The 144,179-nt window shown below is 45.9% G+C and overlaps 1 protein-coding gene across 1 annotated transcript; it reads left to right on the top strand.

The window, feature by feature from the left end:
- The first annotated feature begins 32,638 nt into the window (after nt 1-32,638).
- On the top strand, nt 32,639-121,702 carry LOC125947459 (juvenile hormone acid O-methyltransferase-like). The gene is made up of 3 exons (XM_049672221.1): nt 32,639-33,290; nt 102,164-102,329; nt 121,442-121,702. The coding sequence occupies exons 1-3, from the start codon at nt 33,003-33,005 to the stop codon at nt 121,612-121,614; spliced, it is 627 nt and encodes a 208-aa protein (XP_049528178.1). The 5' UTR covers nt 32,639-33,002; the 3' UTR covers nt 121,615-121,702.
- Nucleotides 121,703-144,179: the final 22,477 nt, after the last annotated feature.

The raw sequence follows: 144,179 nt of genomic DNA, 5'->3' as shown, positions 1-144,179 counted from the left end.
TTTTTTCACAAATACTCCAAACGTCTCTTGCTCATCTCGACTGCCCACCGGTTAATGCTTCCACCCACTTAAATACAGCGCTCCTAAAAGGTATACGTAACCTATACGTCTGACTGGCTGAATACCTTCGCATTACATTAGGATTTCAGAGTAGTCTCTCGATTTACGCTACAGCGTACACAGGCCTCATCTTGTTGCGAGTATTTTCTACGGTATGATTTTGTCCTTAGACAAGCAGCTCAAACCTCAAATAGAAAGGCACTGCCCTTTGTGTTATCGTACAGAATTTCCCTTCTCATTTCTAGTCTCCCATTTTGTAAATCCCCATGATCTTTTTGTTTCTCTTCCAGAGCCCTTGGATTAGAGCACTGCACGGGCTCGCGCTTACCCGAAAGCGCGAGCCCGGCCCGGCCCGTGGGCCGGGCCGGGCGGGGTAGAACAATTTTTTCACGGGCTCGGGCCGGGCTCGGGCACGGCGTGTGCTTTTTGACCCGGGCCCGGGCCGGGCTCGGGCTTTCTGGTGGTGTGCATGTAACGTGCAGCGAGTTATTCTCGGGCGTTTCAACTCTGAAAAACATTATTTTTCGGTCTCGGGCCGGGCTCGGGCCTAAGGTAATGGGGTGGCGGCCTGGGCCGGGCGGGTAACGTAGATTATTTCCGGGCCCGGCCCGGGCCCGGGTCTCGCCATAAAAGTTTTGATCGGGTTCGGGCGCGTCGCCCAACGTAAAAACGGGCCCGGGCTGGGCCCGGGCTGAAAAAATCGGCCCGTGCAGTGCTCTACCTTGGATACCAGCGCTTTTTAAGGACTGCAGGGCGCGCGCCGCTGCTCTAAATTTTTTACTGCAAAGCGCGCCGAATGGGACGGCCGGAGCGAAACTTGCCAGCGCGCGCAATTTCGGACGCCACGCAGGTTTTTGCTTACTTCAGCCTGCTTATTAAGATGCGTCAACTATTATACACAGTAATAGTAGGGAGAAGCTCGACGATCCAAACACCTTTCTTGATTGATGATGCATGAGACCATAGCAGCCGCGTATGGGGATCTGCTGTATGACGAAATATCATCATCATCAGCAGCAGCAGCAGCCTATATTTATGTCGACTGCAGGACGAAGGCCTCTCTCTGCGATCTCCCATTTCCCCTGTCTTGCGCTAGCGTATTCCAAATTGCGCCTGCGAATTTCCTAACTTCATCATCCCACCTGGTTTTCTGCCGTCCTCGACTGCGCTTCCCTTCTCTTGGTATCCATTCTGTAACCATAATGGTCCACCGGTTATCCATCCATCCATAAAATTGGGTTGGAGTGCATACGGCAGGCATTGGAAAATCCTGACTGGGAGCTTAGCACTGTCATTGAAAAGAAAAGTGTACAATCATTGCATTCTACCGGTGCTAACATATGGGGCAGAAACTTGGAGGTTAATAAAGAAGCTCGAGAACAAGTTAAGGACCGCACAAAGAGCGATGGAACGAAAAATCTTAGGAGTAACGTTAAGAGACAGGAAGAGAGCGGTGTGGATCAGAGAACAAACGGGGATAGACGATATTCTAGTTGACATTAAGCGGAAGAAATGGAGCTGGGCAGGCCACGTAATCCGTAGGATGACGAAATATTGCAGCCGGAAAAGAGATTTTGCGAGAAATGTGAGTTCAGGCTTTACTTGCAGGCTACACGCGGCGCACACATTGCCAAGCTTGGCTGAGGTGTTCACAGCCGCGTATGCTGTTCCCGGACTGTTTTTAAGCGATGCTCTATATGCTCACAAGTTTCGGCGGTGGTGGTGGTGTCACGCTGAAAAGTGGGCCGATCCTGGCGATAGTGCAAGGTCCAAGCTCAATGGTGCATACCAGGGACAAAAAAGAAAGACGGAGAGAAAGAAAGAGAGAGAGACAGAGAAATAAAGAAAGAGAGAAACAGAAAAAAAGAAAGTGAGATAGAGAAAAATAATATATATATATATATATATATATAGAGAGAGAGAGAGAGAGAGAGAATGGGGGTAAATGGGGGTAAGCAAAGGTTGTCGTGTGTGTACTTGACCGACTCCTTTCCCTTCCCTTTCCGACTACTTTTGTTTCCCTTTGCTGCAACTTTTCCTTCCGTTGCGCTGTACGTTTCCTTCCCTCAATGCATACATTTAATACACGTTTATGTTTTTTCATTACTCTCACATGTCGTGAACTTAACGTTACCCTGACGAAGGTCAGACACAAACACGACAAGCTTCGCTTACACCCATTTTCTCGGCAGGGGAATGGCTGGTGAAGTTTTTCACCAAGCTCGAAGTGTGGTTTAGGACCCATTTAAACCATGTAGTTGCAACCGGCACTACACCCGCCAATATGAAAAAGTCAATTGTAATTCCACTATATAATTGGGGGCGTTAAGAACAAGGTGGAAACTTACCGTCCCATCTCAATACTATCTTCTGTCTCTCGAATATTAGAAAAGCATATTGACACATGTACTTACTTGTTTATCTTTCACCGGTGACCGCTTTCCACTGGCTAACAAATGTTAAACGTATCGCATGTATTGGAAGCTTCTCAAACGTTAGCGACGCTTCTATCTGTCGTCTGTAGTCACCGACGCTTATGCAATCTGTATGAGCGACGTGAGTTGTCTAGTACTTTCTGGAAGACACGCAGGCACCAGGGATTATTCTGGAAGCTTCAATGACTCATGTATGAAAGCCAACGCGCTTCGCCGGTGATCAGATTTCGACGATCGCCGACTGTGTTCGTCGCTATCGTTGTGCTTCGAGTGTAGCTTGCTTTTGTGGGCACAGGTTAGCCCAATAAAGAATCAGTTTCGTCATACACAATTTTACGACTGTTTTATTCAGCGTGACATCTGCTGGAGGCGCTTCCGTGTTCATGCACCGGACGCCCCCGAAAAGCCGTGATTGAAGCCCGAACGCCGAAGACAGTACCAACGTTGTCCCGGACCATCGAGCAAGCCTCAGGCTACGAAACCAGCCCCCGGAGTATTTCTTCTTGAGAAGACAAGGAAGTGCAGGGCCAAGACCGCATCAACAATGACAGCACCAGTGCCGCCTACACCGATCGTGTTACAGCACCCCCGGGAGCCACCGACGTTCCGCGCATCAACCTTTGAGGATCCAGAAAGCTGGCTGGAGACGTATGAACGGGTGGCTGTATTTAATAACTGACACAGCGACGACAAGCTGGGACATGTCTTCTTCTCATTGGAAGATGACGCCAAGACATGGTTCGAGAATCGGGAGTCGACCTTGACAACATAGGACCTGTTCCGCCACGGCTTCCTGCAGACCCTTACAAGCGTAGTGCGCAAGGAAAGGGCCGAAGTTCCCCTAGAAGCCCAGGTGCAACTGCCCGACGAGAACATCACCGATTTTCACTCGCCGACCCCAACATTCCACAAAAGAAAAAAAAAGTTCGCTTCTTGATGAGGGGTGTCAAGCAAGAGTTCTTCGCCGGATTTTGTAGGCAAGGAATTTTGTAGGTGACGCCGGGATACTTTTCTTTTTCGAGGCGGTCTTTGACTCGGACGAGTTGTTGTTTAACTTGCTTGAAGGGACGTGGCAGATTTGCACATCGTAATCTTTGAAAATTCTTGACATTGACTCGCTCACGCCTCGTGCATAGGGAAGAGACGTGAAAAATATCCCGGCGTCATCTACAAAATTCCTTGCCAGGGCTGCCAGGCGTGCTACGTAGGCGAGACTGGAAACTTGAAAAGAAGGCTACAGCAGCATCGCAATGATGTAGGCAAAGGACACACGGTTTCCAGCGCCCTGGCAGAGCATCATGAGAAGACTGGTCATAGTATTAACTGGCATTCGGCTTCCATCATCGAAAGAGAGAAGAAATTATCAACCCGATTGTTTCTTGAATCATTTTGCATACAATCTACTACTAACACGATAAACCGGACACGGGGCCCCCTCCCTGAGTTGTACGCAAGCGCATTACGTCTTCCGACGCATATATAATAAAGACCATCATGCATTCGTTCATTGTGAACAAGGCACCCGTACTGGGCGCCGAAACGTCAATCTGTTGTTTTGTGTTCTTCAGTTGGCGAGTGTACGTTTATTCAGCCATGCCATTATCTGTTCGCAAAACAATAGTTCATGCGTTCTGTTGCAGCATTCGCTGATTCGCAGTAACTGTCGATGGTCACCGTTGGCTTAGATAGCAGAACAGACTGAATCCTCTTTTACGTTCTATACTAAAAACAATTAGTTATGAAATTTGCTCAGTGACTGATTCGAACTTCTATAAAATGGTTGAGTTTTTTTTTCATTTCAATTTTTTGCTGTTCGAAACTTGTATAAGGAACCTTTTAGACAAATAAATTCAAAATTGACTATCTCCCCACTCGCAACCTCAGGTCTGGAAGGCTACGTGATACCTCGTTGGTTCAGTAGGTACGGTTTCCGGTCACGACGTTGTTATATCCCAGCACCTCTACAAAAACTGTCGCGTATACCCGGTTGAAGTACAGGCTCGGTCTCCAGAGGTTAGCACTTTACTGAGCGTAAGCATCGACGCGCGGTGATGATGATGATGACGATGATTATTATTATGACTCTATTGTCTTTGGCACATACCCACTCACGGGGATCGGCCAGGAGTCGGGCATATTTTATATGTGTTCTAAGTGAATAAATTTATCAAATGTATAATTTTTGTGAATATATTAAAGCGAGTAAATTCTAAGACGATTCAGTGGACAATAAACATATAAAAGTTATACATACTAGTACAACAGGGAGTAAGGTAAAGAGAAATGGAATAATATGCTTAACAATCAAACCGGTTTGATTCAACAATGTATTCCTCTATGGCGATGCATACATTCCTGTGTGAGTGTCCAAGCACAGAAGCTTCGAAAGACAGCAGTTCCGGAGTGTTGAATGGCAGGCCGAGCTGTTGCATTGCAATTTGCAATGTCCTTTTTCTTAGGGAGGAGAAACGGCGGCGGTCCAGTAAGTAATGGTCGATCGTTTCTAATGCGTTACAGAAATGGCACAAAGGGGAAATCGCCAGACCAGATTGGTACATGTAGAAATTTAGGCGTGGGACTCGAAATCGCAGTCTTGTTAATGTAACTTCTGTCTGTCTGGCTTTGCCAAAGTTCCTGCTCCAAGGGAATTGTAAGTGGTGCAGTTCGGTGGATGATGCTAGATTTGATTTTGATGCCATAAGGGTGTATGTTCTAAACCTGACAGACGTTATGAAACCCGTCGTTGGAAGAAGGGAACAAACAGGGCCTGTAATAGAAGCCTTTGCCAGGCTATCTGCCGCTTCATTCATAAATATGCCTTTGTGACCAGTGTGGTGCCAAGTGGAACGTCGTTCTCCTCTTCTTCATTTCCCTGGTCTGTCACACCATGTGGCAGCATTACAATGAACTATCTCGCAGGTTCAGGTGAAGGCTATGCATAAGTTGAAAAAAGCTCTTCGACGCCCTAATCTTTATGTTCTCGTTAGATTTAGAGGGATGAAGAATAGCGCGATAAATAAAGGACGAGAAACACGACACAAGCGCAGTTCCGCAGATGCGTCTCGTGTCTAGGTGATGCTTTTATCCACCCCTACAGAGTCTGGACGTTCTCTGGACACGTTCGCTGCTTGATGTGCCTCGATGCTGTTCTTGCATGGCATCCGCCAACAGCGTAGTGCCATCAGATCTGCAGGGTTCAAGATGGGAAAATTGAAACGCGGAAAAAAGCCTAAGGAACTAGTCGTGCGAATTACAAGTGCTGAATGCTGGCCGAGTTGGTATTCCATACTTACGAAGTATACTGCGACAAGCGAGAAAGAAGCACTACACAAAAGCAGTTTCTTGTCCCTTGCTTAATCGCGCTATTCTTCGTCAGTACGGAAGGCCAACTCGCCCAGCATTCAGCACATTTTACTTACAGAGGGTTTTAGTGTGTTAGTGTTGTGTCACTTACAACGTGTTACGACGAACTTAGGTTATGACGTCTGCGAACGTCCGGGCTCATATTGTACACAATGTTATGTTTTACTGAGTGTGAATTGGGGGCTTTGTTGGTATCTGTTACAATGTTTCCAAACAATAGTTATTACATACGCCTATCTTTACGGCACTGTGTTATGAATACATTGTTTGTTTTTGTACTTCATTTAGATTTTTTGTGATTTGCCTGCTAGTTCCCAGGCAGTGCCCTTCTAGTCATCGCTGGCTTTGGCAGGCCTGTAGGTTCTAATTGCTACTCGCTTGGTAATAAATTATAATAATTGTTGGCAGTACTATATTATTTGTGCATCTGTTAGCTTACGATCACAAACATTTCTTTTTTGTGATCACAATTTTTTATGTTATGATGTTGTTGAGTGATCTTGTGTGTTCATACCATAATATAACATGTAATCAGTATGGTGTTGCATGCACCCAGCTGTTTCAGTCATTATCTTCTGTGTACTGCAAAACAGATGGTCACACAAACAGTTCTCACTTCTGGACTTCATAATCTACTGCTGAAAGTGACTTTTGTTTTCTTGTGGGCTATACATTTATAATGCATGCCTGAAACTACAATCGAAAATTCAACATGTGATAAATTGCTTTCTAGAGATATTGTACAAGAAACTGGAATATAGAAGGATTATCAAATGAGTATAGATTATAAACAGTTCAACTCGAAGAATATGGGGCGATCTATCTGGAAGATTGTTTGATCTAGACAATTGTTTATATGAATCCGCTGGCAAGTGACACGTGCTCATCTCCTGCTTTTAGCAACACCTAAAGCGTAGTCTACAGATGCTTCAAAATCGTGTATTTATCTGAGTCAAAACTTTGATACAAACCTTGCGATTGCCTATAAACGAAAGAAGGTATGTGGCGATGCAGTTTCGCTATAAAATGTTGGTGACACAGTTGCAATTTTACACAGAATTCTTAGAAAAATCGTTACCATACTATTGCCTAATTGATTTTGACAGGACTCAGGTGGACAGTTTTATTTAGAGCACTAGTGAGAATGCATTCCGATGGAAGGGTGATCCACATTACATTTACAGAGGGCGTCATATGTGTTTTGAGATCCTCAGAATAAGAATACAGTAATGGTCAAGGGGTAATAGGCACGCTGTCCAAAATGCGGTATGATTATGTTAATTAACTTAGAATGAACAAATCAGTGCCGAAATATAATAGAACGCCATTTTCGTCGAGCAGTGTCTGCCTCCATGGAGCTCCAGGAAAACACTTGATAGCGCCTGCGTCTTCTCATTCAAGTGAAGATAGAGAAACGCCCAACGGTGCACACATGTCCGAGAGATCTGGCTCAGATGTCGGGCAACAATCTCAACCGTAAATACGACAGTGGTTATTGCACGCCTGCAAATGCCCGCGCCCCAGCGTGCAGCCCACTGTCAGCATAAGTGACGGCGCTTTCTGTCGGCATCCTGAGTGTACAGCGTAATCACCGAGAGCAAACAAAAAGGCATCTGCGCAATTAAGGTCATTCTTTCCAGTGCTACCTTTTCAGGCCGGACCTATGTGCGGCACAACGAAGAGTGTCTTTTTCTGCTACTCCTCGAAGGTTGAAGAATGTATCTAAAAAGTTGCCATTTCTCCCAGGAGTAGCTTTTCTGTTCTGCTCAACATCATCGTCGTGAGGTAAGTTAGCATGGTAGCCTAATGACGGATTGTATAGTTTTCTTTCTTTTCCTTTCGTGTAGGCTGCTATGTTGCTTGTGTTGCCGTATGTATACGATTACTCGGAATGAAAAGAAGTACGACCGTAGCCCATGACCAAGAAGTTTTAAAAGTGCAGGGAGCCACTCTATCCACTTATTGAATGATGGAATAGTAGTAACATTCAACCGTTATAATGACATGAGAACCATTTAGTCTATACTGTACGATTCACTTTCGAAGCAGGCTGTTGACACAATGCGCCACAGAACTTCGTGGCGCTTGCGTTATTCTTTTCGTGTCTACTGTGTTCGAACTATTCTGCTCCTGATTTTATTACAATGAATCAAAAATGTCGAGACAGAAAAAAAAATTTGGGAAAGAATGGTCGCACTGTACTGTGGTCATTTCGCGGTTGCTGATGCCAAAGTAGGCCGCACCATGGTTCATTGGGTACATGCTTTGCTGCTCCGCTGCCAACACATAACACACTGCATAAATTGCTTCATTAGCCTACACTCTGGTAGAGTGATAGCGCAATAGGAAATTTATGGGATGACCATTCGCGGGATCAAAGCGCGTGGACTGGTAGCACAAGCTATACACCAGGTGTTTTTACGAAGATTTTAAGTAATCTTAGAAGATCGTCTGTGGCAGATAGCACAAATACAGCCCTTGAGCTGGTTATTTGAAGAGCCGGGCATTAGTTGAACGAGGAATTGAAATGCATAATCGACCAATAAAAACGTCATTAATAAAGTTTTTAGCTAACAGCCTTACCACGCATATTGCAAGTGACAAATTGTAGCCCGTGACCCTGCAATGAATATCCACTTAAAGAGAATTCGATGGATGACATCGTGTTCGAGATCTGCGTGATCAAACATGCAGAAAAAAAAAGAACTTTTTAGAACTTACTTTTTTAACAAAACAGCGTTTTTGCATTCAAGCACGAAAATATCTGGACTGGTAATGTATTTCTGCGCAAAGTTTGGGAAACCTTACTTCGGAAATGATGTCATCCTGACAATTGGTTCCACTTAACTCCGCCTTGAGATCTCCCTCGCTACCGCTTTGTAAATGGCAATCAATCTGTGCCATATTTACTTTTTATTTATTTTTATTTCCAGATATTGCTCGCCCTTACACAGGGATATTACAGGAATGGAGCAGAAATGTGTAACAGTTAGCATTCTGGAAAACAATCATAACTGATACTTTCTTGCATTTAAATCTAACAGGTGGAGGGACAAATTAATAGCATCAAATACCATATAAGCAAATTATTAGCAAAACAACGCACCAAGTCACATATAGGCAAAAAAATCATTTTATGAGCAGTAACAAATCAGGATGCCAGCTATATGTTCTATGAATGGATCAGTTGATGAGGATAAGATGGCTTCTTGGGACAGAGAGTTCCATTCGCTGATAGCTCTTGTAAAGAAGCTATACTTAAAACAGTCCGTACGAACAGCAGGAATACAAATAAACACTGAATGATGGTGCCTAGAGGTCTCACTGCGAAGAATTTCAAAATAGTCGTCGTATTTTATGTGTACATAATGATTAATGATAAGATAAAGATATTTTAATAATTCGTATTTAGTCCTAGCCTGTAATGTGGGCAGGTCTGCAAGTACAAAGGGCTGAGATGGGGAGTTCGACTACCAGTATTTATTTATTTATATTATTTATATTATTTATATTATTTATTTATAGCTCCCTTCTTGTGGTCGTCTGTTTGCGCTGTTACCCAAAGTTTCAAGATGTACCAACTCGCCCACAAAGAAGTATTGATGTTGAATATAAATCTTACTGCTAGACGCTGGATTTTAACGCGACAGCGCTAAGAGCCCCGTGTCGCAGAAAATCTGGTGTCGGCGTCGGCGTGGATATCGGCGTCCGTGGCGGAGAAAATCATCCCGAACAACCCCGACCACGCAGGCCCTCCGCGTGGTGCAAGGTGTTAGTGAACAAAAATTGAATTTCTCACAGTGAAATCCGTCAGAAAACTGGTGAAGTACGACTTAACCACAACCTACAGACATGGTGGCGTCGGACTGTTATTTTGAATGTACGAGAAAACATAATTCTGTTACGAGGAAACCCCTTTTGCCAGCATTTCTACCACACCAACAACAGCGCGCTCGGGTAGGCTGCTTGCGAAAATGTTATCCAGATGGCGCTCGCCTCGTCGGCAGGTCAAATTGGGACTTGGCCTGCCTAATGCGTTTTCGGCGCACGCGCGCGTCGGCGCAATAGTAAACAATTAATAAAATAATAAAAAAAAGTCCTAGGGCCTTCACATTTTAATATAAGACGACTTATATTCCCTCTGAAAAAACGCCTTTCCAGCAACGCATTTGTGTTTAAAAGTGAAGCCGACTTTAAGGGCATTGAACTTTAAGCTAGTTTTCCGCTGTTCTGTGTTGCAGTGAAACCGACTAAAAGAAAAATGCGATGCGGACGGGTCCCGATAACGCTGTCGCGTTTCACTCTTAAAGGCGAAGTTAAAGCGTCCTCCAATTGTGTTCCATTTTTGATATGTTTGTAGCAGAGAAAGGATCCCAGACAATCTTTGCATATTCAATTATTGGCCTAATTAGCGTTTTATACGCTAAACATTTTGTTTCTTGTGCCGCAAATGGCCAATTACGCCTGAGACACTAGAGCGACTTGCTGGCTGTTGAAAACACATTATCTATGTGATCGTTCCAGCGAAAATCATTTGTGAAAATCAAGCCCAGATACTTATGCTGATGAACACTTTTAGTTCATAATTATCGATGTAGTAAGCGTAGTTCAAAATACTTTCCCTTCTAGAGACCGTCGTAACTATGGTTTTCAGTGGATTTAGCTCCATTTGTCATTCATCATACCATTTCTTTATCTTATGTAAGTTTCCGGCTATTTTTTCCTGGTCACGTACTGTTTCTACTTTATTGTATAAAAGCAGTAATCTGCGAAGAGCCTGATGGAAAGATCTATGACATTTGGGAGGTCCTTAATAAATAAAAGAAATAAAAGGGGGCCCAGAACGCTACCTTGGGGTACTGCTGACTTAAAAGATGAAACTCGAGCTTACGCGTCTGTAGTCTCGACATATTGCTCGAGCGAATGAAAATAAAGGTGAGAATCAATTTGTAATGGTAGAATTTTAAGCGTTACCTAAATTTTTCTTATGAATTTATGGTGAGACCCTTTATCGGACGCTTTTGCAAAGTTCAAGAAGATCATATCTGTCTGTCCACGAAAGATGGCGTTCCGAAAGATGCCGTACTAATTTGATAAGCTGAGATGTAGTGGACAAGCCTTGTCGAAAGCCATGTTGGAAATTAAAGTACTGGATTGTACGAACGCTTGTGACAGCGGAGATTCTCATGTGAGTGTCTCTGCGAATGACTGACTGAATGACTGACTGAATGCCTGCGATCTCGTCTCTACGCCCTCACGATCATCTTGTAAATAAACTCATCTCATCCGTAACAACTTTGGTGGAGGTGCTGGGTAATCGCTCTGAACAACCTTCTTCTACGCACCCTCTGACGCAGCCGGCGCTTGGTCGGACTACCGCCTGAAGAAACGGACATTAACGAGCCGCAAACAGCTGGCGGCCGCCATTACTCAAGCATGCAAGATGATGGTGAGCGCTCAAGGCAAGTCATCTGCTTGATTCCTCGGAAAGAACCACGCACCTTTTCCGGCAAAGCTGATGAGGATGTCGACGACTGGCTCAAGTATTATCAAAGGGTAAGCGGTCACAATGGGTGGAACTCTTCGGAGCGACTTGGTAACGTTATTTTCTTTCTTACCGGAACCGCACTTCTTCTGGTTCGATAACAACGAGAGCACGGTGACTACATGGGAAAGGTTCGTTGAGCAAATCAAGTGCTGCTTCGGGGATTCACTTTCAAAAAGAAAGAAGGCTGAACATACGCTCTCGCGAAGAGCACAGTTGCCCGGGAAAACATGCACAACTTTCATTGAAGAAGTATTGAAACTGTGCAGAATTGTCAACATGGGCATGTCGGATAAAGATAAGGTTGGACATCTCCTGAAGGGCATCGCTGAAGATGTCTACAATTTTCTTATCTCCAAGGAAGACCTGCGTACTCCTTCTGATATAAGACGTCGCTGTCGTGCTTTTGAGGCACTGAAGACGCGACGAGTATTGCCAAAATTTGGTAGACTTGACAACGTCACCACGGTCGCAAGTGTGGACGTCTCCACCTCCCACGACATCGCTTTGTTGGTACGCCAACTCGGTAAGGAAGAGCTGGCGCACTTTCAAGCAAAGGTGGAGCAAGAGACGGATGATGGGAGTATACCAGCAATGAACACTAGACGCACGCTCTCCTGAAGAGCCGGTACTTTCCCAACTGCAAACTAACAGCGAAAATCAGCCCTTGCTTGATGAACGTGTCTGCGTGAACAAGACGGAGTTCCGGCATCCTTCGCATAACTTCGAATGCTGTCAGGCCGCACCTTCCCAACGCCTTTCACCCCGATACAACCAGCCTCAGACCCCATTTCCTGACAACCCTGTGTACACGAGCCACCTATTTGCTTAAGCTGTGGAATCCGTGGACATATCGCCAGGTATTGTCACAGATGGCAGCAGCACGTTTCGGCCATTCCCGAGTATCAATATGCAGGGCACTACAGTACGCCGTGGCAGACCGCTACGCCTCTTCAACGACATCCGCGTGAACATGTATCCCGGCGTGAGTCTCCAGCTTCCGACCACAGTCTTACTCCACCTCCGACCGGCTTTCGTGCTCGCCATCGCCTCGCCATCGCTCACTTTCACCACCACTCCAGCTGGGAAACTAACTGGTGTGACCGATGTAGGTGAGGTCGCGGGCGGTCACGTAGTCCTCCACCTGTCGCCATGCTCAAAACAAAGTGTGTCTGTTTTGATGGTTTAATTACAGATACCATGGTGGATACCGGTGCTACAGTTTCAGTGATGAGTGTTTTGTTTTAAAACCCTCTTGGACAAAAGGTTATGTTCACGTTGGACCGAAAGACTACTTTTCGTGGAGTTGGGGTTGGAACCCTGCGGCCCGTTGGTGTTTGCTCTGCTCTAGTGAGTGTTGGTGGACAAGATTTTCCTGACCGAATTTATTGTTTTGCAGCACACCACTCACAACATCATCCTTGGGATTGACTTTCTTGGTGAATGTAGTGCATTGTTAGATTGTGGGGCTGGTGAAATTTCTCTTCGAAGTCACGTGATATCATCAATACCAGAAGTATCTGACGTGAACACGCAGGGCGAATTTTCCGTGTTCCATAATATCCTTTAACCGACTCAAGCTTCGCCATTTGTTCAAGTGATTTCCACGCATGGCCCTCCGGATCGCTGTCATGGTTTAATTGAGCCACGCTCCGCTACCATGTTGAAGAAAAATATACTGGTTCCTCGATCCATTATAGCATGTGTAGATGGTGGTGCTCACGTGGGGACGGTGAACACGTCTATGGAGCAAGTTTTACAGCCAACTGGACTCAAGCTGGCCACCTTTGACTCCGAGGCGACTGTCTCTGTTGATGCCGTTGACGCTTCTACCGACGTGAGCGCAGCAAATCGCAACTACACCTGGGAATTCCCCCGGAAGAACAAGTCGCTATCCTCTTCGGAGCGGACAGAATTGCAAACGTTGATCGTCCGCTATGCGCCAGTATTCGATTTCGTGCAGGACAAGCGTCCAATTTCGTTTCCCGACTCACGAATGCAAGCAACACCGCGTAAACCCGGGCCAAGCAACGCCTGTTCGCCAGAAGCCGTACCCCGTCTCTCCGGCAGAACGAAAAGTAATCCACGAGCAAGTTCAAGAAATGCTACAGAAAGTTGTTGTCCAGGAGTCTTGCAATCACTGGGCAGCGCCAGTGATACCAGTTAAGAAAAAGGACAGTTCTTGCAGTTTCTGCGTTGATTATCGAAGACTTAACGCCACCACGAAGAAAGACGTATTCCCTCTGCCACGCATCTACGATGCTATCGATTACATTCATGCAGCCTCCTACTTCTCCTCCGTTGACTTACGATCGGGGTACTGGCAAATACTGATGCACCCGAATGATAAGGAGAAAACTGCCTTTGGGACCCCATACGGGCTCTTCGAGTTTAATGCCATGCCTTTCGGGTTATGCAAGGCACCAACAACTTTCGAAAGGTTTATGGACACAGTGCTACGCGGATTAAAATGGGAGATCTGCATGTGCTATCTCGGTGATGTAATCATTATTGGAAAAACACTCTAGGAGCACAATCAGTGACTTGGCGTCGTACTGGACCGTATACAAAATGCAGGTCTGGTTTCAAACTGAAAGAAGTGTCACTTCGGGGAGCGCCACACTCGTTCTCGGCTTTCTCGTCAACAAACATGGTGTACGACCTGACCCTGAAAAAATTGCTGCAGTGCGCGAGTTCAGCCAACCGAAGACAGCGAATTATCTCCGAAGTTTTCTGGGCCTGTATTCGTATTTCCGCCGGTTTATTCAGAGCTTCGCCCAACTTGCTCACCCACTCACGTGCATCCTTCACAACGACAATGCATACGTAGGGACTACAGAGTGCGAGGATGCATTCCGTCAGCTGAAGTACTTACTAACGTCTGGGCCAGTTTTGCGCCATTTCGATCCCGAGGCCATGACTCAGCTACATACTGGTGCTAGTGGTGTGGGCGTTGGCGCCGTCCTCGTTCAACTTCTGCATGGGCGCCAGCACGTCGTTGCGTACGTAAGTCGGAGACTGATGAGCACGGAGCAAAATTACATTGTCACCAAATTGGAATGCCTGGCAGTAGTCTTCGCCATACAGAAGTTTCGGCCATATCTGTACAGTCGCCATTTCCAGATGGTGACGGATCATCATTCCCTTTGCTGGCTTGTTTTACTGCGGGCTCCTTCTGGTCGGCTAGAACGCTGGGCGTTACGCCTTCGGGAATACAGCTTTTCTGTCGCCTACAAGAGTGGTCGGTGTCATACCGATGCCGACTGCTTGTCTCGTCTCCCGTCGCCACACTCCAACGCTAACGACGACGATTTCGACGACTATCTTGCCAGCATTACCGAGTTTCCCGACATCAGTACCTTTAAATGTGAACAACTTCGCGATCCTACACTAATACCCCTATTCGAGACTGCCCGCACGTCAGGTCACACCACGCGGTTCACGCTGTGTGACGGCCTGCTTTACAAAAAGAATTACTCTGCTGACGGTGCTTCGTTGCTCCTAGTCGTTCCCGAACGCCTGCGTACTGCGAATTCCTCGCGCTATGCATGGTGATATCACATTGGGTGACCTGGGCTTTGCCCGCACGCTTCATCGATTACGCCAGCACTTTTATTAGCCGAAGTTATGGAAGAGCACAAGACGATACGTTGCCAGTTGCCCAGGTTGCTAATGTGATAAGAAGCCGGCGACGCCTCCTGCAGGCTTTTTGAAACAAGTGAAATCTGCTGCTTTACCATTTGAAAAAGTTGGTATAGACTTGCTGGACCCCTTTCCCAAGAGCTCTACTGGCCGTCGCTGGATTATTGTGTGCGTCGACAACTTGACGCGCTATACTGAGACTGCGGCGCTTACCCCTCTACTGCCACCGATGTGTCGTGTTTTCTCCTTCATTCTGTCATCCTGCGCCACGGCGCTCCACGTATTGTGATAAGTGACCGTGGACGGCAATTCACCGCCGATGTTGTTGAAGATCTGCTGCGCCTTTGCGGTTTTACTTATCGCTATTCTACGCCATACCACACACAAACAAATGGCTTCACCGAACGCATGAATCATACTCTTACCAACATGTTGTAACGTCTCGGCTGATCACAAGAATTGGGATGCCGTGCTGCCCTTCATCACGTACGCATACAATACAGCCAAGCCCGAAGTAACCGGGTACGCGCCTTTCTATCTGTTGTATGCTCGCAGTCCCCAAAGTTTCTTGGACACAATTTTTCCATTCACACTAAACGAAGACACATCTATTGAACAAACATTGTGTCGTGCCGAAGAAGCGCGTCGGCTTGCTCGCTTATTGCAATCCATAAAGCGTCGGAGACTTAAAAGTACTTGGTCTGGTGAATTTGGTGGCCTGTAGATACCACCAATGTGAATGGTGCGGGTATTTAAAGTTGCCTTAGTCCATACAGCCTCAATGTCAAGCGGAACACGGAGCATAGTAAAATCGGTGTTATGGCGAATCAATAACGCCACCGCACCACCTTTTCTATCCCGGTCTTTCCTATCTCTTACATAACAATTAGGTTTTTCTTCGCTATCTAATATGTCTTTATGAATCCATGTCTCAGTAATCATTTTAATGTCCGGTTCATGTTCTAGAATCATTGCTTCAATATCCTCCACCGTATTTAGCATGATTCTTGCATTGACATTCAATATCTTAGAACTTTCGCTTTCCGAAATTCACGTAGTCATTCCGTGAGAGAGCATGACAGTCGTAGCGCTCTTTCGTGCGTTGATTCCAAGCATAAAGAACATTATTGACTTTGATTTTGTCATGTACAAGCTTAACATTGCCTCCCTTTGACCTTTCCTCCTGTGAAGAAGGCCATGGACTTTTCCGTATTTGGACGATTATTTTGGAATAGTCTTGACTGACGCTTAAATTCGTTCCCTGCAGCATGGAACAATGACGTATGATTTTATTATTTTAGATTTATCTCTAAAGTCACCCACCCTTAAGATAATGGGACGGTCTCAACCTTCAGTCCTTTTATCTGGACGATGTAATTTTTCAATTCTAGTTATTTTTAGTTTGAAAATACCACTAAACACGTTATCACTCACCTCCTTCATCAAAATATCTTCAGTTTCATGCACGTATTCTTTAATCCCTGAAGTTATTTCGCCTGGAGCGACTTTCTAGTTCATAAACCCTCCGGCTGAGATCATTTTTTTCTGTGTGTTTTTCGCGAAGACATACCTGAACATGGGCAAGTCTTCTATTTACAGCATCCAAGTCCTTTAGTCTTTCTTCTATGGTAGAAAACCTATTATTGAATTGAAGTTCATGGGAAGAGGCTTGCTTTTCCTGAATTCCAGAAAGTTTACACAAGATTACTTTCCGCGTTTAAAGAAGTTCCTTAATCATTGCTGCATTAGTAGGCCTAGGATTTTCTTCTACGTCACCCAATAGCGACAACATCCCGGCCAAAGAGAAACATTCGCCAAGGAAATTCACAATGTTATGTGAACACGGTAGCATGACGAGACAAAGGTAAGCGCTGTGAAAACCACATTTCTTTTCACTCACCTGCACGAATAATGGTACGTCACGCGAGATTGCCACGGCTTTTGGCAAGCCGTGATTAATTATGCACGTGGACAATGTATGCTGCGCACCATCTTGAAGCACCTTGACGTCACCAGGACGATACTGGCATGTCAGGTTCTTGGGCTTAAAGGAACGGCGGCAGCAACAGTCTTCAGTGGACATGGTCGCACAGCCAAGGTGTTGAATTAGCAATGAGGAAGGTGCAAACTCAGTATACTCTACTCATGGGCGACTTCATTGCCATAGCGGGGAAAAAGCAGGCTGGGGAGCAAACAATTGGCAACTACGGCATCGATTCTAGGGATGCAAGGGGAGAGAAGTTGGTAGAGTTCCCGGAAAGGAATAGGCTCCGAATAATGAATACTTTCTTCAGGAAGCGCCGCAACAGGCAATGGACCTGGAAAAGCCCTAATGGAGAAACAAGGAATGAAATAGATTTCATACTCTCTGCCGATCCCAGCATAGTGCAGGATGTAGAAGTGTTAGGTAGGATAAAGAGCCGTGACCATAGGTTAGTGAGGTCGAGGATTTCTCTCAATTTGAATAGAGAACGAATAAAATTAGTAAAGAAGAAACAGGCCAACCTTGATGCCGTAAAGGTAGAAGCAGACCAATTTAGGCTGGTGCTCGTAAACAAATATGGAGCTTTAGAACTGGAAGATGAATAGAGGTAATGAATAAAACCGTAACTAGGCTGATCGCAGAAGCAGCAATTGAAGTGGGAGGTAAGGCACCAAGGCAACCAGTAGGTAAGCTCTCCCAAGTAACAAAGGACCTAATAAAGAAACGACAAAACACGAAAGTGGCAAACTCGCGAAATCCGATAGAATTCGCTGAACTGTCAAAACTGATCAACAAGAAGAATGTAAGGGATATTCGAAATTATAACGTGGGAAAGACTGAGAAAGCAGTAAAATATGGACTCAGCATGAAATCAGTGAGAAGAAAGCGAGGCATAGGACAAAGCAAGATGTATGCATTGAAAGATAAGCAGGGTAATATCATGAGCAATTTCTATAACATAGTAAAAACAGTGGAAGAATTCCACACTGACCTGTACAGTTCCCAGAGCCGCCAAGCTACTTTCATTCGAAGTAGTGATAAACAGAATACAGAGGTTCCTTCTATAACTAGCTATGAAGTTAGAAGGGCCTTGAAATCCATGACAGGGGAAAGCTGCTGCAGAAGATGGAATAGCAGTCGATTTAATCAAAGATGGAGGAGATATCATGCCTGAAAAACTTGTGGCCTTTTATACGCAATGTCTCACGGCTTTAGTGTACCAGAAAGCTGGAAGAAAGCCAACATTATACTAATCCATAAGAAGGGAGACGTTCAATAATTGAAGAATTATAGATCCATTAGCTTGCTTTCAGTATTGTATAAAATATTCACCAAGATAATTTCCAATAGAATCAGGGCAACACTTGACTTCAGCCAACCAAGAGAACAGGCTGGCTTCAGGAAGGGATATTCTAGGATGGATCATATCCATGTCATCAATCAGGTAATCGAGAAATCTGTGGAGTACAATCAACCTCTCTATATGGCTTTCATAAATTATTAAAAGGCATTTAATTTGGTAGAGATACCGGCAGTCACAGAGGCATGGCGTAATCAAGGAGTACAGGAGGCATACGTGAATATCTTAGCAAACATCTACAAGGATTCCACAGCTACCTTGGTTCTCCACACGAAAAGTAGAAAATTACCTATCAAGATTGGGGTCAGGCAAGGAGAGACAATCTCTCCAATGCTATTATTCACTGCATGCTTAGAAGAAGTATTTAAGCTCTTAGACTGGGAAGGCTTAGGAGTAAGGCTCAACGGTTAATATCTCAGCAACCTTCGGTTTGCAGGTGACATTGTCCTATTCAGCAACAATGGAGACGAATTACCACAAATGATTGATCATAACCACATAAAGCCAACCGACAATGAAGCCAAGAAAAGCATCGGGGAAATTAAGTGTGGTTGAAATTGGAATGTAGAAAAAATGAAGAAAAGGAAAATGAAAGTAGACTAAAAGATAACTTGTCGCCGGCGGGAGCCGAACCCGCAACCTGCGCAATGCGCGTGCGTTGCACTACCAATTGTGCTGCGGCGACGGCCATCAATTCGTCCACTAACTTGCATATTAATGTTTACTACATAAAGCCGTAGGTGTGTTAGCCAGCGTCACTCAGAACCATGGTGGGCCGATGTGGATCATCCACTTGAGTTGGATGGCGTCACATAACACATGATCTTGGGCGAGTAGGCACGTGGCTAATAAACCCTCGCATGCTACCTAATCACATGAAGGCTGTCAGATTCGAGACCGTCGCAATGAATGAACGAAAGAAGAAGGGGAACCGAGGGGCTCAATTTTGTTAAACATAACCACATAAAGCGAACGGACAATGAAGCCAAGAAAATCATCGGGGAAATTAAGGGTGGTTGAAATGGGAATGTAGAAAATACTGAAGAGAAATGAAAGTGAACGAAAAGATAACTTGTCGCCAGCGGGAGCTGAACCAACAACACAGAACACAGAACGTGGGAATTAAAGTCAGCTTCCAAAGACCATGCTTACACTGATCCCCTTAAAGTCGGCTTTACTTTTAAACAGAAGTGCATGGCTGGGAAGACGTTTTTCTAGGGGCAATATACGTCACCGTACATTAAAATGTGAAGACCCCAGGACATTTCTTTATTATTTTATTAATTGTTTGCTATTGCCTCGACGCGCGCGCGCGTCCAAAACGCATGAGGCAGTCGAAGTCCCAATTTGACCTGCCGAGGATGCGAGCGCCATCTAGATAAGATTTTCGCTAGTGGCATACCCGAGCGCGTCGCTGTTGGTATGGTAGAAATGCTGGAAATGGGGTTTATGTTTGAGTTTCCTCGTAACAGGATTATGTTTCCTCGCACATTCAAATACCGACCGATTTCACTGTGAGAAATTCAATTTTTGTTCACTAACAAGTTGCGCCACGTTAAGGGCCTGCGCGGTAGTGGTGGTTCGGGACAATTTTCTCCTGCCCTAAAACCTTACGCCACGCGGAGCGCCTGCGCGGTCGGGGTGGTTCTGGATGATTTTGTCCACCACGGACGCCGACATCCACGCCAACGCCGGAATTTCTGAGACAGGGGACCCTTAACGCTGTCGCGTTAAAATTGTCTAATAACATTCGCGAAACATCCTATAGACGGTTTCATGCTCGCGATAACAACAGCGAGCGTGCCGCCCCCAAGAAACTTCCGGTCACGTGCCTTATCAGTCGGCTGTTTTAGGGGCGAAGCTCCTTATGGCGGCACCCGTTCGTCCCCGTCGTAGTAGTAGTAGTGTGTAACCAGTAGTGCGTAACCAGTCTGAGAAAAATGAGAAAAAAATTCCGAAGTTGTGTCCGTAGCGCGGAATCGAACCAAGGACCCCTCGCTTCCGAGCGCGCGGCGTTAGCCCACTACGCCACGAAGCGGACATGGACACACGCACCACGATGGCAATAAATACCCAACATTAACGAAAGGCCGCGTTTCTAGCGCGTTTCTAACGCGTTTGTGTTAGCGCGTTACGGCCCGTGTAAGAAGCTGGTGTAAGACGCTGTGGCCTCTCCGCCTTACCTTCAACGCGTTTCGAACGCGCTGCCCAAAGCGGTTCAAGTCGAGGAGCGTTTATGAATACGGGGGGTATACTCTCTCAGCAGTCATGTGATGGCGTCGGCAAACGCGGTGCACGTTCCGGCATGTGTAAATGGCTGCGTAAGACGCTGTGGCCGCTCCCCCTTACTAGAGAGTACTGCACGTTTCTAACGCGTTTGTGCTAGCGTCCCCTTAAGCGGGAGATCCGATGATTCCCTCCGGAGCTTCGCCCACTCATCATCATTCACCCCGTGGATATGCTGTGATTTTTTTAACGCATGGTTGATTTTTTACCAGTTACATTTAGCAGCTACGTCAGTGGGCAAAACCGGAAGCCGTGCAGGGCCCATGTTTGCAATCAGTGAAAAGGTCTATACATGCAGGCGCGTCCATGACTTCACGCTACCTGGCCCGACTGCCATAGAATCTAATGAGAATGCTCCCGCGTAAGCAACAGTGATTTTGACGTCACCGCTTTCGTCACGCCAGCCTTGGCAATGGAAATTTCGGGCCAGGTAGCATGATGTGATAGATCGAAGTGCGTAGGCCTGTGGTATCTAGCTGGCGTTGGTCCTCCGCCGAGCGATAACGTTTAACATTTTTTTTGCCGGTGAAAATCGGGAAATGAAGGCGGGAAATACGAACAATCGCTGTCCCGCGGCAGCGTCGGTCAATCGGTGTATCAATAGGTGCAACGCAGTAGTTCACCAGGGATGTCTTCTCTGACTTTGTAGGGGCAGGTATAGCGAGATTTAAGTTTTTCACGAATCAGGGATTCGAACAAGGGTCCAAACCAATACATTATCGCCAGGGTTGTAGAAAACGACGCGGTGAGTGGCATCATAATGACTCCTACAACCTTGGCTCGCTTCGGTGTTTATGCGAGCATGGTTTCGAAATTGGGCAAGACGGGACACAAACTGGGCGCACATTAATTGTGAAGTATTGGCAGGAGCAGAAAAAAAAAGTGTGGAGGGCAGAGGTTGAACGTTGGCCAGTTATAGAGCCGGAAAACAGAGTTGCCAGTGGTTCCTTGAACAACAGATTATTTATTTATTTATTCCTTCAAGATACCTTACCAGCCCGAATAATGGGCATTGGGTAAGGGGACCCTCAAAATTTTACATAGTATAGAGAGCATACAATATACAAAATTTAACAACACTTTGTTATAATAATACAATGAAGAATCAAGGTTACAGAAAGTCTAAAATGCTCAGATAAAAAAAAACATGCAAGAAGAAAAGCAGACAAGCACACAAGAACTTATTTAAAGTAAGAAATGCATGCTTATGTCATGACGGAATTTTTCTTTGTTAGATTCAGCTACCAGGATATCGGAAAGGTCGTTCCACAAGCGGATGAGACGTGGAAGCGTAGATGAGTTAAAAGTGTCTGTTTTACCATAGATGCGCGTAAAAGAAGATTATGTAATCTTCGTAAGGTATAGGCAAATGTGACAAAGGCAAAATTGGCTATCCCAGTTACGACGGTCAAGTAGGATATACATGGAGTGCACATCGTTGAGCGTGCGATGAAATTGCTCTTTCAGGCCATTTCTTTGGGGGTGGTAGCCGAAAGTTGTCCTGCTTCATCAACGGTGTCTGTGAGAAATGCCTAGACGCGGTCGCTCAAAACGATGTGAGGGGCTCCATCGTATAAGTGGATCGCTAATAAAAAGGAGTCAACCACTTCTGAAGCACTCCCTGAGTGGATGGAGGCCGTTTCAGCGTACCGCTCCAAGTGGCCCACAGCAGTGACGATCCATCGATTGCCGCAAGGAAGTGGCGAGAGAGGACCGTAACGGTCAATGCTGACATGAGCGGCGGGCTCTTCTGGACAAGGTAGTGGTTGTAGCGTCCCGGCGGGTACAGTGGTAGGTCGCTTGCTGCGTTGGCAAAGAGTGCACGAGGCGACATATCGAACTGTGCTAGTTGAAAGGCCTGGCCAGAAGAATCGGCTGCGTATTTGCTCACGGGTTTTGTGATAACCCAAGTGGCCAGACGTCGGGTCGTCGTAAGTAGCCTTGGGAACTTCAGCACGGAGAGTGCGCGGAACGACAGGAACCCATCGATGGCCCTCTGGGTGAAAAATGTAGCGGTAAATTGAAGAGTTTGAGCTGTCTTCAAAACCTAGTGTAGGAAAAATTGAAAAACCACTGCGGCGATCGATGGAACCATGGGGATGACGATCCGTGCGCTGGTGACCTGAAAACTAACAAGGGCGGATGGATCGCAATTGGGCCACAGAAACAATAAGTAAAACTCTCGACGTTACCTTCGTGCGGCCAGGTGGACAAGGTGATGTCATGCGATAAAAAAATGGCGGCAGTGGGCAGCGGGAAAGAGCGTCGGCGTCTTCGGGCTTCTTTCAGCACTTATAAACTACTTGGAAGTCATATGCCTTTAATCTGAAGATCGAGCGGTGAAGGCATTCTGACAAGTTGTTGATCGTTGACAACCAAGATGAGCCATAATGATCGCAACAACAGTAAAATGTCGACCATAGAGGTATGGGAGAAATTTCTTCACAGAACATATGACAGCCAGACACTCCTGTTCGGTAATTGTGTACTTCTTTCTCGCGAAAGTCAAAATGGGGTTTGCAGACATGACGACTTTCTCGCGCGAGGCGCAGTCGTGCTGCACCAGCACGGCTCCAATTCATTTACTGCTAGCGCAAGTGTGAAGTAGTGTGGCTGGCTTACCACCGAAATGACAAAGAGCAGCTGGGCAAGACCAGATGCGCTTGAGGTCTTGAACAGCCGTTTCTCACAAACCGCACCACTGGAAGGAACTGGCACTAGCAATAAGTAAACGGAGGGGTACGGCACCCACCATGGTGGCGTAGTGTCTTTGGCAATGGGCTGCTAAGCCCGAGGCGCGGTATCGGATCCCCACCCCGGCGGCCGCATTTCGATGGGTACGAAATAGAAAATCGCCCGTATACGGTGCATTGGGCGTGCGTTAAAGAACTCCAAGTGGTCAAACTTGACCCTGGGTTCCCTGCTACGGCGTACTTCGTAATCAAGTAAACATTTTAGCAAGTAATATTCCACAATTTTATGGAGGGTTGATGCAATAGTGCAAAATTCCGGATAAAGCGTAGGAAGTATGTGGCGAGTTGAGGAAGCTACAAAGTTATCTTGCATGAAGTGGGTGTGGAAAGTATAGCACTGCGGTAATATTATTCAGAGGAGGCTGAGTGCCGGGTTTGTTACATGATGGCCCAGAACTTTACTTACTTTTCTAGTCAAGCGGGCACTTTTTGGTGTTTATTTAAAGACCAGCATTTGCAACGCACGTGAGCTGACTTCATCGAGGCACCACAAATTATCAGAGAAAGCCAAAATTTCGAGATTACACAGGCAGGTTTTCTACCTGAGGCTGCGAAGAACAGCGAGTTATTCTTTCAGACGTAGCGGCAAAACGCATTACCTTGAACTCGTAAAGGCCACATGGAGTAAAAAAGCACTAGAAGTAGAAGTAGGATAATAGGAGTTGTAGTATTCTTTGGGCATAAAGAGTATCTGCATATAAATATTAGGCGTTATTAAAATAGATTTTTTCCCTTGTCTAACCCCATCGAACATGTAAACAGAAAAAGCACTAAAACAACTAGCCTATTTGCACCGCACCTTACCTAACACCTCTCATGACACAAAACCGCTTTTATATAAATCGCTAATTCGTCCCGTTCTAAAATATGCGTCCGTAGTTTTGCACCCCTACAAATACTGTGATCACTCGTAAAAGTTCATAGCAAATTCATTCGTTTGATTTTCCCAAAATATTGCCGCAGCTTCTCACCAACACAAGCTCTACATGCGCTGAACATGGAACCACTCCTTTTGCGTTATCACATCGAAGCTCCGAAATTTTTAACTGCAATTATTCACTAAATTAAAGAAAAGGAACACTTTAAACAAAATTTATTTTAAGACCGGAAGCTCGACCGGATGGCGTGAGTCGTATCAGTGATTATATGCATTTTGGGCGTTTTCACAGGCGTGCAGACACTTTTCGTAGAGGCGGGAAATGTGCGTCAATATCGTCTGAAGCTAGCCGGCGTCTTTTGGATGTGCCAGGATTCCAAAAGGAACCGCCACCGGTGGTTGTGTTCTCTCTCCAAGACGACAATGCAGTCGGGATTAATATACTTCAGAAGGACAGACAGCCTATTGGGCTAGCTGGTCTAATATAGTTACTTTCAGATATAGCGCAAATAAGTACATAGTTAATATGGTGATCAAGAAGCTCGCAGTGCTGTGGCAAAAAACTGCGAGCTTCTTGATTACTATATATTAGCCAAACTGCGTTGCGTCTTGCAATCTGCCAGGCCAAATCATCCGAAAATGAGGACCTTAATCCCAACCGTTTCACTAATTCTTTAGTATAATTTGTGTGCGCGCAGATACTTTGAGCACCAGAATTGAAGTACTATAAAATAAGCGGCAAAAAACAGCCATCAACATCATTCGCATGAAAGGACACCAATATCAAGGTAACACCTCACGTACAGGAAAGAAGATGAAACTGTCGCATTACCAAAAAAAAAAAAAAAAAACAGACCCTTTGAAATATTTGATCTCAACGCCACTGAGTAAAATAGATGGATCGATGAAGCTGCTTTATCGGGCTTCCTTGGTACAAAGGCTTCTATGATTTTACGTTCAGCTCTCTCATTTGCCTTCTTTAAAAACTGTTTGTTCTGAAAGAATGGCTTACACACGCTCTGCTAAAGAGCATCAGGCTTTGTTGCGCACATATAAATTTTATTGTCTGCAACAAAGCAGGCGGTATTTTCAGTGAACGTCAGTGAACGTCAGTGAACGTAATACTGTGAGAACATAAGCGCTTGATTCCCTGAAGTAGGGATACGCACCTTAAGCAAGTCTAATAGATATTTCAATGAAGAATAGATGCCAGCGGCTTCCAGTCAAACAGTTTGTTCACAAAATATTAACAACAGCTAAACTCAGATTGAACTCAGACGCGGAAAAACATTTACTGTAGCAGTATTTTTCTAGAGTAAGGTAGCTCCTTATGAACATCACGATAACCACAATACCACTTTGACAAAATAGAGCTCCAAGAGTATGATTCACAAATATTATGTATGATGGGATGCAGTTTTCATGGTTCAACGGAAAAGTTGTGGTGCTTCTGCTATATATGTATTGACAGGTGCACTTGTTTATATTTCTCCTGTGACACGCATTTCATGAGCTAATAATCGTTAAACGTTCACGCTCGGCGCAGCACGCGCCTGGATGTATCGGCAGTTTATCGATTGTTGTCGATGGTTCTATCCCTTGTCTTTTGTCACCGAACCTTGTGTAATCTGATTATATGCGTGACGCGAATTGTGTAGTACTTTCCTGAAGGCACGTGTGCACCAGTGATTACGCTGGAACCATACAGAAACAATTTCATCGAGAGCGGACACTCCCATAGAGCCCAGCGACCGAATTGACTGTAGCGCACCAGGCGGCTCACGTGGACACCTGAACAAAATTCCGGTTTCTGCTTTGGGCGCGCGCCGTTCGCACGCGTTACGCCGGCGGTACTAATCGGCGTGAAATGTGTTTTTGCTTCTACTGCTCAACCACGCGCTGTCTTGGTGCGGAATTGTTTTTCTTATTTATGTTAGTAAAATAAATGATTGCGAGCGATCTTTACAAGCCTCCATTGAATGTTCAACGTGCAATTTCATGATGTAGATGCAAGACGCCATGTGAAATGACGAAAACTTTTATTTTATTTTCAAAATGCTCATTCCGTGCTTTTTTGAGTTCATTCAATGTTGTGGCACCATATAAGCAGCTAAAGTTACCGTAGGAAGCTCCACCGGACGGTTGCGTTCGCAAAAATAAATTATAAGCATGTGTCATTATCACATTTAGACCTTACAGGAAAACTGCCTGTGGAGGTGAAACGTGCGAAAGTGGTGAATTTGCGACATTTCGAACACAGGAATTCTCGTTTCCAAACATGGCACCGAAGACACCCGATTCATCCCAAACAATACCACACATAAAATATGAACAAGACATCTGATTTCCAAGCATTCCCCAATCCTGGGCCTTATTTTGTGTTCTTTAAGAGCATGATTACACGGGCGACTGTGCATTTTCTACACAACCTGGTCGCAGCCGACGCGATGTTACGCCACGTACACACAAATGGCTACAACACAGGCTCCCAGCCAGGCCATGCTCGACGCTCGCAGAATGCCTTCTGCTCGCACTTAACAGACCTGTGGCTTGGCCCAAACTCCCACGCCGCCTATTCAAATACATGTAAAACGCAGAAATGTTTTCTCAGATAAGCACTGGGCCAATTTTAATAAAATTTGGTGCATTGGGAGAAAAATTTCAATTCTAGTGACCATTCGAAGCTAAATTTTGATTTACGGCGTTGATTTTTTTAACAAGAACTACGACAATTGATAAGCTTAAAAAAAGTAGAAGCACGAAGTTTACGAATCCGTAACGCTGCACTAAAACAGATATTCCTGTTTTGTAAATTGCATCCTACAGAACATCCAAAGCGGCCAGATTTCGTATAATATTTATATGTTAGATTAATTTGTTGCAATGTTTACTAATCTTTTCGCAAAGTCCTACTCGCATATTAGTGTTGAGTTTGAGAGCCATGTATAATACATGTAATTTGTGCGCTTTAGATGTAATACTATATTCATTTTGCAGAATTGCGATATCGTTTTTCATTGACGAGGTACAGGTTGCAAACTTGATAGCTTTGTTTATTGAAAATTTGTTATTTTAAACAATTTTTATTAAAGTTCAAGCTTGAATAAAAAATAAGCTTATAACAGTAACTATATTTTAATGTTTCCTTTTAAATGCAACAAACTTAATCAAATTTGTTGCATTGCATGCCGAGAAAATGATTTCTCCTTTCCCATGCATTTAGATAGGGGCTACCGAGCTACGTGAGCTTCCTCATAAAACTGGGACCCATTGGGGTTCAGTCATTATCATCATCGTCCTCATCATCAGCCTATATTTAGGTACACTGTAGGACGAAAGCCTCTCCCTGGGATCTCCAATTACCCCTGTCTATCGCTAGCTAAATCCAAATTGCGCCTGTAAATTTCCTAATTTCATCACGACACCTAGTTTTCTGCCGTCCTCGACTGCGCTTCCTTTCTCTTGGCACCAATTTTGTAACTCTAATGGTCCACCGGTTATCCATCATTACATGGCCGGCCCAGCTCATTTGTCATAAGACAAATGCGTGGGTGCAAGGCCTGTTTTCTGTCTCTCAGAAGACAGAATTTTCGCGTTTCAAGTTCATGTTTTAAGAGCGCAGCTTTAAGCGCCCGTTCCTGCGGCGAGCGGTGGCGTCCCTCGGCGTAACCGAATGAACGAGCACAGCGAAGGATGAAATAGTGAACTAGGAGCGAAACGGAAGATGAAAGACGGCGATAGTCAAGAGAACGTGAGGAGAAAACGGAAGGAGGGTGCAACGGAAGGAACCATGACACGAAAAACGGAGGAGGAGGGTACGGCAAAAATTTCATAAGAAAAATGTACTGCCGCCTCGCAAGACGAGCTCTACAGCTACCATGGCCACGAGATGGCGTCAGAGTAGCGCGCTTCCTCTGTTCACAGATTACGCCAACGATAAGGCGTGCGGCGAGTAGGTCCACCGATACCATATATGGAAACGAAGGGCTGCATGAGCGGAGGTCTGTCTGTGATGGCTGCTGTGAATCACACCCATGCACGGCCTCTCGCGATCTCCCGATTAGCGAGGCAGTCGCGCCACACTTCACTACGTTTGCAACGTGTCGTACGAGACAGATTTTCCGCGCCAGCTAATATGTCATGACATGAAAGCACGTATAGAGCTGCACTCAAATTTCGCATTAGGGAGCACAAAAACCTGCAGTAAAATTTTTAGGGGCGAAGCTCCTTATAGCGGCACCCGTTCGTCCCCGTCGTCGTAGTAGTAGTGTGTAACCAGTCTGAGAAAAATGAGAAAAAAATTCCGAAGTTGTGTCCGTAGCGCGGAATCGAACCAAGGACCCCTCGCTTCCGAGCGCGCGGCGTTAGCCCACTACGCCACGAAGCGGACATGGACACACGCACCACGATGGCAATAAATACCCAACCATAGCCTCCTCTATAGAGGAGGCTATGACCCAACATTAACGAAAGGCCGCGTTTCTAGCGCGTTTCTAACGCGTTTGTGCTAGCGCGTTACGGCCCGTGTAAGAAGCTGGTGTAAGACGCTGTGGCCTCTCCGCCTTACCTTCAACGCGTTTCGAACGCGCTGCCCAAAGCGGTGACAAGTCAAGTTCAAGTCGAGGAGCGTTTATGAATACGGGGGGTATACTCTCTCAGCAGTCATGTGATGGCGTCGGCAAACGCGGTGCACGTTCCGGCATGTGTAAATGGCTGCGTAAGACGCTGTGGCCGCTCCCCCTTACTAGAGAGTACTGCACGTTTCTAACGCGTTTGTGCTAGCGTCCCCTTAGGCGGGAGATCCGATGATTCCCTCCGGAGCTTCGCCCACTCATCATCATTCACCCCGTAGATATGCTGTGATTTTTTTAGCTCCTCGCTGTTATCATTTGCGCGTTCTGCCGGCGCAAGCAAGAATTCCAAGAATGATTACAGTACCGTGTTATCATTCTTGGTAATCGCTCGTTTCGTTTTCGCCACGTGTGAGTACCAAAAGAAGGTATATGTTGTTGGGGGGCGTGGGTGGCCATACAAATCGTCATAAACTTGGCTCTATAAGATTCAGTCAACGCGAAACTAAGCAATGTTAAACTAACGGTCCGACCTGTCTATCGCTAACTGCATCACAACGCCCTGTGCGACCAGCGTGCCCAAAAAATTACCTCAAGAATTACCGAAATAAGTTGCAATAATGTTGGGGTCCATAGAAAACGTCACAAGCATGTCCCAGTAAGATGCAGTACACGCCAAACTAACTTCGCCACAACAGCCGGGCTGGTTTTCGCTAAGTGCGTCACAACGCGCGGTGCCGTGCCCTAAGCCTAAATAGTTGAAATGCAGCGCAGGCTGAAAAAAAGTCGCAGTTTCGCCATACAGGCGAAGCATCGATTGTGATAGCAAATTAGTAGAGAGCTATACTGAGCACCTACACCTGACCTTTACAGTGCCCAAAACAGCCAAGCTATTTTCATTCGAAATAGTGATGAACCGGATGCAGAGGCTCCTTCGATAACTAGCGATGAAGTTGGAAGGGCCTTGAAAGACATGACCAGGGGAAAAGCTGCTGGAAAAGATTGAATAAGAGTAGATTTAATCAAAGATGGAGCAGATACCATGCTTGAAAAGCTTGCGGCCCTTTATATGCAATGCCTCACAACTTCAAGTGTACCAGAGAGCTGGAAGAACGCTAGCATTACACTAATCTAACACTAATACAACGCGCAAGACAAAGCACGTAACTGAATCGTCACCGAGTCAAATCAGCGCGTACAGCGCGTCGTAATTGCAGCCTCCGCGATCAACTTCAGAAACATTTTCAGAGCTAATTGCGGAGGCCATGCTCCGCTGTGCTGAGTACGGTGAACGCCACTACCAACGCCACCTAGCAACGCCACCTAGGTGGCGTTGGTAGTGCTTCTTGATGCCAGCGTCCCTTCGAATGCTGGCATCGAGGCGTCGTAGTGGTGAGACCACCGAAGCGTTCACTGTCGGTGCGTGTTAGTGTCATAATGCAGTACTTCTCTTTTCTGCTCGTAGGCGGCGACACCGCCCCGAACAAGAGCGCGGGTACACGGAGGAGTGTTAGATATATAAGGCGCGTCTGTGTAGCTCTCTGCAAATGCGTTTGTGGCGCAATGGGTTAAACGCTCGGCGATCTATCGTCGCGGACCGAGAGGTCGTGGGTTCGATTCCCAAATTTTGCATGTTTGTGGAACTTTTTCTTCTGGTTTCTTTCTTTGTATTAAAATGCAGACGTTAAATAATTGAAGAATTATAGACCCATCAGCTTGCTGTAAGCATTGTATAAAATATTCACCACGATAATTTCCAATAGAATCAGGGCAAAACTTGACTTCAGCCAACCAAGAGAACAGGCTGGCTTCAGGAAGGGATATTCTACGATGGATCATATCCATGTCATCAATCAGGTAATCGAGAAATCTGCGGAGTACAATCAACCTATCTTAATGGCTTTCATAAATTATTAAAAGGCATTTAATTCACTAGAGATGCCAGCAGTTATAGAGGCACTGCGTAGTCAAGGAGTACAGGAGGCATACGTGAATATCTTAGCAAACATCTACAAGGATTCCACAGCTATCTTGGTTCTCCACAAGAAAAGTAGAAAGTTACCTACCAAGAAAGGGGTCCAGACAAGGAGACACAATCTCTCCATTCTATTGACTGCATGCTTAGAAGATGTATTCAAGCTCTTAGACTGGGAAGGCTTAGGAGTGAGAATCAACGGCGAATATCTCAGCAACATTCGGTTTGCAGATGACATTGCCCTATTCAGCAACAATGGAGACGAATTACAGCAAATGATTGACGACCTTAATCGAGAAAGCGTAAGAACTGGGTTGAAGATCAATATGCAGAAGACAAAGATAATGCTCGATAGCCTGGTAAGAGAACAAGAATTCAGGATCGCCAGTCAGCCTCTAGAGTCTGTAAAGTAGTACGTTTATCTAAGTCAATTACTCACAGGGGACCCTGATCACGAGAAAGAAATTTACAGAAGAATAAAAATGGGTTGGAGTGCATATGGCAGGCATTGCCAAATCCTGACTGGGAGCTTACCACTGTCGTTGAAAAGAAAAGTGTACAATCATTGCATTCTAGCGGTGCTAACATATGGGACAGAAACTTGGACCTTAACAAAGAAGTTCGAAAACAAATTAGGAACCGCACAAAGTTTGACGGAACGAAAAATCATAGGACTAACGTTAAGAGACAGGAAGAGAGCGGTGTGGATCAGAGAACAAACCGGGATAGCCGATATTCTAGTTGACATTAAGCGGAAGAAGTGGAGCTTGGCAGGCCATGTAATGCGTAGGATGGATAACCGGCGGACCATTAGGGTTACAGAATGGATACCAAGGAAAGGTAAGCGCAGTCGAGGTCGGCAGAAAACCAGATTGGATGATGAAGTTAGGAAATTTGCATGCAATGCGAAAGCGCGCAAAGAGCAGCGGGCAAATTGGCCTTCGCGCTGTCTCGCGTCTCTCTTCAACACGAGCTAAACGTCGAAAGCGTAGCGCATACGAAGCTACCGGCACTCGGCGCATGCAATTTTGCACTTTGTACCCATCGCATATTGCTTTGAAGATGAGGCCCCTGCGGGCGCATACTTCGACCACATAGCATATCGCTTTCAAAGATCGCTTTCAACAAGAGTGTCCGCTCTTGTTGAACTTCTTTCTTTATGCTGGAACGTTGTATGAGTCATGTATAAAAACCGACGCACGTGACCCGATCGCTTTCAACAAGAGTGTCCGCGCTTGTTGAATTTCTTTCTTTATGCTGGAACGTTGTATGAGTCATATATACAAGCCGACACGCTTGACCCGCCGATCAGATTTTGATGATCGCCGTCTGTGTTCGCCGCCATTGTTGTGCTTCGAGTGTCACTTGCTTTTGTGGGCACAGGTTCGCCCAAATAAACAGTTACTTTCGCGATCCACTGTTTTGCACAACCGTGTTCTTCACCTTCCCTACACGTGGCGATATGCCTACAATTTTTGTCTCATGCTCAATCTGTCAGGGAATATTTGCGTTATACAAGGTTTCTTAGGTTGCTGGTGTATGAAGCAGTTCTATGGCTCTTTAGCATCCTATGCGATCACTGTTTGCAGGCTGCTGGCAGCGGGTTGATCAAGTAGAGCGATGATACAGTGTAAAAACTAATGGATTTATTATTGCGATGTTGCTATAGTATTATTTATTCAGAAATTGTGTAAAAGTAAAATGAATAGATGTTTGTTCTTGCTTCCGATAATGACAACACTTTGTTTAAATTTGCTACATTTACATTTTTTTCTTACGCAGATGTGCATTCTCAGTGGGCTTCACTGGTTATGTCCGCGTCACCTGACGCGCGTCGCATCTCTACACACTCTGGGTAAGGGAAAAGCAAGCTTTTTGAATGCCGTGCCGAGCCCTTCAGGACTGCAGTCAATATGTGAGAAAAAGGTACAGGGAAACTGCGATCTCGACCCTGAAGCTTTCACCTGGTTGAAGGCTTACACTTACAGAGATAACCTCGCGGCTCTGGAGAGTGTGAAGTTCCGCCGAACCGCTAGCAATGAATTCCAGCATCTCGACATTGGTTGTGGACCGGGCAACTTCCTTGCGGACTGCTTACTCCCACGGCTGCGTCCTTTCAGACGCGTTCTGGCTATAGACATATCTGAAGATATGCTGCAACATGCTCGACGCCTCTATCAGCGACCAGGAGTCTGCTTCGAGCATCACGACATCGAAAACGGCGATCCATACGCTATTCTTCACAACTACGGCCCGTTTGACCACGCCTTTGCTTTCCTGACATTCCATTTCGTGCATGACTTGAATAAGGGATACCGCAACCTCTATTGCCTGCTGAAGGACGGTGGAGAGTGCCTGACTGTTAACTTTACAAGGACCGGCATCACGGACGTCTGGCACCGCTTATACCGGAAACAAGAATGGAGGACCTACATGCCCGTGAGTTCTGATTTCAGCGATAGCAAAACCTACAGCAGCTAGGCAGCCATCGGCACTAATGAGCTACTGTTATTCGAAAATTCCTCCACAAGTACGCCCGATTTTAATGAGCTATCTAATTACGCACGGGCCTTGACCTAGTTTATGACGCAAGCATTCTTTAAGGAATTATTGAAAAAGGAAATGTATCCTAAAAGTGTTATTACTAAGCCCATACTCAGCATCAAACTCTACACTGGTAGCAAACAAGAATCTTTTTGGGTTAACCTCCCTGCCTTTCCCAGCACATTTATCTCTCTCTCTCTACACTAAGTGCCAGAATCACCAATGCACGCAGTTACAGTTTGCGCTGGCATGGTGCAATGCCAGTATGCCCACCGACGGATACAAGGTCATGCCGTTTAACTCGTTCACGAGTGTCTTCGTGAATGGGCGGCAGGCACTTGTCAAGTGTTAGAAGAAAGTTAGGCGTGCAGACACGGAATGAAGGAGAGGGAAACGTACAACACAGCCGCCGGCGTTTTTGTTGCCCGCTTCTCTCTTGTGTCCGTGTATGCACGCGTAACTTTTATTAAAGTCAAGCTTTCAATGTCTACCATAACATGCTACCGCCTGGTTTTTCCTTTCTGTCTGTCTGCGTGGTCAGTCGTTGGTCGGTCGCTCGGTAGGTCGCCTAGTTGGGTTCTCACCGAATACATTCGCACTTGCTTTAAAAAAATTAAGCGCGTCCGTTAGCTCAATTCGAACCTAGGCCCCCCAGCACAGAAACCCAAATCTCTTCATTAGACCACAAACGCACGCACACTTCTCTACAACACCGGCTATACTCGCGGACAACTTTCTGTGTCATTGAAGGGCAAGCTATGGAAGCAAAGCGCACACAAGTGAGAGCTCTTCTGAAAAAAGGCCCACATTTGCATCCGCGTGAGAATATTGTGGGGAACAGAAAACTTAAGCACCTTGTTTACGACAGCTCAACAATACAACCACTGAGGATTGAAGGTACTGACACCACTTTTCAGATAAAAAATTATTTTAGGGTATAAAGTTATGATACAGCTGTCCCTCTTATGAAAGCCGTTTTAATGCTATTCTGTAGTAAGGTATGCGACCTGGCTAGTTGCTGTTCGACAAAGGATAGCGAAACAAGTGACAAACGAAGACAGACAAGCTCTGACATCCAACTGATTTTAATTTCCGAAAAATGGCAAACATATATAATGGGGAGCACATGGACGATTTCACACTGTCTAAGTTCTCACTGTCAAATAACATTAATACTATTCGTGTGTGTAAAGGTTTAAAAAAATTAGTAATCTTTCCAATCGTTCTTTTCCTTTAAAAAGTGCAAAATTGGCCCTTCATGGGAGAATTCGCACCACTGAAACCAATTGCTCTATCCTATTCGCCACTAGATAGCGCTACAGGTGGCAGCATCCTCTCCGCGTTAGTGCAGTAGGCAGTCAGCGGCCCACATTGAAATGTGCACGCGGCGCGTGGCTGTGAACTATTAAGCCCGATTTGATATAAATGAAACGCGCTGACTGGGCGTTTGTCTTCCAATGAAACATTTCTGCACGAAATGCACGGAACGTCTCTTTTTACATTACAGAAGTGCACACTCTCATCCAAGGGGGTACTGGCACTCAGTAAAAATGTTTGTTTCGGCACTTGCTTGAGGCTTTTTGTGCATCTATCACTGGCGTTCCACCCACTCTGCTCTAATTTTCGAGGGGCACAAATAATACTACTTTAGCGGCAAAAAAAAAAAAAAAATCTGCATCCCCGTACAACGCACGCGTCTCCGTCCTTTGCTTTTTCTTTTTTTTTTTTTGAGAGGGGGGAGGGGGGTTGCGATAGCTATTATATGGACATTCTAAGCGAATTTTAGAGCGCAGCTCTGAGGCGCTCGTTTCTGCGTCGAGCTTCGGCGTTCCCGGCGTAACTGAGCGAACGAGCTGAGCAGATGACAGAGAGAACGCGGTTTGAGGGATGAAAAAACTGCCGAGAGCGCGAGGAAGAGAGTATGGTGCAAGCGTGAGAGGAAAGGCGCAATGCCGCGCGAGACGCGCACTTGTGAATGCGCCGCCTGACTACCCCTGACAGTCAAGGGCTGTGCAATCGATCGAACTTTACTCTCTTTTCTTTCATCTTTACATCCCCCGCCCCTTACCCAAGGGGCTGAGTCTTGCTCCCTAAAGGGCTGCAGAAAATATCGCCTCTTCCTCTTCACAACCATAATCTCTCTCTCTCTCTCTCTCTGCGGCGACGATGGCTACAAAATGGCGCCAGAGGAGCGCTCGTCGTCTGAGAGGTCTGTCTGCGGCAGCTGCTGCGAATCACACCCACGAACCAAAATCGTCTCCCTCGGTTCCCCTTCTTCAGGTTGAATGGGAGCTTAATTAGTCTAATCTCCATAGTATTAGCGGGTTAATTGAACTTAGTCTAAACAATTCAGATTCAGCTTACTATGTAAAAATATGCAAGAACAGTATGGGGTTTTACGTACCAAAATCCCGATATGATTACGAGGCACGCCGTAGTGGGGACTCCGGAAATTTGGACCACCTGGCGTTCTTTAACGTGCACCTAAATCTAAGTACACGAGTGTTTTCGCACTTCGCCGCCATCGAAATGCGGCCGCCGAGGCCGCGATATTCGATCCCGCGACCTGGTGCTCAGCAGCCCAACACCGTAGCCACTGAGCAACCACGGCGGGTATGTACAAACATGAGTGAACCGAGTTCAACTTAAGTCACTTCCGATGCCTGTGTGAAGCTAGCTTTTTTTTTTTTCAGGTAGATGTAGATTTACTATTGGATACGAACCTATTTCAATGATTACATGTGTGTTATCAAGTTGAAAACCCTGCGTCTATTTAGACTCGTATCAACGAGTTTTTGTACGGCGTCCATTACAAAATACTCAGCTGCTCCATATTTGTTCCAAAATGGCATTTTAGGGCGTCGGCGCCCTACCCCGTAACCGAATGAACGAGCACAGCCAAAGATGAGACCGAACGCGGAACGCAGCGAGTGTTCAAAAAATCGTCGAGAGCGAAAAAAGCTCGAGGGGGAGGGTGGTGCGGAACCATGAGGCGGAAAGCGGAGGAGGGTATTTTTTTATTTTTATTTATGAATACTGCAACCCTAACTTAGGGTTATGGCAGGGTGGATTTACATTTGCTAAATTTACAAATCGGCAAAACAAATAAATAGAAAACAGTAAGGTATGTACACGCTTTCAGACAAGACAACGGTTTGCAATAAACAGGCATAAGGGCATATAATGAAATCAGCGCTACATTCAAGCTGATCACGAGTGGAGAATCGCTACTGTGATTGAAATAAACAAGGACCACATGTGATAGAATGCAGACACTCACCGCTGGAGCTGCGCAGCAAAAAGGTTCAAGGATGACTGGGAAACAACTTCGTTACAAAGATTGTTGCATTCTGTAATAGTCGTAGGGAAAAACGAATACCTGAATGTGTTATTACGTGTGGAGGATGGGGTTATCGTAAAGGCATGCCTCTGCCTTGTGGCATATCCTCTGGAGAAATGAAATAACCTTTAACTAACTGAAAGAAAACTTTCAATCTCAATACTTTATTTCTTTGTGTAGGTGTTGGGAGGTTGGCTTTTGCTAATAAATATGTTATTGAAGTACGGCCGAAACTGTTCTAATAAATCTAACATCTCTCTTTCGAATTTTTTTCCATTTCGCTGATATTTTTTTCTAGCGTGAGCGTACCAAATTATGGATGCATAATCTAAAGTAGGTTGAACAATTGCCTTAAATACAATAAGGCGAATGGCTGGAGTGGAGAGCTTGAGAGCTCGTCTAAGATAAAATCATTTGTAATTGCACGAGCTTATTACAGTGTTAATATGTCTCGTCCAGTTAAGGTCATTCGAAATCCAAAGACCATGGTACTCGTAGTGTTGTACCTCCTGCAAAAAACATTATTGGCTGAATACGAAAAATGAAGACGGTTACGTTTGCGAGAATTTTTCATGAAAACGGTCTTTTTAAAATTAACTGACATCTGCCATTTATTGCACCAACGAATAACCTTTTGAAATGCCTCGTTTAAATGAATTTGGTCTGTATGGTTTTATACTCCCGAGTATAGGATGCAGTTATCCGCATATTATTTGACTTTTACAGGTATATCATGTGATATATCATTTGTAAACAACAAAAAGAGGAAGGGTCCCGAGCACGGAGCCTTGGGGGACACCCGAGTCAACCGGTACTGTACGAGAACAATGATCATTGAAAAAGACGTACTGTTTTCGATTCGAAAGATAACCGGAAATCCAATTTAGAAGCTGGGTATCTTTAAGAATTAAATCCAATTTGAAGAGTAATTTATTGTGAGAGACCGTATCGAAAGCTTTAGCAAAATGCATCAAAATTGCATCTACTTGTTTACCGGAATTTATAGATAGTGCGAAATCATGAACTGTAGTTACCAGCTTAGTACAAGTAGAAAATCCTTTCCTGAATATGTGTTGTGAACGGGACAAAATATTGTGCTTATCTAGGAATTCTGAAATATGCTTATGTATTATATGCTCAAGTAGTTTACAGGAAGTCGAAATTAATGAGATCGGCCGATATTTAGTAACAGAATGGGGATTTCCACTCTTATGAAGGAGCTTGACTTTAGCAGTTACCCAGTCATCCGGAACTTGACCATCTTTCAGAGATTTAGAAAAGACAATTGTTAGGTACTTTGAAACCCATTGTGCATAGCGTTTTAAGAACTCATTCGGTACTGCATCAGGACCTGAAGATTTTTTACCATCAAGTTTCAAAAGCAAATTAAAAACTCCCTCTTCACTTATGACAATATACGATAGGGGTGGGCTTGCCGCATCAAACGTTTCCAGGACTCCGTTATCCTTTATAAAAACAGATTTAAAGTGATCATTGAAAGCATTAGAAATAACACAGGAATCAGTAGTTTCTACACCGTCCATTTCAAAAACATCAGTGGTCACAGTATTAGACGAAATTCAATTCCAGAACCTCTCGGGAGACGAAGACATGAGACTCGGAAGTTGTTGGCCGTAATAGCTTTCCCTGTCAGACAATACATCTGCTTTCACTTGAGATGCAACTTCAGAAATTCTTTGCTGGGGGATACTTACGTCTTTAGAGTACCGTCTTTGATTTTTTAAGCGTTTGAGCCGTCTTCGCAACTGCAACGCTTCCCGAGAAATCCAGAGATTCTTTCCTTTCGATTTTTTTACAATGCGTGGAACAAATCTTTCGATACACTCATTTATAAGGTTCTTTAAACGCTTCCACAAATAATGAATATCAGTAGTGCAATTCGAAAAAGAATCAAATTCCAATGATAGTAAGTCCAATATTGAAGTGTCATCTGCTCGTGAAAAGTTGGGGAACGAGACCCTCTTGCAATGTTTCTTTAAAACAACATCATAAAGCGTAAGTATCGCAGCCTGATGATCAGATATTCCAGGGAGAACAGAGCAGCTAGCTGGAGCAGGGATTGAGCCACTAATGAAAAAGAGATCTAGAATTGAACAAGAGTTTGCCTGTATTCGAGTGAATTAATCAACGATTTGCATGAAGTCAAAAGAAAACGCTATATCAATCATTCTTTCACCAATATTATAGTTAGGTTGTTGCAAAGAGAAAGATGGCCAATTAACATGTGGCAAATTAAAATCTCCAGCTAGAATTATCTGATCCTCAGGCTTCCCATGCGCGACAAGGTAGTTGTGTAATTCATCCAGAACATCCATGGAGGAATTGGGTGGGCCATAAATAGCTCCAATGACATACCTGGTCTTTTCGTAATACGCTTTGCCAAATATGCCCTCGAAATTACGTATGTCATGCATTTTTGTAATTTGCAATGACTGTCTAAACAGAATCGCCACCCCACCACCTCTACTCCCACGGTCATTCCGATACACACGGTAGCCCCGTGGAACAAATTCACTATCAAGTATGTTATCGTGCAACCATACTTGGGTTAGGATAGCAATATGGGGACTATAGGCCAGGAGGGTCCCTTCTAATTCTGCGGTTTTGTTAGTAACACTTCTACAGTTTATATTTAGTATTTTCAGTGACTGAATGCTGCACATGTTCCGTCATTTTGCATTCTTCTTTAGCTTAACACGTGCATTATTCGCTTCATACCAACTAAACAAGTTCCCATCTACACTCAGTCTATTGTAGAGAAGCTTTATTTTATCACCGTTCTCTCTCTCTTTTTCGGAACTTTTCCACAGAGTTCTGCGTGCCTCACGAACCTTGTATGAAAAATCCTCAGAAAAGGAAAATACCTTTAACTTGTGCGTAACCTTCAAAGCAGACATCTTCTGGCGATAATCAATAAACTTTGGAAGAACTGGTCTGGCTTTGTTTTCAACTATGCGGCCAATCCTGTGGCACCTTTCAACAGTAATTGCCCTTATACCTAATTTATTCTCTAGGATTTCGTTGATGCTATCTTGGAGCATCTGAGGTGTTTCCAGAGGGGGTTCTTTTAGGCTGTAAGTGATTAAGTTATTTCTATGGCTCCGATTTTCAAAATCATCAACTTTGTCTTCAAGGGATGCTAATTTTTGTTGCATTTGAGTCATAGAATCCTCAATTTCTTTCACTTGTTTAGGCAATGAAGAAAGTTTATTCACGTGATGCTCAATGGCATCAACTCGTTCCGCTAGCGTGCCAAATTTTTCTACTAAATCTTTCTGATTGGCCTGTACGTCTCAATAGCTGCTTTCATTATTTTTTGGCCAGGTATAGCGAAAGTGTGAAAAGATAAGCGTAGTGCCGGGCAATAGGGGGCTTTGCGGAGACGATGGCGACGAGTAGCACGCGTCGCCATAGTAGCACGCGTCGTCTGTATGGAAACAAAGCACTGCATGAGCAGAGTTTGTCTGCGGCAGCTGCTGTGAATCGCGCCCACGCGTCACCCATGCGCTTTCTCTCGCGATCTCATGATTAACGAGGCAGCCGCGCCTCACTTCGCTCCATTTTCAACATTCCGCACGAAACAGATTGTCCGCGCCAGCCAATATATCGCGCAATGAAAAAACGTATACAGCTGCACTCAAATTTCGCATTAGGGAGTATGGTTATTGCCGGTCAATTTTTTTCTGTTATAAACTTGCTCTAGAGCTGCGTTTTTTTCTCCAAATTACCTGCTCGAAAATTGTATTTTACCTCCAGCTAGAGTTGCTACTCGGCACTTTTTTAGTGCCACCTCTGCACACACCAAATTGATGCAATTCGGTTCAAATAGGCGCTTAGAGACTTGATAGAAGACGAGGTCAGTGATTTTGATTATGTGGGTAAATTCATAAGAACTGCCCGCCGTGGTTGCTTAGAGGCTATGGTGTTGGGCTGCTAAGCACGAGGTCACGGGATCGAATCCCGACCACGGCGGCTGCATTTCGATGGGAGCGAAATGTGAAAACACCCGTGTACTTAGATTTAGGTGCACGTTAAAAACCCCAGGTGGTCTAATTTTTCCGGAGTCCCCCACTACGGCGTGCCTCATAATCAAATCGTGGTTTTGGCACGTAAAATCCCATATTTCAAATTCACAGGAACGAGCGGCAATCTCAGTTCAGTGCTGATTTTCATGTTGTTTTTTTGTTTTGTTTTTGTCTGCTGTGGTCCTGCTTTGTCATCCAATGCACGTCGCATTTACGCTTTGTTGGCCCAGAGATGAATGTGCCTACTGCCAGTGAAAGGTGGTGAAATCGATCAAATTATGTCGATAGCGGATATACTATAGAGCGCCAGCGTAAAATCTGTGGTAGAGTGTGCTGTATAGATAAGGCGCAACTAAGGCACACTGATAAACGGGATCGCTTGCAACTGACGTTTATGAAAACATTGCGTGTTCATATATATATATATATATATATATATATATATATATATATATACCACGTGGACAGTCTATACACCCCGAATTGGCTATATGACACCCATAATGTGCCCTGCGCTAACCTCTGAGTTCCTCGAGTGGAATGCAGTTCGCAGACCTCAGAGATTAGTGAAGGTCACAGTGAGGGTGTCGTAACCAAGTGGGGGTTTATTGACCGTCATCGTGGTCTCGCAAAAGTTGCAGTAACTTCAAACAGAAAACAAGAAAAACACTCTTCTGACCGCTCCTCGCATGCGCTATGCTAACATGTGACCTCTCTCCTCTGCATTCCACTGGCGGCTTTTTTCCATCTTAAATTTCTCAGGCCCTTCCTTTGTGGACACCACTCAATGTACGCCTGTGTCTGTTTGTATTCATAGGTTACCTACGCTATCTCTTTTCTTTTTTTGCTTTGAGTAAATGTACGCGTGTTGGTGTTCATGACACCGCATGTTTTTTTTTTCTTTTTTTATATATGCTTCACCCTTACAGAGAAAATGTATAAATTGAGCTCTGTGTGCTTGCAGTCGCACTCTTGATGAACGCCGGACTCCGGCCGAAACGTCAACATTAAATATTTGTTTTTGCTTTTCTACGTGGCCGGCACATCTTTCAATTTATTACACACCGCATCCGAATAAGCCACATGACGCGTCATATCTGTCTTATTGTGTCCTCACATACTTGGTCCCTTCGCTGATTGTGTCTTCTGCCTCTATAATTTCACTTGTGTATTTAACTTTGTGGTAGCTTATTATGCAGCAGTTTGAAAGGAGCATCGTTGCAATAAACGGCCGGGATTAGTAGCGTTTCATGTGTTTATCTGTGTGCTTTACTAGCTGTCTTTGTCTTAAAAGCGCACCACAGCTGCGATTTCAACTCGCGCAAGAAGCAGCACTCTTAAGGGTGCTGATTCACCGGATTCCTTCACCGGATTCTTTCTCTGATTGTTTTGTCCATACTTGCCGTTCTCAAACGATATCAAATGTCAATCAACATATCCTGAATTGCATATCTTTGTTGTTCATGATGAAATTTCAGCGCGAAAAGTAGGCGAGGACTTAATCACGACATGACCGCTGACTAACAAATGAACATTCATTGCAGAAGATTGCGTGTAGAAAATATCTAGATGCCCCATTTCTGTTACGTATTCTTGGTGGAAGGGTCAGTTCTAGGTTTAGTTGCACATTAAGCGCTACCCCGGAGGAATCTGATCGCAATACCTGCGCAACAATTCGGTGTTCTCTCAAGAATATCATTTCATGGCAAAAATGCGCAGTTGCTTGAAGCTAAAGGAGGTCATCTTTGGCGGCAGTTATCAGGTGCATCACTTATCGCAGTTGGCTTCTCAGCAATCCGACTTATCTTCCTGTCCGCATTCCTTCCGTCGCCTAGAAAAAAGAAGCTCCGCGCAAACAGCAATAAACTGCCACGAGAGTAGTGACCGTCCACTCGCTGATAGCGCTGACGGTGTTTTTGTTTGGAGACACCACGCTGAGCAATACAAAGTCCTCGTTCTCGACGGCACCCTCCAACATTTTAGGCCTTGTTTTATATCGGCTTCATACTTTAATGCGATGAGCATTCTTGAGGTATTTCACGCACTATGCAGTATACCGTCGATCTTTCTGTCTGTCAATCTGCGTTTGTCTAAAATCGTTTTCCCTCGAAATTGGGTTACTGCGTAGTTGATGGCGTAGTCGAATTTGGCCCACTGGGGTATATGAAACTGGGTGTGTGCCGTTCTTTAATCAACTTCTTTAGCACTGACTTCAGTCGCTCGGTTTGTGCCAGTGGGTTGTGTCGCTCTTCAATGAACGTCCCTTGTGCAAACTTGGGTCACCAAGCTGCGATTTGGGTCAACTTGGGTCACCAAGCTGGGTCACCAAGCTGCACTAAGTATGTGCATTCTGTAGGCATTGTGTTATTTCGTGCTGTAGTTTCAAGTATGGATTATCAACATGCCCAGCATATAGTTCTTTTAGTTGTGAGCCACTCTTCAATATACCTCCTTCAGGCCAAATTGGGTCACGAGTAGTGGCTACTGGCTGTGTGCCACTCTTCAATGAAAACAAAGGAAGGAAGGAAAGAGTGGAGAAGGAAAGGCAGGGAGGTTAACCAGTTTAGCACAACCGGTTTGCTACCCCACACGGGGGTGTGGGAGGGGGGATTGAAAGATGGGGAGGAGAGAGAGAGAACACTGTAATGACAGGTTCCTCGGTTGTGAGTTGTTAAACTGAGGCAGAGCCTTAGTTCAGGAAAGACGAAACCATTTTTTCCCCAAAACAAAATTAGTATTCATTACAAGAAAAAGAAAACAAGAGAACACTAAAGAGCGCACACAAAGTACATAAAAAAAGTACAACGAGCCACGTTATAGTCCACGTGAGTAGAGTCTCAATCTCAAACAAATAAAGAAACAAAAATCATAGAGTCTTATTTACTCGGGCACTTGCGTTGACGGCGTGCACTGGCACTTGCGTTGTCGGCGGTAGTGGTGTGGCGGGCAGTGGCATACGAGGGATGCGGACGCATGGTAGAGCCAACCCGGGGCATGAGAATCCCAGGCTGTCAGAGTCGAAGGCCGTCCAAGTGCGACCGCTACAGCTGAGCGGCGCACGTACTGGTTCCTTGGCTCACGGCTTTGCCCTGGCGCTTTTCACCGGCGTCGCTCCAGGCCTCTGGTGACCCCCTGGTGTCCTCTGCTCTCCACACGGCGGCTCAGGACCAGCCACAGGAACAGGAATGCCAACAGGAACAGGAACACCAGCAGGAAAAGGAACGCCAGCAGCAGCAGCTGCCGCAGGAATAACCGAGCCCTACGCTCGGCGGATCTCTCCAGGGACACCCGGGGTCGTGCTGGTGCTGTTGAGGCTCTCGGGCTCGGGTCTGGACCCCGACGACACCAACCTCGACACCAGCGATCTTTGCACCCCCGTCTCCGAACGATCTCTTCTTCCCGCGTTCCAGTCTCGTCCTCTTCTCTCTGCTCGTTCCTCGTACCCGTTGTTTCGTGCCAACTACTCATTGGTTCATCCACTTTCTGCCTCGTCCGGCCGCTCGTGCCACCGCCCACCAACATCGTCTTCTTTGTCGGCGACTCGAAGGTGTTTGGAGCAGACGCTCCCTACGCATTGCTTTGTCGCTGTCCACTCAATCATGACAGAGTCCCCCCCCCCCCCCCCCCCCCCCCCGCGATAAGTTTTTTAAAATAAAAAAAACGCGGTACAGAGTGAGGGGTTTAGCGGCGCATGTACAATAAAGTGGCAAAGCGACACATCCACAATAATCACACACAGTAAAAAGGGTAGACCAGTTACGCTTGTAGTCTACTAAAAAAAATCTGCGCCTACATTCTCAGAACCCAAATAAAGTTTTTCCATTCCATACATTATCAGAACCTTTTATGTGCTCTACCTTGAAAGAGTACCCTTGCATTACAACGCCTCCTATCCATTTGTCGGGCGCGTCGGAGCGGACTAGGAATTCCTTATTGAGGTTTGGCGCCTTGACGATAGGTTTTGAAGCCAGCGCGCTCTTGATACTTTCAAACGCTGCTTCTCGATCGTTCCGGAGTCCTTCTCTAGTCTTAAATCTAGGAATTGGATTATCCGTTTCTTCTTCTTTAACCGCAATGAATGTCGACGCTTGGACTGTCTCTAACGGTTTGCGTTCTTCGTAGCGTTTCAACATAATGATGTGCAACAACTTCCTGCTGTTGCCAAGGTCCAACCAATAGTTGAAGTCGTTCTTCTTTCCCTTGACGACGAAGGGTCCGGTCCAGTGCATCAGCAATTTATTATGTTCAGTTAGGAGCAGTAGCTATGCTTGCTCCCCAACCTTCAACTGTCTGCGACTTCTCTTTCTGTCATGGTATTTCTTTTGTGATGATTGTGGCTTGGCAAGGTTTTCATGCACTGGATTTAGCATTTTTTCCAATCGTTCCCGAAGATCCAGTACGTATCCGTAAGTGGTCTTCGCTTTCTCATCGAGTTCATCTTTAGTCCACACCTCCTTCAGGACGCTCAATGGCCCTCTTGCCTGATGACCATATATAAGTTCGAAGGGTGAGAACTCGAGACTCGTCTGGGGCACCTCTCTGTATGCGAAGAGAAGAGGCGCAAGGTATCGGTGCCACATCTTCGGTTGCTCTTGACATAGCTTGCACAGCATTCCCTTTAGTGTGCCGTTAAACCGTTCAACCAAACCGTTGCACATTGGATGGTAGGGAGCAGAACTGAGGTGTTTGATAGCAAGCAGTTCATTCACTTCTTTCATTAAAGACGAAAAACACGAAGCCTTATCGCACAGGATTTTTCGTGCAAACCCGATCCTAGAGAACATTTCTAGTAAACCTTCAGCTACTGTAGTTGAATCAATAGCCGATAGCGGTACAGCGTCAGGGTACCACGTGGCGAAGTCTACCAATGTTAAGATATAACGGTTCCCTTTACCAGAAGATGGCGACAAAGGACCTATGATGTCCACTGCCACTCGCTCGAACGGTGTATCGATGAGCAGCAAGCGACCTAGTGGAGCTTTGCTGAGTTTCCCTTTGGGAAACGTCCTTTGGCAGGAGTCGCAAGATCGAACATATCTTTTGATATCTGCTTGAACACCTGGCCAGAAGAATGCACCAAGTACTTTCTCCGTAGTCTTCTTAATTCGTCCATGTCCGGACAATGTATTTTCATGCGCGAGTACCAAAACTTGGCTGCGAATTTTCTTTGGGACCACCGCTTGTTGTACCGTCTTCCCGGCGCAAAAGTGGTAATCGCGATACAAGATACCTTTATCCATGTAGAACGACTGTGCCGTTGATCCCGCGCCAGGAAACGTTTTGCCGATATTCTTCCTGCAGACTTCTAAACTGACATCTTGTTCTTGTTCCTTTCGGAACACCTGCCTTGATACTTGAAGCAAGTCCAAGACGGTCGTGCGCTGCTCCGTCGCAACTTTAGCTCCCACCATAACTCGGTTGTGCTTTTCTCCGCAATCCGTCTTTCTGCTTCCAGTGAAGTTGCTGGTGCTGCTAGGAGGCTTCCAGGCTGGGTCGGGATATGTCGGGTCTCGTGATCCTGTAATATTCCCGACTATTACATCGTATAGTGGGGTTCTCAAACATTTCACGATGGCAAGACCTGAAAAATATGGCGACGAGATGTGAACCTTCGCTTCCGGCACTTCAATGGTACTTCCATCAACGAGCATCAACGTAGCCTTGGTGCCGATCATCGCATCATCCGAGACAAGAGACCGGCGTACGACAAGACTGTTGCTGCCCGTTTCGCGTAGTACCGATACCGTTTTTCTATAGACTACCCCTGGCAAAACAGGTAAGTTGTAAACTTCCGTCGGTTGATTTAGAGACACTTCTGTCGTGTCTTCCTTGTGAAACATTGACTCTTCTTTCTTGCATTGAACTTCGACAGGTGAAGAAAGACAGGCCATGCTTCTTTTGCATTGCCACCTTTCCGTTTGCAGGACTGGGCATCATGTCCCGTTTTTCGACAGTACCCGCAATAGGGCTGGTTGACCCTTACGCGGCAATCTGATGCTTTGTGTCCTGATTTGCCACAAACAAAGCATTTGATGCTCGACCTCACCGTTTGACCACCGTCTTTTTCTTTGCTTTCATTTTGTTTCTCCCGGAAAACAAGCAAGTTGTTTTGTCGCTGGGCTTCCATGAAATGGTCAGCCGCTTCTGGGATTTTCTCAACCGTCTGGCAGTTCCGCTCGAGAAGAAACAATGAAAGACGACTATGGAAGTTATTCAAAAGCTGTTCAGCGACTATTAAGTCCCGAACCGCGTCGAAAGATTTCCCCTGGACACTCATCTCTACCCGTCTGTCGAAAAAACTGAAAAGCCTAGTAGCGTACTGCTTAGCTGTCTCATTATCGTAGGGCTTACTGCGACGAAATTTCTCTCGATAGCCTTCGGCAGTACAACGAAAGCGCTGGAGCAATGCCATTTTGACCTTGTCGTAGTCCATCGACTCCTCAGGCGACAAGCGGCCAAACACCTCAACGCTTCCCCATCCAGACACAAACTCAGTGCCGTGGCCCATTTCTCTTTAGGCCATTCCTGAACATTAACGACACGCTCAAATCTCTTTCGATAAGCGTCTAAGTCGTCTCCATTCTCATTAAACACTGGAATTAAGTTGTGAGGGTTCACAAAAGATGAACGACTTCTCTACGATTCGCGGCTAGGAGTTGCCAATTCTGTGCCACCTCCTGCCTCGGCTAACTTAAGGCGTAGCTCCAGTGCCCTCTCTTCAAGCTCTAAACGTTGCTTGGTTGCCTAGCGCTCCGCGAGCCGCTCCTCACGTGCTTTGGCAGCCTCCTCCTGCGCCCTGTCGGCTTTCTTATCAACCCACTTTCTCAATTCCGCGCCCTGCAGACCCATACGCTCGCCTAACGCCGTAAGCTCTGACAAACTCATCGCGATGACTACACGGTAATGATAACTGGCACAAATGGCATTGTCTTGTCCTGTCCTAGCGGACGCCAATATTGTGATGACAGGTTCCTCGGTTGTGAGTTGTTAAACTGAGGCAGAGCCTCAGTTTAACAACTCACAACCGAGGAAGTCCACGCGAGTAGTCTACGCGAGTAGAGTCTCAATCTAAAACAAATAAAGAAACAAAAATCATCGAGTCTTATTTACTCGGGCACTTGCGTTGACGGCGTGCACTGGCACTTGCGTGTCGGCGGCAGTGGTGTGGCGGGCAGTGGCATACGAGCGACGCGGACGCACGGTAGAGCCAACCCGGCGCATGAGAATCTCAGGCTGTCAGAGTCGAAGGCCGTCCAAGTGCGACCGCTACAGCTGAGCGGCGCACGTACTGGTTCCTTGGCTCGCGGCTTCGCTCTGGCGCCTTTCACCAGCGTCGCTCCAGGCCTCTGGTGACCTCCAGGTGACATCTGCTCTCCGCACGGCGGCTCAGGAACAGACACAGGAACAGGAACGCCAACAGGAACAGGAACGCCAGCAGGAACAGGAACGGCAGCAGCCGCAGCTGCCACAGGAATAACCAAGCCCTACGCTCGGCGGATCTCTCCAGGGACAGCCGGGGTCGTGCTGGTTCTGTTGAGGCTCTCGGGTTCGGGTCTGGACCCCGACGACACCGACGTCGACACCAGCGATCTTTGCACCCCCGTCTCTGAGCGATCTCTACTTCCCGCGTTCCAGTCTCGTCCTCTTCTCTCTGCTCGTTCCTCGTACCCGTGGTTTCGTGCCAACTACTCTTTGGTTCATCCACTTTCTGCCTCGTCGGGCTGCTCGTGCCAGCGCCCGCCAACATCGTCTTCTTTGTCGGCGACTCGATGGTGTTTGGAGCAGCGCTCTCTACGCATTGCAAATTACTATCTACAAATACATGGGACAAGTATGGGCACACCTTTTGCACCAACCTACGCCAACATATTTATGGGTACTCTAGAAACGGATTTCCTATCTCGTTGCCCCCACAAGCCCCACACATACCTACGATACATAGACGATATATTCATAATATGGGAACATGGTCAGGAAAGTTTAAATAAATTTGTAACTTTCCTAAATTCTTTTTCACACAACAATAAAATTCACATCGGAATCTTCAAATGAGCGCATAAACTTTCTGGACACAACAATATATATTGATAATGGGACACTAAAGACAACGCTGTATAGAAAACCTTTTGATAAACAACAGTACCTAGATTATACAAGCCCCCATCCCAGACATTGCAAACAAGGTATCTTTAAAGGCCAAGCCACACGACTTCGTCGCATTTGCGTTGAAAACCATGACTACATAGACAGACTCGATCACCTTAAGGAAACCCTATCAAGCAGGAACTACCCGAACACTGCCCTTCAGAAAGCCTACACCGCTGCAACCAAGCTTGATCGAGCCAAGGTCCTCAAACCCCGCCCTAAGATCACAAGGACAACAACGCCTCTTCTTACTACTAAATTCTCAAACGCACTCCCCAACGTGAACAATATCCTCAGGAAATACCACCCAATTCTCACCAGCAACCAGAAACTTAATAAGATCTTTCCCGACCCGCCCAGAGTAGCCTACAGACGGAACAGTAATTTCAAGGACATTCTTGTACACGCCAAACTAAGGACAAAGACGAAGCCAACATCCGGTCGCTGTGGCCGCTCCAGGTGTTCCACATGCAAACATATTCAATCTACTACTACAGTAAAAAGTACAGCGTCAGATTACATTCACAAGGTAACTTCGAATTTCACCTGCACGTCAAGCAACGTAGTCTACTGTCTAGAATGTGCCGCTTGTGAGAAGCAATACATAGGTGAGACTGGACGGGAAATGCACACGAGACTTAACGGCCATCGCGCGGATACAAAACACAATTTACCTAAAGCAGTAGCCAGCCACTTCAATGAGCACGGCAATATATTTGATGAAGCAAGACTCTATATACTACAAACAAATTTTCGTTCACCTCGCGAGAGAAAATATACAGAATCATACCTGATACACAAGTTTAAATACCTGCACCCCACGGGGATGAATTTATCGCGTGGCAACTTAGAATCGCTAAAAGCAGTAACATAAACCTTAAATTGTTATACCATTAAGAAAGGCGCAAAACAAGTTAAACCTCCAGCTAATCTCGATGCTCAACCTCACCTATTCTTCCATTTCCAGTTCTTCACTGCATCTCCCGTACCACTCAATTTATTATCCTCCTCCATGCTTTTACTCATTGATAAACCATACGAACGCTTTTCCAGGTACACCTGTCCCCTCAGTGTTCATGTTTCAAATTATATTTCTTCCGCTGTCACCCTCCTGTGCCGGTTTTTTTAATAGTTTTTTTTCTTTTCTTTTTTTTTCTTTTTCCCCTCAACCTCACCTATTCTTCCATTTCCAGTTCTTCCCTGCATCTCCCCTACCACTCAATTTATTATCGTCCTCCACGCTTTTACGCATTGATCAACCATACGAGCGCTTTTCCAGGTACACCTGTCTCCAGAAGCAACTGGAGACAGGTGTACCTGTCTCCAGTTGTACCCCCCCCCCCCCCCCCCATGTTTAAATTTATAATTATATTTTTTCTACACTGTCACCCTCCTGCGCCGGGTTTATTTTTTTCCCACACAAGATCCACACCGAGACAGTCCAAAATCCCAGACGCCAGGATACCTTTTTCGGCGCCTTGACCACACAAGGTCTCGCCAATTCTGCATACCGCCGCGACGCCTAGGACGAACTAGTGTGGCTAACGTCCCTTGACGGACCAAGCTGCTCCCTGTCAACCACAAAAATTACCCGATGCCTTGATGCTACGCTACTCAAGTCATGCTTTCAACTCGTATTGTGACCTGCACACTCACCGGCTCTTCAGGGACCCCAAACGCACGCCGACCACGACTCCTCCGAACGCTCACTCGCCTTTCGCTCCCCCAACCCCCTCTGACGGTTTTTTTTCTCTCTTTTTTTTTCCTTTTCTATAATTTTTTTGCCACTTTCTCGCTCTCCCGCTCTTGTCCCCTCGTCTTAGAAACCGCGCCTAGCCAGTCAGGCGCAGGCGCTCATTTTCTTTTCAGTCTCTCCCTTTACAGCCAGCCACAGCGGACATCGACAGTGACGTCACTCCACTAACCCTTTAAAACTAACCCGCCGAGGATGACGAGGCCGCCTTTGACGAAGATAGGTCCTCCTATCGAAACGTTGGCCAGCCCCTTATCCCTGTTTATAATCCTTATTCCTCGTGTGCTACTCCATTAGTCAGCCATCATTTTTGATTTTGGATGTCGCTGTCCACTCACTTATGACAAACACATAGCACAGCACACACATCGTTAGTTACAGTCCGTCACTCTTGCGTGATACGTGACATCACTGTCACAACCGCTTGTGCAAGCCTGTTTCTTTTATAAACCTTAGTCCCTTCGTCGCCTTCAGCTGCAATGTCTTCTGCCGACCACATGTGAGAATCGCTTCAACTGACATTGGTCTATTGTCCAGGTGCGCTAGAACGGCCGCCAGGGACATTATATTCAGGACAATCGTCTAGAATGTGTTCTAGCGTCTCCTCGCAAAGACAGGCATTGCAAAGAGCGTTGTCGGCCATTACAATAAGAAATTAATAAGATTTCTTGAATGCCACCCCTAGCCGTAAGCGATAAAGCAAAGTGACCTCTCTTCGGCAGAGTCCACTTGGCATACAGAGATGCATCAAAAAGGGCAAGTGGTATTGAAGATTGCTCCGGTTGGTCTGGCTGCGTGGTGTGCACCATAAAGAGAGCGTGATCTCCTGTGCAAGCACTCGAAGTCTGCTGGCTGCGTCAGTGACAATAAAAATAATTAAATTACTCATGTGCTGGAGGGAGTCGAAGCCACGTCACTTAGTACGGTGACTCCGTGCCTTCGGCTAAGCGCTGCGGGACATGAGGTCTCGGGTTCGATTTCTAACTGTGGCGCCTTGGCATTCTGATTGGCGATGAAATACAAAAGCGTTTTGCTTTGTGTGCATGCTAAAGAAACCCAGGTGGTCAAAGTTATTACAGAGCCCTCCAGAACGGCGTCTCTCGTAAACCACATTGCACTTTAGGGATGGTAAACTCTACACTATAATTTTAAATAACTTCACAGTTTTCACCATCAGAAATTTAGAATGACGATACACGCGAAGGCCGAAGTTCGACGATGCTTTGGATTCCCTAAAATTTGTGCAGACTCAGACTAAGAATAACGCGCGTTCTGGCCCATTATTGCATTAACAATTTCAACAATGAACCGAAGTCAATGCTAGTTGTACTAGAAGAGAAACTGCGCGAGTTGGTAGGAATTGCCGGCGTCGTGTTCTTCTTTGCTTGTGTCCTTGTCTTCCAGGGCTCTTATTATTGCGATAGCAATTATATGGACACTTCAACCGGATTTCTGCCGTCGGCGTCGCCGTCGCCGTCGTCGTCGCCATCGCCGTGAGGTTCCGTATAGATAAAATCTTCACCGCGCGCCGTATGCCCGAGCGGAAGCGTGCTGGGACGCGCGCTATCACGGAGAGCGAACGCACTCAATCTCCCACGCGCAAGCAACGAAGCGGGAAGCCAGCGCCGGAGGGAGCGGGGGGGGGGGGGGGGGGCACTTCTACTGTGCCAACAACCGCGCTCGTCGCTCGACCGCACGGTCTCTTATCTCTCCCACGCGCAAGCAAGGAAGCGGGAAGCCAGCGCCGGAGGGAGCGGGGGGGGGGGGGGGGGGCGCACTTTTCCTCTGCCAACAACCGCGCTCGTCGCTCGCCGCACCGTCTCTTATCTCCATACGGCTCTGACCTTTATGCACTATGCGTTCGCCGCTCAGTTTCTGTTGAAGCGATAGACCGCACGTACCTTCGCCCGCTGCTGCGGCGTATATATGCGCTTGCTGCCAGCGTTTTGACAGTCGTTGTCTGCAGTCATTCAGTGCGATCTATTCATGTTTGTTTGTGCGCGCTCACACCACGCTTGTTCATTCAGTTAGTAATAGTCGGGCCACATTTTCCAACGCACGCTACACATGTAATGCTGCCCGGATCGGCAGTGCAGCGCTACAGGTGTGTCCCTTCGCACGCGCGCTGCCCACGGGAAGCGCTTCTCATCAACACCACCGTTTCACACGCGCCTTCTCGTGGTCATCGAGTCTCTCTTCATGTCGGTCTACTTACGCCGCAGCACACCTGCTTACTTAATCAGGTCATGTTTACTACAATTCATAATGTTACCAAAGCCGCTCACCTTACTTCGTATGACATTGCTGTGTTGCTATCGCATTCATTGCTTCGCCCTTAGGGCGAAACTGTGACATTTTTTTACCAATCATCAATGCTAGTTGTTTGCGGTATTTGCGTGATGCAGGTCTTTTTTAACATCAGGTGCCTAATCTGAGAACGCAAGGTTCTTTTTGTCATATGTTCAAGGAGCATAGACATAGCATTTCAAACTCGAGATGTTTGTTATGTTCGATTCCTCGGCCTACGTAGGTGCCTATGAGAGAGTAATAATGATGAACCTTACCTTGACCATATTCAAGACGCTCAACTGTGACAATATTTCCATATGATTTATAACGTCCGTGCGAGCGGCTGGATTTAAACTGCAGCCACCACGCCATCGTCGTAAGTATGATGTGTTCTGTAGCTTCTCGGGCTGACTGTGACGTTTCGCCGGCTTCGCGAGTAATGTCGCTGTCATAGATGTGGATGCTTGCGCGGAGCACGGTGAGATAGACGCTGCTTCCTCGCTGGCCTGCGGAGGTGCTGCTCCCCTGCTTGCGTCTGAGATACACGTGGTACGACCTCGCGTTCAATGCGGTGTCCGACTTGTCGAACTACACACCATGCAGAACCAATTTCAGTTGCGTTCTCACAAGATACGGCGTTAGGTTGTACGTCGCATGCACAAACCCCTTTTTGCAGATTGCGTGAGGCTTTGTCTGGAACTGATCTGGAGTCACCTGAGCGTCGATTACTCACTGGTCGGTTCACCCCCGCGGAGATGGCCACCTCAATCGCCACTCACGGCGGCTGAAATTAATTTTGTTTCTTACACGAAACAGTAACTAATAAATAAAGCATTGTTGAAAGTGCGCCTCCTCTAGACACGCGCCTGTTCTACAGCGTCCAGTACTCTACGAGATCGGTGGCCGCGATGCACAAGTTCTTCGGCTCGCAGGGGAAGAGCGTACGTACACCGGCCGTCTGAGCCGGACGGCGTACGCTAGCGGGACGATCGTCCCGCGTGTACGCGAATAGTCAAGGGCTTGTTATGCGGCCCAAGGTAAATAAATTGAGAGTACCTAAAAAGCGTGAACGCGACACTGGCGAAATATTTCTCCATTTGGGCCTATCCTTGCAGACCTCCAGTATAAACTCGTATAGCACGTGTATTAGAGTAACATATACGGAAAGAAACCTTTACCATAACTTCTTTTATTGCGATAGCAATTATACAGACGTTGCAGGTGCATTTCCGCTATTGGTGTCACCGTGATGTTCCTTATTAAGCCCAAGTGCGATCACACCGTAGCCGCGTGTCGTATGTTGTAGCTGCGAGTGAAAGCGTGCGAGGGTGAGCCAGGATGGTTGCTTGATCTCGCGCGCGCGAGGGAGGAAAGCGGGGAGGAAGCACGCCGTCTTTCAGACGCATGCAAGGCACTGCAAGGGGAGGGGGGTTGTACCCCGGCGCGGTTGCGTATGGCGTGACTAAGCGCGGCCGCGCGGGCGATCTGTGATGAGTGCAGAGTCTAGGCGCACCGAGGGCTGATAGCTTCGTGTGCGCTATTTTCTCGCCGCTTAGTTCGCGTTGAAGCGGGAGACAACACGAATGTCAATTCGTTCGCTGCCACTGTCTCTCTTCCTCACGCCAGCATGTTCGCCTGTGCGGGCGTGACACTATGCTTGTTCATTTAGTTAGCGAATGTTTATGAGTTTATACGGCCAGTAAAACTACTATCCTTATTTGATGCAGCTGTCTACTAATTTGCTATCGCAATCGACGCTTCGCCTTTTGGGCGATACTGCGGCGTCTTTGTTGATATTTCATACTGAACAGGCTTCTGCCCGCCATCGCCCTTCATCGACCATCGGAAATAGTCGTGAAGTCCCCTTGACAGCGTCGATGTAACATCGGAGCTGTGGCCGGAATGCAAGCACAGTCGGCCTCGGTTCCCGTGGCCATCGAGCTAGGACTAATGGTGTGATCGGTGGCAGTCACTACAGCTGTCGATGGATGGCGTGATCTTGCAAGTCTTTTTCACTCGCTCAGGTGTGCTTTTATTGACAATGGTGGCTCAAAGCGAAGGGCCGTCGTGCGAAGATGGTTGTTTTATATCCAGCCTAGCACGGATACCAAGGCTTCCGATCGTACAATCGGGGACGCCGGATCTGCTCGTAGCCGATGCGTCGCTCTCGCGTGCACCGGTAAAATGTGCTCCTAATCGTTCTATGCGGCGATTTCAACCGGCACGCATCGTACAACGGTTTGCACGCGAAGCCGTACCGTGCTTTACCTGTCTCTAGCTTTCCTCTGTGCGACAGCAGTAACGCAAACACAGCGCCATGAGGAGGCATCGTTGCGTGGTGCAGTGCATATATGAGTATACATGCCGGGTGTTTCAGCAAACACTTAAAAATATTTTAAAGGTTGCCTGTGGTAGACAGCACAATTCTAGTTCGTGAGCTGGTCTACACGAAGAGGCGGACATTACGTGCACAAAAAATTGAAATGCATTATTGACTACTTAACAAAGAATCACTAATTGGGTTTTTAACTCATCACTTTATGGCCCACATTGCAATTTGCATATTCTAGTCGTGGAGTTTGCAGGGCGCATTCATTTGGAACTAATTCTCAGGATGACACCAGTTTCGAGATATTGATCCCCGAACTTCGCGGAGAAATGCATTGGCCTTACCGTTACTTTCCTAACATAAAAAAACATCGTTTCATGCAGTGAAGCACAAAAGTTAGTGGAACACTTTTATATCTCGAAACTGGTGTCATCGTGAGAATTGGTTTCAAGAGGATCCCCCTTGCGAACTCCACGGCTAGAATTTGTAAAATTGTAATATGGGTCATAAGGTAATTAGTTAAAAAGCACCGCCCAAGCACTCCGTACAGATGAGTGCTCCAGCGAAGCTGAAACGTGCGGCCCCGGTGTTTAGCAGTGGGTTAATCCCGACGCTGTATTGAAGCGTTTCTCAATTATTGGTTACATGTTTGTGCTTCTAGTGGAACGGAAGCGCCAATGGCGGGTGGATGCTGCTAACCACGACGCCGAGCGAACTCGAGATATCAAACGCATGAGACAACGGCGAGCCGAGGAGGCGGCGTTGCGGCCAGAGAAGCGTCGACGTGGCAATGGTGCGAACGCGTGGCCCGCTTTCGGCGGGAGTTTCTCGATCGGCTCTTGGAACGAATTCTTTGGCTTCGGCTGCGACGAGACGTCCACGTTGAAATCGCGAAGTGGAACGCTAGCGCCAATGGCGGGCGGACGCTGCTAACCCTGACGCCGAGCTAACTCGAGATATCGAGCACATGCGACAACGGCGAGCTCAGGAGCCAGCGTTGCGGGCAGAGCAGGTACGACGCAGAGAACGACGTCACTAACGGAGCTGCCAATGGCCCGCGCGCTTGGGTTCGACGTAGAGAACGACGTAATTGACGGCGCAGCCAATGGAGACGTTTAGAGAAATATGGGACGAACGGTTTTTCGTTTTGCCTAGCCATCTACAGCTTGCGGTCTAAAACTTATTAGTGAATTTTGTTAATTATTCGATTATGCATTTTGAATTTTTGAGCACGCAATGTTCTTCTCTTCGAGAATACCAGTTCATCAACTAGAATTGTGCTATCTGGCGCAGGAAACCTTTGAAAAATTTTGAAACAACCTGTATAATCCGGTAACGTTGACGCCTTCAGACAGCGTGCCAGACATTGATGCCTTCACCCGGAAAGTTCGGGTACTATGTGAAGCCTGCGATAGATCGAATGTTCCACATCCACTTCTATAGCCGTGAGAGGTTAACGCTGGCTAACACCCCTATTGTTAGTTCTAGTAGATAAACATAAATACCACTGGAAGTGGGTGGGGAAACATGCCGCGGTAGCTCAGCTCATTGCACGCGTAATGTGTAGGCCACGTAATGTCGACTTGCTTGTTCATTATGTATCATTGATTTAATACAATGATGAACTACACAGAATATCGCCCACGCTGTCCTTCGTGTCATTGTTTGGTGGCTTCTTATGATCTGACTAATATCGGGCTCCATATATATATATATATATATATATATATATATATAGTGAACATTGAAGGTAACTGTGGCGTAACCGTATCGTTTTATTTGTTTCTCGAAGACTCAACAAAAATTAAATTATGGGGTTTTACGTGCCAAAACCACGATATGATTATGAGGCACACCGTAGTGGGGGACTCCGGAAATTATACCACCTGTGTTTCTTGAACGTGCGACGACTCGTCCAGTGAGTTCTCGCCAGGGAACATAAGCGGAATTCGCTTGCTTCATTTTACAGCGCCTAGTTTGTTCTCCTAGAAATCTTCAGCGATTTTTTTACCGTTTCAAACGACCGGGCGACAAATAAGGGCAGATAGACAGCGCTTTCCGTGCGGCTCTCTGTGTAGTACGTTTATGTCGTCTCTGTCATTCCTTGCGCTGAAAATGTTATTTGAAGCTGAAGCAAGATCAGCTAGCCAGACTATGAGTTTCTTTGTCTGTAAGCTCCCCGATATGTGTAGTATTTCAGGCACACACGCGACTGTTATACCTAGAGCTGCACCGATCCTATACCACCACGTGCGCCCCGCTTCTGCACAAAGCCCTGCTGGGGTAAAACGCTTGCCGAACGCCCGAAACAAGTCCTTTAAATCTGCATTTTTTGCTTCTTTGAGGAAACCGAGGCATTGATGTTTCAACGAACAATCGTGCGGGTGCCCAGGCTTGTCGCACATTATTGGACTTTAAGCGCCTACATTTAGAGCACAGGTCTGAGGCAGCTAGCCGTTGCTGCATTGAGCTTCGACATACCCACGATGTAAGATATATACTCTTTAGGTGGGGACACTTCTCGGCTTGCTTGCTAGACTCGATCGACCAGATAAAGTAGCAAGGGCGCGCGTCTATCGGGGCGGTGACAGCAGCGGATACCTATCGGCGGAACGACGCAACTTCAGTTAGAACGCAGGCTAGATAGAGCTTGTGCCGACAAGGAACGCGCTCATGCCCTCTCCCCGGTGACCTACTTTGGCGCGTCACTCAGTCATTTCGGATTTCCCGCGAACCGCCGGTTGCTATAACAACGGGAGATTAAACCAATAAAAAGTTTTCTGTGTTTAAGTTGCGTCGTACTGCCGATAGGTATCCGCTGCCGTCACCGGGTCGGTCGGAGCGCGCCTTTGCTATATACTTTATCTGGTCGATCGAGTCTGGCTAGTGTCCTCACCTAAAGAGTATATATCTTACACCGTGGGCATACCTCAGCGTCCCACGGCGTTGTCTCTCGGCGTAACCGAGCGAATGAACACAGCGAATGATAAAATAGCAAACGCGGATTGCAGCGGGGGTTGAAGACTACGAGCGCGAAGAGAACGCGAGGTAGAAAGTGGAGGAGGAGGGTGCAGTGGAAGCATGAGGAGGAAAGCGGAGGAGGGAAGTATGGCAAAAAGGGGAGGAGGAAAGCGGAGTGCCGGCGGCGACAGGGAAAGCGGCGAGCGAGGAAACAAAGCACTGGCGATGGCTTCTGACTCACTGCGCATGCGCTACTTCACCTGCGCCACCGCCGCTACAGAATGCGCTCTGCGCAAGCCACGCGTTCCTATGTTCACGCTTTTTTTCTAAACAATGAGCGACGCAACCGGTGGAAATGCTTGGCCTGCCGCTGCTGCTAAACGAGCTGCCTGAGCAGAGAGGCTCAACGCGGCCGCCGAGAGGACCCTGTCGTTCAGGATCAAATTCCTTGCCTCAATATATATATATATATATATATATTGTCACGGGATGTTCTTGTAAGTCCACAGGGCGTCTGGCCGAAGTACAAAAGACGGAGCAGTCTCAGCTGGACACCAATCGAGCGCGCACTCCTAGTTCGTCGACTTCCTCTTTCACACTTTACCGTGCCAGCACCGATAATCTCCAGTACAATCACCCCCCGCACAGAAAGAAGCCATCCTGGCGTCCTAGGGAAAAGACAGCATCGGCGGGTCGCAACACGGTTTAAGCCGTGCTACATGAACTATTTCGCGCCCTCGGCAAAGGCGATCAGAAGACGGCGCGAGCGGCTCGATGACATAGTTCAAGGGTGATGCTTGCTGCAGTACGTGGTAAGGACCGTGGTAGTTGTACAAAAACTTAGTGGATTGGCCGGGGGAAATAGCTGGGACCCGAAGCCAAACAAGCATTCCGGGGGAATAGCGGGCACTAGGAGCGGATGCGTCATGGCGTGATTTTTGGCGCCACTGATCTTAGGTGGTGAACTAGCGGGCTAGTTGGCGACATTCTTCAGCATAAGCAGCTGCTTCTGAAACAGGTGTTAATTCAGAAGCGTCAGGACGGTAGGTGAGAATGGTGTCCAAGAGGCAGGAAGGTTCTCGGCCATAGAGAAGAAAGAAAGGAGAGAAGCCGGTGGTAGTTTGCGGGGCAGAGGTATAGGCGTACGTGAAAGGAAGAACCCGGTCCCAATTGGAATGATCGCCAGACACATACATCGGAAGCATGTCGCCCGCAGGGGCGTCTGCGCAAGCAGGCGTTTGGTGAGTTGCGCCACCACGTACCCGAGCACAAGAGGGTTGGACCCTCCCGCGCCTAACCGTACGTGGCTTAGCCGTGTCCGGGGAAAAGGGAATCCTGGAGGTTGAGCCGAAGCCAGGTGCTTGGACCTTTATGGCCCCCCGGCGGAGGCAACACACCTCTTTGGCCTCGGCTTCACGTAGACGGCACCCCCGGACTGACCCACCCGGGGGAAATCGGTAGTTGCCTTTTCCTGTCTCTCTCTCCAATCTTCGTCTTTCTCTCTCGCCTTTTCATCTTTCCTGTCTTCTACTATCTTCTATATTACTTCCGATCTTCTTGGCAGCGAGGGTTAACCCTGTGTGAGTAGCCGACCTAGGTTATCTCATATTCGGTTATAGTGGTGACGTACGGCTGGCGTGCGCAGGACTTGTTTTTATAAGACCTGTGGCGTCCCCTTGTTGGGCTCCACGGTGGGCGGCTGGCGTTACTGCCGAAAACTCCAAATTTTCTATGGATAGCTCCTTTCCCAAACTCTCCGATCGCCCTCAGAAACGAGGGCGCACCGAAGAAGTATTTAAATTTTTTGGTCGCAACACTGAGAACTTTCCCCGATATCAAGTAGTACACTGTGAGAAACCAGGAAAGACAACGAGAATGATCTCGCCTTTCCTCGTTTCCAAAAGTCTAACTCAGACAATTGGCCCAGGCTACAAGGCAACCAGACTAGCAAGTGGTGACCTTCTTCTAGAACTTCACGACAAAAAGCAACATGACAAACTATCTAACCTAGTGTCTCTCGGGGACATACCCGTTTCAGTTACCCCACACCGCACCATGAACACCATCCGCGGTGTGATTTCCGATGATGATCTCATGGAGCTGACCGAAGCTGAACTTCTGGAAGAATGGAAAGAACAAAACGTTATCAATGTAAAACGAATCAGAATGAGGCGTGATGGTAAAGAAATTGACACGAAGCATCTAATACTCACATTCGGTTCCAGTGTGCTGCCAGAAACCATCGAGGCAGGTTATATTAAACTCAGAGTAAGGCCGTACATCCCCAACCCTCTCCGTTGCTTTAAATGCCAAAGATTTGGCCACAGTTCACAGAACTGCCGAGGCCGTCAGACCTGTGCAAAATGCAGTGCGAACGAACATCTCTCTGAATCATGTGAAAACTCTCTCCACTGTGTGAACTGTGATGGGGAGCACGCCGCATACTCGCGGTCGTGCCCTACCTGGAAAAGAGAAAAAGAAATAGTAACAATCAAAGTAAAGGAGAACATATCATTCAAGGAGGCACGTAGGCGGGTATCATACCTGCCCAAGAACACCTTTGCCGATGTGGCGCGTCAGGGGGCAGCGACACAACGGTTTCCGGCGGCTGTCCGGCTCACACGCGGTGAGCTGCCAGCGACGCCATCCGCCCCCCCGGCGGCTGCAGCTAGCGCTGCTCCGCCAACTCACAAGAAGGGGCCATCGACCTCCGGGCTGGTGGCCTCGAGGGCCTCGTCTCTCGAGGCGAGGCCTTCTCGTCAAACCAACCGCTCGCAAGAGCGCGTGTCCAGCGCCTCGCAAGAGGCTATGGACACAACCAGCGAGACGGCGCCACTTGCGCCTAAGGAGCCGCGAGAGTCTCGCGATCGCTCCAAACAAGAAAAACACCGCATCACGGCGCCCGGAAAGGGCTCTGTGAAGTAATTCCTCTTTCTTAACACACAGCACAAAACCCACATTCAACATGGATACACAAATATTACAGTGGAATGTCCGAGGACTCCTCCACAATCTCGATGACATCAAAGAACTCCTACATAAGTATAATCCAAAGGTGCTGTGTGTCCAAGAAACACACCTCAAACACACGCAAACAGATTTTCTCCGACAATACGCCATTTTTCGTAAGGACCGCGATGACACAGTCGTGTCTTCCGGTGGTGTGGCTATTGTAGTCGACAGAGGTATTGCCTGCCGGGAACTAAAACTTCGTACGCCCTTAGAGGCAGTTGCTGTACGAGGGGTGTTGTTTGACAAGCTGGTCACTGTCAGCTCTATATACATCCCTCCCAATTATCAACTACATAAAACCGAATTCCACAACTACATAAATGAACTTCCGGAGCCATACATAGTTGTCGGAGATTTCAATGCACATAATACTTTGTGGGGAGACTCACGTTGCGATGCGAGAGGTCGCCTGATTGAAAATTTTCTGTTTTCTTCAGGCGCATCATTACTTAACAAGAAAGAGCCTACGTATTACAGCGTTACACATAACACATATTCATCCATTGACTTAAGTATAGCATCGAGTACACTAATGCCATACCTGGAGTGGTCTGTTCTCAAGAACCCCTTTGGGAGCGACCACTTCCCAATTATGCTAGGCTTAACAGAACACGATAGATGCTCGCCACACGTTCCCCGATGGAAAGTTGACTCGGCTAACTGGGAACTTTTCCGACAAATAACATATTTAAGCCGTGATGACATTGCCTCTTTCAACATAGACGATGCTGTGGCGTATATAACAGGTTTTATCATTGACGCATCTGAAAGGTGCATACAACAAACTAATGGACTAGCTAATAAACGTCGCCTGCCTTGGTGGAATGATGAATGCCAGAAAGCACGTAAAAAGCAAAACAAAGCCTGGGGATTGTTTCGCAACTCCCCAACAGCTGAAAACCTGATAAATTTTAAACACGCAAAGTCACAGGGCAGAAGAACGCGTCGACGTGCAAAGAGAGAGAGTTGGGAAAGGTACATTTCCAGTATAAATTCATACACCGACGAAACAAAAGTCTGGAATAGGGTAAATAAACTAATAGGCCGGGAGTCACATCCTCTACCCTTAGTAAGTAGCCAAGGTGATAGCCTGGAAGACCAGGCGGATTGTCTAGGTGAACACTTTCAATATGTATCAAGTGAATCGCATTATACAGACACTTTCCTGAAGTTCAAAGAACGCGAAGAGCGGCAGCCTCTTAACCGCAAAGGTTCTTCGAGTGAGTCTTACAATCAACCATTTAGCTTAGCCGAACTTAAAGCATCTCTCGCTTGTTGTAACAACTCGGCGCCAGGTGGCGATCGTATCATGTATGAAATGGTTAGATACCTACACCCTGAAACACTGAAAACACTCTTATCTCTGTTTAATGCCATGTGGGCGGCTGGGTGTATCCCGTCCTCATGGAAAGAAGCCATAGTCATCCCTATACTTAAACAAGGCAAAGACCCGTCCTTAGCCAGCAGCTACAGGCCAATAGCTCTAACGAGCTGCCTGTGCAAGCTGTATGAAAAAATGATAAACCGGCGTTTAATCAGTTTCCTAGAAAATAACAAAATACTAGACCCCTTCCAGTGTGGCTTCCGAGAAGGTAGGTCGACAATAGACCACCTTGTTCGCATCGAGGCAAACATCAGAGATGCATTTATTCATAAACAGTTTTTACTTTCTGTATTTATAGATTTAGAGAAAGCGTACGACACGACATGGCGCTTCGGAATTCTGCGAGATCTTTCTGCGATGGGGGTCCGCGGAAATATGTTAAATACAGTCGAAAGCTACTTGTCTAACCGCACGTTTCGCGTAAGAGTGGGCAATGCTTTATCTAGAACATTCACCCAGGAGGCTGGCGTGCCGCAAGGGGGTGTACTTAGTTGCACACTCTTCATTGTAAAAATGAACTCCCTGCATACAGTGATTCCACGCAGCATGTTTTATTCTGTGTACGTCGATGATGTACAGATAGGTTTCAAATCATGTAACATCGCTATCTGTGAACGACAGGTGCAGCTTGGATTAAACAAATTGTCTAAATGGGCGGATGTAAATGGGTTCAAAATAAACGCACAGAAAAGTACATGCATACTCTTCTCAAACAAAAGAGGCGTGACACCGGTACCAAATCTCACGATCAATCGAGAAGAACTATCCATGAGCAGTGAACATAAATTCCTGGGCATAATTCTGGACTCTAAGCTTACCTTCATCCCCCATCTTAAATATCTGAAGACAAAGTGTCTGAAGACTATGAACCTTTTAAAAATTCTCTCGCACACAACATGGGGTAGTGATCGAAAATGCCTCCTAAACTTGTACAACAGTCTTGTCCGCTCGCGCCTTGATTACGGAGCTATAGTTTATAACTCCGCAACGCCAAGTGCATTAAAAATACTAGACCCCATTCACCATTTGGGTATCCGCCTCGCGACCGGTGCTTTCCGAACAAGCCCGATCCAGAGTCTCTATGTAGAGTCGAACCAGTGGTCACTCCATCTGCAGCGTTCATATAGCAGTTTCGTATATTTTCTGACAGTACAAGCAAACAACGAACATCCTTCTTATTCCACCATAAACGATATGACCGCTGCTGCACTCTTCCATAACCGACCTGCAGCGAGGAAACCGTTCTCTTTACGTGTAAGGAATCTTAGTGAGCAAATGGGTGTTCCAGTGCTTGAACATCGTCCTATGGCTCCTGCTAAATTGTTACCGCCGTGGCAGTGGCAGATCATAGAGTGCGACACATCGTTCGTAGAGGTCACGAAAGACGCTCCAGAGGCGCACATTAAAATGCATTTCCTAGAGCTTCAATCCAAGTACTCGTGTACAGAGTTTTACACAGACGCTTCTAGGTCACATGCCGGGGTTTATTATGCAGCCGTCGGCCCATCTTTCTCGGAATCCGGTGTACTCCACCCGGAAACAAGTATCTTTACGGCTGAGGCCTATGCACTATTGTCAACTGTGAAGCATATAACGAAAACAAAACTTCAAAAAACAGTTATATTTACAGACTCTCTAAGCGTTGTGAAAGCCCTGATGTCACTCTGCAAACACAAAAATCCTGTACTCATTGAGCTCTATTCCACTCTATGCAGAGCGTATATATCCTACCAGCATGTCATTATATGCTGGGTGCCGGGCCATAGAGGCATTGAGGGTAATGTGCGAGCTGACCAAATGGCCACATCAGCTGCATTGCACACTAGTAATCATACAGTAGCTGTTCCTGCAACAGACTTGAAGCCTTTCTTGCGAAAGAAGCTACGAAGCCACTGGCAACACTTGTGGGACGCTGAAATAAATAATAAACTTCACATGATTAAACCACAGTTAGGTTTCTGGCCCTCAGCTACAAAAACACGACGAATTGATGTCCTATTCTGTCGTCTCAGAATAGGACACACGTACGGTACCCACAATTTTTTGCTCACTGGTGATGAACCACCAACCTGTGGTAGATGTGGTGAGAGGCTGACCGTCCTCCACGTCCTGCTGGAGTGTCGGGAAGCCGAAACGGAGAGAAGAAAATATTTTCCTGTAGCATACCGCTATCATATCCCTCTTCATCCCATGATGTTTATTGGTGAAGAACCACTTTTTAACGCCAAAGCAATCCTCGGCTTTTTGAATGATGTTGTGCTACATGTTATTAGCCCAATCAGTTCGTAGCGCATCCTCTCTCTAGAGAATGCCGCTGTGATAGTTTTTTATAGCACATGCCTCCAGGCCCTTGTGGTTCAAGGGCTCTGTTTAGGCAGTAGTGCTTCCTGCCAATTACTGCATCTTAAGTATTTTAAATATACTATTATCTTTCTCAATGCATCCTTCATTTCATAGTACACCTCATTAGTCATTGCCATGATCTTAGTACATTTATATTTTACGCACTTTACAGCGATAATTTTAGGCCCCTTTACAGCCACGTTTCATCTACTTCTCAGAATTCACCACTCCACTGCACACTCACAAGCACTGGCATGGCGCTCTTTGGCCATAACTGGCCCTTGCGCCATAAAACACCACACATCATCATCGGAAGCATGTCGACAAGCGTACGATCGAAACGTTCCGTCATGCCGTTAGTTTGTGGATGGTAGGCGGAAGCGGTACGAGGAACGATGTTGCACTCCTTTAGCAGGGCCGCGATGAAATTGGAGAGAAAGACGCGCCCACGGTCACTTAATAATTCACGTGGTGCACCGTGTCGCAGAATGAGGTGGCGAAGAAGGAAGCAAGCGACGTCTTTCGCGGTGGACGCCGGCAGCGTACATGTTTCGGCGTACCGTGTGAGGTGGTCTACGGCAACAATGATCCACCGGTTACCGTCCGGAGTGCTTGGAAGGGGGCCGTAAAAATCAATTCCAACACGGTCGAATGGTCGAGCAGGGCAGGGTAAAGGTTGCAGGGGACCTGCAGAACTCTGAGGAGAGGTCTTGCGGCGTTGACACGTAGCGCATGAACGGACGTACTGGCGAACGAATCTGTACATGCCTCGCCAGTAGAATAGAAGACGAAGACGGGAATACGTTTTGAAGACGCCGGCGTGGCCACATTGGGGGTCATCGTGGAAAGCGGCGGCGATGTGTGAGCGCAGATAACGAGGAATGACGAGCAGCCATTGACGGCCGTCAGTGAGGTAATTCCGTCGATACAAGAGGTCGTCGCGGATGGCAAAGTGGTGTGCTTGACGATGCACGGCGCGTGAGAGAGACGCAGGTGTGCGGTGAGACAGGAAGTCTAGCAGTAGAGAGATCCAGGGATCTTTACGCTGCTCGGCCGGCATGCCGTTGAAGCTAAGAGCTGACAAATCGCAGGTGGGAGTTAAGGAGCAAACAGAGGCAGGAGGTAGCGGAGAACGGAACAGGGCGGCGGCATCTGAATGTTTGCGTCCAGAGCGATAAATGACACGCATGTCATACTCTTGAAGCCGTAATGCCCAACGAGCGAGGCGGCCACTGGGATCTTTCAAGGTCGATAACCAGCATAAGGCATGGTGATCAGTGACAGCGTCAAACTGACGGCCGTAAAGATAAGTACGAAATTTGCCGATTGCCCAAACAATCGCCAAACATTCTTTTGCAGTCACAGAATAGTTTGATTCTGCCTTCGTTAGGGTGCAGCTGGCATATGCGACAACGTACTCGTCAAAGCCATCTTTGCGTTGGGCGAGAATGGCGCCAAGTCCGACACCGCTAGCATCCGTATGTATCTCAGTAGGCGCATTGGGGTCGAAGTGGCGCAGTACTGGAGGGGACGTGAGGAGCCGGCGGAGCCTCATAAATGAGTCGTCACACTCCGAGTTCCAAGCCGACAGGTCTGACGTGCTATTAAGAAGCTGCGTCAAGGGAGCGATGATCGAGGAAAAATTACGGATGAAACGCCGAAAATAGGAAGATAAACCGATGAAGCTCCGTAGTTCCTTTAGAGTATTGGGCTTGGGGTACTCAGCAACGGTGCGAAGTTTGGCAGGATCAGGCAGAATTGCCTCTTTCGAGACGACGTGGCCTAGGATCGTAAGCTTACGGGCACCAAAATGACATTTTTTCAAATTGAGTTGCAAACCCAGCTGACGTGATACAGGCAAGAACTTGCTCAAGGCGGGCGAGATGCGTATCGAAATCGGTAGAAAAGACCACAATGTCGTCCAAGTAGCAAAGGCATGTGTGCCAATTAAGACCCCTGAGAATAGCGTCCATCATTATCTCGAAAGTTGCAGGCGCGTTGCAAAGGCCGAAAGGCATTACATTGAACTCGTATAATCCATTAGGAGTTACAAAAGCCGCTTTTGGACGGTCGGCTTCAGCCATCGGCACTTGCCAGTACCCGCAGCGCAGATCCAGTGAAGAGAAGAACTCAGCTCCCTGTAGGCAATCCAGGGCGTCGTCGATGCGTGGTAGGGGATAAACATCTTTGCGGGTAATCTTGTTGAGTCGGCGGTAATCGGCGCAAAACCGGATTTAGCCATCCTTTTTCCACACCAGCACGACCGGAGACGCCCAAGGACTGTGGGAGGGCTGGATCACACCTCGTTTCAGCATGTCGTTAACGTGTTCCTCAATGACACGGCGTTCGGCTGCGGAAACATGGTATGGACGTTGGCGCAGCGGAGCATGGTGACCGGTGTTAGTATACGGTGAACAACCGCTGACGTGCGCCCCAAGGAAGGTTGGCCGAGCTCGAAAGAAGCACGGAAACGTTCAAGAAGTTCAACAAGTTCACTGCGTTGAGCGGGCGTAAGCGCGTCGTCGACGGTACGCAAGAAAACATCGGGGAAACGCGAGGCTGGTGCGGTAGCAGAAGTGACGGCACCTATAGGCAGTGGCGACCTATCTGAAGGTAGGTCAAATGGACTAATGACATAAACATTGTCTAGACGCCCCACACATTCACCGTGTAAGAGAGTTGAAGGACAGGGAAATGGATTGCACGCCTAAATGGCAGCTGAACCATCGGTGAGTGTGACGACTGCAAACGGGAGTACAAGGTTCCGTCAACGCGCACAATCTTCCGATGGTGAAAAAAGAGCTGTCGTGGCGGGGGCAGAGTCAGAAGAGACGGGCACCAAGGCGGCAGAAAAAGAAGGAATAATGACGTCATCGGTGACGACCACTTTAGGAGAATGGTTCGGGAGGTCGACGGTAGTGTCACGGAACGGAGACAAAGCCAGTTGCGCGCGAACGCAGTCTGCAACAGCATGATGTGCGGAAAGGTAGTCCCAACCCAGAATAACGTCATGCGAAGCACGGCATTGAACGACGAATTCTACAAAATACAGTTCACCCTGAATCATAACACGAGCGGTACGTACATGAGGCCGAAGGCTTGACTTGCTGCGAGCTTGCCGTGCGTAGGGGAATATCTGGTACAGGAATCGTCACTTTCTTGAGTTTGCGGTAGAGGTCTTCACTTATGACAGAAACGGCAGCCCCCGTATCGACAAGAGCTGTTGCAGCGACGCTTTCCACAAATACTGCGATTTCGTTAGGAAGAGAAAGATGAGGCCTTGAAAATTTCGACCATGGCGCAGTTCTTGCCTCGGGAACTGCGGCTGTCAATTTTCCTCCTGACCAGAGCTGGAACGGCGAAGCATGGGCGAAAGGGAGCGGCGGCGAGGGGAAGGAGACCGACGAGAGTTGAAGGCGGCGCGACGAGAATACGTGTCCGAGAGATCAGGGATTGAACGATGCGAAGGCTCTTGGGGAAGGTAGCCGAGGTTAGGTGCGTTAGGACGAAAATAAAGTCCACGGCGGCGACAGAAACGCGCAACATGTCCCGGGATACCGCATGCGAAACAGATAGGGCGGTTGTCCGGAGTACGCCTGGGGTTAATAGAAGGTCCGGAAGGCGATAAGGGCACGTGAACCAGGCGTACCGGAAGTGCCGACGAATAGAAACTAGCGGCGGGTCTGGAGGTAGTAGGCATCGGTCGCGGAGGAGGTCGGTTGAGAGCGGCAGCGTAAGTGAGAGGCGCAGTCACAGGCGGCGGTGGAGAGGGAGGTGGGAGCGCCTCAGAAACTTGTGCTTGGATCACACGACGGAGCGACGGTTCTAGCGTGGAAGCAGGCTCAGCAACACACGCCACAAGAGATAGCTGGCGAGCCACTTCTTCTCGAAAGTATTGCTGAATCTGCGGCAGCAAGCCGGAGTGATCAGCGCTAAAGCATCCAGGCTCCAAGGCCGAGAGGTCCGCGGATTGCACACTGGTGCGACGGGTGGAAAGGCGCTGCTTGCGCAGCTCGTCGAAGCTTTGACAGAGCTCAATTACTTGTGCAACTGTCGTAGGGTTCTTGGCCACGAGCATATGGAAGACGTCGTCGTCTATGCCTTTCATATTATGCCTTATCTTATCGACTTCGGTCATGGACGCATGCACGCGCTTACAGAGGTCGATCACGTCCTCAGTGTAGCTCGTGAAGGTTTCACCGCTTTGTTGAGCGCGACAATGTTCAGCACGGAGTCTGCGCACAGCGGGACGGCCGAAGACCGAAGTGAGAGTCTCGGTGAAAGCTGACCAGGTTGTAAACTCGACTTCGTGGTTTCTAAACCACAGATTTGCCACATCAGTCAGATAAAAGATGGCGTTGGTCAACTTGTCGCGGTCAGCCTACTTGTTATGCGCGCTAACGCGGTCATACTCTCCAAGCCAGTGCTCCACGTCGTGATCGTCGGTGCCGCTGAAGATGGCAGGGTCGCGCTGACGTGCCACACCAGAACACACGACAGCCTGGGGAGCGGGAGCGGACTGCGAAGTTCCGGCGTCGTCGGTCATTGTGGCCGCAGATGGCAACGTACGGCTGCGGAGCTCCATGTCAGAGAAGACTTTACCACAGCACTTCCACCAAATGTCACGGGATGTTCTTGTAAGTCCACAGGGCGTCTGACCGAAGTACAAGAAGACGGAGCAGTCTCAGCTGGACACCGATCGAGCGCGCACTCCTAGTTCGTCGACTTCCTCTTACACAATTTACCGTGCCAGCACCGATAATCTCCAGTACAATATATAGAACGACAAGAAAGGGAACCGAGGGGCCCGATTTTTATTAATCATATCATAAGAAGCCAACACACAATGACACCAAGGACAACATAGGGAAATTACTTGTACTTACTAATTGAAGTAAAGAAATGATAAATTAATGGAAATGAAAGCGGATGACAAAACAGCTGTCCGCAGGTGGGGAACGAACCCACGTCTTCGCATTACGCGTGCGATGCTCTCACCATTGAGCTACCGCAGAGCTATTTTCCCATCCACTTTCTGGGGTATTTATGTTTTACAACTTGAACTAACCCTGGGAGTGTAAGCCAGCGCCACCACTCACAAACCTAGGGACAGATGTGGAACATCCTTTCTGCCGCAGGCGTCACGAGGACGTGATCTTTTTGGGTGATCCCCACCTGCGGACAGTTGTTTTTTCATCTGCTTTCATTTCCATTAATTTATCATATGATTAATAAATATGGATATGATTAATAAAAATCGGGGCCCTCGGTTCCCATTCTTGTTGTTCATTACATAACGAGGTCTTGAATCCGGCAACATTGATGCCTTCAGGTAGCATATGTGGGTTTATTGACTAGTTGCCATCACCCAAAAAGATCACGTGCTCGTGACGCCTGCGGCAGAAAGGATGTTCCACATCCGCCCCTAGGCTTGTGAGTGGTGGCGCTGGCTAACACTCCGAGGGTTAGTTGAAGTTGTAAAAAATAAATACCCCAGAAAGTGGATGGGAAAACGGCTTCCCGGTAGCTGTAACTCGATGGTGAGAGCATCGCACGCGCAATGCGAAGACGTGGGTTCGTTCCCCACCTGCGGACAGTTGTTTTTTCATCCGCTTTCATTTCCATTAATTTATCATTTCTTTACTTCAATTAGTAAGCTCAAGTACTTTCCCTATGTTGTCCTTGGTGTCATTGTTTGTTGGCTTCTTATATATATATATATATATATATATATATAGCGAATTACGCACAGCTGTGCTCATATTTGGCATTAGGGGTTATCGTAAACGTCGGATAACTTGTTAACGCTCGTAGACAAACAATTAAGGCCACGGAGTATCAGTTATGCTCGATGTTATAAAAACAGCTGGAGTCCGTTTCATCGCTCTTTGCAGCGTTGCCATCTTACAACCTCCTGCTCTGCAGGATGTCAAACAGAAAATGTTTCGCTACATCCACGATGGCACGATTGCGATTGGCGCAAAACGGTCGTTCTTACTCAACAATCAAGACGACCACGATTCTGAGGACGACGACATAGTCCACAACGTGCCTGAATAGCACAGTAATTCCTGAACTCGCAATTCTACAAGTGCTTTCCTGTTCAATTCTCTCCCACCATCCGAATTTCTCTCATTTCTTTTTCTAGGGTGTACAAATGCTACTCCAGTGCTTGTAAGCTAACTAGACCTCATTCATTTTTCCTACAAATAAATCTCCCTCTATCTCAAGTGACGCCAGAACTGATAATATTCAACAATTTTATTATTTTTCATCACATCGGAGAAGTTATGGTTTTGTTCCATGATTCATATACCCAAATGAACTCATGAAAATATGAAATAAAAAAAATCACATCATCTCACTCTATAGGCAACCATGGTGGGATGCGAAAGCATCGCGGGGGGTGCGCATCGAGTTTCCGTTGCGTTTCACTTGGCAACACAACCCAATGAAAGTTAGAGTGAAAGAATATATTGAGAAGAGAGGAGACGTTTGTACGGGGTTGTTGCATCTTTACTTAGAGATCGTACATGATTCCAAGCGTCGGTGCGCGCGGTATCTCGAAGACGATGGCTTTGTGGTCGGTGAAGTGTAGCCTCAATGGGTCTTGCTGCAGAGGGTCGAGTTCGAACCAAAGCCTGTCGCACACGTTGCAGCTGTGCCCGAAGCTCCGATCGAGGAAGTCGCGCTTGAACCGCGTGCCAGCACCGTCGAAGCCCGGGCGTTGTAATAGCCTCGAACGTGTTGCTGCTCTGGCCGCAGACTCGCGTTGCCTCGTCGCTTCGGGATCGGGAGCTGCCGCTCGACGCTGCCGTTGCGCTTCAACTTCCCGAGCCCGGAGTTCGGGGTCGGCTTGATAACGATGACGTTCCACTTCGGCGTGCCTAGCCCGTGTTGCTTCCGTAGAAGTTTCCTGTCCTGCCGACTTCGACGTTTACGTTCGGCTTCCCTTGCCCGAAATTCGGGGTCCGCTTGCCGACGCTGTCGTTTACGTTCGGCTTTCCGAGCCTTCCTCTGCTCCGCGGCGGTGGCGCTGCCGCTGCAACTAGCGCCGACGTTGACGTTGTTCATGGCGTTTCGCACATCGTTGCACAGAGAGAGAATGACGGAAGCACAGCCAACACGCGCTATATACTGCGCCGCGACACTTGCGCCTCCTACCGGCGTATCCTTAGAGAGAGAGAGGGAGAGAGTGAGAGAGAGAGAGAGTTATATGCAATGATTTGCTGCGCCGTACCTGTGGCGGAGAGGGGGAGAGGGGAGGAGAGAGCGCACACCTGCGTAGGAGAGGAGAATGAGGGAGAGTTGCGCATACGCAGTATGGGTGCGGACGCCGGAGAACGGACTGCCCGGAGCATAAGATGCTCTCGCATCTAAAATAACTCATCTAAGATCCAATGCACATGCTGGAATCTATGTGAAGCCCAAGTGTAAGTAACGCAATAAATGAATGTTTTACTGCTGAAGGCGATGCGTGCAGTACGGTGATGAGAGATGTATGCAGAGAAGTGTACCACACGTGTCCAACAAAATTTAGGAATTTTGTACCTCTTGTGTCACATTGGGAGATAACCATTGAGAAGGATTGGCCACGGACAGGCACAACTTCAGTGGCACATACCGAATGGCTAAATCAACCAAAGTATTATATGTCAATGACTTTTTGGAATATAAATAACAATTATAATGACAGATCGGTGTACTTTTTACATCTATCTGTGACCCGATAGTACTTATTGGAATGTTTTTGAAGGAATCGTAAATGTGGGGCATGCCCATTCTAGAGGATTGGCAAAGAACGCAGTCAGACATAATCGGTGGGAAAATGTAGCCAAAGTAAATCAAGGAATCGGTTAAGAATAATTTACAATTGAGAATGGTGCCCATTAGAAATGCCTTTGAGCAGACATTTTCCGCGCAGATATTATGTAGGAAGTTATTTTTATTACGAAGCACAGAGCAGGAAATGGGTGGTCAGCACACAAGCTTTATATGAGCCACTTCATAGGCAATTCCATATTATTTAAACCAATTTTATTTTTCCATCTTACAGTACAGATGGAAAGGTAGTAGAAAAAGACTGCGCCAGGACAGCTCGACGAGTCTACAAACCTGATGTTCAGCAGGGGGGCAGTATTGGAACTTGTGAAATTTTAAAACATAGATAAGTACACCAAGGAATCACCAAAGAATACACAAAACTGCAATTTCTACACATAAGTAAACTTAAGCCATGTTTTTTAAATACATACTATGATGTATTATTAAGAAAACAAATCAAAATTAATGATAGTATAGCCATTAGGAAGAGACGGAAGAGTATAGTGAAGGTGTTCTTTTCCTCTTTACCAAGATTGTCGAGGTGTCGTTAGTATCCATTCCAGACACTAAGGCGATATTTATAAAGGTTGTGTACTTTATTCACTCTAGAACGACTAAATAAGGCTGCGCTGCGATGTCTGTATGACGAATTATACACGTGTCGGAGATATGCCTTTTTTGAATTAAGAGAATGCGTTCAAGGTTAGTGAACGTTGTGGTACCCCAAGCTAACTGGCACTAATTTAAATGTGAGTTGAAGATTGAGTTGTGAATCAGCATCTTAGTTTGTGTAGGAAGGATACATCTTAAACTACCTGTAGCACCAGTGATTGGAGCTATTTTGTTTATATGTAATCAGCGTGTTAATCCCATGACATATTGGAGGAAAATATTACCTCTAGGCATTTGAACTGCTCTGTTATTTCTGCAGGAGGGGAATTTCAAATAATATCTTCATGTACTGGCATCAGTTTATTTTTCGGCCTAAAGATCACAGTCTAGGACTTACCCTCGTTGATTTTCATTGAATAATCTGCGGACCAATCCTCGAGAGCTTTCATTGCGACGTTGCATTGTTCAATAAGTTCAGAAATGTTATTACCGAAAAAAATTGACTTGTATCATCCGCATAGATGACAAACTTTGCGTTATAGCTAATGTTTATAATATCGTTTATATAAATGTTGAAGAGTAAAGGTCCTAATGTACTTCCTTGGGGGACACCGCATATGAGAGATTTCGGTCCAGACTGTATACCATTAATTAATACAACTTGTTGCATAAATGATAGATAGGAGTTCAATAATATGGCTTTCCCTCTGAAGCCATAGTAGTGCAATTTATTTAGCAAGATTTTATGGTCCACGAGGTCAAAAACCTTGAAAAATCCACAAATGCACCAATGACATTAGCTTTGTTTTCTAGTTGTGTATTATATACTCTTTATGTTCGGCTAATGCAGACTTACTTGATTTGCCTTTGCAGAAGCCAATCTGAAATGGTGTTAGCAGGTCAGATTTATGAATGAAGTTAGACAGTCTTAGATGAAGCATTCCTTCAAATTCTTTTGAGAACGCTGGCAGAATTGAGATTGGTCTGCAGCGTCCAGGATTTATAGTTCGATCTCCTTTTTTGTAAAGGACAATGACTTTCGTTAATTGCATTTTTTCTGGAAAAACTGCACTTACTAAACAGATGTTAAAGATGTGAGCAAGTATAGGGGCGATTATTTCAGCTACATGCTTGACTGGCCGTACTTGAATGTCATCAATGTCACAGCTACTGCTGTTGTTAGGATTTCTTATCACTGACACTACTTAGCTTTCTGTAACTAGATGCAGAAAAACTGATTCATCATTTTAAATGTGTATATATTGCCAACTGTAGGTAGTGGGTCGAGGGCAAGAGTGGATCGAGCGCAGGAGAACAAAGAATACCGCGCGCTCCTTCCCTGCTCGAGCCAGCCCCGACGGTCGCGTCTTCCAAGAGCCAGCTGCTCCAGGGGTTATTAAACCTTCACGACTACTTCTCGAGGCTCGTGACAAACTGGTGGAGGTGCGGGGTAAGCGTCCTCACGGATGTTGCAGACCCCTCCAAGGATCCGCGCTACGAATCCAGTGCCTGTCGACACTCCCGTGCATCGGGCAAGCCGCAGGATCAGGGAACTGTCCCCAGAAGTCGTCGATGCTACAGTTCCCACCACATCAAGCGGTATGACCAGCGCTTCCCTTCAAACCGCCCCAACTGGTACGGGAAGCAGGATATCAAACCGGTACACACTTGAGAGCCCGCGGCTCCCGAAGACGTTTCACGGCACAGTGTTCGAAGACGTCGAAGACTGGATGGTCGACTTCGAGCGCGTGGCCTCCGTGAACGAATGGAACGACACGGAAAAACTCAGACACGTCTACTTCTACCTGGAGGATGGTGTGCGTACGTGGTTCCAGAACCGCGAGGAGCAACTGACGTCGTGGCGCGAGTTTTGTCGAGAGCTTTTGGAGACATACACCAGTGCTTATCGTCACGAACGAGCGGAACGTGCGATTGAGGCCCGCGTCCAGTTGCCAAATGAAAATGTGACCACGTACGTCGAAGACATGACGCGCCTCTTCCGACGAGCGGATTCAAGAATGACGGAGGAGAAGTTACGTCATCTGATGCGCGGGGTCAAGGAGCGCGCGGTCTTCTTTGTTCTCCTGCGCTCTACCCACTCTTGCCCTTGACCCACTACCTACAGGTGGCAATGCGTCACGGTGCTCCCTACACTGTAATAACAGACAGAGGGACAGCATTCACAGCGCAGCTTCTGGACGAAGTTTTTGAATTAAGCAAACACCAGGCATCGCAAGACGACCGCTTACCATCCGCAGACCAACGGACATACCGAGCGACTGAATAAGACAGTCACAGACATGCTCGCAATGTACATCGACGTCCAACACAAAACATGGGATCGGATCTTGCCTTACGTGACCTTCGCGTATAACACCGCCGTGCAAGAGACGACGCGCTTCACTGCCCTTTCGCCTTCTCTACGGTCGCGAAGTCCAGACGATGCTGGACGCTATGCTGCCGTGTCAAGACGCTGACCTCTTGACAACTGACGCCGAGGAATTTTCAGAGCGTGCTGAGGAAGCTCGGCAGCTCGCGCGGCTGCATATCGGCCAGCAGCAGCAGCAGACGCACGACGCTACAACATCCGCCACAGGGACGTGTCTTACAACCCAGGGGACCAAGTTTGGATGTGGACCCCCGTTCGCTGTGGTGGCCTCTGTGAAAAGCTGCTGAGCCGGTATTTCGGTCCGTGTAAAGTACTCCGCCGCGTCAGTGACGTAAACTATGAAGTTGTTCCAGACACGACATCGCAGACACGAAGTAGCACACAAAGACAACCGAGCTCGGACATAGTTCATGTTGTTCGCATGAAGCCGTACATTGCGCGCCCGTAACTTTTTTTGCGTTTTTTTTCTCTCATTCCCTTCTTTGTTTCTACTTTTCATTTGTCTTCGGGAACGGGTTTCTTCGTTCAGTGACTGTGTCGGCGTGACGTTTACTTTTTTGTGTACTTTCGCTTTGCGTGCCTTCTTCTTTGTCTTCTACGCCTATTTTTTTAGCATCAAGGCGATGCTTTTGTTCGGAAGGGGGGATATTGCCACCTGTAGGTAGTGGGTCGAGGGCAAGAGTGGGGCGAGCCCAGGAGAACAAAGAAGACCGCACGCTCCTTCCCTGCTCGAGCCAGCCCCGACGGTCGCGTCTTGCAAGAGCTAGCTGCTCCACGGGTTATTAAACCTTCACGATTACTTCTCGAGGCTCGTGACAATATTTGCAAGCATCAGATTGAGCAGCACTAGTAGTCAGGTTTGTTAAAAACGTATTGAATATATTAGGTAATTCCACACAAGAAACTTCCTTTGCATGAATATTTAATTTGGTTATTACAGTGTGTGCACTATTACGCTGTAAGAGTGTAATTGATCTTGCCCATAGTGCATTATGTCGAGAATTCTTGACATCTAGAAGTGATAGGTGATAGGAAGCTCGTGCAGATCGCAGTTTTTTGGGCAATTTATTCTTATATTTCATAAATACTGCAAGGTCCTCAGCTTGCCGAGTGCCCAAGCATTTCCTGTATAACTTTTGTTTGGTTGGCTTTTCTCTGCGGAGCTCAGGGGGTTATCCGGGGCTCGCGTATTTTGCGACTTTTCATGTGTGTCACGAGAGGAAAGCAGTCATGAAACATTTGTTTAAAGGTATCAATAAACATATTACACGCTAAATTGGCACTATCTAGCTCAGTTATCTTGCTCCAATCTTTTTTTCTCGAGCTCGTAATCAAAGGATGTCAGTGATGTCTCTGTAATTACTTGGTATGTGAATGATGTAGATTTGCTCTCTATTGTACCAGACTTCCCTATGCAAACAAACACAGGAAGATGATTACTAACGATGAACAAGATGAAGCGCCCGATATAACATTCGTCTGCATAGAATTAGTGATAATGAGATCAAGCATAGAATGACTGTCACCTGTGACTTTTGTTGGTATGTTAATCAGGTTAACGAAACTACTAGACATAATGGTCGTATTAAGATCTCTAGCAGATGGACTGGTAATGCGCATATCTATATTAGTCACCACAAGCTATTAACGTTTTTGGATTGTGACACTGAACAAGAGAAGCCAGAAACAGGTCATAAAAGTGCAGAAATTTTATATTACCGTCTGGAGGCCGGTAAATACACCAAAGACAGTGCTTTGCGTACAAACCGACATAATTGCGTAATCTCGGGTTATTACAGTGCATTATTCAAGTATTTGATCTTCTACGTCGTTGCTAAGCAATAGTGCTACACCACATCAGCGTACATTTTGTCTATTTACGTAATATGTTGTATAGTCTTTCAATATCTTTCTTTCATGTGGTATAGTCTTTCTTTGCGTAGAATAAATAAGTTCCGTGGCCTTAGTGGAGATAACTAAGCCTACGGAGCTTGTGTTAGACAGTGACACAATCTGCAATGCAGATTTGGCAAACGATTTAGAAAAGGAAGCGCGCAACCCGGCATGTGCTACATACTTAACTGATAGGACCTCTGAAAGCGCGTTTTTGGTGCCGACAACGGCCATTGAAATTATTAATGCTTTCTCGTCTGTAAAAAAACAGCGCCTGCTGGGGCGCATATAATCTACAGATAAAACCCATTAAACCTTTGTTAAATATGATTGGCAGATGTACTGGAGTCTATATTTAACCCTATTTTTTTGTTGGAAGGTTCCCACAGAAACTGCAAGTTGCGAAAGTACTAGTGTTGCACAAGGGAAAGGTAAAAATACCCTTAACAATTACAAGCCTGCATCTATATTACCGAGATGATGAGCGACGCTTCTGCGCGCGTTCGTGACAAGTCGTGTTTTGTTTGCCAGAAGTCACCTGTCTAGGCGCGTTTGTTAAGTTGCATTCATTATTCATTTCTCTGAGGATACTTTGGAACAACTTTGAGTTTTAGAAGCGTTCTGTAGGGCAGAGGGCAGTGGCGGTCTCTTCTGATCGTGGTTGAGGCCGACAAAGTTCCGGGTTAATTTGATGTTTGCTTTCAGGAAAACGTGACAGCTGAACGCTCGAGAAAGGATAGCGTCAGTGGTGTTTTCGCAGGCATACGCAGATAGTTCGCGTGGATTTCTGTTAAACTAAGACTTTATTTTCAGATTTCGTGAGTTCTGAAAATACGGCTGTATGAGGTTAGATGCTGGTTATTCTGCAGTCTACTTCGCCTCATTTCAGAAATCGCCGAATGGTTGTTCCCGCACGCACGTAGAGAGTACCGCGACTTAAAAACGGACTGCGCGGATCACTTTTAGTAATGATATACTCTACAGATTTATTTCCTCTTCGACGTATTATGTATGGGTATGTCTAAGGCTGTGCGTGCCTCGCACGTGTATTTATAAGACGGCAGCATTTGAGTTCGTTTAGTGCGTGGAAGTACTTATAAAAAAGCGCAAATCTTGTAGTCTTGAACGCGTGATTTGCACAAGTATTTTGTTTTTGTTTCTTTAATGCACGAGTCGCACGCAAGAGTTTTCACCGCAAAATGAGAGCGAGTCTGATAATAGATACGTGAAGTCAACGAGGCTCTCAGTGGCACTATTACGTGCATTAATAGCGGATGTAGAGTACGAACATACGACATTTCAATTATCAATTATTTAGGGTCACTGTGCCGTTAAGTTGGAGGATTTTGGTGTTGTATGCATAGACGAGTAGTGTTCTGTTCATTTTTGTTTTCCAGTCCAATACATTTTCAGGCATGGAGTGGTGCCTAAACCGGCAAAAAAATATCACCGAGAGCTAGTGGGGCTATACTAGTCAAGGTGCAACCAAATTAAGAAGGCCCATTAAGCTTCAACAAAGTCACTCCCTCACCAGAACAGGAATTGGCCTCCCTGGTGCAGTATTTGGCCACTACCTCCCTCATGACTCCAACAATTTACTCATGGCCCTCAGTCCCCAGCGGCTGCGCAGCACCTGACCAAGGTGGCGGTCAGACTTGCGACGCAGCAGAGGGTGCTAAGAAATTCTGGGTCCGGACAGGCCGCCACTGGAAATTGACACTGGCAACGTTCAACACTCGTACCCTCTCGAGTGAGGCTAGTTTAGCAGGGCTATTGGAAGAATTACCAGGTATTGCCTGGAATATTATTGGCCTTCGTGAGGTTAGAGGAACTGGTGAGGCTTATACAGTACTGACTGATGGCCACGTCTTCTGCTACAGAGGTCTTCCAGACAACAGAGAATTCGGGGTAGGATTTTAGTCCATAAGGACACAGCGGGCAACATTGATGAATTCTACAGCATTAATGAGAGAGTAGGAGTCGTCGTAATAAACTGAATAGGTGGCATATAATGAAGGTAGTACAACCCTACGCCCCAACGTCAAGTCACGATGATGAAGAAATGGAACAGTTTTATGAAGATGTTAAATTAGCAATGAGGAAGTTGCAAACTCAGTGTACTGTAAGACCATGTACTGTAAGACCGCAGACCATTACTACAGTATACTGTAGTAATGGGCGACTTCAATGCAAAAGTGGTTAAAAAGAAGGCTGGTGAGCAAGCAATTGGCAACTACGGCATCGATTCTAGGAACAGTAGAGGAGAGATGTTGGTAGAATTCGCGGAAAGGAATAGGCTCCGAATAATGAATGCCTTCTTCAGGAAGCGCAGCAACAGGAAGTGGACCTGGAAAAGCCCTAATGGAGAGACAAGGAACGGTATAGGTTTCATACTCTCTGCCCATTCCAGCATAGTGCAGGATGTAGAAGTGTTAGCTAGCAGGGACCATACGTTAGTGAGGTCTAGGACTAATTCTCTCAATTTGAAGAGAAAAAGAATTAAATTAGTCAAGAAGAAACAGACCAGCCTAGACGCAGTAAGGGTAAAAGCCGACCTATTCAGGCTGGTGCTCTAAACGAATATGCAGCTTTAGAACCGACAGATGAGGACAACATTGAGGTAATGAATGAAACCGTATCTAGGCTGATCTCAGAAGCAGCAATTTAAGTGGGTCATAAGGTACCAAGGCAACCAGTAGGTAAGCTCTCGCAAGTAACTGAGGACATAATTAAGAAGCGGCAAAACCTGATAGTGTCAAATTCGAGAGATCAGATAGAATTCGCTGAACTGTCGAAACTGATGAACGAGAAGAAAGTAAGGGATATCCGAAATTATAACGTGGAATAGATTGAGGAAGCAGTAAAATAAGACGCAGCATGAAATCAGTGAGAAGAAAACTTGGCATTGGACAAGACAAAATGTATGCACTGAACGATAGACAGGATGATAACTGCAGCAATTTCAATCACATAGTAAAAGCAGCGGAAGAATTCTATACTGACCTGTACAGTTCCGAGAGCATCCAAGCTACTGAGGCTCCTTCTATAACTAGCGATGAAGTTAGAAGGACCTTGAAAGACTGACCAGGGGAAAAGCTGCCGTAGAAGATGCAATAACAGTCGATTTAATCAAAGATGGAGGAGATATCATGCTTGAAATGCTTGCAGCCCTCTTTACGCAATGCCTCACGACTTCAAGTGTACCAGAAAGCTGGAAGAACGCCAACGTTATACTCATCAATAAGAATGAAGACGTTAAAGAATTGAATAATTATAGACCTATTAGCTTGTTTTCAGTATTGTATGAAATATTCAGCAAGATAATTTTGAATTGAATCACAGAACACTTGACTTCAGCCAACCAAAAAAAAAACAGGCTCGTTTCAGGAAGGGATATTCTACGATGGATCATATTCAAGTTTATTCAAGTTTATTCACGAACGATGTCAGTTTTACAAAGAAGTGCATACATAATCATATCCATGTCTTCAACCAGGTAATAGAGAAATCTTCAGAGTACAATCAACCTCTTTATATAGCTTTCATAGATTATAAAAAAGCATTTTATTCAGTAGAGATACCAGCAGTCATAGACGCCCTGCGAAATCAAGGAGTACAGGAGGCATACGTGAATATCTTCGCAACTATCTACAGGCTTGCACAGCAACCTTGGTTCTCCACAAGAAAAGTAGAAAGATACCTATCAAGAAAGGGGTCAGGCAAGGCGACACAATCTCTCCAATGCTATTCGCTGCATGCTTAGAAGAAATATCCAAATTCTTAGACTAGGAAGACTTAGGAGTGAGGATCAACGGCGAATATCTCAACAACATCCGGTTTGCAGAAGACATTGTCCTATTCAGCAACAATGAGGACGAATTACAGCTAATCATTGAGGACCTTAACTGAAAAAGTGTAAGACTGGGGTTGAAGAATAACATGCAGAAGACAAAGATAATGTTAAATAGCCTGGCAAGAGAATAAGAATTCAGTTTCGCCAGTCAGCCTTTACACACTGCAAAGGAGTACTTTTATCTGGGTCAATTACTCAGAGGGGACCCTGATCATGAGAAAGAAATTCACAGAAGAATAAAATTGGGTTGGAGTGCATATGGCAGGCATTGCCAAATCCTGACTGGGAGCTTACCACTGTCGTTGAAAAGAAAAGAGTACAATCATTGCATTCTACCGGTGTTAACATATGGGGCAGAAACTTGGAGCTTAACAAAGAAGCTCGAGAACAAGTTAAGGACCGCACAAAGAGCGATGGAACGAAAAAACTTAGGACTAACGTTAAGAGACAGGAAGAGAGCGGTGTGGATCAGAGAACAAACGGGGATAGCCGATATTCTAGTTGACATTAAGCAGAAGAAATGGAGCTGGGCAGGCCATGTAATGCGTAGGATGGATAACCGGTGGACCATTAGGGTTACAGAATGGATACCAAGAGAAGGGAAGCGCAGTCGAGGTCGGCAGAAAACCAGATGGGATGATGAAGTTAGGAAATTTGCAGGCGCAAGGTGGAATCAGCTAGCGCAAGACAGGGGTAATTAGAGATCACAGGGAGAGTCCTTCGTCCTACAGTGGACATAAATATAGGCTGATGATGATTATGATGATGATGGTAACCTATATTACCCGCGACATCAAAATATTAAAAAAAAACTGATTCACAAACGCATGGCTTATTTCTTTGATAAGCACCACAGCATCACTTCTTCGAAATTCGGGTTCATGAAAGGTCGCTCAACTGAACATGCCCTTTTAGAGAAGAAGGAATTTACACTTGATGCTTTAGAACGCGAACTACACACATTAGGCTTCTTCGCAGATTACTCAAAGGCTTTTCAGACCACAAATCTTGTGAAATTGTTAAACAAAGGCAATCATTACGGCGTTCGAGGTGTTTTTCTACAACTGATTGAATCTTAATGTACCGTTAGTAGAGGGTCGCAATCAATAATCACGCCTCCGATTTACCAGAACTTTCAGTAGGAGTGCCCCAGTGTAGTATTCCGCGACCGCTATTATTTTGTATATATATCAATGACATTGTAAATATTGACACTTCCTCAAAGCATATAATATATGCGTATGATATAACGGTACTTCTGACTGCATGAGATCATAAAAACCTAATGAGTGATGCCAATGAGGTGCTGATGATGTTATTGTCCTGGAGAGATTTTTTATTTATTGAGTACTGCCAGCCTGAATTCCAGTTCTTAAGCAGGAGTGGGTTACACTTTTCGGTACAAATCTACCAGAACAGCAAAATGAGCACACATACAAGCAAACAGAACTGGAGAAATGCGATTGGTGTGTCAAGTACGGCACTGAATTCAATATTAAAATCTCAGATGGCATAGTTCATATATGAACACGTGTGGGGACGCATTAGACAGAGCGTTGCTCAACACTTGGCAATGTAAAAAAAAGAAAAAAAAGAAAAGTATTTGGTTAGATGCGTTAGACATGTCAAATTGGTCCATATTATCAAGAAAACATAACTGGAAAAACATCAAATAAAGAAAAGCAAGAGATAAGTGCGACGCTTTCATGGAACGTTGATAGACCATTGGCGATAAGACACTATCGTTTCACATTTTGATGTGCGGCAGTGAAAGCGGAAACAGAAGAGCTCCTCGATTACTTCTCTGGGCAAACAATCCCATTCACGGATTGTACGGGGGAAGAAAGAATTCATGTAAGTGTTAGTTCTGCAAGAAATTTCGCTAACTTATTTTTTAGTGGAAAGAATGAGTGGGACGCTGTGTAAGAGGTTTCAAGTACGTGCTTTTGTCGATTCCAAGGTAATCATACTATATAATGTAGAATGTCTTTAGATTTTCGCGATAACGTCTTGTTTGTAGGGATTCCGGATTTGCAGAAGTTAACAGAGCCGTTGCGGTGTTTTGCTGCTGTACGAATTAAAAATAAACCTAGGTGCTTTTCGCTGAATATTTTCTAGCTTCTTTATATTTGTATTTGTGTGCGGATCCCATACTGCCATTTCCAATGATGTAAACTCTTTAACAATAAACACTTCCAAAACGAAAGCTGTTTTGTTTGGGCCTAGAAATCTAGTAGGACGTTCTGACGGGCTAGTTGGTTCATAACATTTAGACGTTTATAAATTGCACGAAAAAAAAAACGAGGACACAAGAAAGAAACACACACGACATCACGAGTGCTCGTGGTGTCGTGTGTGTTTCTTTCTTGTGTCCTCGTTTTTTTTCGCGCAGTTTATAAACGTCTAGAAATCTAAAAATTGCCTACCACGTACCGTTAAAACTTAGCAATTCAGAAATCCTGATGGCACCCAGCTTCGAATGTCTAAGTGTACCTTTCGAACAACATATGTCATGGACTGCGCATGTTGAAACGTTGCTTTCCAGTACATCCAGGTTCTCGGCCGGTTAGAGATGGGTCGCTCAGGTTCGAGCCGGATCTTATGAGTGGCTCTTTTTAAAAAGCTAGTGAGCCGTGGTTCAGTAAAGGTGAGCGGCGGCTCTTTAGGAGAAAGGGAGCCGGTTCTCTAGCGTTCAGTGAGTCGTGCCGATGCGTTCCGTCACAGCCGGGTCTTGTGCTGGGTGCGACTTCCGCGCCATCTATTAGCGGTACGAGAAAGCAACTGCCCTCCCGCCCTTCGTCGCAAGAGTCGCGTTCACCCCCTCGCCTTCGGCTGAAGAACGAAAGAACTGCCGCTCATATACTGAACCACGGCTCCCTAGCTCTTCAAAAGAGCGAGTGAGCCGTGGTTCAGTAAATTAGCGGCCGTTCTTTCGGAGTAGGAAGCCGGTTCTCTCTCGTTGAATAAGCCGTGCCGAACCGTTCCGTCAGATCCGGGTCTTCTGCTGGGGTTTCGAGGTTTCGATTTCTGACCGACGAATGGTGGCCGGTGTGGGCAGACTCGCGCTACTGGTACTCGTTTACAGTGTGTGGTGTGCTGTGTGGTGTGTCTTGTCTGCCTCGTCCTTGTCAGTGTGTGTTAGCGCAGTTAAAAAATTATACCATGCATGTCAACCAACTAGCCCGACTTGGAGCTCTACTTCAGTGCGCAGCAGTCCCTTTGGTTTTTTGTGCGTCCTATGGTGTGGCACTCGATGCCCCCGAGGGGAGAAGTAAAGAAGCCTTAATTGGCAAAGGTTGGTACTGTTGGTCGCCTGCTGCTGTTCGAACGATGTCTCACGACTCTCACCGATCGCACATCGTGCGCTGGTCCAATAACACTTCGAAGATGGTGTTCCGTGGCTTTAAAGACAACAGGTGAACATACAGTTTACGTCCTGGTCTTCATTTGTGCTAATTAGTGTAGTCATGAAAATGTCGCCCATGACAACCACTTCAGTGCATTTTCTGAGCGTGTATCATTAGCACATCATTAAAACGAGGTCAATTATCTCGTGTGTTGTAGTAGAACTTGATTACTGTTTTTTCTGTCCTGGCGCATCATGGTATGATCGCCAGTATCGCGCGTGCGCTGAATAGAAAAGAAATCGAAAAAATAAAAAAACGAAAGGTACGTGCGGCAGTTTTGTGAATCTTTGGTATGATTTTTCTATTGCATTTCAAGAAATGATTGCTACATTCATTTTGTATGGCGTTACAGCTCACTCATATTATAGTGAACGTACGTATGTGAATAACTGAATAAAGTTGGAAGATAATGTACAATCATTTTGTGTTCTTATTTTGACGAAAGTTGATTTTAAAGTACCCCAAAAACAGACAAGCTTCTGTAATGACGATGAAGTTACATATTTCTTTTTCTGAAGAAGTACGTCGCAATCTGCCTGTTACATTATTATAAGCATTTTATCCCACAATATCAGAAAAGAAAGTTTCATTACAACTAAAAATTCACGCCCTTAATATGTGTAAAAATATTCTATAAACATAGCGAAAATACCAATAACACGGTTATTAAATTATGCATATATCTTTTTTTTCAAAGCCAGATAAGTACAGAATATGCATAACACAGGTTACACATTTAAGTGAACCGCTTAGCTATTCAAACAAACCGGTTCATTTCAGTGAGCTCAGCCGTTCCGAGCCGCTCACTGAAGTGAGCCGTATTGCCCATCTCTACGGGCGTTCTGTCGAGGCTGTGTTTTTCAGTACCAAAAACAGCCAAACTTCTCATTTATATGTCTTTGTTTTTATCCCATGTAAACTACTGTCAACTTTTTTATGCCACGACGACTTTCACAAATATCCGTAAATTACAAATAATACAGAAAAAGGCTATTCGTGCTGTTTCAAATGCTCCTTATGGTAGCCACACTGCCCCACTTTTTCATGAAATGAATCTAGTGACGCTACCAGACTATTATCGCATAATTCTTATGCAGCGGTACCACGCAGGCCTTAGAAGTGATAACTTTATAAGCACCGTTTCTAGACTAAAGCACAGGACATTTACTTATAACATTTCGTCTCGTTCAAACATGGGATATTCTGCGCACGCGTACTAAATACGGGAAAAATGATGCGATTTCTTTTGCCTTTTCACTTGAATCAACTAACAATCAGAAAATATCAATTACGGCCCTTCATAACTTTTTTACGTTCTTGAAGTCACACTTGATGTACCATTTCTTTATGCCGTTTTACCGGTTTTCATATGCTGTTGTTGAACATACTTGTACTTTTTTTTTCGTTATACCGAGTGATTCGGTCTATCTCATCTGTATTTTTGTATATTCTACCCTTAGTGCTGATGTTACGTAAATTGCGACATAGTGTATTCATCGCCTGCCTTTAATGTTATACACCATGTACTGTAATTATTTTTCTATATGATCTGTACTCACAATATGTGTGAGATTATTGTTTGGTTTATTATGCAGAATTTCTTACCATTGTGGGTTAAGTGCATCTTTGCATTGCTGTACTTGCCTGCCCCTGCCATTTGTACTGGGTCGTCATCTTAGTCAAGACCGTGTAGCGGCTTTTTGACCACGGCCCACAGCACCCCGAATGTTGGAATAAAGTTTGATTTGATTTGAATCTAAAAAGTTGTCGCGTTTCACCTTAAAGGTGAAGCATCAATTGCGATAGCAAATTTGTAGAGAGCTACACGGAGTAATGATAGTAGCTTTATCAGCTGTATAAACTTGGACATGCAGCAGCACCGGCAACACGCAGAACTATTGTCGACGCCGTCGGCGTTTTGCCCGCGTTCGCACAAAATGCGTGCGGAGTTGGTGACTGTTGCCGGAGCCTCTGATATAAATAGGCACTTGGTGCCGCAGCTCAACGTCGCCTCCCTTCCCTCCCCCTCCCCCCCAACGGCCTTTCGCGCGTCGGATGAAGGCGCGTTTGTTCTACATATATGGTGATTGTAGAGGAGGAAAGAGACGCCTACTTCTGCAGCCCTTAAGGGAGCACGGCGCAGAACGCGCGTTTATTCTCCGCCGTCCGTTCACTCCCCGTGAAAGGGCGCGTCCCTCGCGCCCTTTCACTCGCACATACAGCGTTCGGCGCGCGGCGACGATTTCATCTCCATTGATGTCATACGGAACATCACGGCGACGGCGACGGCGACGCCGACGGCAGAAATCTGCTTTGGAGTGTCCATATAATTGCTATCGCAATAAAACATCATAGCCACATGTGCCCCTAGCCTCCGTTAGCAGTATCGCAGAAAATTGAAAGGAGAAAGCGGCAAAAAATTCTTCTCAACACAATACTTTGTTTTTCACTGACCTAGTATTCAAGTGAATACATTTGTGACAGGCCGTCCAGAACGTGGACAACGCTTGGTTCACATCATAAGGCAAATAATGGTGAGTCTCATCCATCGCGCTTTCTTTGAACACAAAAGAACAAACTTAGCATCAGTTACACGTTATCAAGATCGTCTTTACTCCTAATGACAATGTCAACTGCACCACTTGACTTTCGAGCGAGAATGTTTGCCATTTGCATACTATACGAAATCACAGCCTTTTTCCGTTGCTTTCTCTTTCGCAGCTCGAAAAAGCTCTCTGTGGTAATGAGTTAAATTTTACTGAATGAAAACTTTGAGATTCGCTATTCTTCAGCGCGTTCTTTTTCTGCAGCCATGTGTCCCTTATCTGTTGTTCGGTAAACCTGATAATAATTTCATAACCTTTATCTTGCCTCGCAGGCAGGCGAAGCCGCTGGCTAAATGACCAAACATGTCCTGTCCTCGTGACACAAATACGCACATGCGAAAAGACGCGCTTGAAAAAGATGGGCGCTAAAAGCAATTCGCTCAACGAAACGTAGGTCTCTAGTTCATTGGTCGTAAACAGATGAATTAAAGATGAATAATTCAGTAACTCTGTAAGATTGCGCTCGACATGGTGAATTAGGTCGCATACTTCACAGCGACCGTCCTTTTAGTACGTGTGCAGTAACGTGAAAACGGCAGACAGCTAGCACAGTGCAAGCAGCATCTTTGAGGAAAACAGCGCAAAAGACCGGAGACGGTAAGTAGCAAAAAGACGCACATAATGGTGTGTGTGTTTATTTGCCATTGCCGCGTTCTTTCTTTTGTGGTATTTTCATCGAAGATGTTGCCTTACCTACCAGCTTTGACTCAGGCCTTATTACAGTGCAGACACAGAGCATGAACAAATGAAAACAAAAAAGAAGCCATTCAGCTTTGCCTAAATCATAAATAATATGGCACCAGCAATAGAAGACACAAATTAAATAAAATTTAGAAAAATATCTACCACGATAAAAAAAAACAATTGTAGCTGCATGCTTGTCATTGAAGACTTTATTTACTTCCTTCTTTGTTTGTGTGTGCAATAAGTCTCTCAAATCCCGCAGGGGCGTCTGCGCAAGCAGGCGTTTGGTGAGTTGCGTCACCACGGACCCGAGCACACGAGGGTCGGACCCTCCCACGCTTAACCGTGCGTGGCTTAGCCGTGTCCGGGGAAAAGGGGATCCTGGGGGTTGAGCCGATGCCGGGAGTTTGGACCTTTATGGCCCCCCGACGGAGGCAACACACTTCTTTGGCCTCTGCTTCACGTAGACGGCACCCCCGGACTGACCCACCCGGGGGAAATCGGTAGTTGCCTTTTCCTGTCTCTCTCTCTCCATCCTTCGTCTTTCTCTCTCTCTTTCCATCTCTCCTGTCTTCTCCTCTCTTCCTCTCATTTCCGACTTCGCAGGCAGCAAGGGTTAACCTGGTGTATTCTATCCAACCTAGGATATTTATATTAGGTTATAGTAGCTACGTACAGCTGGCGTCTGCGTCTCCTTCGGGTGTCGTAGCGTCCCCTTGTTGGGCTCGGTGGTGGGCGGCTGGCGTAGCTGCCGAAAACAAAAAGTATTTATGGCTTTAAGTACCTTTCCCCGACTACCTGATCGCCCTCTTTCGAAAAGAGGACGCACCGAAGAAACTCAATTTTTTGTCCAACGCAAGGAATCCTTCCCACGCTACCATGTTATGCATAGCAAATGTGCCGAAAAGACAGTCAGAACCCTTTCACCTTTCACCGTTGCAAAAGTTCTCACAGACGTGCTGGGTCCCGGATACAAAGTCACTAAAATGGCTAGCGGCGACCTACTGCTTGAAGTACGCGACAAACTACAACATGAAAAGATTTCAAATCTCCTTGCTTTTGGTGATGTTGAAATCACGGTAACCCCACATCGCTCAATGAACACATGCAGAGGTGTGGTATCCGATGATGATCTCATGAATCTGAGCGAAGAAGAACTAGTTGAAGGATGGAAGGAACAGGATGTCATCAAAGTGCAAAGAATAATGATCAAACGTGACAACAAAGAAATCCGTACAAAACATCTCATTCTCACCTTTGCGACGAGTGTACTGCCCGACTCTCTCGAAACTGGTTACACAAAGACACGAGTAAGACCATACATTCCAAATCCACGCAGATGTTTCAAATGTCAGAGATTTGGCCATGGCTCGCAAAGCTGCCGCGGCCGGCTTACTTGCGCAAAATGTGGCAAACAAGAACACGCTTCCGACAACTGCACTGACACGCTCCACTGCGCAAACTGCGACGGTGAGCATGCCTCATATTCCCGATCATGCCCTACGTGGAAGAAGGAAAAAGATATCATTACCTTGAAAGTGAAAGAGAATATCTCATTTCAAGAAGCGCGGAAACGCGTTTCCTTCCTGCATACCGCAGGGTATGCTGGTGCAGCGCGAAAGGGGGCAACGCTGCAGCAGACTCCGGCATCGGCCCGGTCCACAAAGAGTGTGACCGTGGCTGTGCCACAAGCCCCCCAGGCGACAGCAGCCAGCGCTGCTGCGCCGTCTCTGAAGGAGGGCCCATCGACCTCATGGGTTGGTGGCCTCCAAGGCCCTGCTTTTCGAGGCAAGGCCCACCCCAAAAACACCCCGCTCGCTTGAGCGGAAGTCCAGCGGCTCTCTGGAGTCGATGGACACAACCCCAAGCCAGGCGGCGCATCCAGCGCCTCCGGAGCGACGCGATTCTCGCGACCGCTCCAAGAAAGACAAACTCCGGATTACGGGGCCTGGAAAGGCTCCATAAGCCAACTAGACTCGTCTCTTGACACACAGCCCAAAAACACAAACAATATGGATACTCAAATATTACACTGGAACGTGAGAGGCCTAATGCACAACCTCGATGACATTAAAGAACTTTTACACCAATACAATCCAAAGGTGCTGTGTGTTCAGGAGACGCATCTTAAACCTACACAAACAAACTTTCTCCAGCAATACGTTATTTTCCGGAAAGACCGGGACGAGGCTGTTACAGCCTCAGGTGGTGTAGCTATAATAGCTGACAGAGGTGTTGCATGTCGGAAATTGCAACTCCAAACCCCTCTTGAAGCAGTTGCTGTCCAAGCAGTGCTATTCAATAAACTAGTCACCATCGCGTCTATATACATTCCCCCAACTTATCAACTGTCTAGAACAACATTTCAAAGCTTTATTGATGAACTCCATCACCCTTACATAGTCGTTGGTGATCTAAACGCACATAGTACACTGTGGGGCGACTCTCGCTGTGACGCGAGAGGACGACTAATAGAAAACTTTCTACTCTCTTCAAATGCCTGCTTGCTTAACAAAAAAGAACCAACATTCTACAGCCCTACACACAAAACATTTTCTTCCATAGACATAAGCATAGCGTCCAGTACAATTGTGCCATATCTGAAGTGGGATGCTATTAATAACCCTTATGGAAGTGATCACTTCCCCATCGTACTAAGCCTTACAAAACAAGCTGAGTGCTCTACACATGTTCCTAGATGGAAAGTCGACTCAGCCGACTGGATGCGGTTTCGTGAAGCAACACATTTGCCCTGGGACGATGTCTGTGCACTTGGTATTGACGATGCAGTAGCATATTTTACAGCGTTTATTATTGATGCTGCATCAGTATGTATACCCCAAACAAATGGGTCGCCATCGAAACGACGTATTCCATGGTGGAATGAGGAGTGTAGGGAAGCCCGGAAAAAGCAAAACAAGGCCTGGAATCTCCTTCGTAACTCCCCAACCGCAGAAAACCTAATTAACTTCAAGGCGATTAAGTCACAAGGTAGAAGAACACGCCGACGTGCTAAACGGGAAAGTTGGGAAAAATACATAAGCAACATCAATTCTTATACAGACGAACGCAAAGCCTGGAACAGGGTAAACAAAATAAAAGGCCGCGAAACTCATCCTCTACCTTTAGTAAACACACAAGGAGACACTCTTGAGGACCAGGCTAATTGTCTAGGAGCACATTTCGAGCATATTTCCAGTACATCCCATTACACAGACACATTTGTAAAATACCAGCGACAAGCAGAGCGACAGCCGCTGAGTCGGAAAGACAGCCAATGCAGCATACAATCGTCCATTTAGCATGGCGGAGTTTCAGGCTTCACTGAATTGTTGTAACGATTCTGCTCCAGGAAGTGACAGAATACTATATAAAATGATAAAACACTTACACCCTGAAACCCACAAAACACTATTGTCACTCTTTAACACCATGTTCTCTGCCGGCTACATTCCGACTGCATGGAAAGAAGCAATCGTAATTCCTATCCTCAAAGATGGCAAGGAACCTTCTTCGGCCAGTAGCTATAGGCCTATAGCTCTGACAAGTTGTATATGCAAGCTCTTCGAGAAAATGATTAACCGGCGCCTCATCCATTTTCTTGAAAGCAACAAAATACTCGATCCCTTACAGTGCGGTTTCAGAGAAGGTGTGTCCACAACAGATCACCTTGTTCGCATTGAATCTTATATTAGAGATGCTTTTATACATAAGCAGTTTTGCCTCTCAATATTTCTGGACCTAGAAAAGGCTTACGATACGACATGGCGCTACGGAATTCTTCGAGATCTTTCGTCGATGGGTGTCCGTGGCAACATGCTAAACACAATCGAAAGTTATCTGTCTAACCGCACATTTCGTGTAAGAGTGGGTAACGCTCTTTCTAGGCCCTTCACCCAAGAGACCGGTGTGCCGCAAGGGGGTGTGCTTAGTTGCACGCTATTTATTGTAAAAATGAACGGCCTGCATACAGCCATCCCACGCACTATGTTTTATTCCGTTTATGTCGATGATGTGCAGATAGCCTTTAAGTCATGTAATATTGCCATCTGTGAACGACAAATACAGCTGGGAATAAACAGATTGTCTAAATGGGCAGATGAAAATGGTTTCAAAGTTAATTCACAGAAGAGTACTTGCGTACTCTTTACAAACAAGAGAGGTGTAACGCCAGACCCAACTATTGAAATAAAAGGAGATACGCTCTCTGTGAGGAGCGAGCATAAGTTTCTAGGAATCATTTTAGATTCCAAGCTGACGTTTATCTCTCATCTTAAGTACTTGAGGACAAAGTGCCTGAAGACAATGAACCTCCTAAAGCTTCTATCGCGCACAACATGGGGCAGTGATCGAAAGTGTCTCTTAAACTTGTATAACAGTCTTGTCCTTTCACGCCTTGATTACGGGTCTATAATTTATAATTCCGCAACGCCAAGTGCATTAAAAATCCTAGACCCCGTTCACCACTTGGGCATCCGTCTCGCGACTGGTGCTTTCAGGACAAGTCCAATCCAGAGCCTCTACGTAGAGTCGAATAAGTGGTCGCTTCATCTGCAGCGGTCATACAGCAGTTTTACATATTTTCTGAAAGTACAAGCAAATATTGAACATCCGTCTTATTCAACAATAAACGATGTGACTGCTGCCACACTCTTCCACAATCGACATGCAGTGAGAAAGTCGTTCTCTTTGCGTGTGAGGAATCTTAGTGAGGAAATGGGTGTTCCGCTGCTTGATCATCGTCCTATGGCGCCAGCGGAACTGTTACCTCCGTGGCAGTGGCAGCTCATAGATTGTGACATATCATTTATAGAAGTTACGAAACACGCGCCAGAGGCACACATTAAAATGCATTTCCGAGAACTCCAATCTAAATACTCGTGTACAGAGTTTTACACAGACGCTTCCAAGTCACATGCCGGGGTATCTTATGCAGCCATCGGTCCATCCTTTTCGGAATCCGGTGTACTGCACCCGGAGACAAGTATCTTTACGGCTGAGGCTTATGCACTATTATCGGCTGTAAAGTATATAATGAGATCAAAACTTCAAAAAACTATCATATTTACAGACTCCCAAAGTGTCGTGAAAGCATTGAAGTCACTCTGTAAACACAAAAACCCTGTACTTAATGAGCTCTATTCCGTCCTGTGTAAAGCATATATCTCTAACCAGCATGTGATTATATGCTGGGTGCCGGGCCACAGAGGCATTGAGGGTAATGTTCGAGCAGACCAAATGGCCACATCAGTTACATCTCAGGCGTTACATCTCCCTACAGCTGCTGTTCCCGCAACAGATTTGAAGCCTTTCCTGCGAAAGAAACTGCGAAGCCACTGGCAACGCTTATGGGACGCGGAAAGAAATAATAAGCTTCACTTGATAAAACCACAGTTAGGCTTCTGGCCCCCCATAACGAAAACACGACGAGCTGATGTCCTGTTCTGTCGCCTAAGAATAGGACATACATATGGCACCCACAATTTTTTGCTTACTGGTGATGAACCACCAACCTGTGGTAGATGTGGTGAGAGGCTGACTGTCCTCCACGTCCTCGTGGAGTGTCGGGAAGCTGAAACAGAGAGAAAGAAACATTTTCCTCAAGCGTACCGATATCATCTGCCTCTTCATCCCATCATGTTTCTTGGTGAAGAACCGCTTTTTAACGACAAAGCAGTCGTCGATTTCTTGAACGATGTGGTCCTTCATGTTATTAGTCCAATGAGTTCGTAGCGCATCCTCTCTCCAGAGGATGCCGCTGTGATGGTAGTTTTTATAGCACATGCCTCCAGGCCCTTGTGATTCAAGGGCTCTGTATAGGCAGTGGTGCTTCTTACCAATTACTGCATCTTAAATATTTTAAATGTCGTGTCATTCTTTCTCAACGCATTCTTCCCTTCATAGTACACCTCATTAGTCATTTCCATGATTTTAGTACCTTTATATTTTACGCACTTTACAGCGATTATTTTTAGGCCCCTTTACAGCCACGCTTCATCTACTTCTCAGAATTCATCGCTCCACTGCACACTCACAAACACTGACATGGCGCTCTTTGGCCATAACTGGCCCTTGCGCCATAAAACACCACACATCATCAAGTCTCTCAAATGCTTGAAACGGTTATACGGGCGTGTACAATATGATAATCAGCTGTACTAAGTAAGAATTATTTTTGAAAGGGAAATTGCTGACACTAGCGACACCTGTTATTTATACGTTAATATGTATATCAGTCGATTTAAAGAAGTGAAATGTCTGTCATTTGTAAATGTGTAGATTAGTTGACTTACAGAATGCACAACTCTCTCACCCGGTGCTCCCGTTTATGTCGCGTATTTCGCGCTGCTTAATTATCCCATTTCAGCTTAATACCTGCCGTGAGGTCCCTTAGCAAGCATAAGTAATCACATCTCAGAAATTCTTAGAGGGACACTAAAGAGAAAAGTTACTAGAGCTGTGTTAGTAAATTGTCTCTGAAACACGAAAATAAAAACAGTATAAGATGAAGAAGAGGCCGGGTATGCCAGAAAATGCGCAAGAGCAGAAAACGAGGAGTGAGACCAGCACGACGTTCCCGCGTCAGCCCGCCGGGGCGTGACGAGGCTTGACACCACCTGCTCGGGCGCATTTAACTTTTTATCCGTAAAGATGGAGCAGCATTGTATTTTATGAGCATTGAAGCTGAAGTTACCATGCTTTAAGAACTTTTACTGAGCTACAACAATCCAAATAAAGAAAGATATTTTTAAATCTGTTACGTCACACCCATCTACAGTCACCGGCTTTTCGGCATGACATTCGAAAGAACTGAACGCTTACCTTCGATGATGAAGATGTATGGGGTTTAATGGCGCAAGGGCCAAATATGGCCAAAGAGCGCCAGGCACGTGGTGATGAGTTTCCAATGAGACATTTATGCGTTGCAAAAGTTAGCTGTGAACGGTGGATGTAGAATGGCTGTAAAGGACCTAAAATCATTCGCTGCAACTTTCATAAAATATATTAGTATTAAAACAGTGGCAATGGGTGCAGGTTTGCGCTATGACCGTGAATGTTTTGTTATTAATGAACGGTGTAAAAGACGTTGATGACACTAGCACAAGTGCCTCAACAAGGCCCTTGAACCTAAGGGCTTGGAGGCAGGTGCTCCACAAAAGTGATGTCGCAGCAGTAGCCTATAGTAAGAGGGTATGCTACGAATACCTTGGTCGGATAACTGGCAATTTAACAACATCATGTAAAAATCTTAAAACTACTTTACTGTCAAAAATTGGTTCTATTCCGAGAAACATTGCAGAGTGAAGGGGAATGTGTTGTCTGTATGCAGGGGCAAAATACTTTTTCATATGATCTTCTAATTCCCGACATTCTAACAAGATGTGAAGGACCGTCAGCGCCTCACCACATCTATCACATAGAGGAGGTGCATCATGGGTCAGCAAGTAGGAGTGGGTGCCATATGTGTGCCCTACCTAAGACGACAGAAAATAACCTCGGTATGTCGTACTTTCGTTATAGGTGGCCGATTTCCTAAGTTTGCCTTAATAACATGTAATTTATTATGGGTTTCAGCGTCCCATGTGTGTTGCCAATAGCTCCTAATTTTCTTCCGTAGGAAAGGTTTCAAGTCTGTGGCAGGGACTGCTACGGCAGAATTGCTCGGATTTTTAGTGGATGTAGCAACATGGTCGGCAAGAGTATTACCTTCGATGTTTCTGTGTCTAGGAACCCAGCATATGATGACATGCTGGTTAGACATATATGTTGTGCACAATATTGAATAAAGATCATTGAGTATAGGATTCTTCCGTTTATAGAATGTCATTAGAGATTTTACAACGCTTAAAGAGTCTGTAAATATAACGGCTTTTGGTAGCTTTGTTTTCTTAATATGCTGTACAGCTGACATTACTGCGTATGCCTCTGCAGTGAAAATACTTGTTTCCGGGTGCAGGACATTCGACTCCGAAAACGATATGCCAACGCCTGCGTAAGACACAGCAGTATGAGAATTAGATGCATCAGTGTAAAATTCTGGGCACGAATATTTTGCCTGAAGTTCAAGAAAATGCATATGAATATGTGCTTCTGGAGCGTGTTTTGTAACATCTACAAACGATGTGTCACATTCTGTGTCCTGCTAGTGCCACGGAGGCAAGAGTTTCGCTGGAGGAATTAAATGATGATCGAGGAGTGGGATGCCCATTTCTTTGCTGAGCTGCCTTACACGCAATCAAAAGGGTTGTCTCGTGGCAGGTCGGTTCTGGAAAAGTACTGCACATGATGTATCGTTTATGGTCGAATGGGAAGGATGTGCACAGTTTGAATGCACTTTTAGAAAATATGTAAAACTGCAGTAGGATCTCTGCAGATGCAGAGACCACTAATTGGACTCTACGTAGAGGCTTGGTATCGGACTTGTCCTGAAGGCACCGGTCGCGAGGCGAATTCCTAAATGATGAACTGAGTGCAGCATTTTCAAGGCACTTGGTGTAGCCGACTGATAAACTATGGAGCTGTATTCTAAGCGTGTACATACGAGGCTCTTGTGCAAGGTCATAAGGCACTTCTTGTCACTGCCCCAGCTTCTGTCCGACAGAACTTTCAGTAGTTTCATCGTTTTTAAGCATTTTCTTTTGATGCATTTTATGTGGGCAAAGAACGTTAGCCTGGAGTCTAGTATTACGCCCAAGAATTTGTGCTCGCTCTTCACATGTAGACGTCTCCTATTAAGTTTTATGCTTGGTTGTGGAACCAAGCCTCTCTTCTTCTAGAAAAGAACGCATGTAATCTTTGTAGGATTTATTCTAAACCCATTTTCGTCTGCCCATCTCGAAATCTTGTTTAAGCCGATCTGCACTTGCCATTCGCAAGTTGCAAGGTTACAAGACTTAAAACCTATCTGGACGTCGTCTGCGTAAACTGAGTAAAACATTGTATGCGGTATTGCTGAGCGCAAAGAAAATCATTTTCACAATGAATAGCAAGCAGCTAAGCGCCCCACCTTGAGGAACGCCGGTCTCCTGGATGAATGGCCTAGACAGGGCAGTGTCAACTCTCACACGGAATGTGCGTTTAGACAGGTAGCTCTCGATTATGTTTAGCATCTTTCCGCGAATACCCATCGAAGAAAGATCCTGTAAAATTCCACTATCGCCAGGTAGTGTCGTAGGCTTTTTCCAAGTCTAAAAATACTGACAAGAAGAATTGTTTGTGTATAAACGCATCTCTTATATTTGACTCTATGCGGACAAGGTGATCTGTCGTTGACCTATCTTCCCTGAAACCGCACTGGTACGGATCTAGTAATTTGTTGGTTTCTAAATAGTGAATTAGGCGCCTGTTTACCATCTTTTCAAGGAGCTTGCACAGGCAACTAGTTAGAGTTATTGGTCTGTAGCTACTGGCCAAGGATGGTTCTTTTCCCTCCTTGAGGATGGGAATTACAATGGCTTCCCTAAAAGAGGACGGAACATACGCTGCTTCCCATATTGTGTTAAACAGTGAGAGGAGCGTGATTAGAGTTTCAGGATGTACGTGTTTGATCATTTCATATGAGATGCGATCAGGTCCTGGCGCAGACTGATTACAGGAGATCAGTGCCGCGTGCAGTTCAGGCATACTGAAAAAACTGTTGTACCCTTCAGTGGGCGTGCATTTGCGTTCGAGTGGCTTTCTTTCTATGATCTCTTTATGTCTCAAGAATGTTTGTGAGTAGTGTGTAGAACAAGATACAAGTTCAAAGTGGGCCCCAAGAGAATTCGCTTGATCTTCTATGCTGTTCCCTTGGTTATTTACTAACGGCATCGGGTGTGTATGCCGTCCTTTTATCTTCCTAACCCTGTCCCAAGCTTTTTTCTCATCTGTATATGAGTTAATGCCTGTTAGGTACTTCTCTCAGCTTTCCCTTTTCGCCTGTCGGCGTGTTCTTCTTCCCTGGGACTTAATGCGCTTGAAATTAATCAAATTTTCTACAGTTGGAGAATCTCGTAAAAGCCCCCAAGCTTTCTTTTGATTTTTACGTGCCTTCCTACATTCCTCGTTCCACCAGGGAACGCGTCGCTTATCAGAAGATCCATTTGTTTGCGGGATGGACTTAGAAGCAGCATCAATAATGAATGCTGTGAAGTAAGCCACTGCGTCATCGTGCTGAAGGCTGCGATGTCATCTCGTTTCAAACGTGTACATTTTCGAAAACTTACCCAGTCGGCTGTGTCGAGTTTCCATCTGGGTATATGTGGAGTATATTCTACCTGTTTCGTGAGGTTTAGGACTACTGGGAAGTGATCGCTGCCGTACGGATTTTAGATCACCCTCCAATCTAAATAGGGCATCATAGCTGCAGAGGATAGCTGCAGAGGATATGGTTAAATCTATAGAGGAATAAGTGTGATGCGTGGTACTATAAAAGGTGGGATCCTTCTTATTCAAGAGAACCGCACCAAAACACAAAAGAATGTTTTCAATTACACGGCCTCTTGCGTCGCAGCGCGGATCACCCCAGAGAGTGTTATGAGCGTTTAGGTCTCCTGTCAATATTTATGGCTCGGGGAGCCGATCTATTAGTTTCTCAAGCTCTTTAAGCTCCAGGCGAAAATCAGGTGGGACATAGAGCAGACGGTCACAAGCCTGTCAAAAAGTCTAGCTCTAATGGCTACTGCCTCTAAATTTGTTTATAGGCGCAGGTGTTGGCAAGCAACCGACCTCTGTGCTATAATTGCAACACCACCGGATGCCGCGAGGCCATCCTCACGGTACTTTTCGGAATATTGAATATTGTTTCAAAAAAGTTGTTTGCGTGGATTTTATATGTGTTTCCTGTACGCAGAATAACCGTGGTTGAAATTCGTATAGGAGTTCTTTGACGTCGTCTAAATTATGCATAAGCCCTCTGGTATTCCATTGAATTATTTGGGTATCCATTTTCGTAAAAACATAAACAGAGCTATCTGCGTACAAGGAAATTCTACGCTTATGAAGCTTTCCCAGGAGCAGTCACTCGAACCGCTTTTCCTTTTCTTGGGCGGTCAAGTGAGCCGCGTTGCTCTTTCGACGCTGAGAACGCCGAGGAGCATTGTGTAGTGCCCATTTCCTCGGAAGAGGCACTGGATGCCCGCCTGTGCAGGCTTTGCGACCTTGCTAGAGGCCTCGCCACGCGTGGAGAGGCTCCCTGACCCGACAGCCCAGAGGTTGAAGGGCCCTGTTTGGAGGGGGTCGGAACAGATTTACCCACTGCCGCCAAGGGGACAGATGGCACAACCGCCGGCTCAATGCGCGTGAGCCGAAGGGGTGCCTGAGGCTGCTGCGGTGCTGCCCCTTTACGCGCCGCATCAGCGTATCTTGTGCCTTTCAGGAATGACATGCGTTTCCGTGCTTCCCCAAATGAAATGTTTTCTTTTACTTTCAGTGCAATCATATCTTTGTCTGTTTTCCAAGAAGGGCATGAGCGCGAGTGCGCGGCATGCCCGCCATCACAGTTCACACAGCGGAGTGCATTTTGGCAGTTTTCGGAAGAGTGGTCCTTCGATCCGCACTTGGGACAGGTGAGCTGGCCTCGGCATGTTTGTGAACCGTGACGATATCTCTGGCAGTTGAAACATCGTCGGGGGTTAGGTATATACGGGCGTACTCGGATCTTTGTGTAGGCTGTTACGAGCGTTTCGGGAAGAATGCTGGATCCAAAAGTTAATACTATGTGCTTAGTCGGTATTTCTTTGTTCTCACGTTTAATCTTAATTCTCTGGACGTTGAGGACATTATCGTCCTTCCAGCCCTCGAGCAGTTCGGCGTCAGTCAACTCAAGCAAGTCATCCTCCGATACCACGCCTCGGCCTGTATTCATCGAAAGATGTGCAGTCACAGTGATTGGCACGTCGCCGAAGCTTTTCAAGTTGGATAGCTTTTCATACTGGATTGTGTCTCGGACTTCATTAAGCAGATCGCCGCTTGTCGTTTTCGTAACTTTATGGCCTGGCCCTAGTGTTTCTCCTAGGCACTTCGCAACTAGGAACGGGGACAGCTTTCTTACTGGTTTTCCTGACATGTCGGTATGTATGACATTGAAGCGCGGAAAAGTTTCCTTGCTCTGTACAAAAATCATCAAGTTTGCTTCGGTGCGCCCCCTATTCAGGGAACGATCAGGTGTCAATGGAGGGAAATGCGTAGCCTTAAATTTTGGTATGCGTTCGGCAGCGGTGCCAGCCACCCACCACCGAGTCCAACAAGGGGACGCTACAAGGCGTATAAAATAGGCTTGCAAGCGCCAGCTGTACACCGCCGCTATAACCCAATGTGATATCACCCAAGGTTGCGTAGAACACACAAGGTTAACCCATGCCACCAGAAAACAGGAACGGAAGTTATGGAAGAGAGGAGGTGACAGAAAAAAGTCGCAGTTTCCCCTGAAAGGCGAAGCATCGATTGCTATGGCAAACTTGTAGAGAGCTATACGGAGTAATGATAGTAGCTTTATCAGCTGTATAAACTTCGACATGCAGCAGCACCGGCAATACGCAGAACTGTTGTCGACGCCGTCGGCGTTTTGCCCGCGTTCGCACAAAACGCGTGTGGCCTTGGTGACTGTTGCAGGAGCCTGTGATATAAATAGGCACTTGGTACCGCAGCTAAAGGTCGCCTCCCTTCCCCCCCCTAGGCCTTTTGCGCGTCGGAAGAAGGCACGTTTGCTCTACATATATGGTGATTGTAAAGGAGGAAAGAGACGCCTACTTCTGCAGCCCTTAAGGGAGCACGGCGCCGAACGCGCGTTTGTTCTCCGCCGTGCGTTCACTCCCCGTGAAAGCGTGCGTCCCTCGCGCCCTTTTTTGGCGCTGAGCCGTGCTCCCTCAAGGGCTGCAGAAGATAGCGCCAACCTTTCCCTTTCCCTCAAGAACCACTTATCATCATCATATCATCATCGCGCCCTTTCACTCGCACATGCAGCGTTCGGCGCGCGGCGACGATTTCTTCTCCATTGACGTCATACGGAACCTCACGGCGACGGCGACGGCGACACCGACGGCAGAAATATGCTTTGGAGTGTCCATATAATTGCCATCGCAATAAAAGTGAGAAAGAGAAGAGGAAAGCGAAAAGATTGAAGAGGGAGACAGGAAAAGGCGACTGCCGATTTCCCCCGTGTGGGTCAGTCCGGGCGTGCCGTCTACGTGAAGCGGAGGCCAAAGAGGTGTGTTGCCTCTGCCGAGGAGCCATAAAGGTCCGAACACTCGGCATCGGCTCACCCCCCAGGATCCTCTTTTCCCCGGACACGGCTAAGCCGTGCACGGCTACACGCGGGAGCCTCCAACCCTGGTGTGCTCGTGTCCGTGGTGTCGCAACACAACAAAAGCCTGCTGACGCAGACGCCCATGCGGGGTGAACGCTTACCTTCAATTTCTCTTCTAATATCAACATATTACAACAAAATTGGCAAAAACTCGATAACGAAGGAACACTTTTTCAGTCCGATTCGGACTGATTCAGTCTTTTTTTTTATTGCCCCGCCAACAAGGCAAGTATCTACAGGAAGGTGGAGGCTAGATGTGCCTAACATTCGTTGAACAAGGGATGTGTCAAGATGCACAGCCAACGTTTCGACAACGAATCACTTCTCAAAATGTTGGTCTCAATCAGAGGCTTCACTCGTTCGATGACTATTCACATGAGAAAACCTTGCTTTCGGCATTGAGTCTGCGCAATCAGGATTTATGTAGTGTCCCACAGTTCCAGGAGAGAGACAACTGTTGAGCGTGAAGGAGTCCATGCATAATTCTTGTCCCAGGAATAATTCTGACCGAAATCATCGCGCTATTTATTTCATCGATTGCAACAATAAACTTAAAATGCACGAGTTGATATTTTCTGTTTGCGTCACAATTATTTTTCAAACTTGCATGCAGGATTTGAGGTCAATGTTCGCGGACAGATTCTGCTTCGACAAGCCCGTGCCTGAAGAGGAGCTGATATCACTAGAAGAGAGGGCTGTTACTTCGGCTGGACTGGAGTTGATCTCCTGCCGCACTTATCAAAGCCAGTGGGTTCTCCAAAATGTGAGGGCATGTATAGGTGAGTCTAATAGATTTTTTTATGGAATACCTTTGCGAAATGCCATTTTTAATGTGAGAGGGAGACAGAGAGAAAAGAGAGGAAAGGCAGGGAGGTTACCCACATCACGTGAGATAGCTATAGCAGATTGAAGACGGAACACTTGGTGCAATGCCAGGCCTGGAAATCAACTCGTATTTGGATGCCTTGTTCCAAAGTGTGCATATTACAGTCAATTTGTTTGAGCGCATGATTATTCCTAATTTTTTATGGAATATTTGCAGTGTTATTCTCTGAATTGGTCATAGATGCAAGGTAACTAAGTTGTATTCTTTTATCTAGAACAGCAGACCTGGATAATTGTTCTTTAGTATCTTCACACAAAAAAGCAGTAAGAAAATCATGACTATAATTTTTCTGCGAGTTTGATCATATGACTCATGTCGCAATGTAGAGACAGTGTTCTTGCACATTTGGGAGCAATTCCACAGTAAGGAAACAAACAAAAATTAGCTGCCTTGATTAAAGCTGCTTTGAATTAAGCATACATGACACTCATGTTAAAAGTGCATAAGCAAAAATGCCAAGAATGATTTAACTAAGGCCTAGTTTGTTGGTTGGTTACGATGTTTACTACAGGCAGTGTTAACATGGCAGTGTGGGCCTGGAATAGCTTTGCCCTAAAGCGTACAGACTGTATGCGCAATGTCATCTCGATTTGGAATATAACAAGAACAATAGTGCGAACATTAATAATATTAGAAATGATAATATTTACGAAGAAAAACAATCAAATTAATAAAATCTTGATAATAGCAGAAGATTATATCCACATTCATATTTTAAAACTTAAAAAAGTGCAAATTGGACCCATTAGGTTTTGTTATATTTAAAAATGTTAACAGAGCCCATGAATAGGTATGTTCATTTCTTTTCTGTCTCATATGCTGGTAATCAATTCAACTATTATAACATGAGTTAGAAGCCCAACAACAGGATTCATACATACACCTATGTCTAAAACATAATATAGCAAGAGGGCCTATTCGCTTATACTGGAAAATAAACATTTAAACCTCATGAATGAATGTTAGAAAACTACCTGACAGGACCCAATATTTGCGCTAGAGTTCTAACGAAAGAGAAAAACGACAACGCATGGCAGTTTCTAGAGAAAGGAAAAAAATGGTGAAACGAGATCGCTCGAACACTACAGAAAGGTCGATCGAATAAAGAAATATTTCGTGGAACATGTTATGAAGGGGAGAAAGATAATAAGGACAACTTCAATTCGTTCATCTCTAAAGTATTTCGAGTGTTTGATAATGTATGTTTAAGTATTGGTAAACCGTAGTGGATCCACGTGTATTTTGGAGTGCTCTTCGGTGCTGGTGTGGTATGTGATTTTTCGCTGTGTTAGCGTTGCAGGCTTGAATACGCCATATGACGTTCGATGTGTTGCGGATGACTTCACAGAAATAAACTTATCGGTAAACTCGCAAAGAAAAAAGTTGTTTCAATGTTACTCTGCAGGTTAAGATCCCGATCAACTGTTGAAACTCTGCAGTAGGCATGGACGAACACTTTACTGGACGCGAGGCTTTCTAATTGATTTAGAATGCTGGATTCAGCCTGCTGAACACCTACTTCATGCTGAATAATCTATCTCTAGAACGTTCAATACCAGGAATCTGGTGATGGTGATGATGATTTATTGGCATCCCTCTTTGAAACGGGGTGGCGACAAATAGTCACCTAGCCTGCTTGATTTAATCAGGTATACTACACATGTTCTTTATCTCGCATTTTTGTATACCTTTTTCAAAAATTTAGCTTGTACCGCTGCCTATGATTTTAAGACATCAGGTCGTATCCATCTTTTCCCTGCTTTTCCCAGACATCGCCGAACAGCGCCTCTAGCGGCCGCCTCTGAAAACATGCGCATTTTCTATGGGAGAGCGTCGTTTTTCCCAAATAACTAATCATAGAAGCCATCTTTCAAAATATTACCGTGGAAATAGGCTCTAGGAGCTTAGCCCGACATCTCATGCAAGTGGTACCATTACTTACGACAGAAAACCCGTTCCAAATTGCGGGCGAAGTTCAAAGTATGGGAGTCTATGGAAAAGGCAAAATTTTGGAGGCTTTTTTGGCCAGTAAAAAGCAATTTGCGATGAGTCTATTGCATCGATCGACGTATTATTGGGGATTTATCAACTTCAATGACTCGGCTTTCAGCTAGTTGCAGCAGCAACTCTTGAAATGGCAAAAAAGTCGTTCCAAAATCGCAGTTTTCATAACAAGGTCGCAGAATTTATTGTGGTACGTATATAAACCTAGTTTTTGCCTCCGGCAGCACTCAAACCGATAGCCGAGCGTTCTGCGCGACCACCGATTAGGATCGCTGATACCACGATTGGCAGTTCGTAGGTTCGAAGCCAGCGGCGCCGCTATTTTCTTTTTATCACTTTGTCGCTGCTTAGTTTGGCCGTTTCCCGCCAGATGGCATATTCTGAAACGCAGGTCATTTATTTGCGGTTCTTGTTTCGTTTCTTTCTCCTCTACCTAAAAAAAATAGCTGGCTGGTTTCGTGAACATGAGAACGTGCTTCCAAACTTCTTTTGCACTTTAGGTGTAATGTATTTTAGACAATAAACCCAACTTTGTGTTTTCAAAGTTGATTTCTTTCTTAAGGCAAACATTTATGAAGACATTACTAAGAAATATTTTTGCCTATTCAGCTATGTCATGGAAAGGCGTGTTTGTGCGACTTTAGTTCAGCCTGAAACGTACCACAAAAATAAATAGTTTCAAATAGTGAGTGCAATTGAAAGACGCAGAAGTAGAAAACTTGGCTGCAGCCCCAGACGTAGTATTCTTACAAAGGAATACAGAAGCTATTTGACTGAGCATATTTGCATTATATCAAAGCAGAATTTTTGCGTACCGGATCTTCGGTGCAAATGAAGGCTGTCCGAATTATTTCACAAGCTTTTTTGCTTAGTACAAACCAATAACTCGAAACATAAATATTATATCCTCAATATGCAGCGCACGTGTCTTATCATTTGAACCATTCCCATATACCTTCACGAAATTCACGAAATACTAAAGGTCTTCATATCCTTTTACCACGACGTACGCAGAGGAGTATTGGAAATAATGCGAAAAGACACCAGGGCGTGTTAATGTAGTTTGTCGTGTAAAAATAGAGAACTATTCCAATCACAGACCACACCCTTTTTGAGTTATGCCCAAAAAGCGTTGCAAGAAGACATTTTCTTTCGGCTAGAATCACCAAAGTTACTATGGCATTCTGCTGTTCTGTTCTTAACTAACTCTATTGCTGAATCAGATCGCAGCACCATGATATAATTACTGGTACAATTCTTCAGTAATGCTGTAAGAATTTTCTCCTACGCTAAATTTAACGTGTTTGGACAATTGAAGAAACATGAGAAAGGACCGTGAGGCTTGCAGAAATGTTCCCTTATTAGAATCGTTTATCACCCATATCGGTACGGTGGTATTGTCATGATCACTCCAGCGTCCACGGACACCATTTATCTCTTTACTGCCTGTAAAAAAATACAAAAGTGTCGTTCCTTGTGCGTGAGTAGCACAATCGCAGCTGATCTTTTCATATGGGCCCACTAAGCTACGCCTTCCCTTTTCTGCCATGGTGCCACAAGAGATGTCAATTTCACCCTTGAATTTCTCCCTTTCAGTTTGCTAGAAAGTATAGGGACGTACATAAGACGAACAGGCGAAGTTTTGAAGTAGTCCTGAGATTTTAGTAAAATTTCATAGGCAATGTTGTTATCCTTTATTTGTTTACATATTTATTACACCTGATTGGTGATAATAATGACGTGCTACATAATAGTTCAGTTCTTCTACTTAATAAGTCATGTCTGAGTCTGCTGTCCTGAAAATTAACCAGGTGTAAGCACTGCATGACGTTGGCTGGAAGGCGATTCATTAAAAAAAATTGTGTGCAGAATAAAGAAAATGCAGGTGTTCAATCGCACAGTCGCCGCCAAAAGTTTACGCTGCCTAGGTTCTGCGAATAAGTTCATTTTCAACGCAGCTACCCCGCAGCCAGTAAAACTATGCAAAACTTTTGTTTTGTTTACTCTAGACCAGTATACGCTGTAAATCCGAACACTACGATGCGTGACTAAGGCGTAGAAATATAAATATTTTTTCACCTTCCGGGGTACGAAAGCTTGTGACGCTGACTATACGTTCTGAAGGCGAGGTTGCTTTTTAGCTTATTCGTGATGACAAGCGCCGAGCTCTCGGTGATGTGATATTGGAGCGTAGAATTGTAGAACTTGTGCAAGCTCAGGCGACTTCACGACGCAAACCTAGCGATAGAAGCTCAGAAGGAGGAATAGACATTTATTGTAGAGCCAGCACTTTATGATGGCCGGGCCTAAGCCTCCCATGAGGGGACGTCGAGGGCTTGCCTCGCCGCCGCCTCACGGGCGTGCTGGGTCGCCCAGGTTTCGTCGTCGAGGGCGGAGCTCCGCAGAGCCTCACGCAACCTCGACGAGGGGGTCGTGATGTTAATGTATGTGTACAGTGCTGGGCACTCCCACAGCACATGCGGAAGCGTAGCCGGGTGAGTGCCACAGCACCGGCAGTTGGGTGTACTGTAGACTTCAGGGAATATAAGGTGGAGGCGGGCGAGTGAAGGGTACGTATTTGTTTGTAGCAGACGCAGGGTGGTAGCCTGCGCCCAGCTGAATTTGGGGTGAGGTGGGGGGAAAGATCGGCACAGCATGCGTTTAGTTTATTAACACTGATGATAGATGAATAGTCAGAGTAAATGAATGTTACTGTCTAATTCTGGACAGACTCGAGTGTAATGCATACGTTCTAGATCACTGTAGGTTCCATACTAATTCCATACTACGCATTCCTATTCGAATTTTGGCCTGTCTTAAGCCGACCGAGTCTTATGTAATCAAAATAGGTAGGAAATTGCTTCTTGGGATGTAGCCGAGGCCATGGTAGATGTGATTAGTAATGCGCTATATGTGAGTAGGCTGACTGGTATTATTACATGAAGTGCGCCAACGTACCTACGTAAAGCCATGGTGGAAATTATGGAGCCCTTTATTCTAAATATATTGAAGTCATCTGAGAGTGTCTCTGGTAAAAAGTTATAAGTTTATTAATATGAGGACTGATTAGCCTTCTGTTAAGCTGTTAGGAAAAATGCCATGTACGAAGTGCTATTGTGGTTAAAATTACAACGTTATCAGCGCTTCCAAAAGAAAGTGACGGTACAAGTCCATTTTTCTCGGGCGCTCATGTCACCTAGGTACCACCGCCTGACCCAAGACCTTTATGTTTTAAAATCTGCCCCGATGACGTACGCTACGTTGCGGAAAAAAATAAATACCCTTTCTAAAGAACGAACCATAACAGTTTCCCGACAAAGCGAAGTACGTTGCCGCAAGTCGTCATTTGTGATAACGATAAGAGCGACAGCCCGTCGTTAAAAATGACTTGTCACTCCCCGGTTTTTCTTTTTTGCTCAAGGATGCAACTAACCCGTACAAGGGTAATCCCTCCCTTCGCAGGATGCTTGCGACCTTTCTGGTTCTGGACAAGCGCGTTGTTTGTGTATATTTCAGGCGCTTGGCATCGAAAGGCTTAAACCATAGAGAAAGAAATTCAACAAGAGGGGACACTCGGGAAAAACTGGCAACAGGAAACACGTCACCATACGTCACGCTATACTTTTGACACCGAACGTTAGCTGCCGCGAGCGTCGAAAAAAATGAAAGTGAACTTAAGTTAACAGGCATTCATTTATTTTTTTTATTCTTTGCCGTGAAAACTAAAACGTTTTGCGTATAAATGAACTTAAGCTTTGCGACTTATTTTCCTTGCCTTACCTAGCCACAGGTCAATGACGCGCCAGATACATGCGTCATCCGCCAGACACTCCCCCGAAGCCAGCGAGGATGGCTGCGCGCGCGTTTGAGCGCTCGCGCGCGGCGACCCGTCTGTCTCCTTCTTTTTTCTTTTTTAAATGTAACCTGGTTTATTGGGCTCTCGGCGTATTCTTGCGTTCCTTCTGCACTGGGACAAGACACCACTGCACTATTGGACTACGGCAAGGTGAGAAATCTTGTTTCACAGTCTACGACGCAATTAGGCTTACGGCACGGGACCGAGACTTAAGACGCAGTTAGCGAAAAACAGCTCGGCCATCCTGGCGCAGTTAATTTGAGTAAATGAATCGTGCTGAGACATGTTTCCGACGCTTCCTAGGGGACTATTGTAACTTATTTCGGTTTTTGAGCCACACTGGCCGCACAGGGCGCCGTGTCGCAGTTAGCGAGAACTCAGCCGCGGTGTGTAGTCTAGGTGCATCTTGTTAGAAGTTTGTGCCGCTTTCTCTGACGCCAGACATTACTGAAAAGTAATTTCGTTACTTTCTGGGGTACTTTTGAGGCACGCTGGCCGCACAGCGCGCTGTGACGCAGTTAGCGATAAGCAGCTTGGCCGTGGTGATAAAGTTAGTTTGGCGTGTAATGAATCTTAGAGGGACAAGTCTGTGACGTTTTTTGTGGCTCCGCAACAACACATACCTTCTTTCGGTACTCACGCCTGTTGAAAAAGCGATGGGCTATTGCCAAGAGTGATAACATGGGGTGTGCTGCTGGCGCCGGCAGAACGCGCGAACGACGAACATATCAGAAACTTGTAATTCGAAAATTACGTCTTCTAAAGGACTGAAAAAAGGCATTGCACTCACGCATTTGTCTTGAGTGCCTGTTGCGTCCGTCTCTGTGTATGTCGCGTACCGTCGCGTCGCCCGAGGCCAAGTTTTGGAAACTCTAAGTCGCTCGTGTATTTGTGCTGCCTAAGTTCAGGAAATAATGCCCGGAAATTGGGGAACGCTTGGAAATCAGATGTTTTCATATATGTTTGGGATGAGTCGGGTATTTTCTACGCCATGTATGTAAAAGCGAATTGCTTTTGTTTGTAATGCCGCCCATTCACCGCTTTCGCACGTTTCGCCCCGCAGTATTCCTATGTCTAAATACCAAAATGACTCATGCTTGTAACATGCTGTTACGTGCTTGCAAATGTAACATGCTTGTAATTTACTTTGTTTTTTCAGCTGGTGCCGTCCGGTGGAGCTCCATACAGGAACTACTGCATTACCTGCTGGTGTCACAACGTTGGATGAACGCACAAAAAGCGCGGAACGAGCTTTTATATAGAGGAAAATAAATATTTCCTCATTGCACAAAAGGTCTTGTGTCTACTTTGTGAAATTGCACGTGGCACAGATTCGATGGGACTTTACGAGATCGTTCGCAATCATTTTTACTAAATAATAAACCGATTCTGCACGAAGAGCAAAAAAAAAGGGGGGGGGAAGGGGGGGGGCACAGCCGGCGTGCTAGCTTGCGTTCAAAATACGCGCGCCCAAAACCGAAACCGGAAGTGATGTAAGTGATCGACACCGACCGCTTGGCACGCTGCAGTCAATTCGGCCGCTGGGCCCTATGGGAGTGTCCCCTCTTGTTGAATTCCTTTCTCTATGCTTAAACCTTTAAACAGCGAAAGGCTGTCACAGCCACTTCGGTAGCTGCACGGAAAGCGCGGACAATCAGTCTACTTTCAGCACATGCGCTCTCAACCAAGACATATTTGCGAGAAAGGGGCTCCTATATTACCCATAGCGAGAAATGTATCCACAAATTACACCTCATTATCCCGATGTGTTTATGAGCCGCACTCTGGGCCTGTATTCCGTGTTATGACAAAAATATAGTTTGTGCAGTTTCAGTAGCCTAAACATAAAACAGGAAATTGAAGTCATCACATCAACTATCATATATCATAAATTGAAAGAAATAAAACTGAAACTGTACTTCATAATACTCGCACTGCAAACTTTTATGCATGTGATTCATTTCAATTTCCTATCTGTTCCAGGGTAGAAATATGCTGTTCAGTTGGTAAACACAGATTATTTTGCAAAATTTGCTAAGAATTTTTGCCTCCAACATATGTTCCTATTGGTCATGCACATTTCTATCTATCAAATATATGGTCGAAACATCACAAAGTCGAATTGTGAATCATTTAAAAGTTAAACTGGCTTCTCCACATAGGGGAAATGCCGTAGGAATTTCAGAATGTAATAATACACAACCATTTGGTTGCATAAACTTCCTGGCTATAGGCATGTAATGAAAAGCTCAAATGTATTACACGGCTTTGTCTTTTCGCAGCAATTTCATTCACTGTATTTATAAAGCAATGTACGTTTTTTTTTATTTTAGCGCGTGAGTCCAAAAACACATAGCAACTTATTTACCAAAGCGATATAAGTTTCAAAAGCTTGTTAATTAGGTTGTCATTTGAGCAAATAAAACGAGAGACTTTCATGCACAGACAAAATAAGCGGCTAAGAGGAACAACTGACTAGTTATTTCAGAAGAATAACTGAGTTTAGCTACGTAGTGTTAAACTATGCAGCTTTAAATAATGCGCATATTTTATACATCGCCGGATAGGGGTCATTGGAGATCGCTGGGCGAGGCCTTCGTCCTGCCATGGACGATGATGATGAAACATTGCCGGAGGTGACCACCCCTCATCCAAGAAATATTTTTTTCAGTTTAATAATTTATTTATTTGCGCCGTCAGCACTCGAAGACATTACGGAAGGAAGTGGGTTGAGCAGGCTAAAGAAATAATGCAATGATTAAAAAGTACGTTTCTAATCATATAATTTTAGCTGGTGGTGCGCGGAAAAAAGTTCAGTGCGCACGACGAAGGCAGCTTTACAATTATACCATATTACCTGACCTTACAAAGAATTTAAAAGGAACATAGTAAGTAATTAACAAATTCAGATTACACAACGTACGGTAGTTGAGGTTCCATTAAACTTGCGTTTATTTGTACTCTTTATGATTTTTGGGGGAGGCGATACCATTCAAGGGCTGTGTGAGGCCAGAAAGAGCTGAAGGAAGTTAATGTGACTAAATCTGATACGTATGTTGTACAGCTGATCAATACGATGCCATATATATGGTGACGCAGATACAGTCGTACGCCTATATATCAAGCCAACTTATAACGAATTATTCTGTATATCGAACAGCTGTAAAATCCCCTTGAAAATTCCATGCAAATGTATCGGGCTGGTGCACGCGTATAAAGAACGCTCGTTCACCAGCACATTCGATATATCGAACGCGGCGCCACGCAGAAGACCTCATAGTGCACTCCTTTGTACACTTTGAGGTATTCTGGCACCTGGAGGTGGAGAAGAGATAGTGCAGTCAGTTGAGCCCCGCCAGGCTGTTCAGCTAGCCCTCATGCTACCTCGGATGTCAACATTCCTTCTATCCGATTTTGGAGGCGTCGTAGTGTGGGTTGAGTGCCTATTCACGAGTTTATTTTCCGCAAGCGATGGCCGCTACAAGTGTAAAGAAAAAATAAGCTTGGACTTTTCAATGAAGTTGAAAGTGAACCAGCATTTTCCTTTTTTTTTGCGGGTAAATAAAGTGTGCTTGCTTTTTTCCCCTATGTTGCGTGCAGTAAGTTAGCGGCTCTCAGATGCACTAACCGGTAAGCCACCGCTTACCTGAGGGCCTATTATTTTATATACCGAATTACCTATATAACTAACTTCTTGTGATCCCCTTCAGATTCGATATATCCGGGTTCGACTGTATCAGTTTACGGGTTACAAATTCAACTTCAGCTTTATTTGGGGTTAGAGTAGCTTTTCGATCATAAGTTGAACATATAAAACGAGTGGAGTAAATTTGACTTCTAATGAGGTAATAAATACAATGGAATTTCACACATTGGATGTATACTCAAATTTTGTTCCTATTAGTGTTTTCTATAGTAACATGAGATAGGATGGTGGCATTATAAGTGTACAGGAGCCAATAACCCAACGTTCGTTCCGCAGTGTTACTAATGTCGATATGCCAGGTAAGATTAGCGGTAATAGGTTGACCAGGTAAGATTAGCGGTACTATGAACACGTGAATACTTTTATGAATATACAGGCTGTAACTCCGTGTTGTTAAGTAACTAATACCCGTGTCACACGGGCGTTTGGAAGGCATTTCAACCGATAGTCAGTTGACTCAAAGGTCAAGTTCGAGCTGCTACACGTGCGGTTTCGAAGGCCGCCGAGTCAATAGTCTATCGAGTCAACGGAGCACCCTACAACTCTATTGAAATCTGGATGGCCTTTGAGCAACGGAAGCGTAAACAGCGCGAACATGCCGTCTCGTTCACAGTGTGCTCGTACTCACGGTTAGAAAGAACAAATCCAACCAAAATGCTCTAAAAATACTATACATGAGTGTTATTAATTATTCAATAAACTATTTTCGCCACTTCATATGTGTGAACTGCACATACTCTCGACAACAGCGACGTGCTTGTGTTCATTCCTTCCTTCATGTTGTCTAGTACACTCTCCCTCTACTCCATGTGTTGCCGGATTCCGTCATATCGCCGCCATTTCGCAACATAAAATAAATTATAGCGTTTTTAAGTGGTTTTAATGTTCCTTTTGGTTACATGAAAACGAAAATAATGATCCGCAGCGCCACACAATTTTGCGAGAAACGCCTGAACCACTCAACGGCCTTTCAAAAGTGCCGTGTAGCAGCGCGACAACTCTTTCGAGTCGATAGAGTTGTGGCGTTTCGAAGGCCGTCGACTGGAAGGCCTTCCAAATGTACCCGTGTGACACAGGTATAAGTCGAAGAGTTGTTTTCAATGGGAGTTGCTCAGATGATGTTGCTGCTACGTCTGGTGTGCCGCAAGGCTCCGTGTTAGGGCGGATTCCTTTCCACTTTTTTAATGCGAAAGCATTATATGCCCCATTACGCGAAAACCCGTAGTTGTAGTCGGCGGCGTGACCGAATGACGCTACCAAAAATGGCCGACGGCAAATAGTAAAAACGCGTAACAAATGCTCGAATTGATGACTAATTTAGCAGGCAGGTTCATGTAAACAAAGTAAACTAATCCCTTTGAAAAGAAAAATAGGTAAATTTTGATCTGGGCGGCAATCGAAACCGGGCCTGCGGGGCGCGGAGGAGACCTTACTTTGTCCCCTACGACCGGATAAACTCATCCTAGCCAACTCATCCTAGCTCGACTCGCTACTCCCGCTCCACCGCTACTCCGAATTCCGTCGGTGCCGAAAATGTATGCAGCCATCTACGCCTCAAGCTCTGGCGAGGAGCCGGCCCCGGCCGCCCCAACTGTCTGCCCTACGCCACCCCAAGCTACCCATCAACGATCATAAAATCATCCTCCGTCCCCGTGGCGGCCTCAACCTTCGGACCGTGAACGGCGTTGCGCTTCGCGATGGGATTCTGCAAGCAGCCCGCCTCGGACACCAAGAGGCCAAGCCAGACACCGTAATCATCAACACCCTCCAACACGTCGTCTTCATCAACACTCCCGACCCACAATGCCGACACCACTACCTCGAACAAGACTTTTCGAACAAGACTGGGTGCCCAAGCACATCTACTACTCCTCTGTACTATATAGGTGCTACATCTGAAGCAGCCTGAAACCGTAGCCATCTCCTGAAACAGCCCTCCAACCATACCAAGCCTATGGCCTGATCCCACTCCTGGACCGGACTCAGGCAACCCCCCAGTTCCAGTCCCCCAAAAACCACTTGCACAGGAACCCGGCCGCCACACCAGTGAGGTGAGCTGGGCAGACGTAGTCTGCCAGGACTCCGCCAACCTCCTCTAGAAAATGTTGCATGTCCGCGCACAGCTCGCCTCCCTCCACAACACCAACCAACGCCTTCAGTCGCAGCTGCATGCCTTCCTGCAGGTCCTCACCCCTACCCCGGCGACAATGATCTCGGCCGCTCATAAACTCCCTCCCCTACTACCTTCTCCTCCTACTCGCGAACAGCCGGCCAAGAAGAGGGCTGCAACTCCCACTACCTCCTCGGCCAGACCAACATCGGCGGCGGCAACCCCGGCCCCATCCCCACAATTCGAACAACTCGTGGAGGCCAAAATTCAGGCCGTGCTGCAGACGGCCATCCAAGCCTTCACCCAACAATTCTCCAACCTCACTATCCGTCTAGACGAATTTGCTCGCCAAATTGACGAGCGATTTAAGGAGCAAGATGCCCTCCACGCGACAGCCTGTGCTGCCGCGCGGCCTAAAAAGAAGGCCAAGCTCCACACCCTCTCCACTTCTCCGCTGCAAACTAGATCCTTTAGCTGTGGCACCAAATGTGTATTTATATAAAAACGTGGCCAGGCGAGAAGGTGGTAAAGACTTCCGACGCTGCTCGACGAGTTTCCCTTTCTGATCTCGTCGAAAACCTCCGAGCCGCCCCCAGAGGCCCTGGCAACAGTCACCAACGCCGCGCGCGTTCGGTGCGAACGCGGGCAAAACGGCGACGGCGTCGACAACAGTTCTGCGCGTTGCGGGTGCTGCTGCATCTCCAAGTTTATACAGCCGATAAAACTACTATCCCTACTCCGAATAGCTCTCTACTAATTTGCTATCGCAATTGATGCTTCGCTTTTCGGGCGAAACTGAGACTTTTTTTTTTTCACTCTCTGTACGCGTGGTTTTGTTTTCGCTTTCTTCTTTGTATCATCGGGACGATGCTTTTTAAGGGGATGGTATTGACAAGTATATATGTTTATCTTTCACCGTTGACCGCTTTTCACCGGCTAAAAATGTTAAACGTTATCGCTAGGCACAGGACGCACCTGCATGTATGGGAAGTTTCTCGAAGGTTATCGATGCTTCAATCCGTTGTCTTTTGTCACCGACGCTCATGTAATCTGATTGTATGAGAGACCCGAATTATCTAGATCTTTCTGGAAGAGATGCGGGTACCAGGGGTTATTCTGGGGCCTTCGATGACTCATGTATAAAAGCCGACGCGTTTCGCCGCTGATCAGATTTCGACGATCACCGACTGTGTTCACCGCTTTCGTTGTGCTTTGAGTGTAGCTTGCTTTTGTGGGCACATGTTCGCCCAATAAAGAATCACTTTCGTCATACACAGTTTTACGACTGTTAACTTCAGCATCACTACTACATGACAGTATGGGAATCTGCTGATCAGACTATCTGAAGTAGAGCACTGCACAGGGCGGTTTTTCAAGTCCGGGCCTGGCCGGAGCCCGAAAGTACCATTCTTTGGCCGGCCCGGTTCTGTTCCACCCATTAGCCCTTTTGCCTTTACGAAGCTAGCTCGCGTTCTCGATTATTGTGAAGATACTGTCATGTGATCAACGGCCGCCGGGCGGTCTTCAAGCTGCATCATAGGAAGTTTTTGCCCTTCATCCCTTCTTTATGGTTATTTGATAATTTAACTGTGAGAGAAATAAACATTTCATTTCTAGCCGACCACCCACAGATTATTATGTGAATATTTGGTATGAAAACAAACCATGCAATGGACAGTTAGGAAAATAGGGAGGGATCAGGCTGACAACAACCACCGGGAGTGGGAGAACCCCGGCTTACATTTAGGGATGAAGTTGTAAAAAAGCACATCGGTTGATCACCATGCTCGTGCTTTAAAGAGTGCGGCAACATACTATAGCGAAGGCATAGGTGAACACTACCATACACGCCGCCGCCCGCCATTTAATCTCACTTTTTAATCTCATATAGTCATTCGGATGTACCTACAGTGATAGAACTCGAGCCACTAATTTTGGCGCGAATGTAAATTTAGATACGCTGGTTACTGGTTTTCAGAAATACGATAATACACGGCCACTAGAAGCTTTTTTTTTCATTAAACAGGAATTGTTGAACCACAAGGCTAACGCTCATCATATTTTCACGCGGAACATGCCATCTTTATTGCTTTATTCGGCTTCATTATAATGATGTCAATTTTTCAATCGACAATTTAGGCACCCTTGTTTAGAAATATATACAAATTTAGACTGTCTAATTGTGTTTCAGTACAGTGCATCTACAACGTAGGCTTTCCTTGTTTTTTTTCTCCGCCAGATTAAAGTATGATCTGCTTGCTTATTCACGTAAATTCGCCGACAACACACCTAGTGCTACAAAAACATATACAAGGCTGCGAACACGAGGGTCGCGCCACTTAACGAGTGGAAATAGCATTCAAAATAAAAATTTACGAGGCAATAAAGTGCTTTGCATTTCTATTTTTCATATTCCCCTCCCCAATGTTGAGAAATTTTGCAGCATCCGCGTAGTCTTAAAGCATTTGTCCAAGAACAATATACACTTGAAAGTCTCAGTTTAATTAGTTGGGCTAATTGTGATATAACCTACGGCAGAATATTCAACTCGCTTGAAAATATAACGAAGAAAATTAATGGAAACCAGTAGTAAGTTGCCCTGTGCCTTAGGACACAAAAAAGTTGCAAATTAACTTTTCAGAATTTGTTTGCTACAATTTTATCAATGTACTCTAAGTACTTCTTGAAAACTTATTTAATTTTTGTTTTTCCGTTAAAATGATCATGCCGAAAATCTAGATATTCTTGTGCAGCAACAAAATATTGCCGTCGACTGTGCCTCTAGGCACGTCTTCCGCTCTTGAAAAATGTAACGAGCTCTATCGAAACTCATCTCATTGATTCCCGTTAAGGATAGCTCGGATACCTGAGACAGTCTAATTAATGTTGTTGCAGCGAGTCTCGGACCAATCCAATAGTTTTCAATTTCTTTAGCGCGACTGCAATGCATATATATTTCTAACTCTTTGTCAGGTTGATTCAAAACTGTGATGTCTAGCAACTCATGAAGTGTGCCTTTCGCCGCTATTCCCACCCACCCAAATGTGTTTCTCCTGGTCGATAGGCGGCGCCGCTGTCGAAATCATACCGCTACCTCCATCAAACTTCGGGTCGTCCGTCACATGCCTGAGCAAGATCACCTCTAGGAATTCGAGGTGTTATTAGGCTGGGAACAATGTGGACAAGAGTTCGTTAGTGTCGCGAAGACGAAAGAATTCCTGCAGAACCCATGTTAAGATGATTATCGAAGTTAATGCGATTAGCATTTACACAATCTAGCGAACAAGAAGCGACACACCGTGTTAGCTAAGACATCTTTGTTTAGAATCCGTAGTGTTTCTCCTCATTTTCAAGTGATTCAGATATATGCGGCCATACACTGTCTCCCTAATTGACCCGCTTTGTTATGACCATCGCTCGCCAATGTTACCTCACGATGGTAGAACAAGGACCGAACGCCGACGGTGCATGCAGGGACGACGATGGAATTACGAGGTATGAATGATGTCGATAGAACGATGAAGGAATATAAGGACGACGGCATGATGACGATGAGATGATTCTGAAGTGACGGCGATAAAGAATTGCGACGGAATACAATGCCATGACACCGGTGTTCTAATCTCGAATGATTGACAATAATAGCACAATACTAGCGGAATGAAATAGAAATTATGCTGATAGAACGGAAGGTGGTATGTCGACCAACGCATTTATAATGAAACTTTTGCGCACACAACACGAAACCACAACGAAGACGTACACAAGGACTAGCTCAGTCCTTGTGTACTTCTTCGTTGTGGTTTCGTGTTGTGTGCGCAAAAGTTTCATTATGATGCCAAACCAACTAGCCCGCCTATCCGTTTCAACGCATTTAGTAATTTTTAGCCAAACAGACACGCTTCTGAATAACATACCAGCCTACTCCCTTTCTTTTCTCCTATTCCTTCCCAAGACGCTTTGCAAACATATCCTCTGCCGTTGAGCTCAGTACGCCAGTGCTCTAGCTCATTAGGCCACGATCACACGTTTACAAACGTATCTTGCCAACAAGTATATTATTCAAGCTCGAACTTAGGGGGAACATTGAGCTTCGGGGCTCCTATCGAAATAAATGGGAAATCGGAAATAGTTTCTCAGAGCAACCAATGCACCACATTTGATGAGTTATGTTGAATTTAGAAAAAAAAAGTTGAAGTGTAGTGATTGCCGAAAGGGATATTTTATTATAGGCTGGTCTACCTTTCTTACGTCAAATTTTAAAGAATTGCCAAATTTCGAAAAAGAAAACTTGGCGTATAGAGCTATGTAGCTCAGCAGCTAAAAATGATATCGGAATTCTGTAAACTGCCCCTAATAATACATCGAAAGCGGATAGCACTCATATATCATACACCATCCTGAAATATACCACTTGTTGTGAATGTTGCATGTGCAAAACCCTTCCAAACATTATAACAAATTCACGTCAGTTTAAGTTAAAGCAAAAAAATTGTTCGCTTTTGATGCTCCAACGGGTGAAGTTTATAGAAATGCCATATTTGTTTTTAATGGCTGAATTTCGGATTTGTAAACTTAATGCTTCTATTTTTTTGAAATCTATGAACATCCTGCAATTCTTTGAAAACATTACACTATCTAAACGAAAATTCTATTTGCTGCAGTCTCTGCAATTTAACTTTCCCTCTTAAATGCAACACATTTCATTCAAATCGGTTCAGTGGTTTTTTCATGAAAGCATTCCTGCATTTTACATGTATTTGATATTCCGGCATCGAAGATAAGCCCGAGCTAAAGCTTCCTCTTAAACAATGGATCACGCCAGTTTTATAGGAAACCCATGAAACAGAACCCTGACGTATACGCAAGGCCGTGGCCACAGTGGTGTACAAATAAAAAGTCTGCTCAAGGAAAAAAAATATATATTCATCGGAAGCTTCGAGGGAGCCGTTATCTCGATCAGACATCTCTCCAGAATGCGGACGAGCTTTCTGGCGAAGTGTCTAGCAAAACCGTCGATTCATTGTCAGTAGAGCAAGTAGCTGGCCGTCTTCGAGATAACGCTGATACACAAGCGCACTCGTTTTCAAGCACCGAGGTGAAGCCACAGCTTCAGGGTGTGTTTCTTTTTATTGCGCTTTATTTAGTTGTGCGTCATAGCATACGTCATAGCGGGAATTTCGAATTCTTTAAGGTCGATACGCCACGTGGTGGCGAAAAAAGGAAACTGTACGAAATGTCCCTAATTCCTGGTATTGTATTTCAAGGTGAACATTATCGAACTGGGATCAGGCCCGTGAGGCGGTGCAGTGCTAGTTGATGCTTGCCTGCAGCCAGATTTTAAATGAGGAGGAGAAAGGTTCCGCTTGGTCTCCTAAACCAGTGACAGCAAGGTTGCGTGGCATGTGGCTCTGGTCCATGCATTGTATTTACACCAACCGAACACGCTTCATTCTGTTAACCAAACTGTCGACCCGACATTCACATGGTTCTGAATTAACGACTGACCAGCGCCAATCGACCTCACCATGAGTAGAGACAACGTCATTTCTGAAGTCTCTAACCCTCGACGCTAGGTTTATGTTGTCGTTTGCTGCAGTTTACGTATTATTTATGTATTGCCACTGTCTTTTGCCTAGTAAAAAGAGATATTTTTTAGTTACCCGCTGCCTTGAAAGTTTACGCTACGAACAACCAAAGAAAGTTAATTATAAATATTATGTTTGGTCTTACGGGAACCTTGTAACCGAAATTTCTATTGCATATGTCTTAATGGCATTATTGATCTCATGTTTCTTCGTTCAGTGCATTTGAACTGTCCTCAAATAGTTTACTGTATAGCTGCGCATAGTTACGGCTTTGTTACTCTATCTAGCAGCCCCAAATGGTGGAGAATGTGTCATAGGACACGGTTTGATTCAGAGAAGGAATGAAACACTGAAGCAGGTGTTACTTAGGGACCGTTCCACTGCATGCCCTGTGTTTTAGTGAAACATCTAGGACCCACACAACGCCGTCATCAATTTCAGCATCGAATAAAAAACTTCTTCTTGGGCAAGTAGGTGCTGAGATTTCCTAGGTACACTTGACTGTGGTGCGAAAAACATTTTGTGAAAAGGGGACAGAAGAAAGAAGACACTGAAGCACCAAACACTGTCGCCTTTCTTCTGTTCCCTTTTCACGAAATGTTTTTCGCGCCACAGTCACGTATGCCTTGGAAATCCTCATAGAATATTTTATTCTGCAAAATGTTACTTAGTTCAATTGGCTTTTGTGACGTAAAAGTGGCTTAGGCTTTGCTGTGCCAGACACAGTGTCCACAAAATGCATGGCATACTTCTATGGGCCGGTCTGCAGCGCTTCCCAGCTAACGTCTGCCAAGTTCCCTAAAAAATGATAGAATATACAAGGGTACAACTTATGGTGTTCAGTCAGCAGTCACTCACCAGGTCCATTTGTATGTTTTTCATAATTGAACCAACAATAATTAGTTTTATTATTTAACAAACGTTTTAATTCAAGAATTCAGTCCGCTAAATTCCAACAGGAAGGCTGTAAATGCGTTCTAAAACATCTGATCCAGTAGCTTTCAATGCGCTTTGTCCTCCGTAATTATTATTTCCGCGTTTCAAAGAAAGCACGCGAAATATGAAATAGCCTGAAAAATATGAACAAATAGGAAACATATAAACTGGGCGCTCTAGTGACGCGACACTACAGTGGTCATAAACGTGGCTCAAAAGTCCAAACTTCGCTGCGTGCCTGGCACCACGGCCGCTTGAAAGCGGCGAGGCATCGTCATGGCCTTTGATCACTGCGAACTCTGAGCGGCAATTTCCACGTGATGCTCCAAGCCGATCCAGTGCACAGTGGCATGAGATGACGGCAAGAGGCACGAGGAAGGCAGGCGAGAAAAGTGGCGCATATTCCTTTTGGAATATGCGAAACGAGGGGAAAGAAGGGACGGCCACGAATTTGTCAGTTGACGTGATTGTTCCGTGAATGGGAAGAGACCACAGCAGTTGCTTATTCCTGCGTTGATTGGGAGTGACGACAGTAGGCCATAGCGGCCTACGCTGTCAACCAGCCTGTGTCCTATCTGAATCGTCCTTTGCTTAAAACCATGAAAGACCAGTACTCCTCGCGCGCAATTACAGTGTTTGAGCTGTAGTATAAATTGAGAAATTACTGTGGGCACCGAAGAACAGGTAATGCCAATTCACAAGCCCCGCATTAGTGATCCTGCGTCTTCATAAAGCGTCAATAAATCCCCCACCACCTCTAAGTACTCAAATATTCACGCCTTTTGTTTGCCTATTTCTTTCGCAGATTTGTATATGCCATTGTTCAAGCTGGATGCGAAGGTTCCCAAAGAAAAGAAAAGTGAATTCTTGGATGCCTGCCGATCCACAATTCTAGAGGTATCAGTAACAACCACCGAACACATCACGTTCAACTATGATATCATTGTCACACACTCACAGAAACACGACACTCAATAAATTTGCCATTCAGCAAGCTGCATTTGCTTGAGCAGTAATTTTAATCGTCTCCCATGCACTCATCCAGCACGTCAGGAAACATTGCGGGCGGATTTTTTCAGCAATTTATGCTTTATTCATCGTCAATTCAATGTAATTAAAGTTTATTACATACCTAAAAAGGTTACATTAGGTTCATTAACAAGGATCATTAAAAGGACTTCTACTTACACGCTGCATATAGCGAGATGACATGTCTTGTTTTCATTTCGTTTTCACAGCGGTGATCGACATGTGGAGCCTTAATATACGACTCATGTATTACCCAAAGCAAGAAAGCAACAAAAGCTACAAGAAATAAATGAAAGCATGCGATATTGTGTGCCTTTTGTGACTCGCAACAGCGTCCTAAGATATGATCAGTGTAGATCAGTTTCAAAGTAGCATTCTTGACGAATTCGAGGCTGTAACGTTCTGCTCCTCAAAATGGTTCGGGGGTGGTAAATCCTAACCACGCATTTTCACAAGGTCGGAACGCAAGAACATTTGCACGCATGTATAACGCGCAAGATATTAAAGCTACGTGGTCACGAATAATACATATTTGTATATTTTGGCTTCCACCATAGATAACACTTCTGCCTTGAAGCGCTGTAAGTACGAGAGAAAAATATTAGAACTAAATGCTCAGCTATCATTGGTGGCTGATTACTTTTAGGCGTTCCACAGGATATTTCGTCTATGCGCAACATGTCATACGGTAACCTTGTCTGGTTGCATTTATTGCGAGTTGTGCATAATGTGATCACGGGCGCTGATTAGTACAGCATTGAGCCCTCCTTGTTAATTATTCATTGCCGAATGAAACATGATCTACTTTACCGAGAAAGTAGGCTACATACACCATTATATTTTCTTGTTTTATTCTGGAGCATCAGTTAGAATTCATGAAATTCTTTTGTTTTCACGAGGAAACAAGGAAGCCAAATCGCCCTCCACGTAATTATAACATAGCGCAGTCCGCGGCTAAGTGAGGACATGAGCTTATGTCTACGCCCTCAGCGGCTTCTACTGGTGAAATATTAGCACAGGTTCCCTGTGGACCAACGGTGCTTTCTCTGGGGGGCTAAAGGTCCTGGAGAAATCCCATCAGTGCGACATCGGAACAGAACGTTGTAAAAGGGACGTTGACTATACATTTTTTCTGAACCTTTACCCAGTGCTTTTGAATGATTGCAAAGCATTGCCAGGACATGCTGGCAATGCTTTGCAGTAGATAGTTGGCAGAAATTCTTTCCTCCGAACTTTCTGCCACCCATGAACTGCCCTTGATCATAATGCTTTCCTCAATAAGATCGCGGGCATTCTTGTTTATTCTTCTCATTTTCTTCAATTCTTTTAACGGACTACTCGTATTTTGTGCTTTTTGGTGTTTCCGCGATGCATCATGTACATATTGCGTTGTTCAAATTCAATCCCACCAGACAAGGACATAGACATAGAAGATGATATTACGTAATCACTGCTCCATACGAAAACAAATGAGTTATCCTGCATTCTTCCTGAAAGGTTAAAAGAGAAAAACAATACAGACGAAGAAGTCAGAAGATTATATAAATAAAAACCAACTTGTCTAGAGTCTGTGAACGGTCTGTTCAACTGCGCATTCTGCGCATTCCATAGGAGAATGCGCAGGTGATAGACATTGTTCTCTGAGAGTGGCCGTGAGGAACCAAGCAGGCTGGCTCCTGTTTGTCGCCTGTATAAATTTTCTTTATTGCTTGAACTTAATAATTACCGTACTTCAAAGAAGGCCAGAATAGAGTACAAGAGTACTAAGTATAGCTTGTTGCTGGAACATATACAGACTGAATAAACACAGCACACAGGACTACCAGAAAACGACAATATGGTATGAATAGGGAGCGCTTGCATTGGTCATGATATCAGCGCTAAAGCAGCTCGTTATCGCAGTCACTATCCCGAAGCGAACCAATGCCGTCGTCCCCTTTCATGGACTGGCTGATTTTGCAGCACTGCGCAGAATAAAACCGTGTTTGAATCGGCGGTGGCTCGCGCAAAAAGGTGCTTAGGACTTCCTACACTTAGCGAACTCTGTTGATTAGATTTAGACAAGTGTGGTGGCAGCTGTAATTAGCGCGTGCTTGAAAGGCTGATTGTGCCGAGCTTGCTCATCGCTATCATACCTATATCGAGCCTCTCGCTTTCCGTTTCTCAAAGAAACAATTTTTTTTACTGCCAGTACCCTAGATCACTGCCAAGTTAAAATAAATTGATGTTGCTTGAAACTATAAGTCGAATAACTTCATACGCCGAGTCTTTAATAGCTCTGCAATAGCGAAACATGCGTGCAGAATCAAGGCCTCATTTATGTTTCGGAATTGCACGTTTTTTTGAAACAGTTCAAAAGTTTGTGGAACTACAAGTTCAGTGGTTTCCGTCATATGTTGTTTGGATTATTTGTGGCTAGAGCTCAGAGAAGGGAAAGCTCAACGGGTGCATGGTTTGTTCCTACTGCCATCAATAGAATGCAGATTCTGAGTAGGAAAAACAGGCAGTATGAGTTTATACTGCACATAGGCGACAATCGAGTACAAATTGTATGGGAAAGCCTAAAAAATAATGAAGTGGCGGAACTTCTCCAAGGACGGAAACAAGGATGCCATCTGTCATCATTGTTTTCCCGCTTTATGGTAAAGGGGCTCTGAAACACTTTTTATAGGAGTTGAGAAAGGCATTTGAAGTGAAAATAGGCAATTTCAGAAATAGTTTGCTGCAGAAAGTACTTCAATTTTTTCAACAGAAGCGGAGTTATTGGCAATCAAACACGGCATCCGCTGTGCTCCCCCTCCTTCTTCAATGCCTTGCACTAAGAAGGCTACGGCGGAGTGGGGCGTTGTCCCAACGATCCGCCTTCCCGATGTCACCGGGGCGCGCAGTTCAAATTTCATCTGGATGTTAATGCAGACGTCCCGCCTTCCTATTTTGGTGCTTACGATGCTCTAAAGGTAAGCCAAACGCGGTTGTCCTCAGCGAACCGCCGTGCGCTTAGCCAGCGGACTCATGGCGGCACTCCGCGGCGGCCCGTGATACTTACGCTACGAAGCCGACTGCAGCTACCAATAGCAGCTGCGTATTGGAATGCGCTTTATTATAAAATAAAGCGTCCACACAGGAGTGAGGATCATCGCTACTGTTGAAAAGAGAGCATTTGAGAGAAACGAGACTTCGCGCTCCGCTTTCGAACTTCACGCACCACGCACGACAGCACAGTGACGTTTGACCCCTGCAAGTCGGCGTCCGCGGTTCTTGGTTGCTGTTTAGTCTGGGCTTCGGAGGCGCTCATGCTAGAATCGATACGTTGAAGACGAACCCTTTCCTGAGCAAGTTCGCCGCGTCGTTGCTCAAACGGAACCTGCTCCTCGGCGGAACGCCCCACGCGCCACCTTCCCAACCGGATACCGAGACTGATCTGAGGCGAGGGAATACCGGCGGAGCGCGCGCCAACCCACTTCCCTTCCCTTTCCCTCCCCACGATACACCAAAGGACCCTGATTGGCCGCGCACGTCACGGGATCCGGCACCGGCGCAGCTGAAAAAGCTGCTCTACTCTGGCAGCAGCCGGGCTTTCTTGCGTGACCACGACAACGTCACCGAAACTTGTAAGCCAATGCAAGCTTCGCTAGAAAAGCTAGAATGAAAAGCCATGTAAAATATACCTGATTAACTCAAGCAAGGTAGGTGACTATTTTTCACCACCTCGTTTCAAAGGCGATGCTAATAAATCATCACCATCATCAATCCCACCTTCTCTCAAGGGAAAAAGGACACGAATAAGAAACAATTACCGCTTCTACACAGATACTCTGCGATCAGTTGTCGGAAATGCAACTGAGTTATTCCTAAACCACTGTCCTCCAATGTTGCAGCAAAATTTGGAACGGCAGACGCGCCCTGTTGTTGGCTGCAATAAAAACACTAGCATATTTGGGAATGAAATGAATTTGTCTGGCTTAGTTCAGAGACCCCTCTTACACAAGGATTGCCTGAGTCGCCGGCCCTTGGCGACGCACGCCTTTCATTGAGGATAAAAAGTTTCACTCATGCGCCAGTGCTGCATTTCTAACGTCTATAGAAAGCACTATAACACCTGAGCGTGAGCGAGAGTTTGTTCCACTTGTTGCGAAATGGCCAAGGAGCAGCGCCGCTTCCTTACATAGTATTTTCGCACGTTATTTACACACATCCATTCCACCTGCACCTCGAACATACAGTAACAACAAGCTTTTTATTTCGGTTCAAAGTATACACTTCAGACCGAGTAAGATTGGTTTAGAGGTGTTTTGCAGCGCCTGACAAAAGCCCAGCCTCTTTTCGGTAGTTCAAGGGGGCCAGCCTGTGACCTCTACTGGCGTCGCCGCCGCGGGAAGGCGGCCCTGAAAAGTTCGAAGCTGGAAGACCAGCTCTGGGCCGTCCCACAAGCCAATGATGCAGCCAGAGTCCAATGACTTCGAGCCGCCACCTGAGGCCACCAAAATCAAACTGCCGGCTCTTTCAATAAAGTTTATTTCTTCTTCTCAAGCACATGCGGTGACAACATAATATTTCCAAAATGTTACTTCTAGAGAAAGGAGATGGCGCTTTTGGTGGCGCGCCGCACGTGGCCTCAGCGAGAGTGCACGAATACCAAACGCTTCTGTGCGATCAGCTATCAGAAATGCAACTGAGTTTTGGCGAACGCACTGTGCTCCAATCATGCGGTGTATTGAAGACGTGTGCAGTAGTTGGCTGCAAAAATAGTGACTGGCATATTAAAGAATGGAATGAATCTGTGTGTCCACATGGACCGCTCTGCATAAGGACAGCCTGTGTTGCCGGCCCATCGCGATGCCCCCTCCCACGACTTTCCTCGATGATAAGAAACTTAGCTCATCCTCTAGCGTTGTATCGCTAACCTCCAAAGAAAGGACTTCAATCCCAAAACGTGGGAAAGAGCGAGTACCGCTCGTTAAACAATGGTTGCGCCACTTCATGTCATAGTTAGTTTCGCGCACATTATCCACACACATCTACCACAACTGGCATGCAAACTTGCGCCCACTCTATCGCCAACGCATGAAGAATGAGTGAATGGCGCACACTTTAATATATGCGCACTATATATGTACAATAAATGAAGGACTACACTGACCGCGCACGAATTGTCGAAGCTGAATGTTTTGTGACGGTCCACAATAGTAAGCGAGTTACTAACGATACTAGACATTTGCTAGAAAGTAATACATTGTAAAGAACAGCTACGTTTCAAGCAAGGACAAATCTCTCGGAAAGGAGCACACCTGCTCCGCTGAATTAGGCAGAAAGGAATAAGATAGTGACCGCACCAACCAACATTATTACTGAGTCAGAAACGTGACAAGCCGCTGCTTCAATGTGTTTGCCAATTAAACAACGAAGAGAAAAACACACTAATCATGATTCAATTCATAAGCGCAAAATTTTGGATAGCTTGGAATGCATATTTAGCCCCGTTTTTGAACAAGCACCATATATACGCGTCTCGCGACGTTTGGAAGGAGCTTAAGGTGGCGGTCCCACTCCGGTGGCCGAGCATCCCAGTTTTCAATACTTTTGGAGCAATCGTGGCGGCTCTCATACTTAGGATATAAAGTTGTCGGTATATACCATAACAAAGCTTATTTCTTGTAGATTCGAACTATATATAATATAAAGAAACTGATTAACGTGATTTAGAAATAAATGTTCAAGAACAAGCATGACATACATGGTTTTTGCGAACTGTGTCTCACTTGTGACCTTATTTAGAAGGAACTATCGCATGTACTGCATTGCCCCTTGCTCTGTAGCTTTAGGACATATTTATTTATTTCCTAGACACAGCAAAATAATGTCGACTTTTTACTTTTTGAATAATTTGCTTTTGAATATTGCCAAATATCGCAATCTTCTGTTCTGAACAGCCCGGCAACTACACGCTCAAGGAAGCTAAATTTTGGATAAATTAGAGTTCAAGGAATTTCCATTGAGGACGCAAAATTTCATTCATGTAACTTTATTAGCTTTAAACCGCAGCTTCGTAGCTTTAGTACCTTCCCGCAAAAATGGGCAAAAGTGGAACCAAAATTCTAAATATTGCTTAATTTCGGTTGCATTATTCGAAAAGCTAATAAAGGTACATAAATGACATTTTGCATCCTAAATGGAAATGCCTTGAGCTCTATTTTATCCAAAATTTAGCTTCCTTCAGCATGTAGTTGTCGGGGTATTTACACCAGAAGATTGCAATATTTGACAATTTTCAAAAGCAAATTAATCAAAAAGTAAAAACTCAACATTATTTTTCTGCGTATAGGAAATAGATAAATATGTCCTAAAAGCTACGGAGCAACCCATGTAGCACAAAAGAGATACCTAAAGTTTTCTTAGCGTTTATCCCAGACGATAAAAACAGTTTAATGAAGACGCCAGTGAGACAACTTTTCGGTAAAACGTCGTATATATTGGCTAATGTCCGGCTTAATCACTTTTCTGAGACGATCTATAACATGTCTTGAAGACGTATTCGAAAAGCTCGTCTACAAATAGGCTTGGGGAAGAAACAAATAAGCCCTTTGCCAAAGCTTTTCATATCCAATTTCTAGACGTTTTTAAGACGTTATCAAAAAGCTGGTCTAGAAATGGTCTTGCAAGGTTTACGATAATCTGAAGCTAATTTTCGGGGGTTCCAGATGAGTCGAAGCATCGGTGTCGAGTGCAAAAGAGCTCCTGGTGCAGCGCCAAGCACTGTTGCCTATCGACGCCGACGCATCCTCTACCAAGTCACACGAAAATGAACATGTCCACGAAAATGAATCTAGAATACTGTCTTTGGTATGCAGCAATGATGTTTAGAACCAAAATGGGAATGAAATCCTGCTAAGAAAAAATGGGCGCGTCTGGGCGAGCGTCCAGGCCAGGGCTTTCGCGCCAAGTGCGCATGAAATGAGGACAGTACGACAAAGCAAAAGTTTATTGAAAAAGTGCAAGATGCCAGCAAAATGTATAAAAAATACAGAGTAAATTGAATTAAAAGTACCCTAACAAAGGCTAAAGTTTGCAGATGCAATTCTTAATGAACTAGAAATTGACAAACAATGACTACAATATACAAACAAAATTCGTAAAGTTTCTTATTTAGCAAATTAAACAGCCCATGCAGTCAGATGAATGGACAAGAGTTATTTAGAGATTGATATCACAGCAACTGCAAGAAGCAGACTGAGAAATGTGAGATTTAATCGCATGGTAGCTGCCTACAAGCAATGTTAACAATAATCTAGAAGCTTGAGAAGAACACAAAAAGGAATAACACCGCATAGTATCAGAAACAAACACTGGTAACATGATAAAATAAGAAACAATGCCTTTGGGATACGTCAAATAATGTAATGGTGTAAATTAAAAGAACCATAAAACCAAAAAGCAACAATCAAGTAAAAATAGTATAGAATACTCAAACAGGGAAATCAGTGCCACAAGTGTGCACCATTGTATTGCAGTGTACGATGAGACTGAGTAATGCTACATAAATAAAATAATCTTAGCATCCTAGTACACGAGACATGCATGTATAAGCCTCATATTAAAAACTTATATAAACCTTACATTAAAACTATTGCACTGGAAGCTTCATTCAAGCAACCAAGGAAGTAATTCTTGGTTTATATGTAAAGCATTGTACAAGAGGCACATATATACCACTCTGTAAAAAAACTAGCATAATATCGCAATAAATCATTTAAAAACCAGTGAATACGTTTGTACACTGCCATGTTACACTTTACACACATCTCCTGTTTCCAAAAGTAAAAAAAAAGCACTCTGAATGACAAGAAGCTTTTGCACATGTAACCCCGAACAAACGCTTTACCAGTTTGCCCTCTAGCAGCCATCGTCATCTTCCTCAGCCGCTTTTTATACAGGTGTTTCACGTAACTTGGTCCAAACTTTAAATATTTAAATGCCACGTAGCTGGATAGAACCAAGGCAATGTCTGTCGCCGCTTGGAGATACTAAAATTATTTTTTGAATTACACCTAATTCGATAATTAGTCTTCGTTAATTCTTCAACTTTTCGATTATTATAATTAGATAAATGTCAATGAGAAAATTGTAGAGCAACATGAAAACCTCCCGATACAGCTTTCTGTTGCTCAATACGTGCTACTTAAAAGCGTTTTTCCGAATGTGATAGAAGCCCCCGATCACACTCAGAACTGCCGCGCGACTGGCCGCTCGAGCCAGTTTGCATGTATTTTGACATTTATCTCATTGACACTTAAGTATAACTGAGAAGTTGATTATTTAATAAGACCAATTATATAATTAGGCGGAATGCAAAATATAATCTGAGTATCTCTAAGCGACGGCAAACATGACCTTGGTTCTGTCCAGCTACGTAGCCTTTGCACATTTTTGAAGTTTGGCCCAAATTAAGTGAAACTAGAGGCTTGGGCTAGTCGGTACATATTTGACAGAGAAACAGCGCGAAAAAACGAAGGACAAAAACAGGAACACACACCAGAGCTGATGTGCGTTCGCCTTCTCGTCCTTAGTCTTTTCGCGCTATTGCCTTGTCGAGTCTGTATACGGCGAACTCCGGCGTGTGTCTCGTGCTGCAAGGTTAAGAAAATAGAAAGAACAAGAAAGCTTCTTCTGCTTCTGCCATCGGTCCGAACGGTACTCAGGTCTTTACTGAAGGCGAGACTGCCGATCTTCGAGGTGCTACAGCGGAACGGTCGTTGTTGCTACAGCACCTCTTGCTGAATTGTCAGCGATGCGGTTGACCAACTCGGCATGATTGTCGAGGGATATGCCTTCTTCTTGTGTGGCAGCCAAGGCGACCACCCGATTCTGCGTCACGCGCTGAAGGAACAGTTCACGCAGCAGCGGCCTGTTTGCGTCCAGCCTAGTCAATCAGAAGCAGCCGCGTACGACATAGAAGTTCCGATGCTCGACGAGCTCCTGTTGGTTTAGAAGCTGCTGAAGCCGCCTGCGTGCACACACCGACTTGCGATTCTGCATCGTCGATTTGAAGTGGTAATAGGGTGTGGTGTCGTGGGGCGAGTCCACAGCTTCTTGAAACTTCTCAACCACCTCTTGTCTGTAGAGAGTACCGAGACAGCATGGGGAAACCACGCCCGCTGCGAGGTAATGTGCCGAAGGTCGAATATGGCCCCCACCTGAGTAAATCAGGTTGCAGGATTTTGTGGCCAAAAGGACGGCAAGTGAATCTCCAACGTGGCGAGGCCCTCAGCGCTGGTCGTTGATCTCTCGTTGGTGGCATCGTCCATGACGGGGTGCTCGCCGTACGATCACGTCCGGGTCACCACGTTAGAGCGACCGAGGTCAGGTCCACTGCAACAATGTGTGTCAGCGAGCGGAAGATCTAAGAACCGTTCGGACCGATGGCAGGAGCAGAAGAAGCTTTTATTTCCCTCCGTTTTTTATAACCTCGCAGCTCGCAGAACGAGGCACCAGACACACGCGCCGGAGCGCGCCATATATAAAAGGCGGCCGATGAAGATGACGATGACTGATAGAATCCCAACTTTCACATACAAAAGTATTTGGCAAACAGTCCAGGCTCCATTGATGAACAGCTTGGGAGTGCACCACTTAACATTATTCAGTGCCTCTTGCAATGGAACTGTCGTACATGCTGGTACTTGAAATGTTTTTAATGTAGACACACTTGTTGCCTTGGAAAAGTACACCCAGTGTGAGCGCATTTGGGCATATCGTCGTCGTCATCTGTACATAAGACTCATCATCATTGTTTTGTCTCGTGCGGTGCTTCGTCTCTGCTTCGGGCGGCTGCTCGGAAATAAAGGCATCGCATCGGTCGACGTCTCACAAGTGGTGGAGTGTGCTTCGATTCCCACGTCCTCTTACTTTCCCGGTTCCTCTGGAGCCCTGGTCCCGTCGTCGTTTGCTCTCGCCTAACACGGTGATGGCAGAAACCAACCCATCTACCAGTGCTGCTACCACCACCCCCCGCAGGGGCGTCTGCGCAAGCAGGCGTTTGGTGAGCTGCGCCACCACGTACCCGAGCACACGAGGGTTGGACCCTCCCGCGCCTAACTGTGCACGGCTTAGCCGTGTCCGGGGAAAAGGGATCCTGGGGGTTGAGCCAACGCTGAGTGTTTGGACCTTTAAGGCCCCTCGGCGGAGGCAACACACCCCTTTGGCCTCGGCTTCACGTAGATGGCACCCCCGGACTGACCCACCCGGGGGAAATCGGTAGTTACCTTTTCCTGTCTCTCTCTCTCTCTCTCTAACCTTCGTATTTCTCACTCTCTTTCCATCTCTCCTGTCTTCTTTTCACTTCCTTTTACTTCCAATTTTCCAGGCAGCAAGGGTTAACCTGGTGTAATTTATCCAACCTTGGGTCTATTCTATTAGGTTGTAGCGGCTATGTACAGCTGGCGTCTGCGTCTCCTTCGGGTCTCGTAGCGTCCCCTTGTTGGGCTCGGTGGTGGGCGGCTGGCATAGCTACCGAAATCAGTGTTACCTTTATGGCTTTTTCGTCATTTCCCCGACTCCTTGATCGCCCTCATAAACGAGGGCGCACCGAAGAAGTTTTAAAGTTTTTTGGCCACCAAGCAGATAACTTTCCACGATTTCACGTGATACACTCTGAGAAAACTGAAAGTCAGCGAGAATCATATCAACTTTCCTGGTTGCGAAATCACTGACTGAAACTTTTGGCCCAGGTTACAAAGTCTCCAAGTTGGCAAGCGGTGATGTACTTCTTGAACTCCGTGATAAAATGCAATACGAAAAGCTACCTAAACTTGTGTCTTTCGGGGCCATTCCAGTGAGTGTCACCCCACACCGTTCTATGAACACCATTCGTGGTGTCATCTCCAATGATGATCTAATGGAGCTAACTGAGACTGAACTTTTGGAGGGAGGGAGCGACCAGAATGTCATCAATGTGAAAAGAATTAAGCTGAGGCGTGATGGTAAAGATATTCAAACAAAGCATCTAATCCTAACATTCGGCTCAAGTGTGCTTCCCGAGATTATCGAGACAGGCTATGTAAAGATCCGAGTCAGGCCCTATATCCCGAATCTCCTCCGCTGCTTCCAATGCCAGAGGTTTGGCCACAGTTCTCAGAACTAAAGAGGCCAAATAACCTGTGCCAAATGTGCTGATGAACATCCGTCTGAATCTTGTGAGAACGCGCCACACTGTGTGAACTGTGATGGGGAGCACGCTGCGTACTCGCGGTCCTGTCCATCTTGGAAGAAGGAGAAAGAGATCGTAACGATTAAAGTCAAAGAAAACATATCATTCAAAGAAGCACGAAGGCGGGTTTCCTACCTGCCGAAGAATAGCTATGCCAAAGTGGCGCGTCAGGGGGCAGCGCCACAACGGCCTCCGGCGGCTGCCCGGCCCGCACACAGTGAGCCAACGGTGACGCCATCCGCCCCCTCGGCGGCTGCAGCTAGCGCTGCGCCGCCATCCCAGAAGAAGGGGCCATCGACCTCCGGGCTGGTGACCTCAAGGGTCTCGTCTCTTGAGACGAGGCCTCCACGTCCAACACAGCGCTTGCAAGAGCGCGTGTCCAGCGCCCTGCAAGAGGCGATGGACACAACAACCAGCCAGACGGCGCCATCAGCGCCTAATGAGCGGCGAGACTGCTCGCGATCGCTCCAGAAAAGAAAAGTCCCGCATCACAGGGCCTGATAAAGGCTCTGTGAGCTGATTTGCATTCCCTGAACATACAGCCAAAAACTCCTTTTCAATATGAACACGCAAATATTACAATAGAACGTTAGGGGGGGGGGGTCTCCTTCATAACCTTGATGATGTCAAAGAGCTCCTTCTTAAATATAGTACGAGGGTGCTGTGTGTCCAGGAGACCCATCTCAAAGCAGATAACACAAAATTTTTAAGGCAATATGCCATTTTTCGCAAAGACCGCGACGACGCTACCGCCTCGTCGGGCGGTGTCGCTATAATAGTAGATAAAGGTGTTGCCTGTCGGCAATTAAACCTCCGAACTTCCCTTGAGGGCAGTTGCTGTTCGAGCAATACTGTTCGGTAAGCTAGTCACAATTAGTTCGATTTACGTCCCTCCTTGTTATGAACTTTCCAAGACACAGTTTCAAAGCTTCATTGATGAACTTCCTCCGCCATACATAGTTGTTGGTGATGTGAACGCTCATAGCCCCTTATGGGGCGACTCTCGTTTAGATGCGCGAGGACGCCTTATAGAAAATTTTCTGTTTTCTTCAGGTGCATCTATACTTAACAAGAAAGAGCCAACTTATTACAGCGTTACACATAACACATACTCCGCCATTGATTTAAGTATAGTATCGAGTACTCTAATTCCGTATCTGGAGTGGTCTGTTCTCAGGAACCCATTTGGGAGCGACCTTTTCCCAGTTATGCTAAATTTAACAAAACAAGATACATGCTTGCCACGTTTTGCTCGATGCAACATGGACTTGACCAACTGGGAAATGTTCCGAGAGCTTACGTATTTAGGCGGAGAAGAAATTGCTGTTTTTAATGTAGAAGACGCTGTTGCATACCTAACAGGTTTCATTATTAGCACTGCAGCTAAATGTATTAAGCAAACTAGCGGATTAGCTAATAAGCGTCACATCCCATGGTGGAACGACGAATGTTGGAAAGCGCGCAAAAATCAAAACAAAGCTTCGAGATTGCTTCGCAATTCTCCAACCGCTGAGAACCTCATTAATTTCAAACAGATCAAATCACAAGGCTGGAGAACACGTCGACGTGCAAAGAGGAAAAGTTGGGATAGGTACATCACCAGTATAAATTCGTGCACCGATGAAATAAAAGTCTGGAATCGGGTAAATAAACTAAGAGGTCGGGAGTCGCATCCCCTACCCTTAGTAAATACACAAGGTGCTAGCCTGGAAGATTCATTGTTGAACTATGCATGGGTGGTAGGGCCATTGTCAGGCAGTCTCTTCTGCCTTTAGCCGTACCTTCCCCTGACCTGTATTGTGTCGGAAACAATAAAATGAAATGAAATGAAAGATCAGGTTGATTGTCTAGGCGAACCTTTTGAATATGTGTCAAGTGCATCACACTATACCGAAACATTCCTGAGAATCAAAGAACGCGAAGAGCGGCGACCCCTAAATCGCAAAGGCTCATCGAGTGAGGCCTACAATTCCCCATTTACTTTAGCTGAGCCTGAAGCATCTCTCGCTTGTTGCAACAACTCAGCGCCAGGTGGGGATTGTATCATGTGCGAAATCATTGGGTACTTACACCACGAAACACTGAAAACACTCTTGTCTCTTTTTGATGCCATGTGGGCGGCTGGCTGTATTCCGTCTTCATGGAAAGAAGCCATAGTCATCCCCATACTTAAACAAGGCGAAGACCCGTCCTTGGCCAATAGCTCTAACAAGCTGCCTGTGCAAGCTGTATGAAAAAATGATAAACCGGCGCCTAATATGCTTCCTAGAATATAACACAATTCTGGACACCTTCCAGTGTGGTTTTCGAGAAGGTATGTCTACAACAGACCACCTTGTCCGTATTGAGGCATATATTAGAGATGCTTTCATACATAAGCAGTTCTGTCTGTCTGTATTTCTAGACCTAGAGAAAGCTCACGACACCACAAGGCGCTTTGGAATTCTCCGATATCTTTCGGCGATGGGTGTTCGTGGCAATATGTTTAACACAATCGAAAGTTACCTCACTAATCGCACATTTCGCGTAAGGGTGGGCAGAGCTTTGTCTAGGTCATTCACACAAGAAACTGGTGTGCCGCAGGGCGGTGTGCTTAGCTGCCCACTATTTATTGTAAAAATGAATTTCCTGCGTACAGTCATCCCACGCACAATGTTTTATTCGGTTTATCTCGACGATGTGCAGATAACCTTTAAGTCATGTAATATTGTCATCTGCGAACGACAGGTACAGCTGGGAATGAACAGATTCTCCAAATGGGCGGATGAGAATGGTTTTAAAGTAAACGCTCAGAAGACTTGCATACTCTTTACAAACAAGAGAGGCCGCCTGTCCCAAGTATACAAATAAAAGCAGATGCGCTCTGTGTGAGCAGCGAGCATAAGTTTCTATGAATCATATTAGATTCCAAGCTTACATTTATTCCTCATATTAAGTATCTGAGGGCAAAATGCCTGAAGACAATGAACGTTCTAAAACTTCTGTCGCGCACAACATGGGGCAGTCATCGAAAGTGTTTGCTTAACTTGTATAACAGTCTTGTCCTCTCACGGCTTGCTTACGGGTGTATAATTTATAATTCTGCAACGCCAAGTGCATTAAAAATACTAGACCCAGTTCACCATCTGGGTATACGTCTCACGACCGCTGCTTTCAGAACAAGCCCTACCCAGAGCCTATATGTAGAGTCGAATCAGTGGTCACTTCATCTCCAGCGATCATATAGCAGTTTAACATATTATGTGAAAATACACGCGAACATTGAACATCCTTCTTATTCAACTATAAATGACGTGACCGCTGCCACACTCTTTCATAATCGACCGGCAGCGAGAAAGCCGTTCTCTTTGCGTGTGAGGAACCTCAATGAGGAAATGGGTGTTCCACTTCTTGAACATTGTCCTATAGCTGCAGCGAAGCAGTTACCACCGGGGTAGTGGCAACTTATAGATTGCGATACATCGTTTGTAGAGGTCACGAAGCACGCACCAGAGGCATACATTAAAATGCATTTCCTAGAGCTCCAATCCAAGTACTCGTGCACAGAGTTTTACACAGACGCTTCCAAGTCATATGCCGGGGTGTCTTATGCAGCCGTCGGTCCATCCTTCTCGGAATCGGCTGTACTGCACCCGGAAACAAGTATCTTTATGGCTGAGGCCCATGCACTATTGTCGGCTGTTAATCCTATAAGGAAATCAATACTTCCAAAAGCAATTGTATTTACAGACTCTCTCAGCGTCGTCTCAGCCCTGGTGTCACTCTGCAAACACAAAAATCCTGTGCTCACTGAGCTCTATTCCACTCTATGCAGAGCGTATATATCAAACCAGCATGTCATTGTATGCTGGGTGCCTGGCCACAGAGTCATCTAGGGCAACATGCTAGCAGACCAGTTGGCCACATCAATTACATCGCAAGCAATTAATCCTGCCGCTGCTATTCCCTCCACAGATCTGAAGTCTTTTTTGCGAAGGAAACTGTGAGGCCAATGGCAGCGCCTGTGGGACGCTGAAACAAATAATAAGCTTCACCTAATTAAGCCACAGTTAGGTTCCTGGTCTTCTGCATCAAAAACACGGCGAACTGATGTCCTATTCTGTCGGCTCAGAATAGGACATACATATGGCACCCACAGTTTTTTGCTGACTGGCGATGAACCACCAACCTGTGGTAGATGTGCTGAGAGGCTGACCGTCCTCCACGTCCTTTTGGAGCGTCGGAAAGCCGAAACAGAGAGAAAGAAATATTTTCCGCAAGCGTACCGATATCATGTGCCTCTTCATCCCATTATGTTTCTTGGTGAAGAACCACTGTTTAACACCAAAGCAGTCCTCGGTTTCCTAAAAGAAGTTGTTTTAGATGTTATTAGCCCAATACATTCGTAGCACATCCTCTCTCCGGAGGATGCCGCTGTGATAGTAGTTCTGTATAGCACATACCTCCAAGCCCTTGCGCTTCAACGGCTCTGTTCAGGTAGAAGTGCTTCTTGCCAATTTTTATATCGTACATATTTTGCATATCATATCATACTTTAGCAATGCATTTTTTATGTTCATAGTACACGTCACTAGTCATTGCCACTATCTTACTGCATGTTGATTTTACGCGCTTTACAGCGACTATTTTAGGCCCCCTTACAGCCCCGTCACATCTACTCAGAATTGATCACTTCACTGCGACCTAACAAACACTGGCATGGCGCTCTTTGGCCATACCTCGCCCTTGCGCCACTAAACTGCACATATTCATTCATTGCTACCACCACTGCTCAGCCAGCTGGGCCTACCTGGACGGTGAACACCAAACACCGTGATCCTCCCGTCGTTGCCGACCTCCGCGGCGACAACGTGTAAGATTGGCTCGATCACTACAACAGAGCCAGCGACGTCAACCATTGGGACGACACGCACAAATTGCGGTATGTCTTGTTTACCTCACCGAAGTTGCAAAGACGAGGTTTTTTAACCACGAAAGTGACTTTTCGGACTGGCCATCATTCACCCAGCAATTTCGCCAGATCTTCGGCATGTCGTCTGGTCGCTCCGAAATCACGAAACAGAGGCTGGCAACGCGCATACAAGAACAGGACGAGTCCTATACATCCTACATTTAGGACATCCTCGCTCTCTGCCGCCGCGCACAGAGTGACATGGCGGAAGCTGACCGCGTTCGCCACATACTGAAGGGCATCAACACAGTCGCCTTTAATGCTCTCGTCATGCACAGCCCAAACTGCGTTGGTGATATTATCACAGCCTGCCAACGTCTAGACACGCTCCAGTCTATTTGCCTGCGACGCGCCTCTTGCGACCCTCGTCTCAACGGTGATGCTGAGTTGCGAGCCCTCATACGCACTGTCATCAAGGAGGAACTACACGGATATCTTTCGGGACCTGCGACGCTTGCGACCGTTCGGCCCGCTCCTTCTGGACTGCGTGACATCATCAAGGACGAACTGGCGTCGGTGACACACGCCCAAATGGACACGTCTACTGGACCATGTCGTCCGCCAAGTTATGCTGAAATTGCTTCCCGGCCTCCTTCGGCCGTTCAGTCTCCACCTACCGAAGCTTACCGCGACCCCCTAGCTTCGCTGGCAGCGAATACTCCTGCACAGCCGTACTACTCTCCGTGGTGGTCGTCGCGCCCGGTTTGTTTCTACTGCGGTATTCGCGGCCACATTTCTCGCTACTGCCGTCGGCGTCTGCAGGATGAAAGGCGGGGTTATGCTACCTTTGAGCGAGACAGCGCACCTAGGTTTGACTCGTACGTTCCTGGGCGTCACCCAGGTGAAAGGCGAGGCTAACGCCACCTTTGAGCGAGACAGGACACTAGGGTTAGATTCCTACGTTCCCGGACCATACACAACCTCTTCTGGTCGCTCTCCTTCACCTTCCCAGGACATGGCTCGAGCATCCGGCTCGCCCCGGCGTCGCTCTCCTTCAGCTTACCGCCGTTCCTCGTCGCCCTTGCGTGCTGCTTCCCATGTTATGGACACCCGTTCGGAAAAATAGAGGCTGCAGTTCTTGGAGGAGAAACTGCAACGTGTCGGCACTGTCCCAATTGCTCCTGCTCGCCCCACCAATTTGCTGTCCGTTTGTGTGGAAGGTGTTTCTGTCGACGTCCTTGTAGATACTGGAGCCGCTATTTCTGTTATACATCGTGAACTGTGCTTTCGTCTGCGAACTGTGCGCCGTATGTTGGTCCGGTCCTATGTGGTGCCAATGACGTTCCCATCTTTCCTACCGGACAGTGCACAGCTCGCGTCCTGATAGACGGTATTCGTCATCATGTGCAACTTGCGGTGCTTTCGACGTGCGCTCATCAGATGATATTAGGATGAGACTACCTTTCCGCTGCTTCTGCACTATTTTCGTGCGGCAACCCAAGGATTCACATCAGCGACACCGAGACTTATCCCGTTTCCGATTCCCCGTGTCCCAACCTCACTGCAGCAGCGGATTTTATTATCCCACCAGACGAAGGACGTATTCTTACCGTTGAGTCAACAGACATTGTCGACGGAGACGCATTGGTTGTACCTTCTCAGCGCTGCATTTCTCGAGGACTCGCGATCGCTTCTTACTTGGTCCGGTTCTAGAGTGGCTATGCCAGCCTCACAGCCTTTAATACGACTCCTGAGCCACTACTACTGCCGAAAGGGTCTACTGTCGCCAAGCTCGCCGACGCTGCGCCGGTACGTGTCGTCAGTGTTTCTCCTGCCACATCTTCCACGCATTGCACGCCCGCAGCAGGCCACACTAGTGCTATTAAAGCCACCTTGAGTGCAGATCTCAATCCGGATCAGACCAATGCACTCCTCACCATTTTAATGAAGCATGAAGCTTGTTTTGACGTTTCTTCGTGAGGCCTGGGTCAGACCACTGTAACTACTCATCGAATTGAAACAGATGGCTCTCGTATCATGCGCCGTCACCCGTAGCGTGCGTCACCTTCGGAGCGAAAAGTTATAGAAGAACAAGTGAACGACATGCTGACAGGCAACATTATAAGGCCTTCAGCAAGCCCTTGGTCTTCTCCAGTTGTGCTTGTTCAAAAAAAGGATGGTTTTGTGCGCTTTTGCATCGATTATAGGGCGCTAAACAAAATTACCCGTAAGGATGTTTATCTAATGCCTCGTATCGACGATGCCTTGGATACCTTATACAAGGTGCCGAGTATTTCTCGAGCCTCGACTTGCGCTCCAGATATTGGCAGATTCCAATGCATGAGCCGGATAAAGAAATGACTGCGTTTGCTACACCTGATGGTTTTTTCGAGTTCAACGTGATGCCTTTTGGATTGTGCAATGCACCAGCTACGTTTGAACGTATGATAGATACAGTACTGCGTGGCTTAAAATAGAAGACCTGCCTTTGTTACTTGGACGACATTGTCATCTTTTTATCGAGTTTCACCCAGCACCTCCACCACTTGTGACGACGACGATATGCACCTCTTGTGTATCTTGTGTGAGCGCTATTTGTGCATATCGTCGTCGTCATCCGTACATACGACTCATCATCATCGTTTTGTCTCGTGCGGTGCTTCGTCTCTGCTTCGGGCGGCTGCTCGGAAATAAAGGCATCGCATCGGTCGACGTCTTACATCAGATAATTTGCACTAGTGCTCCATTTTGTCGAAGTGGACGCGCATCCTGCACTATGCTGGTAGTTGAAATGTTTTCAATGCAAATGCACTGGCTCCAGCAGAAAGGCTTTCCCACATACTATGACTGGCATATACAGGGTGTCCCAGCAAACTTTAGCTAGAGTTAAAAATATGCCGCTGCACACTACGCCGACGCGACCAAATGCATGTTGCGGACTATTGTTTTCAGTAAATCACACTATCTTTTGTATTCGGATCAATTGCATAATTAGCTGATAATAAGTAACCAACGAAGCAAACAAAATTGAAATTATTAAGTTGTAAAGCGGTCTACAAACCGTCGGATTAAACAGTTTCTAATTTTCTATTTATTAAGTATTAGTTTCTTTCCTCTTATTACAGATGTCTGCGAAATAAAAAAAAATACCACGTGACATGGTCGCTTGCGCGCCGTGATTGCAGTGCTACCAAACGTTTCGCGTACAAACGAACATAACACTTAGCAGGGTGTGCTGGCGCTTAAAACGCGACAGGGCAAGCGTTATCGCAGCGCAAGCGATAACGGTTGTTGGCGTAAATCGCGCAGCCAAGCCTGCGTCGGTGCCCTGTCGCCTTTTAAGCGGCAACACCCCGCTAAATGCTATGTTCGTTTGTACGCGGAGCGCTTGGGGGCGCTGCACTTAATTACGGCGCACAAGGGGCATGTCACATGGTATTTTTTTTATTATTATTTGGAGGGCATCTGTAGTAAGCGGGAAAATACTAATAGTTAATAGAAACTTAGAAACTGTTTAATTGGACGTTTTGCAAAGCACTCTTTTTTCCTAACTTCGTTGCTTCAGAAGTTGGTTCATTAATATTAACTAATTATGCAATTAAGCAGAATACAAAAAATAGTGACTTACGCCATACAATGGTAAGCAACCTGGGTTTGGTCGCGTTAGAATGCATCGACATATTTTAAAATTCTGGCTAAAGTTAGCTGGGACACCCTGTATATGCATTTGCTCTTCACTTGGTAGCACCAGAGGTAGCACTGAGGTGTAGCACTGAAGACTTCCCTCTAGGTGTGCTTGCTAGATAAGTGGGGAGGCCTACACATTCTTTCAATTTTTTGCAGCTTGTAATGAAACATAACTGCACAAGTAAGCTACAATGTTAAAGACATACTAAATTTTATTATGACTTATGAAAGTAATATGTACACAAAATATGCAACTACAACACTGTCTCTGGATCATAAAACCAAACATAATGAGGGGAACTATAAAGATTATTGCAGGAATTGTTTTGAAGAGGCTGCTCAATGAAATCACATATGTAGATTCTACAATAAATTTACCAAGCATTTCAAGTGAAATTAGTGACAGCTTATTTAATACCATATTAAATTGCGTTCACTCGCCCTTCCTGTGCTAGCAGTGTGATTGCTTGTATTTCTTAAGCGATTTGGAGAACACCCTTTAAAGCAGACGAGGGAAGATGTCCCAATGTATGTTCATGTGTTCTCCCGCACTTTCACTAGTGGCTGATGTGTTGATGGCAGTGGACTGAATGAGAACGATCAGTTGGACATTGCAAGGGAGTAAGAATAATTAAAGCCGCTATGTGTTTAAAGCATTATCACGTTTTAAGTCACCTGTCAACTGCTCACTACCATTCAAGACACCACATTCACTCACAATGCATTCGTCCGATACTTCTGCGGTTATTGGTACACTGTTGCCCTGTAACCGTATTTTGTACTTAGACCTGTACTTAGACCAATTTATGCAACTAATCATGAACGAATTCATTCCGCACTGCCATGGTTAAAATGGCTGTGTAAATAACCCATCACATGGACTCTAAGCAGCAAATGCTATGTACTTTTACCCTTCAACTAACTTAGTGCGCTGACATGCCTAAATAGAAGCTCCTCTGCTCTGTCTGATGTACGATAGGGAAGTTTGTTGCACAAGGACCAATAACCGCGGCATGCCCTGTTGCGCGAAGTGCACGAAGAGCGCACAAGTCGAAAGAACCGCGCGAGCACTTCTCAAGCACCGTGCGTACACTGGTACACGCACGAACTCGGCAGACGGCCGACTAAATGCCACGAAGGCCGCGCAGCGTAGCGACTGACACCAGTCAGAAACTGCAAATAATCGTGACTACCTGCAGTAACAGGATATTTTACGAGACCGAGATTCACGATTCACATATGGAGCACCACTAGCGAGTTATGCAGTGTGTATGCGGTATCCATTCGTGAACTATAAAAACCATAAGAAGAAGAAAGCTCCAATAAGCAGCGCGATATATTGCAACCATGCCGAGGTGCCAAAGAAAATGAAATTTGCCCGTGCGACATTGAAAACGAAGTTCCTCTAAAGACCATGAAATACCAATAACGTAAGATAAAACGGGCCAAAATACAATCGAGAGAACCTGAATCGCTAGCGATAACAGCACGGTGTGGTACGCAATATTCTATGGGTGCGCTGTATCACAAGGCAAGGGAATAGGACGGGCAGTTGACCTCTTCTCTCGCGCTACCATACCCGTAATGAATCATTAACAAAGAGCCTGCATGTCAGTTCTCTTGTCTGCAACATTCTTGCGAAACGGGAGACTGAAATACCGCGATCACAGCTGTCTGGAGGATATAGACACAGTGCGCAGCAGCCTTTCTTCGCATCCTGCCAAACTTGATACTTTCACTCTTGACGGCGGATCCCGATGCCAGGCAGACAAAAGCAACGTTTCTTCTGACCTTCATCCTATTACTGAGCTTAGCGCCTTAAATACAACATCACTGAAAAGGCTCCTCACACAGCGACAGGAGAATCAAATTGAAGAGCAAATTAGTGCCCTCCACTCGGCGCTCTTTAATGCAAAACTAAGCTGCTCAACCAAATTAAAACCATACAAACAAATCACTGTATACGCAGTGTAGAGTAAGACAGCACAACACTGCAATATTTCCATGAGTGTAAAGGAAATCACGAGGACATCCGTCACACTTGTTTGTCGTGCCACGCGATGAGGAGAAGGACGCAAGAAAAGCAGTCGAACTCGTGATGAGAAAATCCAAACACCTTTGTGAAAACTAAAACCAAACTACACTTACGAAAACTATGAAATCAAAGTACAACCACACAGAACCTTACGCCACCTGACACGACATACCTACAAGGCTAGAACAGCTAGGGTTCATAGGAGTCCGAGAAAGAAACAGTCAAGAGAGCTCACGGTACGGTGTACATGAGACGAGGGTTTGCCGAAGTGAGGGGTAATGACGTGACGACGTCGGACATGCTTCGATGTTGGAGACGATGCGGAGCGACCGAGCCGGACCGAACCGGAGACGACCGAACTGGAGACGACCGCTCAATGGCGGTCATCGGTCAGCCTGCATCCGAGCCGCAGTGCTCGGTGCATATGCGGCCATTAGCTAGGCCACGAACGGTGTTCCGCCGAACAACTGACCAAGGAGACTCCTTGCCCGCGATCCGCAATGCTCGCGGCAAGTGGGAGCACAGCAGGCCAAGCCCCGCTCCGAGCTGCAGTACTCGCGCTGACGAACGCCTTGGCGAGGGGCAACGGTCGGGCGGCAGCTCCATGGACGGCCGCGTTCCTTGGAGTCTTGATTGTCGGCGTCCGACACGTCGGCCTGCTGTCTTCCGTCTCCCGCTGACTGACTAGCCGCGTGTCT

Source organism: Dermacentor silvarum, chromosome 8 (assembly GCF_013339745.2).
Source record: "Dermacentor silvarum isolate Dsil-2018 chromosome 8, BIME_Dsil_1.4, whole genome shotgun sequence".
In the NCBI taxonomy this organism is placed as follows: Eukaryota; Metazoa; Arthropoda; class Arachnida; order Ixodida; family Ixodidae; genus Dermacentor; species Dermacentor silvarum.
Note: the sequence above shows the minus strand (reverse complement) of the source record. Positions and strands in the feature narration are given on the sequence as shown.

Coding starts and splice junctions, on each gene's coding strand:
- LOC125947459 (XM_049672221.1), top strand. CDS start 33,003: ATGCTGCAACATGCTCGACGCCTCTATCAGCGACCAGGAGTCTGCTTC. Junction 33,291..102,163: donor AATGGAGGACCTACATGCCC/GTGAGTTCTGAT, acceptor ACTTGCATGCAG/GATTTGAGGTCAATGTTCGC. Junction 102,330..121,441: donor AAATGTGAGGGCATGTATAG/GTGAGTCTAATA, acceptor TTTCTTTCGCAG/ATTTGTATATGCCATTGTTC.